This window comes from Strongylocentrotus purpuratus, unplaced genomic scaffold (assembly GCF_000002235.5).
Source record: "Strongylocentrotus purpuratus isolate Spur 01 unplaced genomic scaffold, Spur_5.0 spur5_scaffold_7, whole genome shotgun sequence".
In the NCBI taxonomy this organism is placed as follows: domain Eukaryota; kingdom Metazoa; phylum Echinodermata; class Echinoidea; order Camarodonta; family Strongylocentrotidae; genus Strongylocentrotus; species Strongylocentrotus purpuratus.
This window is the reverse complement of record NW_022145613.1, coordinates 20,295,453-20,439,631: the sequence shown is the minus strand read 5'-3', so window position 1 is coordinate 20,439,631 and position 144,179 is coordinate 20,295,453. Positions and strand designations below refer to the sequence as shown.

The following is a 144,179-nucleotide window of genomic DNA, read 5'->3' as shown; positions in this document are numbered from 1 at the left end:
TCACATGTTGGCGCCAAAATACAGAAGTCAATGTGAATTCGTGATTCTGCACGTAAATTGAAAAGTGATAGCAAACAGATAGGTATGTGCACATCATTCGATGTTGTTTGAACATCTGTGGGGAGCGTTTAATGCGAAGCTGAAAGCATACTTATAAATTTATTTTCATACTATTGGATTGATCATGAATACATTATGATAAGATCTATCTCATCCACCGTGTTTGAGAATTAATGTCAGATGGGGTGGTATTTCATCACATGGTTGTATTTTGTGATTATATAGGTTTTCCCGCTCATTAGTCATTCTATTTAATGTTAGGAGCATACACACTCACGATAGCTGTGATCGCCACGGCAAATTGACCTTCGAATTCCTTTTTGTTCAAATTATTATAGCAATTTAAATAAGGAGCATACGATTTAATGAATGGTCATTCAATTTTATTTTCTCTCGCTCGATCGAGTTTTTTATCCGTGCAAACATGAGTAAACTGCCTTTAGATCATGAATGGGCATTCGAAATGATTTTCCCTCGTTCGAATTCATTATCCTTGCAAAAAAAAAATTCTTCAAACGAGTCTTTCGCATTTCAAAAAAGAGCATAACATTTAAGAGATGGGCATTCAAAGTCAGATGCCTTTGTATTCAGCTTTTCTTCAGTTATTCAAACTCATGAAAAGGCAAGCATGTTTAAAGAGAAGTTTGAGTTCTGGGGAGAGGTGAAAAATAATTTGTGAGCGTTACCATTGCTATTATGCAATTGTGGAAGAACATCAGAGAAAAAATGTCCCCTGAAAAGCATGGCTATTCAAATGCCTTCATATTCTAAATATGACAAGTAACAGCTTTAAAATGAGGCCCGATTTTTATGCCACATGTTTGTGTAGTTTCATATACATCTTTCTGTGAACAGTGCTTGTTACTTTAAATTAGATAAGATAAGATATCTATTCGTCTTTCTTTCAAAATGACCCACAGAGCACGACATTAGGTCATTACATATTTACAATGCAAAAAAAAAATTATGGCAATGATAAAAACAAAGTGAACTAAAAGAAAGACAAAGAGACCCTGGTAAAAGCAGAGTTTGTAAGTTTTAGAAACCCTCTGGACCCAATAATTGGTTAATATATAAATAAGCAACACGATAAACATGACTACCTAAGGATACATTAGGGAAAAGGTGGTAGAAACAAGAAGCGTACACACACAACAGCAACAACAAATCGAGAGACGAGACTAGACAAGACTGGGCCATATTTCTTATCATTTTGATGACTCCAGAACCTGCAGTACTTACCAATACTTATATGCTACATGATCAACTTTTTCTGATCGATTCAACACTATTTCTTTCACAATACAATCGCATGACCAAAACTCAACATCATCTTGAAATAAGTGCATTAGATTTAAGATGCATCGTCCAAGACCGACTATTATAAGTATATAATGCCTACCATACTCATTCTCTATATCTAAATGCGTTCATGATCACTTACTAACTAACCCCCGAAGGTCCCATACGAAAATGAAATGAAAGATGTAAAGATGAAAAGACAGAAAAACAAACGTGTCAGTTATAAACATAATTAAGAAAACACTCAAGAATAACATGCAATGGTTTAAAACAGACCCTCCATAATGTATAAACAAAAAGAACACTGATGGAAACAAACAAAGAAATTAACAATCATACTTTCATTGTATTTGTATACATCATTTAAAAAATTGTTTTTAATAAAAATCCGATGACTTTAAATACGAATCAACAAGGAATTTAAAAGAGCCTATGCACGCACGCAAAGCAACTGAAATGCCCCAAATTAAATTGAACGCTCAAACAGTCTCCTCAGGCCTACTGGGTTTATTTGAATGGACGATTCTCGAATGCTCGAAATTTGAAATTGAACGAACATTCACGACTTCGTATGCAGTTTGGGGAGAATAAAGAAGATCATTAAAAAAATTGGTGGATGAGAACAAAGAGAAAGAGAGAGAGAGAGAGAGAGAATTTAAGTGAGATAGCGAGATAGTATGTAAAAGAGAGAGAGAGAGAGAGAGAGAGAGAGAGAGAGAGAGAGAAAAAAAAAGTAGGTTGGTTGCGTGGGTCGTTGCATAACATTTAGTCTTAGTAAACTGTGTTATACTTTTATAAAAAGGCTCATCTTTTTGTATGCTATCTGATATTTTTCGAAACATTTTCATGCCAATTTTGTTGCTTTTAAAGTCCATGGAAAACGTTGAACTCCATGTTATATAAATGATCACTCAGACATGTTTTAAAAAAATAATAGGAATATAAAAGCAAACAAAGTGTAATAACGCAGGGCTTCATTTCAAGATCAAGACTCTGTGTTGTTATATCAGTCGAATGTGCAGTCTTGTCTGCATGATGTTCAAACCAATAACAACATGTTTGCGTCTACTGAATCATCTGACATTTCAAGACTTAATCGTGTCACGTAAACAACTTTAGGAAGCTAGTTGAATTAATAGCGAGGGAATGGGGTAAAGAGGTGTGCAATAACTTCATTGAAGTTTGAGGATCAAATCACACTTTCCATGTCCATGGTTAATACTGCTCTGGTTACATAATCATGTAAATATGTGCCTGAACCTTCTAACAAAAATGTCTCTATGTAACCGCTATGCTATAAGAGATGTTAAATTCTCGAAAACTGAAAATTCATGTCTTAGTCAATGGATGTGAAAGGTATATAATCAAAGGTCTTTGATTATTCTAAAACAAATAAATACACAATACAATAGGGAGATTTCTTTTCTTAATCTGACAACTAAACCATTCTATACAACATCAAAGTCAAGCTTATACCAATGAGCTTCAGAAGTTGTTTTCTGTCATAGTTTTTTATTTTTACTCAGTGATCAGTTCGTGGTATTTAAAACCCTCAAGCATGTTGTTGACTCCCGATTTCATCACGTGATGTTACGGTTAAATAATTCATCAGAAACTTCTTGTGGAGCTTTTTACGATGTACAGCGCTCTCATATTACATTCAAAGCATATATCCGCTGAATGGAAATATATAATATACGGGGCATCAGGCCATGATCCCGCTGTCGATGCCTTTCTTTATTTGCTGCATGTCGACACCCCCATCTTCTCCGGGAAAGGTGATGTCACCTCCTCTAAATGAAACTTTGGGAATAAATGTTTCATCCCATCATGTATAGGCGTGAAATTTAATTTACCGCTCGGCGATTCACCGTTTAATATACATGGTAAGTTACGGTGAAGAGAGAACACACCAATTTTACACTCGACCAGCCCCCCCCCCCCCGCCCTAACACACACACACACACACACACACACACACACATTGAGAATACTAATACTCTCAACAATACCTCCATCACTCACGCAATTTTCATACTACATGTACAACATCCATGGCCCTAAATGAGATGAAGCAGGGCTCAAAGTAAGGAAGCATAAACAAGTATCACCTGCTCTAGCTAGACAATTAGATCCCTGCAAACATGGCTAAAAGACAGTGGGATGGTAGACACTAATTCCTTTGATTCCCCTTGATACCATCTTTGCCCGAGAAGATGATCCCTTTCCATTTAAATTGGATAATTTATTCTGCCTAAAAGGATGCCTTCGCGTGTATTTAACTATTTGTATTCTTGAAAGGACATCATTTTCTAAGAAGAATGTTCCCTTCCACCTGCATGTTTATATCGGATATTGCATTAGTGGTTCTAGAGAGGGACTGGCTGGGGGGGGGGTGGAGGTCAAGCCCTTCCTTCTTTTTCTTTCTTGATTATAAATAAATTTAAAAGAGGCACATGCAGACAATTAATGCTAGAACTCCAAAGGCCCCCACCCACGCCCCAAAGCCCCCCCCCCCCCCCTCAACAACAACAAAATATATATATATTCCTCGAAGTGCGCCTGGGATATTGTATAAGCTTTCATAGATATTTCACTCGTTGATCTTCCGACTTGAAATGAAATCAAGAATAAAGAAGATGTTTTCGATGATATGCCTTGATTTACAACAATCATGCATACGATAAAGCTTGAAAGTAAACATCTGCCAAAGTAAAGTAAATTTAAAGTTATGATAAACAATATCAAGATAATCCTATACTTTCGTAAAATATTAGTGACTACTACCTTTAAAGAAATAAAATCAAAATACTGTCTTCTTATATTTGTTCCCCATGAATATTTAGCCTTTTCAAAATAATCGAAAGTATAATTAACCAATACGGATAATGGGGAACGGATTGTGTGATAACAAATAACTATTATCACATCAATATCACCATGATATTAAGTTGTTTTTAATAGAAGTAACAGAAAAGTGGAAAATCAAATCAGTGAAAGTTTGAGTTTCCGCAAAATCTGATAAGAAATAAGAAAGTTATGAATTCTTTAAGTTTTAATCAATCAATTCATACTGGCCGTGCCTTGACCTTTAGTCAAGATTCTCTCCTACTTGATCATAAATGGCCATAATTGATTGTTGATAAAGTAGAAACATAATGTGCAATGACTGTAAATACATTGCATGTAAATTACTTCTTTAGTGGAAATATAAATTTGTTAATCTATCTGTTTGTATCAAACCAACTAATCACCAGAATGGACTTCCCGTTAAGTAGTTAACTCAAAATAAGAATGGCGACTGAGCTTATTCCTTTAACGTACATTGTTGCTTTATGTAAGTGGCAATGTGTTGGCTCTTTGGAGCAAACATCTTGTTCAACGTCTTGATGAAATACGGCTTTTCAAATTTCACGGACGCGTGTCTACAATTAATTTACCCAGGCTTACTTATCGATTTTGACACGATTCAGCTGCACAACCTCGCAGAATTAGGTAGGTAACATTAATGTAGACATAGTAAATGAACAATTTCATCACTCCCACACCCTCAGTCCATACCCTTACCTGAAATAGCTTTATATTTCTATCCTCTCTCTCTCTCTCTCTCTCTCTCTCTCTTTCTTTCTCTCTCATTCCCCCTCTCTCTCTCTCTCTCTCTCTCTCTCTCTCTCCCATTCCACTCTCTCTCTCTCTCTCTCTCTCTCTCTCTTTTTTCTCTCTCATTCCCCCTCTCTCTCTCTCTCTCCTTCTCTCCCATTCCACTCTCTCTCTCTCTCTCTCTCTCTCTCTCTCTCATTCCTCTCTCTCTCTCTCTCTCTCTCTCTCTTTCTTCCTTTGTGCCACTCCACTATCTTACTATGCCTTTGTTTTAATCATCTTTTTTTTATTCTCCCCAAACTGTTTGTTACATTTTCACTATACTTCTAAGTCGTTTTCAGTCCGTCTTTTCTCTCTCTTTTTCTCCCCTTACCTGCTTCCGATTCCTCGCTTTTACACCCGTTTGTTTTAATTTAGACCTCCCCCATGACTTGGACCACGTCGTTCATTCCCACTCCCTTTTTTAAATCTCACTGAGGCGTATACAGAAATTGATTAAGCGGGAGGGGGGGGCAAAGTCCTCCCCAAACTGAGGGGTAATATTAATTTTCACGTATCTAGGTATGGACCTACATGATTATGTTCCTGTGTTTGTTACCCATTGCAAGTTATATATTTTTTTTCTTCTTGGCATTCAAACCTTGGGGGGGGGGGTAAATATACTTGATAAGTCAGTGTCTAATACCCATCTCCTTGCCGGTCTCCAATGTTTCTTTGACCTGTATACCACTGTAGGCATGAAACCAGGTGTACAAAGGGTCCCGACTGTAATCTTCATCCTAGAGCTAGCTCCTGCACCTAGGGGATGAGACGCATCCAGACATTATAGATGATTGCTCCGGGTATGGCTTGTGATAAGCAGATACATAACTTCCATCTCACAAGGTTTCGTAATGAAGTTGTCTTTTGATTTAAGTCTTCTTCCTCATGTTTCAACCCAGAACATAACATGAACACGACTCCGTCGTTCACTGACAACCTTAGTTATCGGTATGTAATGTGCTTGTCGTGGTTTTGAATAGGTATTGCACAGTGATTTAATTTTTATTATTATCAATTTTTAAAAGTTGTACAGGACCCTTGAATGTGAAATAATTTAAATTTGTCGATAATTCGTAGAAATAATTATATCAATAAACAACAAACACCATGACCTTACAATAATAACTAAACATTACAAATATTTTCACCGACAAATAAAAAGAGAGATCAATCACTAAATGGCGATGACAGGACGTCACGATCGGATACCATTGCAAAAACATGGTCATAAGTGTACTGACCAAGTAAAAATAAATTCATGGCACCAACTCTCATTCAGACATTTTAGCCTCTTGCAAATGATTCTTGCCATCGCTTCCATCGTCCGTCCATTATAGATTTATGGCCATACATCACAACTGTCTAAACACATTGCTAGTATCAACGGAATTGAGTATCTAACCGTCATACCATTCATAAACCACACTGAAACAGAACGGCTGCTGGTGAAGGCTGGATTATATTATCCAAGAGATAGAAATCAATATTAATCCTAACTATGAAAATGCGAACTCATTCATGTGGCAAGGAATGATCTCGGTAGCATCATTTCCCACCTAACTCCTGAGGCAATGTGGAAGGAGTTTCAATCATTATATTGTTTTTGTTAGTATAGCCTTTTATACCTGACCAGGGCATGAACTTCAAAAGTATTTTTGTTTTCTCTCTTGATATCATCATGGCTGAGAATGAAGAGTATTTTCAAACAATGTCGACATGTGGCAGTAGAAATATTTAAATGAAAATTGAAAAATAACACTGACATTTCAGTATGAGAATGGCACGGAAGTATGCATATGAAATCGGACTTGGTAAAAAATAACACATAGAATTTCGAAACTTATTAAATCCACCTTTTCGATGATAGACTTGTGCCGGAATACTAATGTGGAAATAAACCAGTAAGTACAAAGAATATATTTTGTTACAAGTTCTATCTGAAGTTCGAAATGACACGAACAAATATCAGACCAGAGTGTCGTGGGTAGTAATACTCTGAGCAACGAAAAAAGTTATTTAGCAAGATTTTCGCTTTAAAAGTGAATGCAAAATGTATTCCTATATAGGCATGAGCCAGTTCATATATCTGCCCTTAAAACATTCAATATTAAGTTATGGACGAAACTATTTAATGTTGTGAATTATTTGAATAAGCTGCCCCTGAGATGAAGATATTCCCGATCACAATCAGAGCTTTAGTATGCTGTATATGAGAAGGAAACAAATAAATGTAAACGATATATCAGCAAGGCATGAACAGACGAACGTTACAGCATCACAAGAGAGATCTGGTAGTCAAGCGTATTACTTTCATGCTATTTCAACATAGGATTGAATCCAATTTCCATGATCACCTTAAGCCATTCTGATAATCAGATCAACAGGACCGATATTCACCTTAAAGGCAAAAGTACTCCATCTTTGGTATTATGACGTCAACGCCGAGAGGGACAGTTGTGCATCCACCTTTGATAAAACACGGAGTTCAGCCCAAATTCGGCACTCATTTTCCTGCCCAACGCTTTAAATCGGTCGAAAAGTCAATAAAGACTCACCGACTTTCAATGGCTTATGGATGCAGGGTCATGCCTCGGAGCATCAGAAATCCAAAACGATTTTAAGTAGTGGCGTATAGCCGTCAGACGAAATTGGGAGGGGTGTCCAAAGAAAGATGAGGACTAAACGTTATTTGGGTTAGCTCGAATATTACGGGGACACTGAAGGTTTCTCCTGAGCAATGTTTTATCGTTTAATCTTAATTTAGCTTGTAACACTCTATACGAGGTCTTTGGATACTATAGACGGTACATGAAAAAATATAGGGCACACCATTGAATCCATGCAAGTCAATTCATACCGAAATCTTATTTTACGTGGATATATCCTTGACAAGGCAAGAGGGAAGGGCAGAGTTACCCCTATATACCTCCTATACCCATCCATTGCTTTATATGAACCTTGTTCTGTCCTTTCTACATGTTCTATTTATACCACACTGTGATCTCTTCATGTAGGTGACAGGAGATAGGCAGCATTTCCTTGGCGGGCGCCCACGGCAATCTAGGAGTAGATAGGCTCTCATCTCCATCACGAGTACGACAATGATCACCTCCTGTCAGTCAGGAAGTATACACTGATCACCATCAAGTGTCCTTACATTGAAACAATAATGAAAGAGATCACGTCAGCTGTTGACTCATTATGCCCGTTGTACACGAAGCGATGCTTCGATTGATTGCTGTATTGCCCACGCTGATAATAAATCCTTTGAAAACAATTAGTTCATGAGCCAGTAATTCAACAAAATCACACTGTTATCATGACAAAAAACGTTATTTAAGCATCAATACGCTAGATAAAAAGTAAAATTATGTATTTGGTGACCTCGTTGCCAGGAATCATCCTGATTCATTAAAGTTTTTTGCGAGCAGTGAAGTGAACGAGGGGAAAAAATTATTTTTTTATGTTAAAAATACAATAAACAAGGTTATATTCGAGCGCTATAATGCCCGAATCAAAAATGTATTCGTCATATCTTCTATTCATGGTCCTCACAACCTGCAACTTTTATGTCTCCACATTTTGCGAGCTAGCAAAGCGAGCAAGGAAAAGACACTTTACTATCTCTTAAATATTATTGCCTCCTCAAAATACCCAAAGTGATATATATTTTGGCATCTTGCGGTTTCTAAAACTTTGTTTTCATGAAGTTGACGTTATTCCAAAATATATTTTAAAACATTTTTTTTTTAAATCGCGGCATGCACCCAGTTGACGAACTTTGTACTAGACTGATCAGGCCGGGAGGGGTATATACCCCTCGGCGCTTCAGAGTGGGATAAATACATACTATATCTGTCTCGATTTTATGTACTTTATCTTTCACTCCTATTTGATTTTCTTTTTCTTATCTGCTGTAGGTCTGTACTACACCAAGGACATAGATATGATTAGCCAAAGCAATTTTTGGATAATCGTTCAACTCACCTCTTACGACAGATTTTATTTAACACTTATCACGTTGTCCCCACATTACTGATTCATATATCATAATAATGTTTGCAGAGCATTTTCGAGCGATCTATCTCCTACTGTTATCTCACTTTATTTTTCCTTTGCCTTCACCGCTCCCCTCTCTCTCACCTCTTCTTTCTTTTGGCCATTTGATTGGAGGGGTTCCTGCTTAAAATTTGGTTGAACAGCCTAATTCGAAAAGTGAAATAGAACATCAACAACATTATGATAATAACAGAACAAGAATGTGAGTACGGACTCTTTGTCATTTGTATCGTTATATTTCACATCCATGTATTGATTAGCTTTTATAATGACAAAATCGGTGGTCTAGAATAGTCTTCTAGACCCCTATTAAATCTAATAATGATATACACACTGTATTTATAATATTATTTCGATATGAACATCGAAGACTATCCTACCAAACCAAGCAAGGCCAAACTCATACTTTTCATAACCGTTTATCTATCTATCCTTCAGCCGTCTGACCTGCTTTATTAGTAATTAGCACGATTATGATAATGATTTAATCTTTATTAAACGTAGCTGTAACCTAGGTCATAACAAATGCATTTCTCCAACGCACTTTTGTATTGTTTTCCTAAGGCGAAAAGGCATGTCAATTGCCTATCAATTATTCCTAATGACTCTATTCATCCGACCTTGAATATCAACACTCTCGACCTATATCAAGCCCAATTACGAATGTCAAGATAGATTATGATCACGTGATTAATCCTAAATGTAGGTCGGATAACTAGCTTGCAAACAAAAATGTGTGATTTTCGGTAAATGTCAAATAATATAACGCACATTTTGTGAAATGATACTGTGGATCTCCATCAGTTATATAGTATGTGGGAAACGAATTTTAGTAAAAAAAAAAATGAAAATGTTATCACTCGATGAAACGAAACTGGTTTCTAAAAGACTATTTTTTTAACGCCGGTGGAATTCGTTTGTTTATGACCGATATAATTGTGAAGAGGTGTAACATAAACAAAACAGCAAAAAGAAATATCTTTTAACTTTTTATCAATGAATTGTATTTTAAGTTTCTCCCGAAATTCGGCAGGGTATGTGTTGCAAAAGACTGGATTAAAATAGTATACAATAAATGCCATTGAGAATTTCGTCGTAATAATGTAACGCTACGAGTGATTTTATCAACAAACCAAGGCCGAATTATCTCTTTCTGAATCACCTACATCAAATAATCGAACATGTTTGGTGGTGTTTTGACTATTAAAACCCGATGTCTTGAGTTACCCGCTATTATACAAATTGCACGGTTACGTAACTCTTCATATTTAACATTCTACGCAGTTCAACATAATAATTATAATAATAAAACAGTGCTTATAAAGCGCTTTCCACCGAAGTCTCTATGATGTGAATAATTTTTTGAATGTATGTTCCCAATGTGATGAACCATAATTATGTAGGGATCTTATATGTGGGGTAGACTAATATTTGCAATAGCAAAATGTGGAGTTCACTCTTTAAACCATGCCCATGAGGGTAGAAATTTAATGATATTACTATCAAAGCAGCGGCTAGTGTAGATTTAGGGAAAATGAAGTTGTAGTAATCGTCGTATGCAAAAAAAGTAGTCTTATGTACATTATTCGACACGAACTGAAACAAAATTTGGTATACGGTGGGCGTTTCTTTTGACACATTGTCTGCAGTTTTGTAACTCGAGGGGTGAGGAGGAGACCGAAGAGAGACTGGAAGAAAAATGAGATGCATGCACAGAAAGGGGAAGAAAGGGAATGATGGGGAAAGAGGGGGAGGGCGGTGGGGGGTAAAGAGAGATATTGAGCTGGAATGGAAAAGAGAGGGTTAAAGGGGGGGGGGTGAGCGGGGATGAGATTGGGAGAAAGAGAGAGGGGTGGGGAAGGGTGGGAGAGAGAGATGGTGGGTACACGTGATTCATTCGCCGTCTGCGTGATAACATCTCCTTTAGATATGAATGTATTGCAATAGTTTTCCTTGGAATATGATCTGTATGGGATACAACACACCGAGGGAATAGTGATACTTAAGAGTTATGTCTTTAAAAGTAACAGGTTAGGAATGAACTTTCGTATTCAATTCATCTTTTTATCTGACTTTTGTAAAGTACCAAATGTATCAGCCACCCGATAACTGATTTCGAACCAATGTGATATGTTTATACCAGAAGCTAATACCCAGATAAGATGCTCTTTTGACCCTTGACCTCTCCTCGACTGGCATTGTTTACACGTCATGCACGATGACGTCAATTTTGGACTGGTGCTCTCTTCTCCGGCACCTGGTATAATAAACATCCGCACAATTTCTTATCATGATACTGGACTGTAAAGGAGTAAGAACGAATCACCAGCTCACGATGGCAGCAAGCTTGACCGATAGGTTGTCAGAATTTTAGTGTACTTCAGAGAAATTTATCCCGTGCAGGTAATATAGACAGACCCTGATGCCTTCCATTGGAGGTAGAGAGCTGCATTTTTCAACCGGGGCGCAAGACATCTCGAGGGGTGCCGCGAGAGAATTTCTTTTGGAAAGCCGTCGATTTCGTGAAACACTACATATTAGAACCGCCATGTATTTCTTTCTCACTCGCTCGCATTATTTAGAAACAGTATGATTTCAGGAAGCGAAGTATGCGAATATCTCCATATTTTGGCAACAAGGTGCCCGAATATCATCCTTTTTGACACCTAGGTGACACGTACATATTTGTTAAATTTTATATCAAACTTACATTTTTACCACGTTTGTTCGCTTGACTCACTCGCAACATTTATAAACGGGGTAATTCCGGGCAACTAGATGCCCGAAAATCCTCATATTCATGTACATTTGGTAGCGGGGCCCCCACATACATTAATTCACATTTATTGTTCATATCAATTTTTGCTCGCTCGATGTGCTCATTCGCAAAACTTAGATTATATAGTCAGTTGTCTAAAATGCCTGGGCGTGTATATGGCACTCGGCGAAGTTTAGATTGATGCACACTTAATAGTCTGTGATGAATTCGGGATAGGGGTGATACGAAACTGTTTTATTTCTGAAAAGGGTGCCGTGACGTCACCGAAAGAAGGTTTAAAAACACTGATATAGCGTGCTGACAGTGCCCTAATAGTAGTTGTATTAAAGTCAATGTAACCTTTAAACCACAGTGTTTGTACTACCTCTGCATGCATGCCATGTATACCAGTAGAGAGAAGAAGAAAAAAAAAACAAGCAAATGAACATAATCAACCAAATATCACAAAACAATGTGGAATACAGCCGTTTTGCTTTTCAATTACTAGAGATAATTAGTTGTCATTTGTTTTCCTTTGCGTCAATATCATCAAGACTGATATTTCAATTTGAAGAGAGAATGCTTTATGAATCGACTAGGCGAGGCTAGTTCATATCGATTTTCTCTGCCGGCCAAGCGGTCATCATGACCATAGCAAATTAGCTCCTATTACAGATCGAATCGATTGACATTTTCTCGACGCCAAAATATAATAAGTCGAAACTGAAGTTCAAGGTCCTCTGTTCACTGAATTAATTGTTCCAAAGAATATACCAGTTATGAAAATGAGTACTAAAATATATTATACAATTTGTATTCATTTATAAAACGCTATATTTGACCTGCAGAATATTAGTATTGGATTCTTTACGACGCCATTATGTACGAATTATAAATTGTATAACATGCAACAATTTTATACTTGGAATTGACTCAAAGCTTTATTTGAAAAAAAGTTGTATTAAATATAATAAAGGTCAAATCAAATTAAATTGGACCCAACTAAATCGACTCGATAAGACGTCTGTTTAGATATAACAGGGCGTTAATCCGTATACTTTAAACACAGTGTTAAGGCCGATATATTTAACAATTCTTGCGTGGTATTCTAAATTAAGTCATTTAGAAATGGATTTAACAGAAAGGTTTTTGTCAATACGGTCGAACATTGTATGTATGTCCCCGCATGCTCTGTGCTTTTTGAATCGTAATAATAAGGGTAAATAAACTATCGTTGTTCTTTTTAATTTCCTTTTTCCTCATGTAGAAAAATCCATTTAAATATATCATTAGGGTTTGAAATTAATTGATGGAAATTAATTTTGAGTAGCATTTTTCTTCTGACGCCAATTTCATTGATCACGTGCATGAGCTCTTCATTAACTCGATATGTTGCGTCTGTTCATGATTGATTTTTTTTTTTAGCGCCCAAAATTAAAAGTAAATTTGTCATGCTCCTTATTTATTGAAGAAAACATATACGACCATTAAGAAAAGAGAAAAGACGCTAATGTGACGATTCGTTTCAATTCCAAGATGTAATTGCTCTTTGCTTTTAGCAAATTGGATATAATAGGTATAAATGGAAATTGCTTTCTATTTTATTTTCGGATTTTCAGAATTACCAAGATTTATCTTGAAATGAGAGATATTTTATTCCTGTACACAATTTGTCTAGAAAGAGTTTAGAGAAATGCAATTATGTGAGTTGAAGTTGAGTTGAGTGAGAACAGGCTCGACCGAGGCACGTAGATTAAGCCATCAGTTGATTGGTACATTCCAGTGATACGTCATCAATCTCTCAGCACCGATACTTGAATCGGATTGGTCAGATCGGACTTCCCCCGATTGACGTCATCCGAGGATCTGACCCCCGATCTGACCCCAGCGCCAATTAGAAGGTGACATTAGAAGTACAATTTGGATTGATGTAAAGAGAGAGATGAATTACACTCCGATGACAACGTAAAACGATTTTGTAGACTTTGCCAGGAACTTTTGTCAAACTTACAACACTCGCAGGTCTATCCCTCGCTTTTTTAAATGAAGGGGACAAACAGAAAAAGTGATATCATATTTGCAGAATCAATGAAAGAAAAAGGCAATGTTTAAATTTTTGCAATAGCATTACTATTTTGGCAGTATGATCTGAGAAACGAACAGTTCTTTCATAGCAATTCAAACAAATGATATTATGTCATTGATAACACTATTTGTTTAAGCTTTCAATATCATTCTTCTGTCATACTAAGGATTGTTTTCATACGAGATTAATAAACACGATTGGTTTGCTTATCAGGATCATGAAACCATCGTCAATGCTTACAGATTAAGTCCAGTATTATAGTTCTATGTTGAATAAGGAATATAATTATCGATATTTCTTTGATGACAAATTATTTAGTTCTTTAATTGCATCTTTTGAAGATCCTTATATTTTCCAAATGCAATATAAGAATGCGAAGAAACAAAATACAATCATTAGGATGAAATATGATTATCAATCCTCAATAGGAAAGATAACAATGCACGTTCGTCTATTGATTAATGAACAAAAGACGATCATTGTTGTTAAAAACAATTAAAAAATAAAAAGTTTTACGTCTGCAACATTTTTGCATGATTTGGGCAGTGAACGCAACAAAGACCTATTCGATGCTCATCAACTTTTCATCTGCATGGTAATGGAAAACGATAGTAAATATATAGATAAATTTCACTCGCTCAAACAAGTTACATCACATAATAATAATAATAATTATATAGAGTATTTGTAATGCGCCAACTCCACATGACTAATGTGTTCGAGGCGCATGGAGAAGAAAAACTATAAGTACACGAGAATACACAAATAAAAGTTTTGTTAGTGAGAAAAGACACATAAGCTTTTAAATGATTCTTTGTTACGACAAATATGAAGGATGATGACGATGTGCGTGTGGGGTGGGGGTGGGGTTTAGTCCTCGCTTCTATAGGTGACAAGCGGCAATCACATTTTATCCCACTAATGTCATTACTAAAATTGGCGCTAGCGTGAATGCGCGCGGCTAGCATGGGTCTTCGGGCCAAAGCTCTCCCGGGCAACTCCGCCATGGTGTATAAATAGCTGACTGTCTTAAATGCCACGGCGACTTAAGCTCGAGATGAGATTAAAACGTCATCCATGATTCCCCCACATACAAGGTAGATAGAATTTCAGCACAACTATTCATCGTCCGAGCGATGACAGCTACAGTGGCGTAGCCAGGTTGGTGTTTTCATTGGGGGGGGGGGGGGGTTGGGTTGATGTGCTAATCTGGAAAACAACCACTTAAATTGGCTTCTAAACTCTGGAATTCAACATTTTTAGTTTTAGCAATGCATTGACATGTTCCATGAGTTTCAGTCAATCTTTAAAATCTAAATTGATAGCTCATGGCGATCATGCAGCGAGGCAACGGACAGATGACTGGATATTATCATCAATGAATAAAGATCTGATCATGATAGACGGGATGTCAGTACATGAGACGCAATTATTAAAAAACGACTAGACGCGTGGACAATGATGCATACATTGTGGGCGAGACCAACAAGAATTTAAATCATAGGTCCATTATAATTTCACATTTATCATAGGTGTGAGCAATACATCATCTCATAACCCCCCCCCCCCCCCCCAACAGAACCAGGTCGCACGAAGGCGAGAATAGTTTGTGTGGGTATACACGTATCTTGTATCGTAGCTAACCCAGGACCAGTATCAATATCTTTACCCTTTAAAATAGTTTACCTTTAACACCAACACCACCCCATTAGCCTACACAGCTGGGCCTGCAGCTTATACCAAACAAACTGATTTGAACGCCTGTATTTAAGTCACATATTCTATTTAAATATCAAGTAGATCGCAGTCTTTTGCGCATTTTAGATATTTTTGTATGAACTTAAATTATTAATTCGAATGGGCACATCGTGTAACCATATCAGTGAGAAACTAATATAAACTGGTTGGCAAAGTACAACCTTTATTATCAGCGAGATTTTCTGCTTTATCAGTTTACTAGTATCATACTTTTGGATGATACATTGTTAATGCTTAAAGCATATTAAAGCAACTCTGTGGCATGAGCGAGGAACATAAAAGTTGCCCTTTCAATACTGACCATTCTATTTCAAGATATCACGTTCAAAACAAAGGTTAATGACAAATGATTGCAACACAGACTAATTCAGACCGATGTATTGCAAAAAAATGTTTTATGATCTTATTTTTCATATTTTACATATCTGCTATCTTATGAAAATGGAAAGTACCGTGTATTACTGTCCATTCGTTTATTGAACCAACCATGGGAAATAAATGAATGTTTTATAGCATAATCAGACGGCATTCCTATTTGATATACAACATAACTGCAGTTGTCATGGCAACATCGACTTTACGTCATTTCTGGGGCTAAAAAACGACAATTTATGTCTGTTTTTAATATAATGTTTGGCGCTGCGATCATGGAAACCCCATTTGCATCTCCTAGTCACTGCACGATGGGTTCTAGGTAATCTCTATCAAACGTCTTTACCACATGTCAATAAAAGATTACTCGGGATTATTTAGGGTTGGCACCGATGAAGCTCGACTTTAATTCCAAACAAAGTCCTGATGGCCATGTTTATGCCTGCCTCATTTTTAATGTGTTGAATGGAGACGGTTATTTATGTCTGTAACATGTTGGCGTTAGAATCATTGAGAGAGTATAAGAGAGTTTATGATGGCTTCAATGGTTGAAGACTGGAGGTAACGGTGGAGTGCTGTAGAAGCAAACATGAATTACCGTCTTGGTAGAAATCAACATGTAGACGAGATAGCTAAATATGCAAGGAATACTATCAACCAAAATTGAATGTGGTGTATTTGGTGAAACAGCGAGGTGAGGATAGAAATTGGTTTAGGGTCTATATAGGGACAATAGTCGCAGAACAATTATTGTCACCGGAGTAATACCATCTCTCCTATAAAGCCTGAACCCGAATTGAAAGTATAAACTTTAATATTCATTGGAGTTTTAGTAGCAATGACAGCAGAATCGATGGACACAGATCAACATATTAACGTAGGAGGAGAAGGGGTGGGGCGGAATGGAAGAGATGCCTACTAAACATAATCGGCACGTACAGATTATGCAAGTTCACACGCTGCAAAACCACAAAAGTAAACCTGAAATAGAAAAGTCCAATGAATAATATCAATAATAAAGGTGCCAAGACAAAAGCAAAATCCTCACCATGGCAATTATGTAACATTTCTGACTTGGCAATGGCGATCATACATTTTGGCTTTGTGGTGATATTCAAATAATATTGGATGGCTTTGAGTGTGATACACGAATATATTTGTCATAGCGAGAGCAATATATTCTTATTCTTTTATATCACACGAAAACAAAGCCATAAAATATTGTTATTATTATCTATATCAGGCTGACTAGCGAAATAACAAAATTCGATAATCAAGCAATATTGTATCGAAAGTTGAAGTTCCCAGATGACAGTGCAATACGAAAACAATATTGATCTGTCATCCGGGTACTGCGCCAAAGATATTGGTGTCATTATTGCAAGCGTCCAAGGAATGGTAAAATTCTCTTGGGGGGGGGGGGGCTGATTGTGCTGTTCATAGAAACGTTACCTTCAATAAACGTAAATTGATCAAAAGGTTTTAAATCGCAAAGAGGATAGCGAAGGGGTGTTAGTCTGTGTGTTCTTTGGTATCACTAATTTCAAGGTATGCCTCGGTAAAATGACACCATGGAACCTCGGACCATATCGTAATCAGGAAATTGCTCGTTAACGACCTTGACATTGAGAGCTTTAATAAGGTCGATTTCTATTTACCACCGTAACTCCCTCATGTATACCTTGATAGGTCTATACAGTCATCGTTAAATAGGTAACGTTAATTTAGTCTGCATTCAGGCGATACAAATGTGACGATCTATTATAATTAATTAATATTGTCATATTATTATTATATCAATAATTATCATAATCATCAAGCTTCAACTATATCAAAACAGTAAACAAAAAACTAAATGGTAAAACACATAGAGAAGTGTGGACGTTACTTTCAGGTCTCTCTGATGTTTTTGTTTTTTTAATTATGATTACAAGCAAGCAACAATATATAGTGCATACCCTTTGCATTTCACTATCTTCTTTGTATTAACACTAATTATTTGTATATATCTTACCGGGATATCTTAGCGTTGTAATTCTATGGAATCTTCAATGCACATATTCTTATCAATTTCATATCTCTTATATTGAAACAGAAAGTTTGTATCATTTAATGATATGTATGAGACTGCCACATCAAGAAAATTGAAGGACATTTCGATGGTTCCAGTCTCAACACCAACCGACACCCAGCCAAAGGTTAAATATGTTGGTACCTCGATATGTATAGCTTAGCACACGTGTATGAATACTCATTGTGCTTGGCCATCATGTTTGATCGTTCATTGATTGGGTTAATGTGATCTTTATAATATCTAAATTGAACGCATTACTCAATCTTTATATACCGGTGATCATTAGGATAATTACACACATCTATTATTTAGTCCAATTCATTAGCAGCTTCATAACTCCTCTCCTCCCCTCTCAAATACATGTAGTCCCTGCACACTAATTAATGATTACTAAAAGCGTTTACTCTCATTTGATGTATTACATTATTGTTAAGGTAAAATTGTGCTCACCAAACTACCAAACAATTGAATTAATTAATTAAATCAAATGTCAGGATTATGTCAGTAGCGTATTCAGACCTTTGCATGAGGAGGAAGGGGGTAAGACATGCACTAGTTTACAAATCGGTTAGGGTTATTTTATTGTGAGATAAATGGATTCCATGCCTTATGACCACTCCTCATAATTTATCAAGTTTGGCCCACATGGCGTATATGATTTATTAGTATACCTCTGCTGTGTGAGATCGCATAGTGGCCGAACATAAACTGTGTGTTATATCCCTATCTTCTCTAACTCTATACTTCCACGATTTTCGAGAGGAACTTGGAGGTTTTTCACTCACAAATGAGTTCCTAACCCTCTGAAGAGCTGGTGATCATTAGTTTTCTTGGATAAGTTTTCAGGGGATCGCACCTTACTTCAAGTAGCCCACTGCTATTGTTTTATAATTACTTATCGCTCTACTACTCTTCTGTTACCCTTCTCCAGTCACGGGCCCGCCTCCTAAAGAGTTATATTAATCGCAACTTATTTCACATTGATATCGATAAAATAGAGGACTTCCGATTGATTTGGATCAATCCCAACCCCTTTATGAGACGAGGCTCTGTACTCATTATAACTATTCTGTAATTTGACATCAACCTCCTGTTTATAAAGCATACAATAACAAGTAATAAGAAATGTCAAAGTATCTCTTTCCACAATGTACATGGCAGCTCCCAATGTAATATATTAGATAGCTCTTACAGATACAAAGTTGTAAATGGTCCACAGTTCAGCACGTGATATTGGTTGCGTGGATCGTGAGTAGCTTATTGCACTCCCAGTCCCTGTTCGATGTTTTATTGACCACCTATTTGGCAAAATGTAAGAGTTGCAATGACATTGGCGTTCAATAGCACTACCGATAGAAATGTCAATCGGGCTTTTTTTTCTTCTCGATGATAATTTTTCTTGATATTCAATAATTACGCTTCACCTATTATGATAGCACATTAAGTCAGATGCATGCAGTGACCATAAAAAATAATTAATGCATATTTGACGTTTTTAAAATTCACAAGACAGTTTTCTCACTTATTAATGTGTTTTTTTTTTCTTCCAATGCGTCTGTTTGATATAATAGGTTTCCAGCGAGCGCAAAGAAATAGTTGAATTTTGTTGCAGAGGGCGCTAAACTAAATAATTTGTGTGAGATAATGAAAAACAGAGTGTCATATTTGAAAGAACATACAATTTAGATGATAAAATCATCTTTGTTTAATCAATGTCGGTTCAGAGACGGCTAAAATATCCTTAAAGATAACGATTTCTAATATTTGTGGTGCCCCACAAAATTGGTAATTTGAACCAGCCGTCGATAAAACAGTGCATCTGGCTCAATGTGCTAACACAATAGGTGAAGCGCCTTATACATTTTATTCTAGCCAATGGCGATGTTGGCTTTTTGTTGGTTTTTTCGTGTTGGTTATAAGACGCACAACCACCATGGCCATGTATTGTTATTATTAACTAATTAATTAATTAATGGTCACCGTTCTTTTTTTTTTTAAGTGGAGCTGAATCGGTATGATCGTATTGGCTAAATTTAAGACATTTTGGGGTCTAAAATTACCTTCATAGCAATTTTAGGTCCTAAAGAGCACTAGAAATGTAATTAATAAGACAAGAACTCAACTATCCCTTTAAACGCATGGATAGTAAAGGTCATAATATACAGCGATTGTTCGTATATAGTCAAGAAACACTATCCTTAACGTTTATCAAAAGCTTTCAGCTAAATGGTCGCTGGAGAAATAATCTGCAGGCAGTTCGAGATATGTTATAACAGCCTTAAGTTATGGCTATTTATATTTATATTTCATTTTTTTGTGAATTTGTATCTTTCCAGATATTTTGTATTCATGATATTGCGTACACAGCTGGATATTGTTAACGGAATTCACTCAAATCAAAATTTGTGTCAAACGCATTCATTTACACAAGCATTTTTTTGGCACTGTAATTTTATTCAATTACACATAATGAGAAAAGAGGCGATGCTATAGAAATACATAATTGAAGAGAATTAAGAATAAATGAACGTATAGACGCTTAGGGAATTTTAGAAATGGTGAATAAAATATACGATTACCGAAGAGAGGACGGTTTTTATGAGGAGGGGGGGGGGGCTTTGAGATGAGCTAGAGAGGAAAGGCGTTAAAGAGATCGAATACATTTTCGTTGTCGGCAACAATAAAATAATTACACACCCGAGCTGTAAAAAGTGATTAGTTAATTAATGATAGATAGATAGATTGATTAATTAAGTGATTGATTATTAGTGGTTGATTGATTGATAGATTGGGAGAGAGGAAGATATACAGACGGACAGACAGAGATGGAAAGAGATTTGATTGTAAGAATAGTAAAGTACATTTCAAAGAAAGGAATGAGATAACAACATAAAAAAGAGACATGAATATAAAATAGGAGGGAGAAAAAGAAAGAGAGAGATCAATAAAAAAAGACAGAGAAAAAGAGATATGATTATAACAATACAGATAATAGTTAAGTACATTAAAAAAAAAAGGAAGGACTTAATAAACAAAGATAGATGAATAGAAAATGGGAGGGTGAAAGAGGGAGAGAGAGAGAGAGAGAGAGAGAGAGAGAGAGAAAGAAAGAGAGAGAAGATGTCGAAATGTCGAAACATGCCAAAGAGTAAAGATGGCATAAGAGAAACCTTGTGCCAGAACGCGAGAAGGTAGAAGTCAGGATTGGTGAGTGTACAGCCTGACTCTGCGGGGAAAATAGCTATCAGCATGATGGTTTCGCCTCATTTCATCGGTTCGACGCAAATCATTTTCCCTCGGTATTTCTCAGCTGAAAATCGGCCTAATTACAGTCATCATTAAAACGACGACAAACGCAAAGTGGCCGTCGATTAAAAGTGAGGGCGTGCAAGGGCGAATATATGGGAGGGGTGATGGTGAAACTCTTACCTAGGCTCCTTTTTATTTGTGTTTGTGTGTGTGTGTGTGTGTAATATTACCACTTGGGGGTAATGACTCCCTATAATTAATTAGTCAGAAAAAGATCATAAATGAAAAATGTGATATTAATATCTAAGGAGTGTGTGTGTTGGGGTATTATTAATGAGTTGATAAATAGTTATCCAATTTTCTTAGTGTTCCTATTTTTATTGAATATAACTTACTGCGCATGATACACAGTATTATGTAATATCCTTCTAAGGCGTTTCTCAAGGAATTTCTTCCTAGGGTACCCACTTACTTCACATGGGTCGATAGAGGCATATTCACGTTTAGTCTAAAGATGTTTATGCCGTGAAAAGGACTCGAACCACGTTCCATGGTAAATTCATAGCTTGGTCACCAAACCACGCCACCTCTACTGACATAAAAGTGAAAGACCCAAACGTCATTATCGTAATCGAGGAATTGATTTATTCTGAATTGAGCGTGAGAGTTGTTCCATCTGTAATTTATAAACAGACAGAAAATGGAAGGTGAAATGAAATATTACCGTGACAAACTAGAATCATAAATCATCGTCAATTATCACAAACTTCTCACCCGATTAATATTCTCTCTCTTTCTCTTTCTCTTTCTCTCTCCCTCCCTTCATCCCCTTCTCTCCCGTGTTCTACCGTTCACAGTCTACTATAATACGCTGCTCCTATCATCGAGGCAAATTAAAAGTTAATGGCGGTGTTTTTATGGCTCTCACTAATCGCTGATTAACGGTTGTTGATGGGTCAGAAGTGTCGGCTCTGTATCGTCCTGTGGTCACTAGTTAATGGATGCTTCGAGGAAAGGAACTATATCACATAATATGCGTTAATATATGAGCTAAGCTCCCTGTCTTATCAAAGTGTAAAGCGTGTCACATTAAATAAGTATATTTTGACACACACACACAGAGACAAGTACCCGTAATTGTTGAAAGGCATTTATTTGTATAGAGATGACGAGTGAGTTTTAAGTGCTAGAAACAATACGACGTATAATATTTTGATGTGCTTGTTAAAATGATTTTACCGTATATTTCATTTTCACTTAAAAGCGTAAAAAAACACCTCTGTATTTTTTGCCATAAAATCATACTGCAGTGGTAGTATTTCAAATATGATCGAAATACTAGGATGGTATTTATAGCATGTAACTATGAATCGTAATATTTAATTAACTGGGACTTGCATACGGCATGAATTTCCCTAAATATACGTATACTAAAAAGAAGAGCAGCTAAAATAATCGACCTGTTTGAGAAAGATTATAGTATAATGACTTATTACGTGCTTGTAGACATGAATAACATATTTGGTTTATAATAATACTAGGACACAAGCGATAATATTACCTGGGATTAGTTATCATGTGATTGTCAATATCGTAGAAAAATGTTGGGAATGAATATGACTTTCTGAGTGAATGATGTTAGGAGGAAACAGAGCATGTCATGTGATCATCATGATGCGATGTGCACTGGAGCTAATCATTCATGAAAATATAACACCCTAATGATTATGTGGTATATGCCATCTCCCCCCGCCATCTCAACATTATTAGGTGGTGGCATAATGTGGGAAGTAAAAAGCAATTGACTTTTTAAATGATAGAAAGAACAAAAAGAGCGGAATACCAGAATGAACCATTGCAGCTCATGAGAGCAATAAGACGTTAAAAAATTCATTGGATTAACAAACTTTGTAATAAGATCCTGATTAGCATCATCTCATTTCAAATTTCTAAATTCACCAGTATAAATTACAATCCGTAGTGAAGCGTGGAATGAAAGTAGGCCGATATCATGATATTGAATTTGACTAATTAGACCAGTATGTGATAAATAGAGACCATCTAATAGTATGTAGCAATATTATCCTTTATGATACTCGTATAAAAACAGGTAATACTAGTAAGAGATTTAAAAAGCATCTGTTATTCTGTTTGTACTAATCTCTTCTGGATAAAGTTCATTTCTAAAGATCTTGGTATTATACGGGTAAAATGAATAAAGAAATAGGCCTAGATATACCTGTGTTTCTTTGGTAGTATTTCTCTGTCATTAATTTTGTAACTAGTAACCTTGTCCTAATCATGCTTCCACCATACTCAGTAATTCGTCATAACTATTTATTTATGTATTGAGAATTTAGACTTGTGTAGGGGCCTATACGTTGACACAGGCGCGTACGCAGGGGAGAGGGTGGGGTTAAACCCCCACTCCCTTGAGTGTGTGTATTATATGTTTATTTTTGGACAACCCCCCCCCCCCCCCCCCCCCCTTGAAAAAATCCTGCGTACGCCACTGCGTTTGCATACTCTTTGATATCAATCGGGCTTACAGTATACTGTGCAACATCTATAATGCATGTTATGGGGTCGTGTGTTTTTTTTCTCCATCCAATCTTGCAGAAAAAAGGAAGTCTTACAACTCAGGACGTCTATATTTCAAAGATATTAGACCCAGTTTTGAGTGAACAGCGCGATGGCGTGAATTCTTAATTCCGTTAGAATCAACACCCAAGTGACCACTGGGACAGATTTGTCTAAGGTCACTACACACCTTGGGCACCTTGGATACATTAATAATAAAACAAATTCATCCCTCACCATTATTCCAGTGATAATGATAGCCTGGGGAGTATTCAGTATAGTACAGACAATAATCATACCTTCAACATTTGCGAATAAACCTCGTTATAGATCAAGCGGAAAAGCCAAGATTGATTTTTGTTTTACTTCACATAATTGGAGACACAAGACTAGTGGGTCACCTGGGAAGCAGTGTTTCAAAGCATAGGATATCATCATCTTTCCCCACCTGAACAAAAGTTTTGTTAGGGGTGGGGGGCATGGGGTGGCTATAGAAATGGGAGGCACATACCCCATGGACCCTTGGCTACCTTTCTGTGTACCTTACTTGTACGGTATATTCGAAATAGCAAAAAACAAAAGAAACTTTTGACCATTATCAAATTCTTATATGAACAGCAATGCTTAAAACATAGAGACATACGATTATAAATAATCATAAGGGAGAGAGAAAGAGAGAGAGAGAGAGAGAGAGAGAGAGAGAGAGAGAGTAGAAATATAATTATCATAATTATGCTTCTTTAGTACAACCATCGTAAAGGTTGGACTTATTAGGGCGTATTAGAGATCATCAAGATGAGATTATCGGTATAGGAAGCACCCTCAGAAGTCAGACGGAATAGTGCAAGCATGGTCTGGAAATCATTCTCGTGGCCGAAGAAGCGATCCATTTGTGACCCAGATGACTGTCAGCCGTGAAGAAGATATGATGTCTCATCATCAATACCCCTGTGAATCCTCATCCAATCAACGTTCTCATCAAATACATACGACCTGAGAAACCGCGCTGTCCGCCACTGCAAGATGCAAGAAGCCACGTGAAACTGCCCTACTTGAACACCCTCCATATTGCAGGGGTTAAGAGGCGTATAGGGCAAATAATTGAACTGTGACTGGTAGGGGCTTTCTACCAACTGCTGAATTAATCACATTTTGGTTCCTTTCATTTGGCCTTATCCTGATTACTGGAATCGCATTAGATTTTCCCCATCGGCAATGTGCGTTCTATGCTAAATGAGAGTTAGAATAAGACACGGGCGCGTGACAAAACCACGTACAGCTAGGCTTATAATAATTATCATTGAAAGAACTACCATGCTGATACACGACAGAAGAGGATTTTATATTTTCTTATTACGCTACCGTGTGTAATGAGTTTAACATCGCATAACCGATCTATATTCTATTTAATGAGAACCAATATCATGTCTTTTGTCCCTCTCTCTCTCTCTCTCTCTCTCTCGCTCGCTCGCTCTCTCTCTCTCTTTCTCATTCTTCTTCTCTATCTCACTATCTTCTCAGCCCCTCTCCTACAATTATCTACTCCCATTTCTCTTTAAGAAATGAATAAATCTAACATCTAGAGTCTAGACAGCCATTCTTTCTTTTTTATATTGCATTTCAAAGCCCGGAGTGCGTATTAGCTGATCCTCTCACTCGCTCTATTAAGTCATCCTCTTTACTGAAGAGCCTATGAATTCTCTCACATGGTTTCACAGGGAGTCAAAGAGGATGTTTCATTTCTACTTTATTGGATTAGTTCGGTACAACACAGTCACAGCGCAGGCAGGCAAGATATCTAGGTGTACTCGTCGCAGTGAATGGCGAGATACGAGGGACAAAACTATAGCTTATAGCTTAAGCTAATTAGCAAAAGACTTTTACCTCCCATCTACAGGCTACCCTCAGAAGATTGAAGCGTTCTTATTCAATATTTTACCTCTGGAAACATTAGGCCCTATTACTCAGCACAAGGTAGGCCTCAGTGCTTAGATAAATAAATGAAATGAAATGAAATGAAATGTGACAAGGTTTCACAGGCAGTTATGTTGATTCATCTGCACAATTCACTTTTTTTAATCAAGTACATTTGTCTAATTTTGGAACGTCTTGTTTAGTAAACACGAGCATTCTTCAATGAATTAAAAAACGATTTAACAGTTATTATACTTCAACGTTGTGATTTAATAGTATTGTGCAATCACGCATAAGAAACTGCGCCGCGAGCAATCAATACAAGCAATGTGAATAACTTAACTTCGAAATACTAAACTACACTTGATACTAAAACGTGAGTAGAACTGAGAGACACCGTCAACAAGTTCACTTACTAAAACAGACAATGCTTTCCGCCACAAACAGGGATAGAAGAAAAAACTGCATTATGAATCCAAACTAAAAGCATTGTAGGGAACATCCCACCTAAACAATAATCCGTAGGCCTACATCATTAGACAAAATAAACAATTTCCCCAAAAATTGATATGTTCGAATGGTTAGAGATTAAAGTGCATTGAAGTTAATGATTTCATACTAATTAAGTTAGGTCGAAATTAACTCCCGTTCTCGTGCGAGCACGTTCGAGTGAGTGGGTTAGTTGGCTACTGACAAGTCGCTCTGAACTTTAAAGAGGGGGGGGGGGGGTATTTTGAGTATTTAGACTTGCGTTATCTGTTTACAAAAGTACTCATTGGGGCTCTTAACAGACCAAGATATTTTGGAGATTGACTCCTTTAAAATTGAGATTTGAAATTATCAGCATGCTTTGTGCATAATATACAAGGTTTAAGGTGCCAGACCAGGGCTTTAAATGTTCCGAGTCCAAACATGAATTTTAATCTGGCTTGACGTATACGCGTAGTGCGGGGTCTGCTAAGTAAATTAAGAGGTGGACTGTAGAGGACGGTATCTCCGCCATAATATCATTCCATGCCAAGCTAACTACGTGCCTCATTCATCAGACCTTGTTGTCTTGACGTGACATACAAATGGAAACTAAACCCAGTGTCGATGCTACAAATGACTCCATCCCAGTCTCTTATTGATGTAATTGCCACATGTCTCGCTCGAGACGTCCATTTGATTTCATTCATCACGTCACACAAACACCTGGTAAAACAAGACTAATTTAGCTTGATGACTTAATGGAAAAGGGGTTTCCAAAGACTAAAAAGAAACTAATTGTTAGAGGCGAAGTACCGCGTGTATATAAAAGTAGAAGGAAAAAATTACTTTCAACATGTTCCAATGAAATTATTTCGAGTGATCAGAGTATACTTTCACAGTCTTCCATTAAAATCAATCAGTCTGAAATGACCAGATGAAGAGGTAAATGACTAAAGCCGATATTTTGAAATTGGTTTTGGCACCAATGCCAGCACCACTGCCTAGCATAGCCAATACGTGTCATATAAAGAGGAGACCTACATGATATGGATACAAAACAACCAGTATGACGTCACAGCTAACCCATAACGTAAGAGAATTTGCGGCTCGTGTTATATATAAACAAACGATACATTTCATCGCATAAGTTCCTTTAAAAAGGGTTTATAAATATTTATTGTTTGTATAATCCATGTCATGACACTTTATTCTGTAAAAGCAAACATTGTCGTCGGAGAAAGCACATTACCAACATTCTTCACTTTTAGAGTCATCCGATATAAATGTGTCCCAAGCAAATACAATTGGGTCGCAGAAACTCCATTGTATTCTACTGTATGCCATTCTTGAACTAGATGATGCTTCTCGGCAGTATAATATGTCCATTCTAAAATATAAAAAAATATCATGTAGTCGACCTTCTATTGATTATGTGTACAGTTCCTCGGGTAAAATATATCCCTTATAGTTTAGGTTTACCCTATAAGCGAAAACGAAAGCAAGAAAATAGTTTTATCTTTAGAAATTTCCCATCTCTCTCTCTCTCTCTCTCTCTCCCTTTCTCCTCTATGTCCCTTAATGTATCCTTCCACCCTTCCATTCTCATTTAATCTCTCTTCTTCCTTATGATCTTTAATTCTACAACATCCATCTAACGCCTATATAACTGCTTTTATTTCTCGGGATCCTTTATAATTATTTCAATCTAAAAGTTTGTCTCTCTATATACGAATTTTTCTCTATGTTTGTGTGTGTGTGTGTGTGTGTGTGTGTGTGTCTCTCTCTCTCTCTCTCTCTTTCTCTCTTACCCCCTTTTCACTCTACCTCTATAGCTTTTCCCCTCTTTCTCTTTCCTCCCTATATCTATCCCCCTTCCACAATCTATAATTATGAACGGCTCTCTTTTTCTCGACAAGCACTTGAGTTTGACACCTGGTAAAATACAAGCAATCAATCCTGTCTGCAAATACACTCGACTCTACACATGTCAACATGACTGGGCCATTAAACAGAGATTTAGAACTCTTGGAGGTCACTCTCATCCCTATTTTTAGATTTCACTTAAAATTTTCATATCTACGGAAAATGTACTCAGTTCATAAAAAAGGGAAGTAGATAGTAGGGTATAGTGGCTAGAAAAATAGATAGATAGACAGACAGATTGATAGATAGATAGATAGATAGACAGATAGATTGATAGATAGATAGATAGATAGACAGACAGATAGATAGATAGATAGATAGAAGGGAGAGAGCGAGAGACAGAGGGAGAGGAGACTAAACAATAAGTGAACGTCATTAATCACTGATTAGCTTTCTCAAGACTTTCATATCTACGGTAGATGTGTTAATTTGATGATAACATTTGTTTTAAAGAAACAAAAAGGAAAAACAGATAGTTAGGAAGGATGGAGACAGAAAATGGAAAGACAGTGGGAAAAAAGGAAATATATATAGGGGATTATCATAGAGAGAGAGGGAAGAGAGAGAGGGAGATAGAGAGGGAGAGAGAGAGAGAGAGTAACAAACAGAGAGAGAGAGAGAGAGAGAGAGGGGGGGGGGAAAGATATGTTAATGAGAAAAGGGTGTTAAAAAGTGGGTCATGACGATCTCTTTTCAGATCTTGCTAGATTTTCACATCTACAGCTAATTCAATTTAAAAAATATAAAGGATAATTCAAACGTTTGTTTGTTACTGAACATCACAGAAGCGTATTTTTGTGGAGGCTCTCCTCCCGGCAGACAAGAATAGATGGGACCAACTAGATTCTGGGCATCAGAGTTTTAGTTATGAAAATAATCCGTAGGAGGATATTTTGTTGGAAAATGACTAGACGTTCTTTATACGCTTTACATCCTGAAGTCTGGGATTATTTCGTCATGCTCGTAACAACATTGTGCAATCCTCTACCCTGCTAAAAATACATTCTCGAAGACAAGTCGGGATGTTTTCTGGAACCAGGCTTTATATTTATGGTAAAGACCCTTCATGCTTATGATCAAGCCAGCGGTGTCGGGGTTGTTTGGGCAGAGATTTAGGCGCTGTCCGCTTCGAGAGATTCACGACAGACAACCTCACAGCTTGTATTTACAGAGACACAGGAGCACGAAGTTAAACATGAAATACATGCGTGCAATTCAGCTAGGATTGTGTGACAATGAAAAAAGGTAATGTGATTTGGTATTTTCCCAGGACATGATCAACTGAAAGATTGAAAATGAAGTATCCCTTTCACTGAAATGGTAATATTCAAACTAGATGACCTAATAAAACTAAAAGTAGGTTCTATCTAAACTTCTGTAGAATCTGAGAGACGGTACACTTCTTAGTTGACCAAATTATGTCTAAGGTGAGGGCAGAGAATTGCAAATGATGTTTGTAATGAAGGTTATACTCCTGGGCAAGTAGTTTTTAATTCGCAATAAGCATTGAAAAGCTTTACTTTTTTAAATTGATAATCCGTTATAATATGATTATAAATATTTCATTAAAAAATTCTGCAATACCCATGGAATAAGTATAGTTTCCAGAAAATGAAATGGTTTACCAGACCTTTTTCCTATGTTTCCCGTTTTATAGAATCAAAGAAGTTGTATTTCTCTTTAATTTTGAAATATCTTACCAATGAAACCAAATGAAACACTATTTAGACCTTCCAAAGTTTTAGCGAAAAAGTATATTATATTATATACTATCCCAGCCCATGTGAAATCGCCCAAAAGCAATCTTAAAATATAAGCAAGTCGTATCTCACTTCTCCACCATTCTGCGTCCTTGTATTTCTTTTTGACATGAAGGTATCCCCGACCCCACGTCTAATTTTTCTAAGGCTGGCAATTAGTAACAGTTTACTCCTTACGGAAACAAACAAGACGTCATTAAGAAAGTTGAAGAAAAATGTACTGGCAAGTTGGTACCTCAAGTTACAGGGACATTGCTTTTAGAACCGCCTAGTACTCTATTTTTCATCTAGTCCTGTCAGCTATTATTTATGGGAAATTGAAATATGGAACATGAAACAGTAGGTTTAAGTACTATAAATCAATATTAGAGGCCTAAGTCAAGCAGTAAAAAACAATGACATACCGAAACAAAACGGAAGGCATATAAGTAGGCTGGGTATGATGTGGTTATTTCCCCTATTTCAGAGGGCGGGGGGGGGGGGGGTTCACGCTTGTAATATTTCTTACGCTTTCTCTCCTGACTGCTCCTTAGATTGATATTCATTAAATATGTATTTTGGAAAGTACAAATTATGAAGATAATGAGTTCAAAATATGAGACGTGTTAGAAGGATAAGCAGTGACCAAGGTACAGCGCTTCTCTTACCACAACAGTCTTTTCCCGACTCTCTCATTTCAGGCCCTTTTCATATGACACAGTATCCCGAAAATATTCCGTTGTAGGCTCGAAAGAACCCAAATTGGCTGCTTGGGAATGACGTAGCTGATTAAGTAGAGTAAGAGCTTGATGATGCATGTGTCAGGCCGGTAGTCATGATATGTGCGCTGGGTTATGACATGTGTCAAGCTAGCCCTTATCAGGACTGCAACCTGATACATCTCAGATCCGGACTATTGCCTTTGGCTTAAAATAGAAAAACCGGGAATATTAAAATACTGTAGATTGAATCATGATTTTAATCACAGGTAGATTAAGTCATGCTATAAACCCAAGGGTTTATTGCAGGATCTAACGTCCCCGAGAGCCAGTATAGAAATTGCAGTCCATATATACCGAATTTAACAAATCTACAAAGAATTCTTACCTTGTCCTTTTCTTGAGTAAAGACTGGATAAAACATCACATCAAAATCTGAAACACTGTCTGTAATTAATCATCGCTGGAAAGTTGCCTGAATGTAGCAATCATTCGGGAGTCGCAGACAAAACGCGCTCGCACAAAGGAACTGAAACCAATGGGGATCTCAGCAAAATCTGTTTATGCGGCCCGTTACCCGGGGCAACGGGCACTTAAAAAAACTATTGACTGGTAGGCGGGCATGCGGGCATCTTTAAAAACATCTATTAACCGGTTGGCGGGCATGGTTGAAATCAAGACTCCATTTTCGACCAATCAGATGACTAGATTTATTCAACATGCTAAAGAGAGGTATATAAATCCTGACATCAATGTTTAGTGTACGAAATCCTAGTTCACTTCTCTCCGCAGCCGCTGCCCCCATACACATACTCTAACAAATCATTCCACTACCCCCCCCCCCCCACTCCCCCACTCCCCCACCTCTCTCCTCTCTCTCTCTCTCTCTCTCTCTCTCTCCCTCTCTCAATCTCTCTCTCTCTCTATCTCTATATCCCTCTTGTAAATCTTTTAAACTCTTCAGGTCTCATCAGTAATATTCCCCGCCATCTTTCTCTTTGCCCTTGCCCTATGCATTCTTCATCGCATCTATTACAGCCACCCTCTTTTCATCTCTCATCACTAAATCCGGGTCCTGATATTCGGAATCCTATAATTCATGTTTGACTAGAAAATTAAAATAGACAGTTTTGGGGTTTACACGGAGCAAGCCGTTGTTTACCATCGGTAGCGAGCGGGCCATGCTCGTGTTAGAATAAATACTATAGGAACGAATGTGACATGTGCTCTGCTGGCAGAAAGAAAAGAAGATCTGCAAATCGGCAACATCAGCGCACACAGAAAAATCCCGTGCAAATATTGTTCGGAGAATTCGTGTTGAAAACTATGTTGAATGGGAAAAAAAGGGAAACGACGGGATCTGTTTCAGGTAAATATTAAGGATGAAATTTCTAAATTTCGGTGAATTTCATTTCCTTATATTTGTTCGTACTTTCAGAGGTAAAGAAGATGTTTTATGAACACTATCTTTGACTGTGTCCTCTTCATCCGAGTACATTTGGACTTCATTGAATTTTAGCTTGCTTTATATATACTAGCTGTGTGTCTCCTACACAGGTTTGGTATCAGATTACCGAAATCAAAGCATTATATCAAACGAAAGGCCTTTGAAACGATACATCATCCAATCAACCTAGCTCAGTCTCAAAAAGTTGCTTTATTCTACATGCCGTGTTGATGCCAGTGCAGAGCATCATTTTTCATATTTTGAAGATAAAAAAATCAGTATCTAAAAAAACTAATAATACCAAAAGCGAAGTTAAATTATTTGTAACTATGCACGCCGGTATATTAAAAGTTATTTCATTGACTAAGCCAACTACATGAATGGTGAAATAAAACAGAGCATCGTGTTTTATTTTCATTCAAATCACGCAAAAGTCTTTCCCATTTTTTTTTATCTTAATAGCTGTACCTTTGTGATCTATTAGATAGTTTTTTGAAATTATGGATATTCTTCATCTGCGCAGGTTTTAATTTTATCAGGCCTTTGTAGGGGTGGGGTACCATTGTTTTGGTACTAAACAGACTGCAAATAAGCAAATAAATCAATCAATAAAAAATAGAAAGAAAATTATGAAGATATATCTTTGGTTGAATGAACAAATATAATATAATTACGTATATCTATACGTCGATCTGGCGCTGCTCAGTGGCTGCCGGGCTCACGATCAATTGGGCAAAAAGAATTTCCATTTTCGGTTTAACCTAATAAAATTTGGAGTGGACTTTAAAAGATTATTATTATATATATACTCAGGCTGCCAAATGTCTACAAATAATTTAAACAATAAATTAAGATATTTCAAATCTGAATTGCGAAAATATAATTATGGAAAGGGAAATTGTGTTCAAATCAAACGAACTTGAAATCGCAAGAAGAGAAAGGTATGAGAGAAAATGTATGACGAGAGGTATAGAAAGAGAGATATGCATGTTCTTATACGACTTGAAACCTGCAGGGAAAATAGCGTTCTTCAGGCATTCTAAATAACCCTTGTAGCTGCACTTTTATCTTCTCACATCTCTCTCTCACATACACATAAACCATCAACATTTCAGGCTAATTTCCCCAGACATTTTTTGTCAGTGAGTACCTCATATACCCTTTCAAGTGAAATTTAAGTGGATCTGCTGATTCCCAATCGGCTACTCCCGGAGCTTGAATGATGCATGACCATCAAAACCATCTCTTGTATCTTTGAAGAAACATTTTACGTATCATATTAGCACATTAGGGCACAAAAGAAAATCAATTATGACCTCAAGTGAGAACGGGCTTTTTAGAAATCAGCCTAATTGCTTTGAATCCCGTAAGAACAAGGGCACTGGCTTCCTTCACGCGTTCAATGTACTATCGTCAGATAACGCTTTTAATGGAAGATGATTATGCAACATGGTTGAAAATGCCCCCTTCTCAATTCCCGTAGTTCAATAGGACATGATATATTTATATATATATATATATATATATATATGTATATATATATATATATATATTCGTTGGTAAGTTGGATATGTACTTGAATGGATAGTCATAATCAAAAGTAATTTGTTACACTTCAGCTGACGTTTCATTGATAGATTCGTTTATTTAGATCACGGTTAAAAAGCGATCAGACAAACAACGCTCAGGTAATAGGCTTGTTTACAAAAGGCTGTTTATCAATTACAAGAGATGCAAATGACATTGATTAAGAGTGCAATGAATATGTTTGTTATCATCATCATCATCATCATCATCATTATAATTTCCACTATAATTTTCATTTTTAATGGTATTATTATAATTGTTATTATCATTCTGGTTGTTTTTGTTAAACCAATCATAGTGTGCAATTATATGCTTCAAAAACACTATGCATATTTCCATCAAATAATTACAAATTATAGAGAGAAAGAGACAGAGGAGAAAAAGAAGGGGGAAAGAAAAACGAGAACAAGAACAAGATGAAGGAGAAAAGGGAGACAAATAAGAAGCAGAAGAAGAAAAGAAGAAGAGGAAGAAGAAGAAGTGGGAAGAGGAGAAAAGGAGAGACAGACGGAGCGAGAGAGAGATAGAGAGAGGAAGAGAGGGGAGAGAGGGAGAGAGGGAGAGAGATGGAAAGAGGGAGAGAGGGAAAGAGGGAGAGAGAGTGAGAGAAAAAGGGAGAGAGAGAGCGAGAGAGAGAGAGAGAGAGAGAGAGCGAGCGAGAGAGAGAGAGATCACATCGTTCCTCAAGTTCAGGTTACATAAGTCTGTCATAGTTGAAATACCGGAACCCTGCACGCGAGAAATTGAATAATTAGTGAAAATGTAGAAGGTGTATTGGCCATGTAATAAGAACCCAATAAGAAACAGCGGTATTTATAGACTGGCTGAGTGAGCTGGCTACTCCGTGAAATGTGATTTAAAGTAACAGTATAAGCAATGTCAGGCAGGCTAACAATAATCGTCCTATGCCTTTAAAATACAGAATGTCCCTTCTATCTGGCATAAACCTATCTTTTAATAAAAGATCAAGAAAGCCATGTTTCCTGTTTTTTTTTCTTCATGTTTTCATTCTGGTTTGTTTAACTCTTTAGTGTTTCTGGAATGATTTTACGGTGATTTAGTCAAATGGAAACCCAAATTCAACCCCAGCATCTCTACAGTTTACACGCCTTCCTGTACTGTAATAGGTCAATATAAAAGATATGATAACAGAGCATTAATCTTTTTCTACACACAAGTCAGATTTGGCTCAGTTAAAGTTTTGAATGCATAGTCTGCAAAAGTACTAGCTGAACGGCCAACATTTATCGTTACCAACTGGCAACTGCATTTAAAATACCAACATTATAAACTTCTAATTATGATATAATTTTGATATGGTTTGATGACCTACCCCGCATACGAACATGCATGTACAAAGATAGTTAACGGGGTCGCGCCATTGCGCATGAATCAGACTGCGATCCGCTCGGTAAGCCCACTTCTAATTATGATTACTGAGAGGGGAAAGGGAGAATGCTTTCAGGGATCATGATTAAAGGCGGCTTTCTAAATTATGATGACTCTATTCATCAAATTTGAAGTGTAACAAACTCGCACGTTCATTAGGATAATGTTACACGGTCTGCTTAGCTTGTAGTTTGATAAACGTGCTAAGGGTTACCAATAGTGTTATACGGTGAAGAGTTAATGTTGTATTAAAACATGATTGGTTTCGTGCGACCAGAAGGAAGCATGCATGACATTGCATTGTAGTTCACAATTCAAAAACTTTGAATATAATTAAATTTCAATGTTTGAATCAAAAGTCACTTTGACAGGTGTGAACTCTCAAAATATTCTTAGAATGTTCATTGGGTGCATTTTTTAAAGAACTTCTTTTCGAAAAAAAACTATTTTTCAAGAAATAGTCGTTTATTTATACGAAATAAGTTTTTTTTTAAATCGAGTATTGAAGAACATATAACAAATAATAGACATTTCTATAGAATAGTGTGTTATTATAGAACTGTAGAATGGCAACGTTAGGTAGCTAGAATAATTAGATGATAGTTTTCATTATAATAGAAGCTATAAATGAAGCTTTCTTTCATAATGCTTGCACGAAACTGGGAGACACATGTAGAAAAAAAGTATAAAAGGTAATGAAACAGGAGTTCATGATGACCAATCTCTACTACAGTCTTATTGAATAACATTTCAGCACATATCACATCCCTTAGTATGCAAGTAGATCCGGTATTAAACCATGTACCAATATGAAAGAACATGACACACTTTACAGTATTAGGTTTAACTTGTATAGTGGGGAGAGAAATGTGTAAGTGTGTTAAATTCCATGACATCTGATTAAGGCCCAAATTGGCAGCTCAGCAAGCCTGAGACTAGGGAGGACTTCAGTCTGAAAACAGCTTGAATTCTAGTTGAGCTCTGGGGCTTTGTCGGGAAATTCCAACACGTACACAGTGACATACAATTCGGATTACGGATTTGACCGAATAAAAGATGCCTATACATTTTGAAGAAGGGAAATCAAATTCTCTCCTTCTCCCTGTCAAATAATAATGCAAGGGATTTGATATTTTTGAGGCAGCTTCCGCTGTGAGTGGCGGAACCAGAATGGTAAAATAAATGAAGAAAGAAAATTAAGAAAAATTTCCAAACTGGGTTTGTGTAAGACAAGCTCCAATTGTTGTCGATAATACTGTTTTGGGTAAGGAAAATGAATTCGTTACCGATGTTAATAACATATAAGAAACATAAACAAATACAAGCCACACAATGTGTTTACACTCTACATTGAATTATTTACAAATATATCATCAGTCCTCATGGTCATGTAAAAATACTGAGCCCATGCGCTGAAGCTATATGTAAGGTCAAGACCGATATACTTCTTTTTATACCGTAGGTCTCCCCAATCAGGGGCGGATCCACGTAGCGATTATTCCGGCCCCCCCCCCCCAGCCCCCAAAACGATAAAAAATAGGATAATAACGTAAAGTTAACCTTTATAAAACAAGAAACAAAAGTGCCCCCCCCCCCTCTTATTCGCCGGCCGGCTGAGTCGGCACTAAATTTTGTATTAAAATTTGGCTACCCCCCCCCCCCTTGACGCCGTCTGGATCCTCTGCAGGCGCGGATCCACGGGGGGGGGGGGCTGACGGGTCAAAAAAAAAATTCTCACGAATTAGGTGAAACAAAAATAGTGATCTCACTCCCCCCCCCCCCCCCCGCTTATTCACCAGTGGCTGAGTCGCAACTAATATTTTCTCACGAATTATCACTAACAATTTACCTTTTCCATTTGTTTATAATTAGATTACATGAAAGCACCATTATTAGTTTAATATAGTGTAGTAGTGGTAGTAGTAGTAGAATAAGTAGTAGAAATATGATAATGATAACAATGATAATGATAATAATAATAATACCGATTATTATCATCATCATCATCATCATGATAATAATAACAATAACAATTTTCTGATGTTATAAAGCGCTCAAGATATCTACGATATATTAAAGCATTCCAGAGACATCAAACATATTTTAAATAATATTTGACTAAATTCACTGCTACCTAACTGTAATCAAAAGAAATAATTTGGGGGAAAACATTAAAATAAAACAGACAAAGTAAATCCGGAATTATAGTACGTTAGTTTCACTATTATAGAGCTCAGGAAAGAATTGAAAAAGGTAGAACATTCAGGAGGACGATGAGGAGTAATTCGCATGATCTGTCAAAGGTAAGTGGAGCGTGTTGGGTATCAAGCTTTAACAATTACTAGCAATTCACCAGTTTAGATTTTGTCAATGTCTATTATTCAACCACATTTGTCTTCTTGCTTCCTATGTCTGTTGTTCAATTCAATCATTGGTGTTCATCGTTTAGCTTAGTGTCGTAGAGAATGACGGATAGCTGACGAAGTAAGAGAAGGGAAGGATATAGGGGTAGCTGCTTATACGAAGTGTAAAGACAAAAACGACGACGACAACAACAATATGAATGATGATTTAGCATATATCTACAAAACAATCGTGCACTGAGGAAGGCCGCTCAACAATAAAGATCACGGTATTTTTTTCACTCTGCAAACTAATCCAATTGGTTGACAGATGAATATTAGACGGAAAAGAGGAGACAGAGCGACAAATAGAGAGATTGTCTATAACTTGTGAATATTTACGCGAAATTGAAAAATGTCTAAAAATGGATTAGATCCTAAACAAAAAGATTAAAACAATGCGATGATAGAGAATACATTAGCTTAGGAAATACTTCAGTAGTTTATAAAAAGCTTTATCCTTCCTGTTTCGCTGAGAGTTGGATTCCTGGAACTTTAATTCATTGATACCATCGAGTACAGTTAGGTACTCCATCATTTTTTATCAATGAATTTGCATTTTGTAAACTCTCACCCTGGTCGGTGAGTATACAAGTTTTGTGATTTGTGGTGGTGGTTATTTTACCTGACTGCTAAGAAAGCATAAATGCTTTTAAGTAAGCAACCAGACGACCGACGGCTTAAGGTCCTCCCCGAGGGACCTGGTAATGAGGATTAATGCCTTTCCAAAGGGTACTAGCGCATCGAACCCGGGCCACCACTGCTCTATACCGACTCAGCTATCGCACCTCCTAAGCTTAATTATGCCTTTTCATTGATTACATGATGATTGCATTATTTGGAACGGGTTATTTGTGTCTTTTTCCCATTCATTCATTTATTTTTCCTCCTATGGAGTGTAACACTCTTACAGCAAAAGCTAATTCCCACAGCGGTCCACCTGACTTCTGTGCAGAACATGCTTTTATCCTTGGTAAAACGTGAAAATGTGAGGAAATCTTTTAAAAAAACTTTAATTGTTGAAGATACTTTGTCTAAATTGTCGATCAATTCTAATCAGAAGTTCCCCAAATAGTGTGTTTTAGTGGTGTAACTTTCAGGGTTGTCTCATTCGAAGGTCGGGAGAAATGTTCTTCAGACTGATAATGTAGAAAACTTGCTATGTTCAAGTCACAACATCATACATCACTTGCGTCACGCACGTATACATCTCATGTTCTCTATTCTGCTGAGGATGAAGGGGGTACAGGGAGCACTTGCTAACCTCCCCTCTTTCCCTCTCCCCATCCAAACAAAGTCTGGGGGTGTTTCACAAAGATCCTAAGTAGAACTTAACACTAAGTTGGACTTAAAAATTATGGACAGCCATTGGAGCCTTAAAATGAAATATATCCAAAAGCAGAAATTCAAGTGTTTTAGACTTTTTTTTATAAATTCCTCGCCAAGAACATGAAATCTCCCATGATAATAGGAAGTATGAATGATTTGAATCAACATTTTATGCCTTCTACAAAGAAATTTACAAAATATTTTCAAGGATGCTAATGGCTTCCCATAATATTTAAGTCCAACTTAGAGTTAAGTTCGACTTAAAATCTTTGTGAAACACCCCCCTGATATGATAACATGTGCGCATACACACGTCAATACAGCTTTATACGTTTTGCACCACTTCCCCGGTCAGATTTGAGAACTAATATGCTTGAAACTGTCCACTGAAAATGTAAATTAACGAAATGCTACATATTTCATCTCGTTATTGATTGCAATATCCTTTGCTATATTTCGATTATTTTATTACATGAGAACATGGGTATCTTAATTATGAAGACTATCAATATAATGTAATATATAAAAATACCTATAAAACTGACGTACCATCTTAAACATACATATAAATTTCCTTTTCGCCTTGCATGATTCCATGGTGCACACTCCTAACGAGAATTACCGGACATCTCTTCCATCAAAATTGAGAGAACACATGTATGATTAATTAAGAAAGGTTACAAGAAGGTTAAGTAAACTCATCTTAGAATGTGTAAATAATCTCGACATGAATGAGGTTTCCTTATGAAGCAGATGTGTTTCAAGTACAATAACGAAACAATCCGATCCAAAGTTTTTTATAGTGCCTTTTCCCTTCAGTAACAAAGTGCTTCAAAATGTGCTTCCTAAGGACCGCTTAAAAAGTCACGACTGAATCTCAGATGGAGTCCCTTTTTTTTTCTTCTCTTGAATACATTGGGTTGTATTGTGTCAGTACAATTATTAATGTCAGAAATAAAACACATTGACTAAAACCTCCACCCCTCCACAATAAACCTCTCAACATACTTAAAACCAGTGGCGTAGCGAGGGGGCAGTGGTATCGTGTTGGAGAGGGACAATGGTGTTAGGAGATGGATGAAATGCAAATAGACAAGACCACCAAGTCACCCCTTCGTTCTATACCATTTTCTCTCTCTTTTTATTTGTTTATTTTGTTGTTGCAAACCGATGGCATGTTCCTGTAGCCACGCCACAACATCAAACTATAATGATAGTGGCGTTTCCTGATATTTATGAAGAGGGAGGGGGCAAGTTAATCATCTCTAAACCGGGGCCATTTTGCACATGTGCTGCTATAGTGCCAGAAACCTATTGTAAGTTCATATTTTGCCTTACAAACGAAGGGGGAAGGTGGACGTACGGCGGGTCATCGGGTCATCACCTGTTACCCCACTGATAATCTCAGGACTGGTGCCTGCAATTAGTCGACACCTCTAACAAAAAGGTAGTTCAGAAACCGTTATGGCATCTGACACATGTTTTGTGAAATGGCACCTTTGGTGATTTCGATATTGATTTCGGGCGCCAGATTGTGCTAATGAAGTAAAATATATAGGCCTATGAACTCGGTATATCAAATGTATATCCATATAGGTTCTGATACCTAATTAACGGCGCTAGTTGCATTTGTTCACCAAAGAGCTCTTGTTTGATATAATTTATTTTTCAAAATTCTTTTATCGTAATAAAAGCTATATCAATCTAGCAACGTAAATTGTTGTTTAGATTAATATCTTCGTGAATCACTCTATTATTATGTTAGTTTATACGTAGGCGTCCAGCATTGTAATTCTTTGAAGTTATGGCCTAAGGATCGCTTTCAAACGACGATTCAATTATTCTGTGTATATGCTCTTGGTATTAAGACGTTCTTATATATCCTCTTTAATTGAAGTATCCCTTTTCAATTGTATATCCTTGACACGTTAATTGAGTCACAGGGAAAGCCTAGTCCAATGACCTTTGGTGGACCTTCTCTTCTAGATGTCATCGAGAACCTCTCCTCTTCCATGCCATACCACATGGACTGGAAGATCAATGGCCGAATTGTCGAAGGTTGCCTAAACAATGGATTATTTGTGGTTGTGTCTAGACTACACAAGCACGACGCCATCAGCAAATGTTAATCTTGTAGAAGATGTATTAATGCGTTAGCACTGACCAAGTTGCAATTCATTTCGTACCTTAAGCAGCCTCATCCTATCCCACGCATAATAAATATGTGTATTGTAAGATTGACTCTTTGTCTGTGAACGAAATACATCACAACCAGAATCTTGTGACTTCCATCCCATAAACGAGAGAAAAGAAGAAAGAAACAAGGCAATTGTGCTTTTAATTCTACATCTTCTATTCATCTATTGTTTTTAAACATATAGAAACTGATTGATTGCACTGTACATGTAAATCCATTCGTGTCAAATGAAAATGCTTGCATTAAAAAAAGCGGTTGTCTTGATGTGCACTTGTTCCCATCAAACTGAGTTATCCATCATATACAAATAACTATAATTACATAAGTACATATATTGTCATTTTTGCAACTTAAATTTTAAAGAGGGTTAGACATTCATAGAAACAACTTAAGCCCGTAAGTACTAACTAAGTGTGTAATGATTAGGGGGGAAATATCATCATGCCTTTGAAATATTTCGCTATACCAGTTTGTCGCTTATTTCCACGATGTGTCTTTAAGAGGGAGATGTATGCCACGTCATAATGTCAAATATTCGTGTTCATTTCAAGACCTACATGGTTGTATACAAGGGCCCTGTCTAGTTCCAAACGAGAAACATGATCAGTCAATTCATGATATATAATTGCCATTGCCCTTTTCAACCATGATGGATTATAGACGCATCTGCCAGTAATAAAACTCCTGCTAAAGTTAGATATCACTAGACTGGGCACGCCTTAGAAATAACAGGCACGTGACAAGTGTCACATGCAGACGATGGTATTATCTCAAGAATGACAGTTGCACAGGGGGTCCAACAAGAGGTATATCATGTATAATTATGAAGTAGAAAAATAGAACCTAAAACATATCAACAAATATAATAAACTCTTTTTATTGTACCTATACATAATCAGTGATGGAAGATACCTTGCTATTTGTAAAGAACTTCTTGAAAAGGTGCCCTGACACAAAGTAAGATTAAGACTAATTACAAAGATATTGTTACAGAAAAATACTTATTTGACGAAGAGAATCTCGGATTAAGGAATTACATGAAACTGTGTAATTAACTATTACTTCATAACTTGAAAGCACTGCTCTTAATTAGCAAATGTACTGTTTGGCAATGATATTAATACAATCTGATGTGATAGATATTGTATAAGATACCCCGGGTAGCAAGGAAAGCGGTCTAACTCTTAGATAAGACGTGAAGTTATGTTAGAAATTAGTACGCTCATGTAATAATCCGACCCGAATTTATGGCCCCACAACGTTCGTAAGCGACGCCACAGAAATATGTCAAGTGTTCCAGACTTCATCTCTAAGCTCAACAAAATACTAAAGACATGGTTTATTGAGGATTCACAGAGCATGCTCGTCTCATCATTTTGTTTGTTTTTATCTTGGTATGTAGGGGATCAGTTGTTAACCCCTTATATTACCCCTATCAATGCACTATCCATTTCCTACATAACCCCTGAAACATGTTTTCATTCTGGCACTAAAAGAAAGATTTTGATGTTTCGATAAAGGTGGTCTAATTGAATGCAACACGAGTTCTGCTGCGCAGTGCACCACACTGTTAGTTTAATCCGTCATCGTCGTCTCCGTCGTTGTTGTTCTTGTTGGTGTTTTTGTCGACATTCATTCATTGGGGGGTATTTTTGTTTGTTTGTTTTTGTATTGTTTGTATTTTTGCGCTGGTCTTATTTCAATGACAAATATTGTTAAACGTCAAAGCCATTAAAGACAAAGCAATAACAAAATAATGTTGACAAGACACAGCGCAGAAAGCATCGAAAGATATAACACACGCGGTGTCATAAGGAAATTCAGTCATTAAAAACTCGAAAGTTAGCCTATTATGTGAAAATTTAATTTAAACAATGGTATATCAAGCGAAAATAGGAGCTCTGTTAGATTTTTTCTAGTTAAATCACATATTATGTTGGCAACAAAGGTACTATGAAAATATACTATGTAAACAAATCGCATATGCAGGGCCTGTAAAGTTAACAATGCAGTACAACAGTAAGAAAATGATTTTGTTTTGTTTAGGGTGTGGCCCCCGTCCTCTTTTAATACGCCGGTTATCGAATCAGCTGAAAACAAGAGAACAAAAATTCTCAATACTAAAGGTGACTGATCTAGCTTCACTGTTTTTCCCCTATTTTGATGCATTCTATTAGTATTCCCAAGGAGTGTGCCCGTATCTCCTTATTATTACGATCTGGTGTAGACATGGTAGAAAGCTCAAGGATACACATCCCACAGAGAAACCTTGGTGTCTTTATTCGGCGTTCATGAATCTATCCTACATAATGACGATGAATGTCCTATACGTGACTCAAACTATCATAAACTATAAGACCATTTATTAGATGGTATACACTTTGAGCCAGTCGGCCATATACCACGCCTTCAATATACAGTCACTGTCAAGGTCGGTTGTAAGACCCCGAAAACGTGTTTGTCTACCAGTCAAGCTCGAGTGGTATACAACGCGATCTTACACCCCAACACTTTAATTCAATATAGAGCGATAGCGGGTTAATATTGAGGGTCATAGTTACCTATACAAATGTGTTTGAAGTAGAATATTAATGAAAGAATACGAAATTTAGGATTTCTGCGTACAACAGAAAACCCAAATTATGTATTCTTTCATCAATTGTCTTCAAACACATTTTGGGGGCAAATATTTGCAGAAGTTTGTCTGAAATGACATCCTTTTTCAGATTATGATACAATTTAAGTCAGTTTTTTGGCGAATTTGGGCTCCCAGCACTTTATTAAAGGGGCTTTACAGGTTATTCAAGAGTACATAGTGAAATTTCAGATCCTCGACGTTTTCATTCATGTAAAGTAATAAATAAATGCCCCATTGATTACATTTCCTTTAAAATGATATAATTATAAAATATTCCCTTTCTCTTTCTCCTCTTCTCTCCTTCATAGTCTCTGTTATGGTTATGAAAAGACGAAAATATCAAACATTTACAATTTTTACTTTAGTTCTAATATGATTAAATCTGTCCCCATTCAATGATCCTACACCACACACTGAGCTACATTCCAAAGAAGTCACACGTTTTTTAAGGTACATCTTAACATCCACCATTGAAACCTTCAGCGTACCATGATTGGATTTTTATTTATTTATCTATTTATTTATTTTCACTTTTATGAGGTTGCATGGAGAGAGAAAAAATCTATGGTCCGTAGTTTTTTGTTTTTTTTAGCTATCCGACTCCGTCCCACCCCACCCCCTCTCTCTCTCTCTCTCTCTCTCTCTCTCTCTCTCTCCCTCTCTCTCCTTCACCCCACCCATTTCTCTCATTCTCTAATCTTTCTTCCTTTCATCTTAATCTCATGTCTCTCTTGCTGTAGTAGTTGTATTCTATATTCTATTCGTCATGCCATGCGCATAAATACTGTGAAACGCTGAAACAGTTTCTATTTTTTTGTCAGAAATTAGTAGCCCCCAGCTTGCTATTGTGTCGTTGCCCTCCACATGTTATGATAATATTGTTAAAACATGTTTATCTAAAGAGGAAATGAAATATTTGATCAAGTGAATGTTGTAGAACAAACGTTTTGTTGTCGTTGTTGTTATTTTTATTTATTTTTTTGCTGTTGCTTTTTTGTGTTAGATTTATGCAATTACCTTCAGTACATCGGAAAATACTGGATTCAAGATAATGTCATGCGACATGGAAGAGAAAAAAATGATATACGTAAATTACAGAGGTGAAAACTAAAAACGGGAGCTGATAATCGGTATTTAATACCAGCCCATTTAAAATGCAAAAGAAAGGGCACTTCACCAAGATTCCTAAGTTGTCAACTTCCGAAATTTAAATGGAATAAGAGTTATAGGTTCCAAAAGTATCAAGATGATTTTCGATGTTTGGTTACTTCAGGTGAGTTTGCATGATATGCATGTATACTAGCAATGTTATTTTCACGATCTATATCACCGTATCCACATCAAAGGCGATTAGAGTTTCCTTTTGATGCATCTTCGCTTGATAGATTGTCTTTGTTTACCCCAAACCGTGGAACGTGTATGACAGTATTTGTGTATTCTTTGAAAAACGTATCTTGACTTGGCCATCATGAGCACCTACTTGGACATTGATAATCCCTGCTCTGGAGACGATAATACCCGCATGGTCATAAGTGAGAGCCGAGTCACATTGTAATTAATTTTGCGACCATAAGGAGAAATTGAAAGAGAGAGAGGGGGAGAGAGAGAGAGTGAGAGAGAAAGAGAGAGAGAGAGGGAGAAAGAGAGAGAAAAACAGAGAGAGGGAGAAATATAGGGAGGGCGGTAAACAAAGACAGACAGACAGACAGAGAGAAGAGAGGGGAACATAGGGATACAATAATGAAGGAGGACTTGAATAGGGGTAATTATTGTATTACAAGAGAAAGGTTTGTTCAATTGTTAGTACTGTTTCTAACGAAGATGGAGAGAGAGAGAGAGAGAGAGAGACAGAGTGAGAGACAGAGAGACAGAGATATAGAGACAGAGAGTTGGAGAGAAGATACACACACAGTGAAAGATACAGAAAGAAATTTAAAATAAACCGAGAGAGTGTGTATGGGCGGGGGTGCTAGAGAGTAGAAGAGGGGTAGAGTGGAAGGGAAAAGAGTAAAGGATAGAAAGCAGAAGAGTGATAGATAGATAGATTGATAGATAAAAAAAGATAGTAGAGGGAGAATGGGGAGTAGACAGAGACAGAGAGAGATAGATAGTGGGACACACACACACACACACAAAGCTTAGGATAGGACGAAGGTATGGCATAATGACTCCGAGTTATGAGGAAGGCGAAAGAAGGGTAGTGGAAATTATATTGATGCGCCTCGAAGCTCGATAAATCATTACTAGTCTGTCCTTAGCTTTCAGAATGAACAGAAAGGATAATCTTTTTCCACGGACCCTTTGGTTGATATTTAATGAGCAAAGAGACAGCAGTATTAGCAAAGGAATCAGATTGATGAATGATGTTGGTTTATGATGTATTAATCAATCGGAATTTTGATATTGAGCATGCTATATAATATCCACTGCTCATTATGATAGTACAACCTCTTACTTCACTTTGTTGGGTCAATCATTGTGACGTCAATATTAAGGGGATCAAGCCTTTATGAGTGGGTTCCCATGTAGGCCGTTTTTCAAGCCAACATCAGATTTATCTAAAAAGCAGATATTATGTTAGGTTCATTCCATGTGAAGTCCATGTAAATTAAGATTAGCTTTCAAAATTAGACTGCAACCTGAACATATTAGAAGGGGGAAAAACTGTGAAAATACTAGCAAAAGGTCCTTAATATTGCCTTCAAAGACGCAGAAAATGCATTATTAGATTACGAATGATTTTTCCTCAGAATTTTGTTTCTTCGTTTATCTCATGTTACATTTTGGAACATGAGTACCTTCCATTAAACATTTTCTTTCAGAAAAATAAAAATTTCGAAGGCTTTCTCGGCAAACCACAAATATATTTAAACAAAATTTGGGTGGAACCCTTCTCCATTTTTCAGAAGTAAAGTGTCCAGCCCCGCCCGACAAAGAGAGAGAGTGAGAGAGAGAGAGAGAGAGAGAGAGAGAGAGAGAGAGAGAGAGAGAGAGAGAGCAGACAAATAGACAGACATAATATGCACCATGACAGAGGCAGATACAGAGAGACAGAGAAACAAAAAAACATCAAGACGTGACAACATAAATTTAGATGTGGGGTCTGGTTTGTAAAGACTGGTTGAACTCGCATGAAATGATTTCCGATGATCTGAAATTGATAAATATATACATGACCCGAAGGAGGAAAGTACACTATTATACATGAGATGGACAATAAAGAGTGCATTGAATTCATTAACAGTCATATAATGTATGCAACGATGTCTGAGCACTCGGTATTTATGATTCGTCAACACTGCCGTTTATGACTATAGTGAGTGCATGTTCTTTTTATCGGCCTGGGGGACTTTCGCCATCCCTTTGCGAATATGATAATCTTTCATTTAGTGAGAACAGTAATAGCATGATAGAATTGGATATGAGTATAATGTTGTAATGAAGGCACGGTTTATTTAAGTTCTGGCCTCGACTTGAATTCCATTTTATTTTATTTTCCACGATCCTCATAGTAGAAATCATGTTAGTGCTAGCATGGACCTTTACTACGAAGGTCCATGGTGCTAGATGGTTGTGGGATCTGTCATCTAGTGCATGCATCCAGGGAGGTGAGCTAGCTTCCTCATGCTTCCTAGATGTACATGTAATTCAGATATATTATATGTCATGAGTTTAGTAAAGATTATTCAATTGCAATATTTTTTAAAGACATGAACATGTTTTTCTTTCTAGCAACATTTTTTTTCTTAAATATTAATAGTTTACTTTCCACAATAATCCATGCTTTTTAGATGGACGGATAAAAATGAAGAAAAAAAAGGTAAATGGATGGCTTCCTATCATGTAATGTGATTCCCCCCCCCCCCCCTACTCTTATCGGTTTAGTAGCAAAAACAAATTATGGCAGGAAGTAACATAATTTAATATCATGTAAATTATTACGGGCATAATAAGGAAATAAACCATCAACTACAATCAAAGAAAATCGGCAACTTTTCATGAATAGAACAACCTCAGTGAACCATTACTAAAGGAAAAAATCAGTGCCAGAAGAAGCGGCAATGTAAGGGGGAAAATGTTATCTCCCGTTATCTCTGTATTGATATTAATAAATTGATTCGGAACAACTGAATAAATACGCCATCAAACATCAACAATCTCTCCGAACAAATGTCAGCGACGAGTTCACAAAAATAACCGGGCAAAGCTGGGCAGATTAGATAGCAGACAGACTATCCAGAAACTGTCTTCTTCTGGACCGTCTGATCCGTGTTCTCACCTTAGCCAACATGGCGGCCATCTTGAAAACACCCTTTGTTTTTATGACGTAGGTGCGATGCCGCAGGTAAATATTTTACCTCACTCACTCACTCACTCTCTCAGCGTTGTGATGGAATGTTTTCGTGTTTCTGTTTTAAGGTGTATAAGGCGTGAAGAATGTTGGTCATTTTCCCCATCGTATTGACCCAAATTCAGCAAACGTTGCCGTAGGGGTTATGCATATCAACTGTATCATTCATATTGTGACCTTGATATCGTATTTCTTACTGCCAAGTGCTTGAATTTCTTGTTGGTATATGTGTCCACCAAAAATGAAATATTTGAGAGTCAGTTTCTTTAATAGATATTTTACTGACCTCCAACGTGCTTCCACACAGTTTACTCTAGGAATTAATAATGACTTCAAACGTTATTTGGCATGAGGAAAGCGTATGAAATGAATTTATTGACAGTTTAGTCACGTTTATAGAACAGAGCATAATTTGCCCTTGGGAATAGACTGCAGAGCTTACGGTGACATTGTTGTTTCATCCTTCTTTATAATTTAAAAAAATAGCCAGTTATCCCTATGAGTATTCGATCTAAGTTAGATATGAAGGTGTATCATGAAATTTAATTCTTTTACCTCTGTGTCTACTTTGTACAATGCACGAATATCATTTTCCTTTCTATTTTTCTTTTCACCCTTATTTCACACAAATTGATTTAGAATATCATGTAGGACTAAAATGAGGAGAGCGTCAATGTCATATCCACGACTTCCCTTCTTGTAACTTCGCTTTTCAACTCTTGATTTAGTTTAATCATATTGTTCGTTGTGACCCAATGGTACATATTTTTTGTAATGTTCCATGAAGTCCTCAGACAAATCATTAAAATGTTTTTTTAGGCTGACGACCCCTCCCCTGCCCCCGCCACGATCACGTCATCCACACGTCATCCAACTATACTAAGATACTTCGTACTGTTAATGTCTATACGCATAGTACTAGAATGATAACCTTGTGTGAACGTCGCAAAATAAAATGTCGTGGGACTAACCAGAGGTTTGAGTGTCGCCTACGCAACATGAACTCGATCACGTCGTAGTAATCGTAAATTTTGCAGTTCTTTTCCTTAACGAGCTTCTTTGTAATACATTTGTACAATATGTGTCTCCTGTGCATTCGACAAATTATCTTTATCTCATGATTTTGGAGAGGGGCGATAGGAGATGATTGGAGACCCAAGAAGGGGGGACAATTACCTCTTGGCTTTCACGTATCGTTTCCAATCACCCCCTCCCCTACCTCATAAAATGAGCCCTCGATCTCACCATCGAATAGATGCATGTAGGGTATAATCTTACATCAACATCAGTGCCCATGTGAGAGGGCTCTAAAACAAAGCCTCCCTTAAGTCTTGTTGATGAAGATACCACATTTCGTCATCTTGGATGAGCCCAGTCCTATGTTTTCAAAGTTTTACTATTTCACTCGTCACCAGTCCAACAAATCACGGCTTCGCTTGTGTTGAAGGAGAGAGAGATAGAGATGGCTCATTTTTCAAGGTTGGGCACCGAGTTAACCGGAATACTTTAGACGAGGTCCAGTGAACGATAAATGACCTTAAAAAGCTGGGCCTTTGCTTCAAGCTTTTTAGAAGCTATCTCACCAAGCCTACATTGATACAAATCATTATAGTGGTCCAAATACTTCTGTATATTCACCCTCGTGTAGAAGGAATAGGTCTATCAATAACGGAAATCTAGCTATCTCATTGACTAATACACATCTTTAACTCTTTTCAAGAACATTGCCAATAATTACAATAAATACTAAGTAGCGTCATTGTTAAACCCTTATGCAATGTCTCTCTTGTGTTTTGACAGAAGATGTGCATTTTAGTGTTTCTGTTTTGTTTTCATTACTATTATTTATTTTTTAATGTAGAAACAACATTTTTAAAAGAAGGATTGAAGTAATGCATTCATGCTTGGTTAATGAACAAGATGTATCAACAGTAGTTTTGTTGTTGTTGTCGTCGTTTGGCAGAATAAAAAGTAAAGTACCAGGGAATCTCTGACGTCATATCCTCTCCAGCAGCGTTCTGATTTAGATTTGATAAGGACGGATACTACTTCTTTATAATAAATCCTGCCCAGGAGGAGGGGAATGGTGATCATTTCTAAGCAGCTCGGCATGGAGCTGGCACGCCGGAGTATTTATAAAGAAATGAGTCACGTCTGCAGTTCTCAAGTTATGCGGATGGTCCAAAATGATACAACAGTTGCTATGTACTTTCTCCTTCTGTTAGATGATGTCTGTTAATGTGGTACGTAAAGAGTTACCCTACACGTAAACGATTGTATTCAATTATGCTTCCTTTCTTCATACATTTTTTTTTTTTTTTTAATGAATGAGGGTTTAAGTATTCCATCCATCTACACTGCTCCTTGCATAATCTGCCTTGAGTGTATACAGCAAGATAATCAGGCAAACACGCAGTCCCAGGCGCTTTGTCAAATGTATCATTATCAAAATGATTTTCTCAATGAGCACAACTACCATGTACTACGATAATGGCTACATCCTTCTGTAAATCCCAAATGCCCACTTCAATGGGTTTTTTAAAGTATAAAATTGTTGAAATTAAGTCTTAGTCAAACTAGAGATACGACCAGTCACCGTCACCCGACGACAACTACTGGTCGGGAGTTAGTTGTCAAAAGTCACGGATAGATTTTTGTCAATCTTTGAAAGGTTTTCAATGGTTTCCGAAGCATTTTGGTCGGATGGAGATTTACGCTGTTGCATCGAAACCTTTTGGCGTCTAAATTGGTCATGGAACGGTTTTTCCTCGGTCTTACAAGGATAGCTAACAGTTCTCATACTGATTGCCGACTGATTCCTAGGGCTGCCGACTATTAATCCGGTAGTTGATATTCGGTTGAGAAATGGTAGGCAGTTGATCTATGATGTACGATGTACTTTGTGCATTTTAGAATAATCACTGTCAAAGTGATGGAGTTGCTTCACGAACACAGTCATTTTGTTTTGCCCTCGTGAAAAAATACTCACATGTGTTTCAGAGAATGTGCCGCCAGTACATAAATGAATAATGATTTCATCGGCCATTGATCTCCGACTAGTTGTCTATTATTGCCGATCAATAGACGAACAATCGCCAACCATTCGCAGTCGCCAATTAGTTTACGAAAAACTTTGATGTTTGGACAATTTTTTACAAAATTCGGCAACTGATTCCCTTCTGTTCTACAACCTATCTGCAACTGATCGCCCACTATAAACTTTTGCGAATTGTTTGTCGATGGTCGCAGCTTTATTTGGTTGTCAGAAGTCGGCAAACGGTCTTACGCCTAGAGGCACTGGTTTGATCCGATCCACAGTGGCAGGGATCACAGGGGACATCCCCCTCCCCCATCCCCCTCCCCCATCCCCATCAATGTGTCTATATACTAGTCCACTCCTTCTGGCCAAAACTTGCTCCCCTTCCCAAAGTGAGACTTCTTTGGCTTGCTTGCTTGACAGAAGTTGTGCCCCTGACAAAATAATCATTGATCCGTCATGCTCATTAAAAAACATGACTCTAGATTTCATTCGCATCAGGCTCAGGCTTCCATTATGATTATTACACGTCGCTCATTATGTGTCTATGTTTCATCAATGGGCCAATGACAAAATCAACATTTAATCGGCTGCACGCATGCTGGAAGGCCGTTTTGAGCTTTGTATTGCCAATGGCAGTAACGGCCGATTTGGTGTATGCATGATAGCTTTACTCCCCCATCGGACAAGGTCTGGTAACCAAGACAAATACCTCCTGTCAATCATCACAGCATGCATTACGGGATGGTGTCATATAGGACTCTACCTTTAACCTTTCCTATGCTAGTACATACGATCAAATGACAAGACCTATCAGACCGACGACCGGTGAAGGGAAAGGCGTACTGACTGGCCCGGGTCTGTCGGCGGCTAGACTTATAGCAGCGTGGGCATCAACCACCCGCATATACGTCATACCGCTCTACTCCTCCAATCTGATACATTTTTGTTTTTAACTTTTAATTGTCGCTTCTATACAGCGCGTATTACTAGGTAGAAATATATTGAGGTAGTGCTGTTATAGACACAAAGCATGTCTCGTGGGAAAATTTGGAAATGAATAGTCATTATCAGTACTGACCAGCATATAGTTATATATAGTTAGTATATTCTGGTCAATATTAGATGCTAATCAATAAATCGATTGACGAAATCGGTATAGAACGGGTATAGAATCCCATGGAAGAGTATATATAGTGGAATTATGGAAATACCACTGAAATAATAATGTCCGGCATACTCCCTTTATCTCTAGAAAGAACAGAGCCATTTTGTTTATGGCTTTTAACTGGCCATCTTTTAAATTCATGATTAGTATAATTTGTTTAGCTTATATGCAGGCACTATATACACATGTAACACAATATACACATTTCTTTATACATGGAAAATAATAAGAAATCAAAACCGATCAAAGCCGAACATTTATGATAACCACATAGCCTCTGTTTAGCCGGTTGATATTAATGGGTTTCAAAAATAAATCAAAGATATAAAATTATAAAAGATCCCCACACAAGTAAAACAAACTTAAATGCAAAATAGTTGTGTTATTCGATTTAAAAATCGATGAATTTGAATGGAATATAATTTCACATGAAATCCAGTGGTGCACTAGCAAGGATATAAAGATACGATTAATAAATGGATATTTGTTTATGATTACTTTGCACAATTACTTCGAACGTTGCAGACACCAGTCTCTTTTCCCAATAAGCTTCTCTTAACCAATACATGAAGTTCAAATAAGCATTCTCCCTGAACATCATCATGGCATTCTAGAAGCAGTTTGAAACATAGCTAGATTAATATGTAGTAACTTTATTAAGTCATATATACTAAGTGTGCCTTATTGAACGAGACAACCTTCAGGGTACATTCCTCGAATGCACATTGCAGAACAGGTGCAGTGCAAGTCATCCACACCATTCACATCCAATTACTAAACCCAATTTCACTATATCCCATTCTTTACAACCAGTTTTTCTTTTGAATATGGTTTATTATTCTGAAAAAATAAAAATCCTTTTGAATATTCGATATCGCTTACTAGAAAGAGCTTTGTTACCAATGACGCGGCAAAGATAGAATTACTAATATGCCTTCAACGTTAAAAGTATTGCCCAGAGTAGTTTATAATGTTTCGACTTATTAATATAATGCTATATTCAGTACTTTCAGAGTCCAAGCCCGATTTTAACGTTTTTCTTTCGCCAATTCTTGTTGCATTTTTTAAATTTATTAATTTCAGTGCACTCGTGTAGTTTTTGTCTAAGTTTTCTTCGCAACTGTTTCACCAAAGTAAGTTAATTAATTATGTTATCCCCCTTTTCCACTTTTTATGTAGTGGTGCGATTAACAATCGGAAGATCACACTTCTCTTATCATCTTCGAGAATTCTATAACGACTAAGATTAAAATGATTTAGTCAGCATGTTCTAAAGATTATTTCTTCGAATTGCTTTGACAAACGTGACAACTTTTGGTATCGGTATCAAATGAATACGGCTCAAGCCTTTTAGTAAATCGAAGTGACATGGATAGTATTCCAATGTGAAATGGTCCTTCAAAACACTTTCATCAGGTCGGTAAGTTTGCCAGAAGACTCAACCAATCTAACAGAGTAACAGTCTATTTTTATGAAATGCCTCAGCATATTTAATATTCCATTATAGCCCCTTAGAAGCTGTTCTCTGCTTTATAAGACCTTAGGGCTAGAAGGAATGAAGTATGAATTTCAAATTAGGGCTTGTGGAGGACAGACGGGTGTTATATTAGGAGCAGTGTTTACACATCTGCATTAGATCGAAGTATAATGGTAATCTTTACCATGAGAAGCTGCGTACCGATGGATTAACAGGAAATCGCTATTGGTAAAAATATGATCGAGAGCATGTTATTCAAGGTAAACGATGTATGATTAAATAACTCCCTCAAGCTGAATAGCTGACAAATGTAGTAAAAAAATAAAGGCAATTGAAAATAAAGAAGATGCTTTAGAGAGTGTATCAATAGTAATTTAATTAGGGAGTTATATAAACATACATCAAATTCTAGAATGAATGACCAAACAAGATATTGATTATGAGATGTGCAAGGCCATGAAGTTTAGAAAGAAATTTACAGGAGCATTGTGTTAAAAGTTAAGGGGAGACACGGATAAAATAAAACGGAAAGCCTACAGTTTTTAGAACAATAAAACTGTTGGTACCCTTAATAAGTTATATGCCAAACATTTTGATTATGCAAGAATAGTAAATGTACATCTAATTAAATCAGCTAGATGCTCAATGGTAGGGATGGCGATATTTTATCATTTGCATTATCAAATTAATTTTCATTAAAGGCAAAAAACCCAGCAGGGAGAGGTTGAGATGGACATACTACAACGATAGGGGGAACTATGTCGATGCTCTTGAAAGCGGACTAACTTTAGTACTAGTTTAAGCCCTAACCATGTAAGACAACTTCGTACGCTGATTTATAGAGCGCCATTAATTTTGTTAAGCTCTTTCTCCTAAACACATCGTAAACGTGTAATCATATAATCCATTTCGCATTAAAATTAGGATTAAAAGATTACATTCTTGAACCATTTCATTACAGCACTAGAGTGTTCTGTACAGAAGAGGGAGAAAAACATGCGGTACTCTATAAATCACCGGGCTAATTCAAGCTAAATTCATCCTTAAGTTTACCAAGAAGACATGCCTTCTTCGCTATGGATTAGATGTATTGGTATATCTCCTGAACGTATTTTCTATAAAACAATTTATCAACGTAAATCCGTTGTACGTGATGGTCAGTATTGCCAAGGACTTTCTTGGTACCAAAACGACAACAACAACAAAGAATCTGAAAAAATGTTCTGTACTTTGTTTAAACTGATTCATAACTGTGAAGGGCAAAAAGAATTAGGGATAAAAAGTGACCATTAATTTCTATGACATTAAAGCGGAACGAATATTTTCATACGAAAGGGTAGGCGAAATATTTATACGAATATAATATATTAAGCAATTAGGTTTCATATATATATATATATATATCATATATATGAATTTGACGAACGACTGTGCACCTTTCTAATACAGGTAAACTCAGGCATATTAAGCAACGTGTATCTTTAATGACATGTGATGTAATAATAAAAGATAAATACTAACTTCATATCAGAGGTAGATAAGCTTGGTAACCGATAATCGTGATAGTTCTTCAGTATGAATGATTGAATGTTACAAGGAAAAAGTTTCTTATTGTATTAGTGTGTTCTGGGCCCCGTCTTATAAAGAGTTGTCATTGATTGGAATCAAACAACTTGAAATGAATTGCAATTCCTTACTCTTAAATACACAGGTGCAATTCATTTTAAATTGCGATTGATTTGAATCAATCGTAACTTTTAATAACACAGGGACTTGTACTAACGTCAGATCAACGAGCCTCAATAGGTTTCAAAACTGTGTGGATATCGACGACATCCATGGCTTTATAGACCATACAATCTGATATATAAAATGATTCGAGTGATTCTTCAATCACGCAAGTCAATTTCATTACCCTTTCGAATATCGCTGCAGGCTAATTTGCAGAAAGTAAGGGGGTTGTTTGTCCCTTTGAACTGGTAGGAGTGTCTCTAGGGGATCACCATGGGTCAGTAGGCCTTGGCTGAATTATTTTCTCAGCAAAATGCTGGTGTTAAATCTACCCGACATAATAGGGATAATGGGGTCCTCAACGGGACGTCACATGATTAAGCACAGGAGCGTAAAATCGGACGCACCGACCTCCTAATTGTCTATCACAGAGTACAGAGAAAGACTTCTTCACGTATTCAAGTAACATTTAAAATAGTTCCTTACGAGTCTCATTTTACTCTCAAGCTTACTCAAGGTCCATTCTTAAGAAACCAAATATTTCTTTAGGACGATTCTTGCTTGATATTATTGCCAGGCCAACTTTTGGGTGAGAAATTAACCAACGTCAGGATAACTATGCGTCCGAACAATTTTATGTTTTTTTTATGATTACTTTTAGAAGTATTTTGCGCATATGCAGTTTTTGTCTTCAAATTGTGCTTGTTATTGGACGAAAAGAGCATGAAATTATCAAAGACGGTGAGGCACATAAACGCCTTTGTGTTCGGTATTTTCAATACTATACCGTGTACTCCTCGATTGTCGCCCACACAGTAATATGAGGTGTACACACTCAATGAGTGATTTCAAGTTGGGTGTTTAGGGCTGGTGTTAGTGTTTAATTAACACTAACACAAGCCTTAACACCGAAATGGAAATCAGCTGGTGTTAAAGCTTTGACCTCTGAATATCGTCAACTTCCGGTAGCTAGTGTTAACGATTTTGCAAAATTGTCGTCTGCTGAACCGACCTGTGTGGCTGGTGTTAATACTTTACGTACGAATGTCCTATTCACTAACACTAGCCCCTAGGGATTAAGCAAATGTTCATTTCCAGTTCAGTGTTAGTGTTGTACCCGCACAACAGTCAATGCACGAACACTTACACCCAACTTGAAATCACTCAATATCTCCTCCCCATCGTATATACAGTGCGAACATTTTTCCCGTTCACCACATAACAGTGTGCGCAAAAATTGTACTCACCACAGTACAGTGTGTACACAGTTTCAACTCACCACAGTACATGTAGACTGGATACACAATTTCAACTCGCCACAGTACATGTAGACTGGGAACACAGTTTCAACTCACCACAGTACATGTAGACTGGATACACAATTTCAACTCACCACAGTACATGTAGACTGGATACACAATTTCAACTCACCACAGTACATGTAGACTGGATACACAATTTCAACTCACCACAGTACATGTAGACTGGATACACAATTTCAACTCGCCACAGTACATGTAGACTGGATACACAATTTCAACTCACCACAGTACAGTGTGTACACAATTTCAACTCATCACAGTACATGAAGACTGGGTAAACCATTTCAACTCGCCACAGTACATGTAGACTGGGGAAACGATTTCAACTCACCACAGTACATGTAGACTGGGGAAACAATTTCAACTCACCACAGCTTCAACTCACCACAGTACATGTAGACTGGATACACAGTACATGAAGACTATACACAATTTCAACTCGCCACAGTACATGTAGACTGGGGAAACAATTTTAACTCACCACAGTACATGTCATGTAGACTGGGGAAACAATTTCAACTCACCACAGTTTCAACTCACCACAGTACATGTAGACTGGATACACAGTACGTGTAAACTGGATACACAGTACATGTAGATTGGATACACAATTTCAACTCACCACAGTTTCAACTCACCACAGTACATGTAGACTGGATACACAGTACAATGTAGATTGGATACACAATTTCTACTCACCACAGTACAGTGCGCACACGATTTTACAACAGTTCAGTGTGCACACAATTTATATTCTCTAACTACCCTCAATGTCCTCAACACCACTACCGAGATTTTAGCAATCAATCATTGTCAATAAGTGCATGTGTGATTTCTTGGCCCATACACATTCTTCAGAGGGATCCCGTCCAAAACACGGATAGAAATGGTTCAGCTTTTAGATAAGCTTGAGTTCTGGTAATGATAGAAAATAGATTCTCACAGAATACAACGAAACTTACACTGAATGTTCAAGATTACAAATAAATGACATGTGCCAAACGGTTTTGGTAGAAAATGTATAGGGACTAAGTAATGAGCGTAGAAAGACAAGAAAGACCCAACACCATGTTCTTAACACAGGTTATTAATGTGCAAATGAGATTTGTGGTTTTTATTGAAGATGATTTCCAGCTTGTTCTTGTGAGGTTGTTTTTGTTTTACACGTCCGAACAATCAATCTACTGCAGGATAAACAATCCGTGATGAATTATAGCCATGTTCTCTCGACATACGATGCCCATACCAGAGCTCAAGATTAGCTTTAAGCGCAGGTTTATAAAATTCAATTACTGGAAATATTAGTGCAATCCCCTTCAGCTTGAGGGCACTCTTACCTTTCATGAGTATGGAGTAGCAACTTTAGCTCCCCTTTACCTACAGTCAAAGGTGTTTCTCTATGTTGATGTACGCCTGCATGCTGGAGTCTTGTCCGAATTATATGTTTCACTTACATTGGGCACCTAGTACTTCGACAAATTTCAGAAATTTAACAAATTTAACAACAACATAAAGGGCGAAATTGCACCCAGAAAAGAGTCATAATAACAACATACTATGTTACAAAGCTCGATACCCCAGGCACCTAACACGTATACTTGTCAGAAACCATGGTAACGTCTTTACCTGAAAAGGCCTTGCTGGTACTGGAACGAGCTAGATTGATTCAAAGCACCCGCGATGTTTATTTCTTCAATACACCAGCTTTTTGACGTGTTTATTACGGTAATAAATCATCATCCGTAATACTTTAAGGATTGGCAAAATTTAATGTCGCAAAGAAAAAGAGTCTGGTGATTTTCAGAAATGGGAAGTGAGGTATAGTACCCCCGATGAAGTGCCTATGAATATGAACATACACAAATCTATCACCGATATATCAATTTGAAAATTGCCATACTCTTACACTAAGTTTCGATGACGTTCATGGAATACGGAATAAAATGACACTTTTACAAGTTCGGGTGCATAAACAATTTCAACAAATATCATTTTCATATTAATCAATGTAGCGGTAATTTTCGATTTTTCTTTTGTGTAGAGTTATACGCTCACATAATATACCTCCTGCTACCCCCCCCCCCCCCCGAAAAAGCGATATTAATTGAAATCTACAATAATTTCTTTTCACCACTTTTACAAAATGTCGTGAAGAACATCTAAACAATGTGTTGTATACAATTAGCAAAACTCGTTCTTTGATAGGGGGCCTACATAATTATGTCATCATATTTACGTGACTCTCTATGCACACACACTAAAGGATAAGTGTTATAATGTTCATATTTAACATATAGCAGGACTCATCCAAACTCTTTACTCTCAAGACCCTTCCATATATCTCTTCGTCATGCGTCATTGCTTCACATAAACTGACTTCTTTCCAAATCAACAGATTTTGATTTTTTTTTTTGTGTGTGCAAATTTTTCGAAATTGAAATAATACAACGTTAGTATGTGTCTGTGCCATGCATCTGTGTGGATTGAGAGTTGTTTAGGATCCTCCCAGCTATCTGTATTGTTGATTGATGTAATTGGCGCCATACTACACAATACGCTTTCTCAATCAAGCGGACAGCAAAACTCCCTACTCATCACCGCAAGAAAAATTAGTTTTACGATTGATTGATTTCAGGGGTTGCTTGCCGCCCCCTTGGCAAAACGCATCATGAGACAGCATAAAATATACATTATTTAGGGGGTAATTAGCCCGAAAAATTGGCTTCGAAAATAGCGCTGAACTAATGAGGCAGAAAAAGTAGCTGATGGATGTGATGATGGCTTGACGCATGATAACGCTGTGTGCGACCCACTGTTGATCTGATATGGATTATCTTAAAAGTATAATAATGCATTGTGGTTATAGGATCATCATATTATGCGGTTTAAGGTAATCATTGTGCTATGATTGAAATTGGATAAAGTTGGGAAATGCATCAATGTGGTGGATGTTATATTGATGATTATGCTTTTCAGTTGATATAATGCAGGCCAGCCGCATAGAGTTAGTGATGCAAGAAAGACAATATCCATCCCATCTAATGTTATGAAATCATACATCGTGGAAAGCTGTTGTGGTAGAACATGAATGTGTTGATGGGGGACTGCTAAAGACATAAAAGAGAAATAGTACTTTCAATTTAGCCTGTTCATCGCTAGAAAAGAGTTAACGAGGTTTTACAAGGATTAGCAATGCTCATAATACATTACATCTTTACATACTGATACAGTCTTGATGACTATGAAATGTTATTGATATCGCTGTTGGAACTTAAGTATGCACGTCTGGTGACAGTATTGTAAACAACGTAACAGACTGAACATTGACTTGATTGCAGAGGCTTTGCATTAAGTTTTCAATTACGGCCACTATTAAGATGCCTCTCACGGGATTAGTGTGTGTGAGAGAGAAAAAGAGAGGAGAGAGAAATGGAGAGAGGAGAAGGAGAGGGTGAGAGGGAGAGGTATAGAGAGGGTGTGAGAGGGAGGGAACGAGAGAGAGAGAGAGAGAGAGAGAGAGAGAGAGAGAGAGAGAGAGAAAAGGGGATGGTGAGGGAGAGCTGATGTCGTGCTGGAAGAAATGGAGGGGGAAGGGTAGAGCACGTTCTTCCGAGCAATATGAATCAGTTTGCCTTGAATAACATCGTATGGTATGAAAGAGTATCAACCCAAGTCCGCCCTTCACATTTCAATTCTGAAGCGAACGAATAGCCAAGGACGCGCTGTCATGAAACAGACTCCACTTTAGATGTCGTGTCGGAAGTTTAAAGTGCCCTTATTGTTTTCTCAAATCCCAAACGACTGTTCGAAAGATTTATTCATTTAGTTTCTTTGATAAACAGCTATATATTAGTGCAAACTGACTGCTCTTTTTTTCCTTCTGTAAAAGAGTACTAAGCAAAAGAGAAATAATTAATTATTCTATTTTATTTGCTACATGAAAATACAGTTTTAACTAAACATGTTCGACACCGCTTCAAACATAATATCTCGGTCACGCTGTAAAGCAATACTACATTACATATTTAGCCTCATATTAATCCAGTATCTACTTTAAAGTCACTGTTAAAATTTCAGATCTTAAATTTCAATTCATGTCAGCTACTTGTGTTGAAAAGTGTGTTGAAGAAAAGAAACTAGAGCATTTATTCTTGTTCATCAAATGTTTATGAGTACATGGCAAAGTAATTGCCATGGAAACCATGATGATATGAACATATCAAAATTCATATGAAGCAACAGAGACAGCCAACGACGATGAAGTAAGAAAATTGTGTATAGAGATCTAATTATTCAAATTTGTGTAGGTCGGCATTGCGAGCATTGATGATACTCTTATCAATAAACCGAATTATCATACGTGCCAGGTGAACCTTGTATATACCAGATAGAGTGAGCTGGAGTGACCAGTTACATCATGATTGACAAAGTGTAATTTCTTGATAAGAGATAACATACTTTGGGCGGTCATGGATACTGGTGCCTGGGGTAGCCACGGTAATACTCCCAGTTCAGGAGGTGTAGTATTTATCTTAAACTTTAGCGCTTTCTTTGGTGATTTAAATGCTTTCATGAATTTCCTGTGCCTCACCACATTCTTCCGCAAAACAAAGTCGATGAGTTTGTAGGCCTCGAGAAATATGTTAAACAACTGTTCGAAAGATACATTTATTTGGTTTCTTTGATAAACAGCAAGATATTAAATGCAAGTAAGACGCATTATGTCAAGCAATTCAAATGGAGGTAACATAATGACCTATCCCACCCCATCTCACCTAGTATTTCCTTCTCATGACTCCATACTACAAAGGTAGTATTACCAGAGTCAGTCTTTTATTTAAAAAAATTGAAATCATGAATTTTGAGCCTTAATTTAGCTTATCACACATATCATCAATATGGTACGAGGATAATGATAAAACTATGTTTACACACGGAAGCCTAATCAGCATCAATGTTGTTCTTCCTGAGGGCCATGCAGTAATATTACCCCAGCCACATGCCCATTTACACCTTGGTTAAGAGTGGCACATGTGGAGGAATGTCTCGTGAAAGTTCGTTTAGTGCCGGGCTGGGATTCGAACCCTCAACCCTTAGACTACGAGTCTATTGAATGAACCCTTTATACCACGACATGTCCCAGTGACACTTTGGAGAATAACAAATTCGTTTACTCTCTTCTTTTTCATATATTTCATATATTACTATTTTTTTTTACAAATTGAGTTTGCCAGCAAAGTAAAGGTAACGTGTCAACAAACTACGACCTACGGTTTTTACACCAATCGATTCAGCAATGATGATTGTTGAAAATTCGTTTGTATTGTTTGTTTTGTGGTGCTTGGTTACATTCAAATACTGGTTGATACGCCCGAGTCGAGAGGAGAGACAATTAACCGGAGAAAATTGTTTTGATCAATTATTCGAAAATTGATCTATATAAGACTGTACTTCCGCAGTGGAAGACTGGTTTATACATGTGCTTGTTTTAGTCTTGGCAATACATAGATCATTATTTGTATCGACTTATTGCTTTCGAGAGGGTTCATACAGCAGTATGTTCAGATTAATTCTTGCATCTATTGGGCAAACTTTCCTTTGACACCTTGAAGATTTTAGATAGATAATATATTATAAAACATAATATAAATATATATATTGTAATATCATGAACAAAGTGGTCAAAATGAGATTAAATGAATTACTGTCAAATTTACTTACCGATCGTGCTTAGAACGGTGAGAGAGAATAACATTGACCCAAAGAAGGACCATTTCTCCCCGTTATCTAGATACTCCATGAAAACGATAGATTTGGAGGTGTAATTCTTTTGTTTTTCGGACAATGTGCTGATGGCCTTAGCAGTCCAGTTCCTCACGTTTATCGTGTTAGTTTCAGTTTCATGAAAAAGATCCTCAAAAAATTCTTCCATCTCTTCTTTGATTTCTTTTCTTAAATTTGCTTCGTGTCCCATCTCGATTTTTCTGAATGCAATGGCTCCTAAGAGTAGGTATGCACAAAGCATGGCCGTCAGGCCTACATAGGAGAAAAGAAATTGGATGAAGTTTCGAAAGTAATGGCAGCATTGTTCACCGGCGCTTGGACGGTCGATGATATCGACTCGACCTTCCTCGATGTCGAGGAGGGTCGGACTATTACCCGACGCTTGAAGACGACTTTCCATGGTTGACAATGATCACGGTCAAATATCCAAACTGTGTCGACAATTACATCCACCTCAAACAAGCATCTTCTATCATGTCATACCGGGCGATTCATAACATCGTTTCCTCATCTTTGTTTTCTTGGAGCAACTATGACAAGAACACCTATGTCAGTCGATGCTTGCTTCTGGTAACGCATATAAGTATAATTATGTAAGCTCTCTATACCAATGTTAAGGATAACAGAGAGAGAGAGAGAGAGATGTATTAAATACATTTATATTAATTATATTATCTAGCTCGACATGCGCTGCTCGTACATGTTCGTGTTATCAACAGCGTCAGATAGACCATTCTTTTAAAACTCCAGAGAGGCTCTTCTGAAGTCAAAGAAAACAAGAATTCCTATATGACGAGATAGAGAACCAATGCTTCAATCACATGCAAGTCAACACCTATTATATAGACCTCCTGCTCTGTGAACATGTTAAATATCCTTATTGAACCGACTGCAACGTTGATAACTTCATGTTAAGATAATGAAGGAGAATATACTCCAGTCATACATATTTTTCCGCCCAATCTATCATAACTGCTTCACTAACAGTGTTCAACCACTCTTCACCGTGTGGAACGAAGACAAAGAAATTCAGAAACATCTTCGTTGAAAAGTTATTGTAAACACGCGAACGTCTAATATATTTGTTCTTGTTCGCCTGCTCATGTAAAACGATGTTGAATGTTTAACACTAAAATACCAATGATTAAATGAGAATAAAAATATTCCTCTGTTTAGTTGATCCGTTTTTAGGATTTCCCAGTTGAAGTGTACAGCAAAACTAACATTAGTAGTCTAATCCAGATTAAAACCAATCGATTTGAGTTGTTAAAATCCAATTATCTCGAAATGAAATGACCAGGATTGGGTCACACGTCTCAAAAAGTTTTCCTCCACTCGAAAATGTGCCCTTTTCACCTGGCTACTACACGAGAACACGGTTTGACACTGCTCTCTCTCTGCCACATAATGGAACAGCACGATTAAGATGACGATGCATAGACTTTGACAAGGAAATGCAGCTGCACTTTATACTGCCATAACTATTTTCCCGCCAGTGCAATTTCGTCCCCTTCACCTCTGCTTTCTTCTTGATGTTTTTCTCCTCCCTCTCCTCTGAGGATGAGATGATAGTCGATGTGAGATGGCAGTGGGTATTATGAAAGGTGTGATAAAACCCTTGGTGCTAGTTAAGCGCTCGCTTGCTCCACGGTGAGCTTCATTCATCCAGGCTCGCTCTAGCTAGCCAACTTGAGTTAAGCCCACTCATTGGACAAACTGCCTTGCTACCACTAGGTACAGACAGACTACCATAGGATTCCAGCTGGATGATGGCGCCAAGCTACTCGTATAGGAACAACTTGAACGGTGGTGGTGATAAAGATCCCTCCGTGCGTACAAGCTGCATACCACCACCCTTATTATAAAGCGTTATTGTGTAGAGAAACGGAAATGAAGGCAAGAGGGTAGAGAGTAACTGAGAAATAGAAAGAATGAGGTAAAGAGAAGGAGAGGTAGAGAGAAGGGAGTTGTAAAATGGAGAAAGAAAAAGAGAGAGTAAAAATACATGAGAAAAGAGCAAAGGAAAAATAGAGAAAATAGAACGTCGTAGTAGTATTGTCTTAAAATGACTTACTTTTATAAAGACATCATATGTTATCCATTTATTTGTAAATGATAATCGTTATCAAATAGAATTGTGTACGTGATAGTGCCATTATTCAATAAACAATGTAGTTAAAATGCATTTGTTTTCTTGGATGCGGTGTAATTTTGCCGTGTGTATATTATAATCACAAAGAACACACCATTACGATAATGTATGATATCAGAATAAGAAATAGTGTAGAAACTACGGATCTCAGCACAATACTTTTGAGGAACACTGCTATAGACAGAACCCACACTTTAAAGGGATCTGGTAACTTTGTCTCAGATTCTTAAAAAAAACCTGGATTTAGCTCATGTTGCAATGATGAATATAAAGTCAGGAACTCCATGACTTTTTCAAGCCGATTGCCTGTCTGATGATCAAGATATTTATGATTGGAATTACAAATGTTGAAAACCGTTTGCCAAACAGTTTTCATAACACTACAGTCTATTGGGGAAAACAAGTATGGTAAAACCGGTCACTCAAAGATTTTTACTTTTTTGAGGCACTTCTTGTTCATTTTGAAGCGCGATTTTTCTTTTAGGGCTTCAATATTACACCATATCACAGACACTGATAACACGTAGGGCAGTGTATCTCAGTTTTAACATTGTTAAATGATCCCTTTAAACTGTCCACGATCTCTGTACTAGAACAAAAACACTACTGATTTTGCTATTACTGTTACTACTACTACCACTACTACTACTGCTACTACTACTACTACTACTACTACTACTACTGCTGCTATAACTACTACCATAACTACTACTACTACTACTATACTAATATTTGTTTATACTACTGCTGCTATAACCACTAATACTGCTACTACTACTACTACTACTACTACTACTACTACTACTACTATTCTACTACTACTACTATTCTACTACTACTACTACTACTACTACTACTACTACTACTACTACTACTATTCTACTACTACTACTACTACTACTACTACTACTACTACAACTACTACTACTCCTATTCTACTACTACTACTACTACTACTACTACTACTACAACTACTACTACTACTATTCTACTACTACTACTACTACTACTACTACTACTACTATTCTACTACTACTACTACTACTACTACTACTACTACTACTACTACTACTACTACTACTAGTCTACTACTACTCCTACTTCTAATGATTCAGTATCATGATTTAACTTACAACTCGTAAATTTTGGTTTAACAATAAGGAGAAAAATCTCCATTGACATTAACAATATTACGATTGCCAGACATTATTTATATAAATCTATGTTTATTATAAGGCCCTCTCACAATATTATTTAAAGATATTAAATTATGAGTCTTTCAAGGAGAATGAGAAAGCAAAATACACTTTTTTGATCAATCATGATGTAATGTTCATCTATACAAGAAGAGGGAGCACTTTAAACCTTTACTGAACAGGGCGAAGTGCAAGCATGCTAACCTATTGCCCTTTTAACATATTTATAAATATCATTTGATTTACAGCGGGGTTTGTGGTGTGAGAGTGAACGCTGAAATCATATTTAAGGGCAGAGTAATTTCATTATGTGTCGCCATAACATCTTGCAAGTGAAATGTTTCCATTTTCAATGGCGTCAAAGGTTGGCAGTGCATGGCTACTACACTGTAACACCTCGTCTGTCAGAACACCGCATAAATTATGGTAATCATGTCAGAAGTGGGAACATCTTCAATACTAGATTCATTTATTATCAAATATAATAATGCTTTCGATTTGGATGTTTAAAGGTAATACATAAACAGGAATAGAAATTCGAATCGACTCGAGGACATTTCATAGAGATGATGCATTGAATGTGTTTTTGTAATTTCTGTCTAATTCAGTGTGAAGGTGAATGTACATAAATTATTATAGAAACTAATTAATCAAGTGCTGATAACTAGAAAAGGTGATTAATAATTTCTTTTAATTACGTTTTCATATACAGATAAGGAAGTAGAGTAAAAGTGGTAAGACAGGAGAGCAAAGATATAATTTGTGTGTGTGCGTGTGTGTGTGTGCGTGTGCGTGCGTGTGTGTGTGTGAGTGTGTGAGTGTGTGAGTGTGTGAGTGTGTGAGTGCGTGAGAGAAAGAGATACAGGCAAGGTAAGAGACATGGGAAGAAGATGAAGCGGTGGAGGAGAGTGATAGAGAGAGAAAGAGATGCATGTACATGTATATATAGAAAGCGGTATGTGGGAAGAGAATGTGGGATAGAGAGAGAGAGACTGAGATAAAGATAGCCTTGCAAGAACAAAGCGAAAAACAAGAGTTGGGGAAAGAGAAATGGAGATGTACAGTGAAAGGAAAACAAAAGAGCAAATAAATCAAAGAAATGAAATCAATCAGCTAAATTAAAGTTTTACTTCATCTCCTGAAAAAAGGAATTTGTACCTTATTTTTCACCCATCATGTATTATTATTGTCCTTTGTAATCTAACTTTTAGGAGTTTGGAGCTCGAAACTAACACACACGGGGAACCTGATGACGTATGCATTGGGATTAAGGGGGAGAAAGTGAGAGAGATGGGAAAAAAGATAAAGTAAGGGCGTAGCGGTGGAGGAGAGAGACAGAGAGAGAGAGAGAGAGAGAGAAAGAGAGTATGTGCTATCAAATTCGTTTAGAGCTGTGGAGTGAACAAATGAAATCAGATCTGCTAGTTCGATTAGCGGGGCAAAGATAAACCCATTAGTTTTGTCTATTCTGATCTGTACAGAACTAATGTCATATCAGGACCTTCTCCAGGGAAGGCACAATGACGTCACAAATCAAAAATCATATATGGTTTTCTCTCTCTTCATAAATTCCTTTGCGCTTTTTCGTCTTTACCTTGCAAAGTTGCATGTTCATATTGCTAAAAGTTCCATTTGTTAGTATCCGTTTTAGAATTTGCCAAATTCAGCATTGTAGTATTTGTGTTCCGAATGAATAGAATGATTTAATGCTTATTTCAATGTTCAGTAAGAGAGGTCATCCAATTAAAGTACAGAAAGTGCGAGGGGGAATGGAATGAACAGAGGAAAATGAGATATAGAGGTGGACCGGAAAAAAGAAAGGTGAATGAGAAAGACTAATGTAAACATGGTAAAGAGAATGGAGTTTCTTAATAGTTCCCTTTCCACTTTCATTAAAAAATCAATTTCAAAACCTTGGTAAGAAAAGGAGACCCCGTTCCTTTTAAATCCCCTTGGCTCTGCTCAACACAGGCATGTAGTGAGGATAAACCATGGATGTAATCGGTACAAAACGATCACCTCTTCTGGTATGCGTCATCTTCCAAAAGGTGTTGACTCAAATTGTCTGCACATGTGCCCATGAATTCCCGCCAAAAATATTCCATAGCCGATTGTGCCTGTCTTCGATGGAGCAGGGCACCTCCCTGGATGGAGCCTCCTGGGTATAGCTATTAGACTGCGGTATCAATTTTTCTTTTTTCGTATTCCTGCAGTAATCGATACCCTTGTATGAATCTGTGACACTCATATGGATGCGCTGGGTATCTTAAAATCCCTCCCCAGATCATCATATTATATTGTCATATTACTTTTAATGAAATCTTTGAAACGGTCTCGTCGCTAAACTTTTGCTTCATTTTGCCAAGGAGAAAACGGGATTCTGCGACCGGAGGGGGCGTGGTTCTCATGCCTGAAAAAATGTAATGTATACTTTTTTCAGCAGCATAATTGGTATCCCTGAACGACAAGCACCAGACAAGTGGTCTATGGTACGTAGCAAAGGTCAAGAGATTTAGTTTTACTACCCTGGCTCCGCGAATGCTAGGAAATAGAAAACGATTTGGTGTTTTAATTTTAAACTGTTCTAAAAAAAATATGTTCCCGGTCATGTGATAAAGGTGACACCCTCGGGTATTAACGGCACATCCTAAGCTCTTTCAAGTCGGTTTACTTGACAGAGATATTCTAAGAATGTAAGCTGATATGACAAGGTTCAATCAAGGGGCGTATCCAGCCGGGTAAATTAGGCGTAGCCTCCTCAAACTTTAAGGCCCGAATTCACAAATGAAGGTTTGTCGACAAACCAGGTTTTCGTACGTCATATGACGCGTTTTGACGCGGTTTTTACAAACCTGGTTTGTAAAAAACAAAAGGAGGTTTGACGAAACAAAAGGAGGTTTGTCGACAAACCTCCTTTGTGAATTCGGACCTCAGGCTCTGGAAAACATCAAATGATAATAATAATACCGGTTTATTAACTGATCACAGTGCTTACAGTATAATCATTACCCCGGTCTCTGGATTTAGATACTAGTCACAACACTATAGTACACATTCTCCACTCCCAGGAGATAATTCCACGACCTTTGCATTTTAATCAAGACGTGATCAAACTCCTCGACTACGACATTTTTCAATAGATATGGACCATTGCGGGGTCGCTTTTGAAAAACCAATACAAATTAACTACGAAATAATTTCAGTATTTTGTGTTTTTAACATTTGAAGGAAACAAAAACGTTTTCTTTATACCCAGTGCATTTATCTGGGCAAGGGCATTTTCACACCTCCTTCCCACATTTGTAGTTATTATATTTCTGTGACAATATTCATTTCACTTGTACTTCATTTTGACAAAACTGGGGCGTGAATTAGATGGGATGAAATCGATCCTATACGTGGAGATCACTTTTTAGGGGCTCTTGATGATACACCCAGCCGCTATAGTTAGGCTGACAACTTGTGTTTTTTCTTTTCTTTTAATGTCTTAGATGGTCTATAGGAAATCGAAAAGGGGTCAAATTGTATGGATAAAATGAGGTGACGTTTTTAGTACGCCATAATGAGCTGTATGCTTTCTTTTCAGATTATTTGACCTTCGCTCTCTTCAGACTAATGGTAAACGTAGGTCCAGTCCATCTCCATTTCTATCTCCTTCCCAGCACCCCTTCCTTTAGTTTGTCTGCCCCCCCCCCCCACACACACACACATGCAAACACACACACACACACACACACATTTTCTTTCATTTTCTCTCTCTCTCTCTCTCTCTCTTTTTACACACACTCACCCACCCCCTCTCTCTCTGTCTATCCTTTCATCTTTCATTTCCTTCATAAGGCACTGCTTGCAAAAAGATCACGAAAAGTCACATAGCATCTACAAGAAGAACAAAACAATCTTTTCAGTACACGGTCATTTTGTTTAAAAAATGGTTGATAAAGAATATCCTATAATTATTCGTTCATATCTTGAAAATATTAATCATAATTTTGTTTCCTGGTTGTTATGTTATTGGTTGTTATGTTTATTAATGTGCACATAATACCACACCTTGTATTTACAATCATGTACGTATAACATGATAATGGTTGAACTCTTTCAAAAACGATCGTATCGTAATTGTCTGCAAGCACAGACCCTATATTATTTGACATTGTACACATAAGTCATGTGAACATAGCCTATCTTTGCCAGTCTCTAGTTGTGTCGGGAGCAGCACTAGTTCAGAACCTATGGAGTGCAGTATACGGTGCATAGTCTTACAGTTCAAACCATACAGCCCGCGGAGTGCACTCCCTTCATGCATTAAACTAGGCAAAACAATTGAACTATTCCACAAGAATCTAAAGACCTACCTTATGAAGGAAAAATATGATTAACTCTCATGAACATTTCAATTTCTTACTGAATCTGTAATTTGCATTTGTGTTTTGATTTGTTGATTCATTATCAGTTTGTTAACTTTAATTTGTTTGTTTGTATTTGAAATGTTAATAGTGAATCTTTTTTGTGCGCCTTGAGTGCCATTATAGGCAGATATGTGCGCTATACAAATCTTAAATTATTATTATTATATTTATTATAAGACGGGCAAGTGTTTATGCTTACAAACTGATCTCAAGCTAGAAAGGCAAATTGGGGGTATTGCTTCTATGCATTATATAGCATGACTTGATCGCAAGATGGCACTATTTATGTAAACCCTAGTCTTAATGTTGACACTTTCCCTCTGATAACACAATCTGTGCAATAGGGCTTCGATGGGCTTCTGTCGCATGGAAGACCTATTTTATTGTAAGACTCTATGTTTAATAGGGGCGGATCTAGGGGGTTCGGCGGTTTAACCCCCCCCCCCCCCCCCCCCCCCCCCCCGCCGCGCGCACCTTGGGCGGCCAAGTGAAGAAGAAAAGAAAAAAAAAGGGAGAAGGAAAAAAAAGGGGGAAAGACAAAAGTAAAACAGTAAAACGGCGCGATTTTGGGAAAATCCTGGATCCGCCACTGGGTCAAGCCCCCCCCCCCCCCCCCCTTGGCAAAAAGCTAGATCCACCCCTTTTAAATACAAAGTTTTGGTAATATTTCAACAGGATTGGATTATAAATTTTAAAATTGGCATTACCATTGTGAAACCTAGTGATAGAATAAGTAACTTTGAAAAAATTGGGCTCTAAAACGCTAAGGATTTCAAGAAATTTAGGTATCAAACTTATCGGTACTCCGGATAAATTTCAAAAAGCGCCTACGGCCATACAATGGTAGCTGCGACCATATTAAAATCTCGGAATATGCAGTACTGATATATATAGTTTCCAAACGGGAAAAGAAAATCGGTAGACTTTAGTCAAGAAACATTGTTTTGAAGCTAAAGTAATATCAACCTTGAGAGGGAGCTATATATATCTATAATAATAATACGCTAAGGCTCCGCGGGGGGCGCGACGTCTCCGCCAGCCTTTGTATTCTATTGTTTTTTAATGAGATCGCCGACCCAAGTTGGTGCAGCTATCTCCTCCTGAACCCTCCCCTCGGGGTCCCGGTGCCCGGTGCCATCGTCCGGGGGAGAGTCTACTCTGTGGAATTGGCTATACTCCGCCCGAGTTCCTCCTCCGTGTCGACGTCCAGGGCGAAAACAGACGCGATATGCATAATGCAGGATATGCGTGACGACAGAGACACCTCATGGATATTCAACATGACATCCGTAGACACACGACAGACGACGAGCAACTCACATTAAGTCGCGTATTAAATGCACGATGCACACGGTCGGGCTTACCCGAGTAAAGCATCTTTGTATAGGATATCCTTTGTAGTAGCTGCACAAGCCGCAGAGATACACACGAAGCTTCGATCCCGTCCACGTCCAAACTTAGAGACCTATTTCCATCATGATTGCCGCGATTTTGATATAGTTTTCGTGAATGGAGGTATGAAATCAAAGCTTATTTTGTGATTACTACGGCCATATAGTCTAGACCTATACTAAATTTTTATTATCATTTTCTAAAGGAAAGTTTTCACAAGAAAACCATTGGACTGACAGTTTAGTCGCAAGCTGCCTTCATACAGTGCAGGGCTTCTGTTCAGTGTGTGTGAGTTGAGACGAGCTTGCAGGAAGCTCCAACACCGGCACCGAGCACCGCAGGCGTCCGACGCCTGCGGCGCCGGTGTTCGAGCTATGGAGTTACGCTGTAGTGTGTGTGAGTTAAGCTGAGCTGAGCTCGAGTCGAAGAGATTTGACACTTTGAAATTGTTATCTGTTGGTTTGCATCATTATTGCCGCGATTTCAATATAGTTTCGTGAATAGATTTACGAAACCTGAGCTTAGAATTAGTAAAAGTATTACTCATGTCTACGTTTTTAAACGACTACCTGATTTTCTTGTGAAAATTTTACTTTGAAGAATGATTATCGAAATTCATGGTCAGAAATAATCACAATCTAGGGTATATTATGTTACAGTTCTTGCATCAAATCAATGCATGAAAACTTAGTTATTGAAACTAGAATTTTTTTTTTTTTTTTTAAATAGGCAATTATGAAGTAGGTAGCCTGAAACCTGAGCCTTCTAAACAAATCTCAACAAAGTGAAGGCCTATATCCTTTGATGAATTAATGAAAAAGTAACCCCAGAAAAAAGAGCCCCCGAAAGTTGAAAAAAGTAGCCCACAAAATTTTTTCCAAAAATTTGAAATAGAGCCCCCGAAATGAAAATCTTAATTTTCTGCCTGCGCCCCCCTCTAGAATCCCGCGATTTCCGCGGGTCCTGAGTTGAGTGTATATATAATATAGGCGTGGGGTCCCCGGGTTTCAAGGGGCCATAAACCCCAAAAAGCTCAGGGGTTACGTTCTTCAAAGTTGGTGGGGGGGGGGGGGAGAGATCAGATTGCAGCGAGTTGAGTGTATAGGCGTGGGGTCCACGGGTTTCAAGGGTCCATAAACCCCCGAAAGCTCAGGGGTTTTAGGCGTTTAATTAGGGTCAGATGAGCATATTTTTAATACTTTATTTGTGACACTTGCGGGTCACTAATTGGCGTGGGGTCAATACGTAGAGTTGCATAGTGTTGCGTACCAACTACGCTGGCCTACATTACTATATGCTGAGGGACGGAACTGGGTACGCAAGATGAACGAAAACAATTCAACATGTTTAATTTTTTTCGCGTACTTTCGGCGTAGAAACTTGACGTAGAAAGTACGCCTTTTTACATACGCAACACTACGCTACATGCCTACGCAACAGTATGCTACCCTACGCCAGATCGACAAAGCAGTAAAAGCTTTCCACACAGTAAGCAACCATAAGCAAACCTGTACGCCAGCCTACGCATAACCTACGCAGGGACTATTTTCTCATTAATACGTAGCCTAATTTCTGCGTAGTCGGTACGCCACACTACGGAACTCTACGCAGTTCCAGTGGCTTGAAGAATAACTACCGGTACAGTTGGATCGTTTTTTAAATTTTTATATAAGGCCAGATTTTAAAAAAAACATGTTTAGCGTCCTGTTTTTTTCGAAAAATGGGAATGAGGAGGCCCTTTTTTTTTTTCTTCTTTCAAAATGGCCGCTCCATACATTTTCCCTGACATTCGGGCTTTTTTTCAAGATGGCGGCCGACAATTGGTATTTTTTCTTTTTTAATATCAGAAATAATTTTAGCAGTGCTTTTCATGTTTTTTTTCTTTCAAAAAAAAAAAAATAAATAAATAAAAAAAAAATTAAAAAAAAATTAAAAAAAAAAAAAATAGGAGGCGGCCCCCAAAAAGGAAACGGACAGGACACTGTTTTATTTTCTTTAAAAAAAACGACAAAAAAACAAAAAAAAAATCAAAAAAATTTCAAAAAATAAATAAATAGGAGGCGGCCCCCAAAAAGGAAGCGGGCGGGGACGCTAAACATGTATATTTTATTTAATGGCCTGAATGCAAATAAAGTTCTTGGTGGTTTTAATTTAAACTCTCTATATATCTATTTACACCCCCCGCCCCCCTCTAGAATCCCGCGGATTTCCGCGGGTCCTGCTAGTATATATATATAAAGAGTATATTATTCACAATTTCATCAATTTAGACTCGAGTTCAACCGCGACAACGATCATTAAATATTGTAGAATCGCATATGCTTCCAATACGTTCATTTAAACCAAATTCATGACCCCATACCAAAACTTTGTATTACCTTAGTTTAACTTGAATGTTGAGTTTCCCGGATGTTACCCCCTTCCCGGTCCCCGGTCGTCGTATCCTCGGCCAGTATACACGTGGCATGGAATAAACAAACTTTATTTCACACTTCAAAACATTAAAAACGATCTTAAAAAGTTGATCCGAATGACATGCAAAAATCGAGTTACACAATTTATCACAAACAATAATAATATTGGCTCTAATTTGGATGACTGTTACATCAATACAACAAATACGAGTCACAAAATACTGCAATATTTAGAAGGTACAAAGAACTAGAATCGCTCAAGTAATAATAGCAAAATATTGCAATAACTACGAGTTACAAAATACTGCAAATAAAGTACGAGTTAAAAATTACTGGAAAATGTATTAGTTGCAAAATCTCATGAAAAGTAACAGCCCCCAAAAGTCTCCAATAAAATATACCAGTTCAAAGTATATGAAATCAGAATTTGTTTTTCATTTTACATCTACAATACCGTATCTATGCATATATTTCATAACTTATCTCATGCTTTATACAATTTTCACACATCTGCGCTAGGAGTGTCATTTTTGACAGACATGGCGCATTATTAATGTTCACTATTATTATTATTTACTCTGCCCCCTGCCCGAGAATTGTGGATTATCGCTTAAGGAACATCTTCTGAAGACTACTGATTGGCATTTCAATCAACGAAGAAAGAAAGAATGCTGATGTGTAGCTGATCGTTACGAAACCGGCGAACAGAAAACTCTAGAGAAAGAAAATGAAAAAAGGGTGTAACTTATTTTAATTCGAATTCATGAAATTCAATTCACGAATAATGCATCAAACACCCCCCCCCCTTTCCGATCATCATCCACAACATCATTTTAACAGAAATTAAACAATGAATCAACTGAAAAAAAGATACATTTTAAATGCCGTTTCATTTCATTTCATTTGTAGTTTTATGTCATATCAGGTAATAACTACAATAAAGATAAGTTCTATGAATAATTTAATAATTTTAAAATTAACCAGTGACAATTTTTAAAGTCAATTAAAGCCAAATTATACGTTTATCGACCAATGATCATGTGACCTTTAAGATCTGACCTCACAAAAACAAACTCATTACATCTTGTATACGGACAATCCTCTTTTGAACTCCAAAAGAAAAAAGCTGACTAAGAAATAATGTGCTTGTTATAATACCTGATGAATGACGGTAGCATTGTAGCTCATTGAGATTGTTCCAGTGTAGAGGTAGATAACAGCAGGATGTAATAGATATGCACAGAACGTCAACCTAGACAGAGGGATCCATAGACTCCAAGAAAGGAATCGATTTATCACACCTAGACAGGACAAAAAATGGGAGGCACACAGGGTATATTAAATATAATAATATAAATGTAATGTAATATTATTTTCAGGGAAAAAAGTATAATACGAACATCGTTCCCAAATCTCCCCAACAATCATCTCTAATTTAACGAGGAGGAGGCAATGTGCTATGTATTTAAATTTTCGATTTCAACATAACATTTGTATGACCATGCAAAAATAACATACGTTTTAGGCAAAGAAAAATGCTTCTCCGGCTGTTTCTGTATTGAAAGAGAACCTCTGTAGTTAAACCAACGGCAAAGAGACCGACAACAAACCGAAAAAATCAATTACATTACCCCCCGAATGTCCAAGAACCAGTCAGTTTAGAGTCTATGTGGAATCGTTTTGATGGTGTTACTGAGGCACTATTCACTTACTCGTATTTGTCATATAAAGTTCAGAAGCTTTAGCTTGAATACTGATACATGTATTTCTCATGGTACCATTATCATTATTTATGCTGCATAGCCTATTGTGTAGCTATTGTTAAACAGTTTTAGGACCAGCTTGAGGAAAAACTAGGCTGTTGCGGTTACATTCATAATTTCTTCCGCTAGTAAGGCTTAAGTTGAATATTCTTTCTTTTGTTTGACGAATGAATCATAATTTGTGTAATTTGAATTGTTCTTTTCACTGATAAGAGAGCCGATACCAATTGAAATTTTTCGATATTCAGCGCTACTGAATATCCCCGAACAGTACATTACTCTGAAAATGAACACGCTTTAAGTGATACTAAAAGCGGGACCAAAAGCAAGGGTATCCTCCACACCACAATTAATTAGGATTCCTCAGCCACACCACCAAACTGACTCTATACCGACTCCAAACCAATCGATCCTTGGCTATTAGAGGCAGTGTTATTTCTTGTTTGGTGTGTTATCGGTCTTGTTGGTGTGGCTGGGGCGTCAGGTTTATTCGGGGCCCTTCGGGCTACTGTAATTGTTTGTTAGGTTTGTTGTAGCCTTGTAGATCACGTGTCATTCTCGTTGCCGTTGTTGTGAGTGGGGTATCAGTTATCACGATTGTAATTTACGGAGGGCGCTGTTTTACGGCACCATCCGGCAGTCTTTCGGTATATATATAGAAACACCCGTATAATAACTATAATATTAGATATTCATCTATATTCAAACATTGTGCAATTACCAGAGGACTAAACTACTGGATGCCGTCTCTAAAGCCACTGACTTACCTCCGTAACCATAATGACAAGTAAACACCACCCAGGATAGTGCTAGTGTCCACGCAAGGCTCTTCAAGCACCCATATGCCACGTTTAGCGGCTTTCCTGGGACTACTACCTTTGGCCCAGGGTGATCAAAAGCTCCATAGAGACCGTATACGATGTACATTCCCACAGCAAAAGCAGACAACCAACCAAGTATAACAACCACCTGAAAATCGAGGACAATTGGAAATTGTGAAGGAAAAACTCAACAATACATAATAGAATATACAGTGGACCAAGTTACGAAAGCCATTTACGAGAACATGCACAATATAAGGACAGTAAAATTAAATCAACATTTTTGTGACAGCTCTATAGAACTGTTAAGGATGGAAAATCTCGAGGGCTCTGAAATATTCTCTATTCGAATCTTGCAGCAATTAATCATACCTTACTATATATTTAAGCTATCTGTAACATAAAATAATCTTAAGTTACTATTTTTCATTGTGAAGTCACTTTATATTGAAGGAGATAAACGATTGATTTTAAGGAGATAAGACTAAATTGGGGTTAATACAAGCTATGTGAATGGCTGTCATAATTACCTCATACTTCTATTCTCTATATGACATGAAAACAAATTTGAAGGAAAAAAAATCGGAAATCGAATGATATCCAGGATACGATTTGATTTTCAGGCAGCAAAGGATGACAAAATACTTACCACGTGTAATCTTGGAAGTGCTTTAGTTTTCAATACATGCAGACAGTATCCCACTGCAATACCGACTAAGTATGCTGTGGCACAGGCATAGGGTTTGACAGAAAATGGGAACATGCCAGTACTGTCAGTTGCTCTGGAGTAGTAGGAGAAGGTGAGAAAATATGCATAGAAAGAGTTAAGGCTTCAAAGTGTCAGAATAATCTTTACGTTACCTTTAAATTTCATAATAAATATAAGAGCCTGTCATGATATTATAATGCCATCAATCCCATATAATTATATAATCTGATCCCTAATCGCTGGTTACTAAGATTACCTTAGTCATTGTCAAAGGTGATATAACTAATGAGGAAAACCTTCCATTTGGAATTCGGTCATGTTGAGAGATGTCAGAAGTGTACAAGGACTGACTTTTCCCATTAGTTGCGTTTTCAAGATTACCCATAATTTTAATTTTCATCTGAGATTTGGATGAGATGTGCTTACATTTCCTCCCATAAAAATCACATTTATTACGTAATAGAAACAGAAACAACAAAAACATGGAGTACTTTCAAATTTATAGTAAATAAAGAATTCAGTATTGTGTGATAGGTTCTTAGTACCAACCTAAAAGTCCTTAACTTCAGTCCTATTTATAATATCATCTAGGTCTGCAACTCCTATAGCATACAGTTAGTAGCAGTGGGAGATATGACAAAACAGAGGATCTTGCACCAACTTCAGCAGCAGCTGCTATGCTTTGAGTCTACCTCGCAAGTTTAGGATTGCCGACATGGGAAATGAAACCAGATGAAGCCAACAATAAGGGAGCATTTTCCCTTAATTTTTATAATGTTGTTATGGGAGATATAATTTGAGTAAATGCATGTAACATGGAAAATCATCTAATTTGTTTGGAGTATTTTCAGGCACTAAAAAAACGGTATACCTTAATGGCGGCCATTTTTAATTTATGCAAATTAGACATGGTTCCACAACTTCATTTTCCTAAACTTTTAGTATGCTGATATGGAAGCTAGTCCTAAGTAAATGTAGTTAAAATGGAAGTTTGGCAATTTGTTTTTTGTCATTTCATAATCTGACTGGACTACAAATTGGCCTACGCAGCGATTTAACAATAATAAGTTATGTATTTATTATCATTTTAAGATTTACTATGGAATAATCATATTGAATAATAATTCAGCTTCATATTTTGTAAATAGAGTCTGATATTATCTCTTTTACCACCCTATATACCTTGGCCTACTCATTTATTACCTCATTCATTATATGTTTATCATAATTATGTGTATATTTATCACTGTCCTGTAATATTAAATTATATACTTGTATTGTATTACTTTGTAACCAGTGGAAACCAAATTTCCTAATATGGATAATAAATTATTATATAAATTCTACAGTTCGATTACATGGGATTCAATATTCGGAAAACCATCACCTTGTATTCGGGCAGAGAGGTGCCAGAAGTTGATTTGGTTTCTCATGAAGCGTTTTTTGATGAAGTATATGTATTACATTTTTCCCATAATGAAGGTTTTTATTTTATTGCTCGCTCGCGAAATGTTTACACAGGATGGTTAATATTCGGCCAAGAGGTCTTTGCCCCCCCCCCCCTCTATCCCCCTGACAATATGTCCGTAGTCGGTAAAATGCACAATAAATAAGAAATTGCATGTTTGAGGGTGACAAATGCTAAAAATCTACCGCTCGTTCGTTCTATAAGAATAGGAGTAAAATAGAATGCAGTCATACCCCGCTCGATGTATTTGATGGTACAAAATTGTTGATATAAAGAAAGTTGGTCCACCACCACTGGTAACAATCTTGAGTATCTTCTATTCGTTTGTACCAGAAAGGTCCCTCTCCAAGGTAAGGATACACAAAGGTGTATAAAAGAATTACAACTGCCATCGCTGGGGTTATCCTGTCAAAAAAAAAAGTTATAGCATTTTTATGTTACTTTTTATGTTACAATCAGACTTGAAACTACTTTGTTGTGCTTTTGGTAAAAAAATAATTCAATAATTACATTAAGTTTAGCTTCGAATCCTTTGTTTAACATGTTTACAAATATGACTGAGAAAAAGATTCTCTAGAATGTATTTCCTTTTTTCGAGTAAGTAAGAGGAAAATTCAATGATGCTTAATGACTTCTAAACCATGTCGTATTTAAAAAAAAAGTTAAAAACTTGGCTATCTCTTGGGAAATATGTTGGCATACGTATGTGCACATAGTTTCAATAACATGAATTAATCAATAATGATGTCAAGCTTATCACGATCTCATCATGCAATGGAAACAATAATAATAATGATAATAATTGTACAGAAATGACTGAATAAAATGTTACCTGATATATCGATGTACTATTGCGACCAACCAGTTGACTCTTCCTATCGAATTTGACATGTATTTGAAGCTCGTATAGGCAACAAGAAGGCCGCTGTTAAATGTAAAAGAAGTATTATTTTATTCCAATAATAATAATAATAATAGTGGCTACTTGTATAGCGCACAGGTCCACCTTTCGGTGCTCATGGCGCTTAATCATAATTACCTGTAAGTTACACAATAACAATTAGCGGGTAAAGAGATTCACACAAAGAGATTTGATCATACATGCACTGGTGTCGCTAAATGGCATTGTAGATTAATATCTGTCAGACCAACGTTGAAGCGCGATTTCGAGCATAAATTTGATGTTTTGCCTGTTCACTTTTAATTGAAGCAAAATCGCGAATAAACATACTGTCCAAAAGTTGGTGGTACGTAACCATTGTTTTTCCTTTTTAACAGTGTACGGGTGCTTCATTGATTTGTTCAATTTCTCAGCAAATCAAATATTTTGTTCAATCCATGACCTTTTTGTAACTACCGCTATTGAATCACTTCAATGATAATCATTTGATATCAATATTTACAAACTTGTTATTTCACTCATTCTCTGTCTTCTTTATTGTTATGTATATAACCTGGAAAATATTCGAATAGCAAAACAAAATAACACTTCGAATGAAATACTCTAATAAGAAAATCATTGTCTAGTTCATTCTTTTAATACCACAAACAATGCTATCCGTTTATCTTTTTTTTTTAATGTCGACTATCATTTCGTGCAAACATGTGTATAACGAAATTTCAATTACTATATTCATGTTTGCAACTTACCCGAGGAAAAAGAAGGTATCTAAGGCGATATAGGCATTATAAAGTACCTGACTTGTGAACCATTTAGCTGGGAATGAGTACGCCCACATAACATCAGCTGAAGAAAAAGAAAAAGTAAGTTCGGAATAGAATTTCACAAAACCTTATAGATTAATTTGCATGCATTCAAGTTAAATAGAAACATAAATAAGATTCAGGAAAGATTGCATGCAACATTGTGCGAATTACAATTTGAACATTCACCGTCAAGCTATACCCAACCTCTCTGAGCACATAAAATGTGAGTATTAGGATGCTCAAGATAGGGTGTATTATGTAAATCAACTGCATGCATCAAACACAACAAAACCTTCACTCAAATATTTCTGTGATACAATTGCTTCCATATTATGCTTACCCAATGCACCCGAGTTTTGTTGGAAACTGAATGAATGTCCGAGAATTATCCAGAACATGCTTATAACTCTCATTCCATGAAGACATTGGATATCATCCTTCCCTGATGTCGTGTTAGTGATCTGATTCACAGAGCGGGTCAGAGAAAAACAGAGGATACATCTCCTCCATGCTGATAGATCTATAAAGAACAAGAATTAACGCTTTACAATAATATTACCGTTTTCTATTTTACTGATGTATTGGATTACCGATTACGTATTCTTTACAAGCGTGGTTTCTAAAGCGTCAACCATTACATACACCCACACTGACTCCATACACCAGGCGCGTACGCAGGGGTGTTTTGGGGGTTAACCCCCCCCCCCCTTCATTTTTGTATGTGTGTATTTTGGAGCAACCCCCTCCCCCCTCCTCCCCCTTGAGTTTAGTTCTTTTTTATTATGCTAATGGTGACCTAAAAGAGGTGACCTTACCCCCCCCCCCAAACGGAACAAAATGTCGATCGGTCAAATTTTCAAATTTTTGGGACCAAACAAAAAAAAACCAAAAGTCCTCTTACCCCCCCCCCCCCCCCCAACCCCCGCTTATTTAGCGGCTGGCTGAGTCGTTGCGAAATTTTTTGGACCAAAAGAAATTCTTCCCCCCCCCCCCCCCGCTTATTCAGCGGTTGGTTGAGTCGTTGCGAAATTGTCGGCCCGATTTAAAAATGTTAACCCCCCCCCCCTTGAAAAAATCCTGTGTACGCTACTGCCATGCACATACTACTTCCTATATTTTCGCATTATACCCTTATGAAGTTTACCTCTCCAAGATCTTTTGAGAGGTCATTTCAAAAGCTCTTTTATCTACGAAAAGAGATATCTAAACTCCCCCAACTACCCCGGACAAACACCATAACGAACAACTAGACAATGATTGTACTCCGTATCTAAAAAAGTAGGCCCTAAGAATCCCCCCCCCCCCAAACCCCACTCCGGGAACGGAGGGACCGCATTCATGTTCCCAAATGTCCGGTAAAGGGGTACTTTTCACGCAGCAAAGCCCGGCTTGTAACACACACAAAATCGGCCCGTATTGACTTTACACACCGGACTTAGGGGGGTGTTTTCAAAAGGGGGAACATGCTTATATACGCGTACCGTAAATAACACTGAGTGGTGGTGGGGGGGGGGGGGCGGGCTCCCATCACGCAAATATTACTAATACACGTACTAGTAAAGTGGAAAATGGTACAAATGCCTCACGTATAAGAAATGAATGTATTCTAGAGCCGATAAGAAGCAATTTTAATCTGTCTCTATCAGATGAAGATGATTTTTCCGACCAGTATTGTTTTGTTTATTCATTTATTTATTGACTATTTTGTGGGGGATATGTACGGCCTATATATGCCTTTTTATACATAAATATTTACATGGATAGTCTAACTAACTCTTGGAAATCCCCTTCTGGAGGACACATAATTATATTTCCTTGCACACAATTATTATTTACCCTCACAGCTACCCTCTGGGAAAAGGAAAAGAATATTAACCTTTATAATTATCTGATTGGTCAATGTTACAGGGGATCTTTGACGTCTTAACTTGAAGGATTGGTTTTCTCTCTTCATCGAAGCTGTTTAGATGATTCCGATAACTTTCATACGCAGTTGCACTGAGACACAGCATACAGAGCAGCGAAATGACGACCCTTTGAATAGGAACAACAGACAGAAATTCAAAAGGAATTATTTTTGCGAAGAGGGTGATTTTGACCCCTGCCAACAAGCATTCCCATCAACATAATTTTGGCAAGGTATAGTGGAAACAAAATTAAAATGAAATGGATCGGTCTTGAATGAACGGGGCTTAGCTAAACCGAACTGAACGAACGTGTGATTATAAACATGTTAAGCTAAGTTCTCAGAACATTTAATAATAACAACAGAAACATAATTAACAACAACAACAACAATAATAATACTGATACCAATGCCTGGTGATAATAATAATGATTGTCATTATCATAATATTAATAATCATAAAGATAATAATAACAATAATAACAATAATGATAATAATAATGAGAGTAATTGTTTTCTTTTTACCGCTTTTACAACGAACTGATCAGAGCGCTGTTACAACAAAAATTAAAATGTACATGACATAATGTTTAGGAACAATAGTAAAGTAAAATAAGCAAAGAGTAATAAATATAAAGATTTTAATTGTTGCTTACATTGTGCAAATGAATCCAGGATCACCAGATGGGTTCATTTTCTCATTGCAGATCACTCGTATTTCCCCGATCAAGTCTCCGGACATTAGTTCTGAAATTCAGGTACATATTTTATGAATTTCTACAGTCATATATTTACATCCGTCTGTTTCTTCAAAACTTCTCACAATCAAATTTTTAGGCTGAAAAAATTCATACACTAAACGGAATCCCAACTTCATCTTAGGTCAAACACAATACATAGGTTGTTTTGGTCGCTTATAGGACACCTACTCCTGTACATCCACCCCCGGCCCCCCGGATAACCGCTCCGTGTCAACTACCTACTAGGACAACTTTCCCCTAGGACAACGACCCCCTAGGAAAAACTATCCCCCGGGCAACTACCCCCGGACAACTACCCCCGGACAACTACCCCAGACAACTACTAGTTGTCCTGGGGGTAGTTGATTGGGGGTGGTTATCCGGGGGGTGAATGTCCAGGAGGTAGGTGTCCGGATACGGTTTTGTTCTGCTGTTGAGAGTCAACGACGCATGCACATAGATTGTGTAAGCTGGACACGATACGGCTCGTGCATGCATGTTAATAGGCCATTTTCGTAATGTAACCAATTTTAATGCATACGTCTTTGTGAAGTGCCTCAATACAAATTATTTCATTCACCTGATAAGAATAATAGTATTTCAATTGACAGAATCCGAATTGCATATATTAGTTGTTGCCAGGTTGGACAAACATTAGGGACTTTTAGATTCGCATGAAGACAATGGGGATTGCTACGATCGACGTCCTTTTAATGCACTGCCTTGAATTGACGTCACACGTATCAGTCCACGCAAATCTAAAAGTCCCTAATATGGCTTGACCTACCTAGCAACACTTAATATCTGCAGTTTACATTCTGACTATTGAAATACTATTATTCTTATCAGGTGAATGAAAACATTTGTATTGAGGAACTTCACAAAGACTTATGCATTAAATTTGGTTACATTACGAAAAAGGCCTATATTTTGTCGGGCAAGCACACAACAAAAAATATACATCAGAATGTGTCCTACTGATAACGTGTTTGCCTGATTTTGGGGTATGACTGGTTCGTTTGTTGCATATGGGAAACTTATCACTTATTCGGACTACTATAACAGTTTAAATATTTAATTTCGCAATTTGTGGGAGATCATGTATATAAAGTATTAAAATGAGGACACTCATTAGAAAGAAAAGGTAAAACGTAAAAAGTAACAATTTCCTAGGCAAAATGGGCACTGCATGTGTACTAGAAATGATGGGGGCATTGTACCCCCTTGCCCCCCCCCCCCCCCCCCACGGAGCGCCATCTTTGTTCAGAATTACGACCATTCGGAGTAACGAACCTTCGGAAAACGAACTTCCGGAAAACAGCATGTAACATAATGTTCTACTCACTGATGAACCGGGAAAAGAGTGATATTTCCTTCTCCATACATTCATCGGGAAGGCAAACACCTACTGATAGAGATCCACTCATCTATAAATAGGAATCAAACAATAATATGCCATAAATATTAAACGTTGAGTGGTGATCAGAAATTTCATTAAAGAAAGAGTATTTTGGAGAAATTTTATTCCAAACGAAAATAAAGAAAGTACAACATCGTGATCCACTTCTTAAAAAAATAAATCGAATTATCCTTTCATTTTAGAGATACCATTCTTAGGAAAAGTTTGAAGTTAAATTCTTTGAAGAGTGATCCATGCTACGTTGTATTTTTATATTGGCCAATTTCTACGTGCCCCCTCAACAGGCTGAACCTTCGCTGTGCCAATATTAACATTATTGACCACATTGCACTTGGTTGGTTGGCTGGTTAAACTGAATTGAACGGGATGGGATATTGTGAAAAAATAATGCAGTGCTCACTCTCACCAAGAAAGGGAGACAATAACAAAAAAAATGTTAGCGAATTTTGTTTTCGACACCCCTTCCTCTAAACCTAAACAAAAATCCGTCTTCTGTTTAATTATATATGAGAGATGTAGTGAGGAAAGTTTTCCTACCCGATTGCTGACTGACTGTAATTGTATTGGTGCTGAAATGAGACAATAGTGAAGATCTGTTGTATCTACACACTGTCTGTAGTCACCTAACCAAGCAATGTTACCCTCCAGGATACCAGAAGATGGTTTACCAGTCGCATCTACAACTAGAAAGAGAAATTAAAGCCAGACAATTTGAATTCATTAATCATCTTATACCTTTAGCCAGGCTAGTCTGTCCAAAAGTAGCCTGAACACCGGACGTCCCAGTAAGTTTTTCGTATAATAGATATCATGTTAAAACAACGATACATTAATAGGTCTGTAAAATTAGAAAACTATGTCATTTTTCCTGATTGAGGTGTCATAATAAAGGGCAGAAAGTGAACTTTCTAGACATGTGATTTTCTCTTGAAATTCAGATACCGTCCGCCAAATGACTTTTTGGTATCCTCTCTTTAAATAGATTTTAATCACTCATGCATGAAATATGCATCATAATGAGTTGCATTTAATGAAAGAGAAAGATCTAAGCTTTACAAATATGTGTTATTCATTAATTATAATTGTGATTAAGTTATGATAAAACATCGATAATTCTCGGTTTCATTTTTTCCGAGACGCACTGTTAAAAAGGAAAAAAAATTAGTGCGCAGTGCAAATTTGTCACAGTACAACGGATCTATGATTGATTTATATCAAAAATATACTACTTTTATACGTATACCATTAAACCTGACGGGACAATTGGAGCAATTCTCTACATTATACTATTCTATACTATAGTATTCTATACTATACCGGAGGTGTAAAACAGGGCCATCCCCCCCCCCCCCCCACCTTAAAAAAGAAATATCTGATGTACACAACAATTAAATTGTCAGTATGTTTTTCGAAATTGTGCTACTCCACCCCTTTTGACAATATTGTAAATTCACCCCTGCTTGGACTTACTAATATTTCGCTTCTTTCCGCCTTCAGTGAATATTTTCTCAAGTTCCTGGGAACATTGTGACCCGTTAGATACCTCTCCATCTCTGATTGATGGTAGAATATTCTCTCCTATCCAATCATTCCAAAATGACATCATGATCGAGCTTGGGATGTCATCATTCTCAAGCGATGCTTGGGCAGAAGAGAGACAGCATGCCATTGAAAGGATGATAAAGATACCTGAGGAGAAACAAGCAAATCGATCAAAGGCAGGGTCATGTATAACTTTTTTTAAAATTTTAAAGTAACCAGAGGCCAGTTTCCCGAAACAGTCATACGTTTGTGAACCCAGAGAATGAAGTGTGAGTTACTTCCTGACATGTCCAAGAACTTGGGACTTTTGACAAGTTCGAGGAACTGCATGGCCTAGGTTCTTTACCGGTTCATTTTCTTTTTGGAGTGGTCATCATTGAGATTTGACACAATGTAGATCAATATATGTCCTACTTTCACCCTATTATAATGAAGCTGGACTAATCCCTCATTGAGCGCAACTGTTTGGTTCTAATATAAAGTGTGTATACAATAGGCAAAGAATTTAGTCTATTTACCGGTCCCTGATCATACTGTACAATCATGAATAATATTCACTTCACTCTCGGGCCCACTTTACTTCTTTACTTGTTGTAAACATAATGTTTTTTAGCTTTGATCAAACAAATTAACAAAAATAATAGACATAGTAAGGAATAATAATGAATATCCATTTTGACACTTGTTTTACTTTAATTGTGTATTACCTGACAAAATACAATATAAATCTTAGGCGTAGCCGAGGGCACAGGATGGCCATATAAGCCTATGGCTCAGTGTAAACATTTCAGAGGAAAAAAAGTCAGTGGTAAATATCATCACATCACACAAACTTTACGCGTTCCATTGTTAATTTGTTACTCTTTAGAAATCGCGTATGCGTTTGAGCAAAATTATTACAGAGTTTCCGCTCCTTCTCTATCACCTCCCTAGGCCCCGTCTTTAATACAAAGAGTTACGATTGATGCAAATCAATCGCAAGCAAGAATGTCGATTTGTATCCGTGGTTGGGGGGGGGGGGATGAAAGGTGCCAAAATATTTTCGGCAATGGATAAAAGCAACCAAGAGGTAGAAGCGTGTGGCAGGTTGCACCCTCTCCCCAAGCGAAGCGCGGAAGCTTCGACGTTTCCTTAAATTATTAGGAAAAGAAGACGATTAATTGTACCGTTTTCGACTGGTAATCCTAGGCTGAATGAAGTCCCCCCCCCCCCTCCCGCGCGAAGCGCGAAAGCTCTGACGTTTCCTTAAATTATTAGAGAAAGAACACGATTTGTTGTACCGTTTTCGACTCTAAATAAGCCCTATTAATTTTGTCTGAATTCAGTTTCCCCCTCTCGCGCGAAGCGCGGAAGCTTTGACGTTTCCTTAAATTATTAGAGCAGAAGACGATTCGTCGTACCGTTTTCGTATCTTTTTAAGCCTTATTCATCTGAATTCAGTTTACCCCTCTCGCGCGAAGCGCGAAAGCTTTGATGTTTCCTCAAATTATTAGAGAAAGAACACGATTCGTTGTACCGTTTCCGACTCTAAATGAGCCCTATTAATTTTGTCTGAATTCAGTTTCCCCCTCTCGCGCGAAGCGCGGAAGCTTTGACGTTTCCCTAAATTATTAGAGCAGAAGACGATTCGTCGTACCGTTTTCGAATCTTATTAAGCCCTATTCATCTGAATTCAGTTTACCCCTCTCGTGCGATGCGCGGAAGCTTTGACGTTTCCTTATATTATTAGAAAAAGAACACGATTTGTTGTACCGTTTTCGACTCTAAATAAGCCCTATTAATTTTGTCTGAATTCAGTTTCCCCCTCTCGCGCGAAGCGCGGAAGCTTTGACGTTTCCCTAAATTATTAGAGCAGAAGACGATTCGTCGTACCGTTTTTCGAATCTTATTAAGCCTTATTCATCTGAATTCAGTTTACCCCTCTCGCGCGAAGCGCGAAAGCTTTGATGTTTCCTCAAATTATTAGAGAAAGAACACGATTCGTTGTACCGTTTTCGACTCTAAATAAGCCCTATTAATTTTGTCTGAATTCACTTTCCCCCTCTCGCGCGAAGCGCGGAAGCTTTGACGTTTCCTTAAATTATTAGAGCAGAAGACGATTCGTCGTACCGTTTTCGAATCTTATTAAGCCCTATTCATCTGAATTCAGTTTACCCCTCTCGCGCGAAGCGCGAAAGCTTTGATGTTTCCTCAAATTATTAGAGAAAGAACACGATTCGTTGTACCGTTTTCGACTCTAAATGAGCCCTATTAATTTTGTCTGAATTCACTTTCCCCCTCTCGCGCGAAGCGCGGAAGCTTTGACATTTCCTTAAATTATTAGAGCAGAAGACGATTCGTCGTACCGTTTTCGAATCTTATTAAGCCCTATTCATCTGAATTCAGTTTACCCCTCTCGCGCGAAGCGCGAAAGCTTTGATGTTTCCTCAAATTATTAGAGAAAGAACACGATTCGTTGTACCGTTTTCGACTCTAAATGAGCCCTATTAATTTTGTCTGAATTCAGTTTCCCCCTCTCGCGCGAAGCGCGGAAGCTTTGACGTTTCCTTAAATTATTAGAGCAGAAGACGATTCGTCGTACCGTTTTCGAATCTTATTAAGCCCTATTCATCTGAATTCAGTTTCCCCCTCTCGCGCGAAGCGCGAAAGCTGTGATGTTTCCTCAAATTATTAGAGAAAGAACACGATTCGTTGTACCGTTTTCGACTCTAAATGAGCCCTATTAATTTTGTCTGAATTCAGTTTACCCCTCTCGCGCGAAGCGCGAAAGCTTTGACGTTTCCTCAAATTATTAGAGAAAGAACACGATTCGTTGTAACGTTTTCGACTTTTAGTAAGCCCTATTAGTCTGAATTCAGTTTCCCACTTTCGCGCGAAGCGCGGAAGCTTTGACGTTTCCTTAAATTATTAGAAAAAGAACACGGTTTGTTGTACCGTTTTCGACTCTAAATAAGCCCTATTAATTTTGTCTGAATTCAGTTTCCCCCTCTCGCGCGAAGCGCGGAAGCTTTGACGTTTCCCTAAATTATTAGAGCAGAAGACGATTCGTCGTACCGTTTTTCGAATCTTATTAAGCCTTATTCATCTGAATTCAGTTTACCCCTCTCGCGCGAAGCGCGAAAGCTTTGATGTTTCCTCAAATTATTAGAGAAAGAACACGATTCGTTGTACCGTTTTCGACTCTAAATAAGCCCTATTAATTTTGTCTGAATTCAGTTTCCCCCTCTCGCGCGAAGCGCGGAAGATTTGAAGTTTCCTTAAATTATTAGAGCAGAAGACGATTCGTCGTACCGCTTTCGAATCTTATTAAGCCCTATTCATCTGAATTCAGTTTACCCCTCTCGCGCGAAGCGCGAAAGCTTTGATGTTTCCTCAAATTATTAGAGAAAGAACACGATTCGTTGTACCGTTTTCGACTCTAAATAAGCCCTATTAATTTTGTCTGAATTCACTTTCCCCCTCTCGCGCGAAGCGCGGAAGCTTTGACGTTTCCTTAAATTATTAGAGCAGAAGACGATTCGTCGTACCGTTTTCGAATCTTATTAAGCCCTATTCATCTGAATTCAGTTTACCCCTCTCGCGCGAAGCGCGAAAGCTTTGATGTTTCCTCAAATTATTAGAGAAAGAACACGATTCGTTGTACCGTTTTCGACTCTAAATGAGCCCTATTAATTTTGTCTGAATTCACTTTCCCCCTCTCGCGCGAAGCGCGGAAGCTTTGACATTTCCTTAAATTATTAGAGCAGAAGACGATTCGTCGTACCGTTTTCGAATCTTATTAAGCCCTATTCATCTGAATTCAGTTTACCCCTCTCGCGCGAAGCGCGAAAGCTTTGATGTTTCCTCAAATTATTAGAGAAAGAACACGATTCGTTGTACCGTTTTCGACTCTAAATGAGCCCTATTAATTTTGTCTGAATTCAGTTTCCCCCTCTCGCGCGAAGCGCGGAAGCTTTGACGTTTCCTTAAATTATTAGAGCAGAAGACGATTCGTCGTACCGTTTTCGAATCTTATTAAGCCCTATTCATCTGAATTCAGTTTCCCCCTCTCGCGCGAAGCGCGAAAGCTGTGATGTTTCCTCAAATTATTAGAGAAAGAACACGATTCGTTGTACCGTTTTCGACTCTAAATGAGCCCTATTAATTTTGTCTGAATTCAGTTTACCCCTCTCGCGCGAAGCGCGAAAGCTTTGACGTTTCCTCAAATTATTAGAGAAAGAACACGATTCGTTGTAACGTTTTCGACTTTTAGTAAGCCCTATTAGTCTGAATTCAGTTTCCCACTTTCGCGCGAAGCGCGGAAGCTTTGACGTTTCCTTAAATTATTAGAAAAAGAACACGATTTGTTGTACCGTTTTCGACTCTAAATAAGCCCTATTAATTTTGTCTGAATTCAGTTTCCCCCTCTCGCGCGAAGCGCGGAAGCTTTGACGTTTCCCTAAATTATTAGAGCAGAAGACGATTCGTCGTACCGTTTTTCGAATCTTATTAAGCCTTATTCATCTGAATTCAGTTTACCCCTCTCGCGCGAAGCGCGAAAGCTTTGATGTTTCCTCAAATTATTAGAGAAAGAACACGATTCGTTGTACCGTTTTCGACTCTAAATAAGCCCTATTAATTTTGTCTGAATTCAGTTTCCCCCTCTCGCGCGAAGCGCGGAAGATTTGAAGTTTCCTTAAATTATTAGAGCAGAAGACGATTCGTCGTACCGTTTTCGAATCTTATTAAGCCCTATTCATCTGAATTCAGTTTCCCCCTCTCGCGCGAAGCGCGAAAGCTGTGATGTTTCCTCAAATTATTAGAGAAAGAACACGATTCGTTGTACCGTTTTCGACTCTAAATGAGCCCTATTAATTTTGTCTGAATTCAGTTTCCCCCTCTCGCGCGAAGCGCGGAAGCTTTGACGTTTCCCTAAATTATTAGAGCAGAAGACGATTCGTCGTACCGTTTTCGAATCTTATTAAGCCCTATTCATCTGAAATCAGTTTACCCCTCTCGCGCGAAGCGCGAAAGCTTTGATGTTTCCTCAAATTATTAGAGAAAGAACACGATTCGTTGTACCGTTTTCGACTCTAAATAAGCCCTATTAATTTTGTCTGAATTCAGTTTCCCCCTCTCGCGCGAAGCGCGGAAGCTTTGAAGTTTCCTTAAATTATTAGAGCAGAAGACGATTCGTCGTACCGCTTTCGAATCTTATTAAGCCCTATTCATCTGAATTCAGTTTACCCCTCTCGCGCGAAGCGCGAAAGCTTTGATGTTTCCTCAAATTATTAGAGAAAGAACACGATTCGTTGTACCGTTTTCGACTCTAAATGAGCCCTATTAATTTTGTCTGAATTCAGTTTCCCCCTCTCGCGCGAAGCGCGGAAGCTTTGACGTTTCTTTAAATTATTAGAGCAGAAGACGATTCGTCGTACCGTTTTCGAATCTTATTAAGCCCTATTCATCTGAAATCAGTTTACCCCTCTCGCGCGAAGCGCGAAAGCTTTGATGTTTCCTCAAATTATTAGAGAAAGAACACGATTCGTTGTACCGTTTTCGACTCTAAATAAGCCCTATTAATTTTGTCTGAATTCAGTTACCCCCTCTCGCGCGAAGCGCGGAAGCTTTGAAGTTTCCTTAAATTATTAGAGCAGAAGACGATTCGTCGTACCGCTTTCGAATCTTATTAAGCCCTATTCATCTGAATTCAGTTTACCCCTCTCGCGCGAAGCGCGAAAGCTTTGATGTTTCCTCAAATTATTAGAGAAAGAACACGATTCGTTGTACCGTTTTCGACTCTAAATAAGCCCTATTAATTTTGTCTGAATTCACTTTCCCCCTCTCGCGCGAAGCGCGGAAGCTTTGACGTTTCCTTAAATTATTAGAGCAGAAGACGATTCGTCGTACCGTTTTCGAATCTTATTAAGCCCTATTCATCTGAATTCAGTTTACCCCTCTCGCGCGAAGCGCGAAAGCTTTGATGTTTCCTCAAATTATTAGAGAAAGAACACGATTCGTTGTACCGTTTTCGACTCTAAATGAGCCCTATTAATTTTGTCTGAATTCACTTTCCCCCTCTCGCGCGAAGCGCGGAAGCTTTGACATTTCCTTAAATTATTAGAGCAGAAGACGATTCGTCGTACCGTTTTCGAATCTTATTAAGCCCTATTCATCTGAATTCAGTTTACCCCTCTCGCGCGAAGCGCGAAAGCTTTGATGTTTCCTCAAATTATTAGAGAAAGAACACGATTCGTTGTACCGTTTTCGACTCTAAATGAGCCCTATTAATTTTGTCTGAATTCAGTTTCCCCCTCTCGCGCGAAGCGCGGAAGCTTTGACGTTTCCTTAAATTATTAGAGCAGAAGACGATTCGTCGTACCGTTTTCGAATCTTATTAAGCCCTATTCATCTGAATTCAGTTTCCCCCTCTCGCGCGAAGCGCGAAAGCTGTGATGTTTCCTCAAATTATTAGAGAAAGAACACGATTCGTTGTACCGTTTTCGACTCTAAATGAGCCCTATTAATTTTGTCTGAATTCAGTTTACCCCTCTCGCGCGAAGCGCGAAAGCTTTGACGTTTCCTCAAATTATTAGAGAAAGAACACGATTCGTTGTAACGTTTTCGACTTTTAGTAAGCCCTATTAGTCTGAATTCAGTTTCCCACTTTCGCGCGAAGCGCGGAAGCTTTGACGTTTCCTTAAATTATTAGAAAAAGAACACGATTTGTTGTACCGTTTTCGACTCTAAATAAGCCCTATTAATTTTGTCTGAATTCAGTTTCCCCCTCTCGCGCGAAGCGCGGAAGCTTTGACGTTTCCCTAAATTATTAGAGCAGAAGACGATTCGTCGTACCGTTTTTCGAATCTTATTAAGCCTTATTCATCTGAATTCAGTTTACCCCTCTCGCGCGAAGCGCGAAAGCTTTGATGTTTCCTCAAATTATTAGAGAAAGAACACGATTCGTTGTACCGTTTTCGACTCTAAATAAGCCCTATTAATTTTGTCTGAATTCAGTTTCCCCCTCTCGCGCGAAGCGCGGAAGATTTGAAGTTTCCTTAAATTATTAGAGCAGAAGACGATTCGTCGTACCGTTTTCGAATCTTATTAAGCCCTATTCATCTGAATTCAGTTTCCCCCTCTCGCGCGAAGCGCGAAAGCTGTGATGTTTCCTCAAATTATTAGAGAAAGAACACGATTCGTTGTACCGTTTTCGACTCTAAATGAGCCCTATTAATTTTGTCTGAATTCAGTTTCCCCCTCTCGCGCGAAGCGCGGAAGCTTTGACGTTTCCCTAAATTATTAGAGCAGAAGACGATTCGTCGTACCGTTTTCGAATCTTATTAAGCCCTATTCATCTGAAATCAGTTTACCCCTCTCGCGCGAAGCGCGAAAGCTTTGATGTTTCCTCAAATTATTAGAGAAAGAACACGATTCGTTGTACCGTTTTCGACTCTAAATAAGCCCTATTAATTTTGTCTGAATTCAGTTTCCCCCTCTCGCGCGAAGCGCGGAAGCTTTGAAGTTTCCTTAAATTATTAGAGCAGAAGACGATTCGTCGTACCGCTTTCGAATCTTATTAAGCCCTATTCATCTGAATTCAGTTTACCCCTCTCGCGCGAAGCGCGAAAGCTTTGATGTTTCCTCAAATTATTAGAGAAAGAACACGATTCGTTGTACCGTTTTCGACTCTAAATGAGCCCTATTAATTTTGTCTGAATTCAGTTTCCCCTCTCGCGCGAAGCGCGGAAGCTTTGACGTTTCTTTAAATTATTAGAGCAGAAGACGATTCGTCGTACCGTTTTCGAATCTTATTAAGCCCTATTCATCTGAAATCAGTTTACCCCTCTCGCGCGAAGCGCGAAAGCTTTGATGTTTCCTCAAATTATTAGAGAAAGAACACGATTCGTTGTACCGTTTTCGACTCTAAATAAGCCCTATTAATTTTGTCTGAATTCAGTTACCCCCTCTCGCGCGAAGCGCGGAAGCTTTGAAGTTTCCTTAAATTATTAGAGCAGAAGACGATTCGTCGTACCGCTTTCGAATCTTATTAAGCCCTATTCATCTGAATTCAGTTTACCCCTCTCGCGCGAAGCGCGAAAGCTTTGATGTTTCCTCAAATTATTAGAGAAAGAACACGATTCGTTGTACCGTTTTCGACTCTAAATAAGCCCTATTAATTTTGTCTGAATTCACTTTCCCCCTCTCGCGCGAAGCGCGGAAGCTTTGACGTTTCCTTAAATTATTAGAGCAGAAGACGATTCGTCGTACCGTTTTCGAATCTTATTAAGCCCTATTCATCTGAATTCAGTTTACCCCTCTCGCGCGAAGCGCGAAAGCTTTGATGTTTCCTCAAATTATTAGAGAAAGAACACGATTCGTTGTACCGTTTTCGACTCTAAATGAGCCCTATTAATTTTGTCTGAATTCACTTTCCCCCTCTCGCGCGAAGCGCGGAAGCTTTGACATTTCCTTAAATTATTAGAGCAGAAGACGATTCGTCGTACCGTTTTCGAATCTTATTAAGCCCTATTCATCTGAATTCAGTTTACCCCTCTCGCGCGAAGCGCGAAAGCTTTGATGTTTCCTCAAATTATTAGAGAAAGAACACGATTCGTTGTACCGTTTTCGACTCTAAATGAGCCCTATTAATTTTGTCTGAATTCAGTTTCCCCCTCTCGCGCGAAGCGCGGAAGCTTTGACGTTTCCTTAAATTATTAGAGCAGAAGACGATTCGTCGTACCGTTTTCGAATCTTATTAAGCCCTATTCATCTGAATTCAGTTTCCCCCTCTCGCGCGAAGCGCGAAAGCTGTGATGTTTCCTCAAATTATTAGAGAAAGAACACGATTCGTTGTACCGTTTTCGACTCTAAATGAGCCCTATTAATTTTGTCTGAATTCAGTTTACCCCTCTCGCGCGAAGCGCGAAAGCTTTGACGTTTCCTCAAATTATTAGAGAAAGAACACGATTCGTTGTAACGTTTTCGACTTTTAGTAAGCCCTATTAGTCTGAATTCAGTTTCCCACTTTCGCGCGAAGCGCGGAAGCTTTGACGTTTCCTTAAATTATTAGAAAAAGAACACGATTTGTTGTACCGTTTTCGACTCTAAATAAGCCCTATTAATTTTGTCTGAATTCAGTTTCCCCCTCTCGCGCGAAGCGCGGAAGCTTTGACGTTTCCCTAAATTATTAGAGCAGAAGACGATTCGTCGTACCGTTTTTCGAATCTTATTAAGCCTTATTCATCTGAATTCAGTTTACCCCTCTCGCGCGAAGCGCGAAAGCTTTGATGTTTCCTCAAATTATTAGAGAAAGAACACGATTCGTTGTACCGTTTTCGACTCTAAATAAGCCCTATTAATTTTGTCTGAATTCAGTTTCCCCCTCTCGCGCGAAGCGCGGAAGATTTGAAGTTTCCTTAAATTATTAGAGCAGAAGACGATTCGTCGTACCGTTTTCGAATCTTATTAAGCCCTATTCATCTGAATTCAGTTTCCCCCTCTCGCGCGAAGCGCGAAAGCTGTGATGTTTCCTCAAATTATTAGAGAAAGAACACGATTCGTTGTACCGTTTTCGACTCTAAATGAGCCCTATTAATTTTGTCTGAATTCAGTTTCCCCCTCTCGCGCGAAGCGCGGAAGCTTTGACGTTTCCCTAAATTATTAGAGCAGAAGACGATTCGTCGTACCGTTTTCGAATCTTATTAAGCCCTATTCATCTGAAATCAGTTTACCCCTCTCGCGCGAAGCGCGAAAGCTTTGATGTTTCCTCAAATTATTAGAGAAAGAACACGATTCGTTGTACCGTTTTCGACTCTAAATAAGCCCTATTAATTTTGTCTGAATTCAGTTTCCCCCTCTCGCGCGAAGCGCGGAAGCTTTGAAGTTTCCTTAAATTATTAGAGCAGAAGACGATTCGTCGTACCGCTTTCGAATCTTATTAAGCCCTATTCATCTGAATTCAGTTTACCCCTCTCGCGCGAAGCGCGAAAGCTTTGATGTTTCCTCAAATTATTAGAGAAAGAACACGATTCGTTGTACCGTTTTCGACTCTAAATGAGCCCTATTAATTTTGTCTGAATTCAGTTTCCCCCTCTCGCGCGAAGCGCGGAAGCTTTGACGTTTCTTTAAATTATTAGAGCAGAAGACGATTCGTCGTACCGTTTTCGAATCTTATTAAGCCCTATTCATCTGAAATCAGTTTACCCCTCTCGCGCGAAGCGCGAAAGCTTTGATGTTTCCTCAAATTATTAGAGAAAGAACACGATTCGTTGTACCGTTTTCGACTCTAAATAAGCCCTATTAATTTTGTCTGAATTCAGTTTCCCCCTCTCGCGCGAAGCGCGGAAGCTTTGAAGTTTCCTTAAATTATTAGAGCAGAAGACGATTCGTCGTACCGCTTTCGAATCTTATTAAGCCCTATTCATCTGAATTCAGTTTACCCCTCTCGCGCGAAGCGCGAAAGCTTTGATGTTTCCTCAAATTATTAGAGAAAGAACACGATTCGTTGTACCGTTTTCGACTCTAAATGAGCCTTATTAATTTTGTCTGAATTCAGTTTCCCCCTCTCGCGCGAAGCGCGGAAGCTTTGACGTTTCTTTAAATTATTAGAGCAGAAGACGATTCGTCGTACCGTTTTCGAATCTTATTAAGCCCTATTCATCTGAATTCAGTTTACCCCTCTCGCGCGAAGCGCGAAAGCTTTGATGTTTCCTCAAATTATTAGAGAAAGAACACGATTCGTTGTACCGTTTTCGACTCTAAATGAGCCCTATTAATTTTGTCTGAATTCAGTTTCCCCCTCTCGCGCGAAGCGCGGAAGCTTTGACGTTTCCTTAAATTATTAGAGCAGAAGACGATTCGTCGTACCGTTTTCGAATCTTATTAAGCCCTATTCATCTGAATTCAGTTTACCCCTCTCGCGCAAAGCGCGAAAGCTATGATGTTTCCTCAAATTATTAGAGAAAGAACACGATTCGTTGTACCGTTTTCGACTCTAAATGAGCCCTATTAATTTTGTCTGAATTTAGTTTACCCCTCTCGCGCGAAGCGCGAAAGCTTTGACGTTTCCTCAAATTATTAGAGAAAGAACACGATTCGTTGTAACGTTTTCGACTTTTAGTAAGCCCTATTAGTCTGAATTCAGTTTCCCACTTTCGCGCGAAGCGCGGAAGCTTTGACGTTTCCTTAAATTATTAGAAAAAGAAGACGATTCGTTGTACCGTCCTCGATTCGTCTAAATGAAGTTTCCCCTTCCGCGCGAAGCGCGGAATTTCTGGCGTTTCATCACAATATAAAGAAAGGAAAATGATTCGTCGTACCGTTGTTGACTCTTAAACCATGTTTGAATTTAGTTTCCCCGAAAATTTTAAACCTCTGATTTCTTTAGCTGATATTATAGGAAAGTGAAACTTCGAGAAAATACAAGTATTGTAATTGTAGTCACTCTCGAAGTCGTCACAGCGGATGAGAAGTCGCAGTTCGTAGGGAAAAAAATTTGTCGGCCGACCGACAATATACATCTCACCGACTTCAAACTTATGCATTGATGAGGATCGAGCAAGAATACCGACACAGCTGACCCGACACAGCAACATATTTACCCGTGTCTTTCTTGCTCCCTCGACGAGACGACTCCACCCAACAACCCCCTTTTCTCTTTTACTCCCACTCCTCCTGTCTCAGACTCTTACCTCCCCTCTCTCTCCTCTCTTTCATCCCCCGTTTCTTTTGTTTCCCTTTCACTCTTTTTTCTTCTTCTTTTCCTTTTCTTTCTTTTCTTTCTTTTCCTTTCTTTCCTCTCCCCCCTCTTTTTCTTTTTTCTCTTTCTTTCTTCTCTTTTCTTTCCTTTCTTTCCTTTCTTTCTTTTCTTTTCCTTTTCTTTTTTTCTTTTCTTTCCCTTCCCCTCTCTTTTTTTCCCTCTCTTTTTTTCCCTCCCCCTTTTCTCTTTTTCCCGACGGCAGCGCAATTTTACCGACAATATCCTGACAGGTGGGGGGTGTCGCACCCCCCCACACCCCCCCCCCCTTTGGCGACGCCCCTGTTTGGCGCACTGCATTTATATATGCTGTTGATTGAACAAATTGAATAAATTCATCAATTCCTGATGAAGCCGTATGAGCGAGAATTCAATTTATTCTTATCTCATATACAGTTGTCTCATTTAATTCGTATATATGTATGTATTTTGAAAATGAGATAGCAAAATGTGTATATTGATCGCCATCTTGCGAGTAATAACCATTAACTACTCTCATCGGGTTTTCATCATTATTGTTCTCTTTTTTTTTTTTTTGAGGGTGAATTATTCGGGGGATGATTGTACAGGCCATTCCCCCCACCTGAAATATTGGGGGGGGGGATATATCCCCCCTCCACCCCCCCCCCGGGATCGACAACCATGGACTCGCAAGTCCTCCAATCAATCGCAAGTTTGCAGTCTCCTATCTCTTTTGTTGCGATTGATATCAATCGCAAATAAGTTGCAATTGATGTTAGGGACTTTTAGAATGAGTGGACGAGAACACGACGAATGCCAACTGACCATGCGTGTCAACGTACTCAACTGCCCATGTTGACTACAATTAGAAATCTTTTAGATTGCACTCAACGATATACATGCATGTAGGAAGTAACACTATATGAACATGACAGACAAAGAAAGAGGACAAAATATACAGTTCCTCATTCTACTTTCAACAATAGGCCATTTTCGTAATGTAACCAAATTTAATGCATAGGTCTTTGTGAAGTGCCTCAATACAAATTATTTAATTCACCTGATAGGAATAATAGTATTTCAATAGTCAGAATGCAACTGCATAAGTGTTGCTAGGTAGGTCAAGCCATAATGTTTGTCCAACCTAGCTGGCAACAACTATAATGTATGCAGTTAGGATTCTGTCTATTGAAATACTATTATTCCTATCAGGTGAATGAAATAGTTTGTATTGAGGCACTTCACAAAGACATGTGCATTAAATTTGGTTACATTACGAAAATGGCCTATTGCTACGTGGTAGAACATCCCTTCACTGCTATTATGTAAAAATGTGAACATGCATGTGACACTGTTCTACACATTTTTACATAATAGCAGGGAAGGGATGTTACTTTGTCTACATGAGGAACTGTATATTTTATGCGCACGCGGCATATACTAGTACCGTACTAGATTTAGGAAAATCAAGGTTGACGCATTCTCGATCGCCGACTGAGACGACGTGACGCATGCGCAGTGCCTTAAAATGACGTCACACGTTGCAGTCAAGGCTGTCAACGTGCAATTCTAAAAGTCCCTATTAACCCTTTGTAAGACAGGGCCTAGACCGAAAGCTTCAGTCTCTATACCGTCGGTTGTTCCACTGAGACTACGTCTGGCTCCACCTCCGGTTATAGTGGAGCCAGACGTAGTCTCAGTGGAACAACCGACGGTATAGAGACTGAAGCTTTCGGTCTAGACAGGGCCCTGCATGCATGGGTGTCGATCCGTAACTGATACCTATTCATCAGGGGGGATGATCTATTCATTCATCCCCCCCCCCTGATGAATAGGTATTACGTAAGTATCGACACCCATGCCTGCATGGTCTTGGGTCGCGCACGACTGGATGTCTGTCCTTGCCGTAACGTAAGACAAGAACAGATTCTCGTGACGAGCGTGTCCCTGAGGATGAAAAACAAAATACATTCAATTCAATTCAATTTAATTTATATGCAAGGTAAGAGTAAACTTTTTACTATATTTACAAAGGTTTTATGCGGGGCTTTCCATGAAGGTTGCGAAAACCTGTAAAGTTGGATCGCCCATTACAGACATACAAAATATTATAATCACACAACAATAAATAAAGTAAAATAAGCAAACTACAGACACATCAACTATCTATAAGACGAGAGAAAGTGGGAAAAAATATTAATGGGGGAAAGCAAACAACAATGAAAGGGGGTTCAGATATTAAAAACATCAACAATACTGATGATTAATAACTATTTAGTAGTAAGATTTTATATTGTTTTCTAAAGAAAGATATGGATTGTGATTTAGTTATTAATTGGGGAATCATATTCCACTGTTTAGGACCTAGATAACCCATTGATTTAGCTTCATAACTAGACTTAACAGACCATAAATGGAATTTGTTGGAAAATCGGGTATTATAATTATGAATTAAGACCATGCAAAGAATTCACACATTTATTTATATTCGAATTACCAGGTATTCCCATGAATATATCCCCCCATTTCAGATCTCTTAATTCAGCCAAGCCGAAATATTTAATACAGAATTGCCATAACTGTTAAGTTTTGTGCACACACGCACACACAAACAAACGCACACATACACAAAAGAAAACGAATCGAGAGAAAAATAAAAATAAAAGAATGAGGATCGAGAAGACGAAAGAAGAAGAAGAAGAAGAGGAAGAGGAGGAGGAGGAAGAAGAAGAAGAAGAAGAGGAAGAGGAGGAGGAGGAAGAAGAAGAAGAAAAAAGAAGAAGAAGAAGAAGAAGAAGAAGAAGAAGAAGAAGAAGAAGAAGAAGAAGAAGAAGAAGAAGAAGAAGAAGAAGAAGAAGAAGAAGAAGAAGAAGAAGAAGAAGAAGAAGAAGAAAAAAGAAGAAGAAGAAGAAGAAGAAAAAGAAGAAAAAGAAGAAGAAGAAGTAGAAAAAAAAGAAGAAGAAGAAGAAGAAGAGAAGAAGAAATTATGGAGAAGAGGAATGATAAAAAAGGTACTACACTAACTTACCCATTTTAATTATCAAACTGTTCCGAAAATTCCTGTAACTTGGCTACACTCGATTCCAATCACTGAGTAGCCTGATTCCATGGAATTATGCACAGCACACGTAAATGTACGTGCATAGTAATAATATTTGTTGATAAATATAATTCCTGGCTGTTATCCCGTATTTTATCTCGTCGTCATTTATGTAACAGAGTACGTGATGGCGATCAACCTGAAAATGCAGTAGGTAAGATCTCGTCCACTCCTGTGGACTTTCACTAGCCAAGTGAATCATCAGGGGGGGATGATCTATTCATTCATCCCCCCCTGATGAATAGGTATTACGTAAGGATCGACACAGTGATACTCACAGTTTAAGATGTATGAATGTATGATGCGGGGGAACTGTACTGTCACCATGTACATGACGGACAAAGAAAGAGGACAAAATATACAGTTCCTCAGGTAGACAAAGGAACATCCCTTCATTGCTATTATGAAAAGTGTGTAGAACAGGTGTCACATGCATATTCACCTGTTCTACATATTTGTACATAATAGCAGTGAAGGGCTTTGTCTACCTAAGGAACTGTATATTTTGTCCTCTTTCTTTGTCCGTCGTGTTCATAGTGTGTAATGTGCATCTTAGCATGAAGAGGTCCCACAAGCAATGCACTCTTAATTGGCATGAAACACAGATGGAAGTATTCTTGAAAATGGGAAACAAATGCTATTTATGTAGCACCTCCATCGTTGTAGGAGTGATTATTTCAAAATGTACAAAGTGGGACCTCTTCATGTTTTGAAGATCTGTGGATGTATTGTTCGGGGTCATTGAATGATTGAAGAAATGTGCTAACCGTGAACTGGTCTATTGGTAGCCATGCCCATGACGTATTTTGCGAGGCCCCGGCCCTCACCTAGTTCTGTATTTGCTATGCACTAAAAAAAACTCCCCCCTCCAAAATACTTTCAAAATGCTTAATCATACATTCATCCTGAATGTGATAGCATGTATTTTAAATGTGTTGTTTTCACCCCCTGTATAAAACATATCTATTCCATCATTAATAACTAAAAAATGAAAGATTAGGAAGTTGTTTGTACTGACTAAATTAGTTAGAGAGGAGCTCGCAAGTGTTGCCAATTTGTGTTTCACTGAATGATGACAACTTCAAATATTTCCTATTTTGTATCGGATATCGGTCAAATTCCACTAATTTGCATCTCCCAGACGTAAATAATCAGGCTCCTTTTCACTTTTATTAAATTATTATTATTTTATTATTATTTATTCGACCATAAAAACACATTCAGCATGTACAGTGTATATAGGTGTATACAGAGTGAAATAGGAAAAATACAAAGTAAGATAAAGAAGGAATAGCATGTGGGTCAGGGTGCACAAAAGCGAAATTCTTCCCTGTTGCCCGGGGGCATGTGCACCCTCACATGCCATTCCGAGACATAATAGAATATATTGCAAGGTTCACATTATATAAGTATACAAAATAATTACAAACAATCATTCAGAAAATCATGATTAAATTAAATTTCGATAAATGCATTAAGAGGATATGAAGCTGCAATGAATAGAGTGCTTTAAGATTTGTATGCAGAAAAAACTTAAAACTTAAAATAACCAGAACACAATTAACATAAATCGTCATTATTCAATTGATCCAACGGTGTCTCATTCAAAGAAATTCTAATTAAAAAGAAAAAAGAAGAGATGTGTAATTGTTCAAGGTAAATCTGACCAGCAATTTCTTGTATATAACAAAAATATACATATGAATAGAGCGTAAATATTGTTTTGGGCTATACAGTCAAGGAAATTATAAAACGTCATGTACCACAATAATGTACAATTTTTGCAGAAATTAAAGGTGCAATAAGCATTAGGATTGATAATCATTCACAAAATATTGAGTAGGGCCTATGGTGTTATCATTTAAGAAGAGTGGCATAATGTGGATATGAAGCTATCAATGTGGACCATTGTTCCAGGTTCAATTAATATAATCATTGTATCATTGAAAGAGAAAAAAAAAAAAAAAAAAAAAAAAATGCCCCCTTCACCTCTGTTAATTGCCCTATTCAAATCTGAGATGCTCGTTTTACTGTGTCAAGTGCCCCTTCCCCTCCTGCTAAGTGCTCTTTTTTATTATTTTTTTTTTATCTCTGATGAGTGCCCCTTTTCACATTCAATAACCGCCCCTTTTATTTTGACACGTGCCCCTTTTTCCTTTCTAATAAATAATCTTTTTTCTTCTTATAAGTATTTTTGAATGTGCCTCTTTTTCTTTTTAATAAAAACCACAACCCACTTTTCATTAAAGTCCCCGTTGCACCTCCAATAAATGATCTTATTGAAATCTGATCGGTGCCCCTTTTTCTTTCAAGAAAATACACATTTTCCTTGTGATTAGTGCCTCTTTTTCATTCTCATAAGTGTCCTTTTTCATATCCGGTCAGTTCCCTTTTAACAATTGATTGATTGATTGATTTTTATTCGACAAGCTTCAAACATACAACAATATACAATAATAACAGATCCAAATTTAGTCAGCTTGAACAGGATAACCCACAAAAGCTCGAGAGCTTATTTCCAGTACGTGGGGTCCCTGATATGAGTTTCTAATAAGGGACCTATCCCCTTTTCATAAATGACCCTTTTCACCTTTTATAAATGCCCCTATCAAAATCTGATGGGTTCTCCTTTTCTATCGACGAATGCCCATTTCCCATTCTCAAGTGCCGTTTTTTATCCCTGGTGTAAGTAAGAAGTGCCCCCATTTTCACCTCTGATAATTAACCTTTGTACTTTGACACGTGCTCCTTTTCTTTTCTGATAAGTGTCTTATCCCTTTCGACAAGTGTTCCCTTTTTTCACTCATCATTAAACGTGCCCCTAATTTAAAGCGACTAAGAACAATTTCCCCCAAAGCTACCTAGCTACGATCGCTCGCATGTATAGATGATAACATTATGCTACTTATCAAAGGCCTTTTCAGTCTTCCGCTATATGAGAATGAGCTAACGACCCCATCAGGATTGGGTTTTTTCCTCACTAAATAAAATATAATTTTTCGCACTGCGACATTCGAAATCTTACAAATTTTCCTCGCTCGCAGTTCGCAAATGAATATTCAAACAATCACATCAGAGCGCAAAGCAATATCTTGTTTGGTGTAGAAAGAGAAACAAAATTGAAATCATCCCTGATCAGAGCGCAAAGCAATATCTTGTTGGTGTAGAAAGAGAAACAAAATTGAAATCATCCCTGATATGATCACAATGTAAGGGTATATACCAATGTCTAAAAAAAAATGTGTATTTGCGCTTTGAATTTCCCGTTGTAGGTGCCCCCTTTTTCCAGAAAGTGCCCATTTGTGTTGGTCAACCCCCCCCCCCGCCCCTCGCACTTTGGAAGTCGCTTGGCCGCCCCCACCCGCCCGCCCCTGCCTTGGTAATACATGATATGGGGTGGAGTCAGTTCACTTGCGATGCTGCGTAGTAATAGTCTTGCCAATTTAATTTTAATTATCTCCATGCACCACGACGGTCTCCCCCTATTAAATTGCTGCAAGTCGAAAATGACGTGATCGCTGAATTCCCAGGCTAGGCATATTATGAGTTCGTCGATAATATCTTCGGCGGCTTCATAAAGTTTAGGAAAATATTTATTTTTATAAAGAGATACCGGTACATATGCGCGTGCGTGCAGATGCGATAAAAATATAATTAGAACTAGAAGCGCGCGTTTTGGTTCGCGGAAAAAAAAGTCGCCGAGAACCGAACTCGAGCTCGACTACGAAGTTCTGATTAAGCGAGATTAATCTTCGATATGGAGAAGCATCAACTTGAAGAACGATTTAAAGGAATCCTTTGCTCTGCTGGAAGCAATTCGAAGGGTAAATGGAGCCAAGTTAAGCACTCGAGTGTTGACAATTCGATGCCAGGATGGAAAGATGGCAAACTTCACATTGCAGAGTCCCATACATCCACATTTGTGCTGGTTGTGGAGTACAGGAATGCAGCCATGAAAACATTCCCGGTAAGTGTAGCCTATGCCTATGGCTATGGCCTATTCACTCAACATTCTCAAGGAGGCATAGACCTAGTCTAGTATGCTTTTTGTGTGAAATTTTGTTTTGAATATTTACTTCATTTTTGGGTATGTTTTAGTAGATTCTAGGGTATCTCCACGCAGGAGTTACGGGTCAAATTTGGGATAGGTTTATGAACTCGCGCCGAAATTTGTTCCCAGTGAATGAAAGGACAAATTCAGAACTGTAAAGATGACGTTCTCAAAAACATGTGTTGACTCACTGAGAAAACTTTGAGAAGTGTGGTTTTTAAGAGAGAAGTGAGGATAATCTTCATAATTTCTAAAGTATCTCTTGTAGTTGTACCCTGGGGCTATTTTTCATTCTTTTTTATTCCCTAGACTAGATCTAGGTCTAACTTAGATCTAGATCTAACTGTTAGAGTCTAACTCATTTAAATAATTAAAGTTTTTCTAAAATTACTATTTAGAAAATGAAGTGGATTGTGACTATGGTTAGATGCCCAAATCTAACTTTTTAATTATGAATTTGTTTATAATAAAACAAACATTAAACAAAAGGATTTTCTTTCACTAAGACAACTCACCCATCTGCCGACTCCAGAATTTCCATAAAAAAGGAGATATCCAGCTCTTTTCTATGCCTTTCCTTCTACGCCTGGCCATACGCAAGAGCCTTGAAATGATCAATTTCATGTCCCCGAAAATTACGTCGAGAATTAGACAGGCCCGAGGGAATAGGCGTGTCATTGCCCGAAAAAACAAGTTCAAAACTTTGCGTGAAAGTACATTCATCATCCGGCTAGCCTTGAATCGCTCCCACACACCGAACCACTTCAACCAGGCAAGCCGCAATTACAGGCTGAAGTTGAAATCGAAGAATTCGAACCATCAATGTATGTACGACTACTACATCTACAAGTAAAAAAAGAAGAGAGAACTAGATCTAATTCATTAATATTTACCTTTGATTGGTATTCCAATAACTTGATTTCCTCATGAGTATTCCTTATGATTTCAGTCGGAGATCTACTGTACAATCAACAAGAACGACCTCCATAATCCATGCAGCAGCTCACACTCACAGCGCTACACATGATACTACTACATGTACATATACAGGCATATCGCACATACATACGTACTACATGTACGTATACGTAGTACCTGGATCTCTCTTTCTCTATTTCTCTCTCTCTCTCTCTCTCTTTCTCTATTTCTCTCTCTCTCTCTCTCTCTCTCTCTCTCTTTCTCTCTCTAAGCTGTACGCAACAACTAACCATTTATCACGCACTCACAATCACATCATCCAATCATAGCTTTCCATCCTAACTTCTCAATTGGAGTATAGACTGCTCACGTAGACATTTTTTTACTGAAATATCTTTTTTAAACATTTTTCATATATGACTTACTGTACGAGCTCGACACTCGAGTCTCGTGCTGTGAGAATAAGGTACTGTGTGTGAGATTAACCAAATTTGTTCGGTGGGCGTTCTGACCGGAGCTCATACATATTCATATTATGATGTCGCAAGATCTCTATTTGGGGCTGGAACAATGACATCTCTGTTCACAGTTTCCTTCTCAATTTGAGATGGCTGTAGCTATCGGCCTCAAACCAACGCAAGATTGACAAAAACATTGTACTCTATCTACCTTCGAATGTGCAGTTTTTAAAAATCTGCAATTAAAAAGATATAATCTTTTTTCATTATATTTTCTAGTTGTTAAAAGTGACATTTGTGCACATCTGATATGTTAATCTCTATCAAAAGTTCTTTCTTTTAAAACGGATTCCATATTTTTAGGGTCTACCTTCTGCCATTGAGAAGGATTTTAGTGAGCTAACCTCCGCGCCCTCTAGGACCCCTCTAGTTTCCCTTATGTGCATGTTAATGTTCGTCTGCTAACAGAATTATTGGATTCAAATACGTCAAAATCTGCAAGATCGTCAACAAATGGTGAAAGACCATTACAGATCCGTGATTATAGGTATGTTGTGGAGTGTACAATTGTGTATTTGTTATAGATTTTATTCCATAGATATTTGTTTTCTTTTTTTTTTCCCCTTTTTTTTCCTTCTGATAATTTTCTGACTTGGACGACGAGCGCACAAATCGTAGGCGTAGAAGCCTTACGCCCGGGCTTTGGCCTCCCTACTATGGTTATGTCTCAGCTCCTTTTCTCGCCGATAGAATGTTATGAGATTTCTAGCTTGTAAGCTTTTCGTAAAACGGTTTAGGAAGATTAGAGATATATCTCCATAGTTGGGGTCTTGGGGAATAATTTTATTACCTTGTCATTGGTTTCAAGAAACAGGCCTCTGTAAGCTGTAGGGTAGTGTAGTTCATTGAACTTGAGTTTATGTTTCGTCAGAGTCTTGTAAGATGCTGAAGTTTAGTTTAGCCTACATGTATAATGCTAAACTTGAGTCTTAAAATAGTTATTTGAGTCTATATGTCCAAACTGTTTTTCCAACATGGCTTTAACTGATTTGTCATTACTTGGGCTCCTTTCAGGACTTGAAACCCCATCCACACATGCCATATCAATTTGATTTTGAATTTCTATTTCTCTTCATAACGTTAATGCAATCATTCCATTTGGTAAAACTGCATAGTATAAAATGCAGTGCAGGAATGAGTTGGAAAAGAACTGAAAACAATCTCTTTTTGTAATCATGCTTGAATAATCCACTCTGCACCTTTATAACATGTCCTGTAGCAAGACATTAGTTAACGTTTGTGTCTCTTTACCCAGGTATACATCACAGGAAGTTTTCCCTATAGTGCCTGCAGTGCCAGCCCTAGGAAGGCTGGGCTAAAACTACCTGTAGTGCAATAGTAGTACTTTGGAGGCACCTGGACCATGCCTGGGATGAATATGTTCACAATACACAATAAGTTTTTATTAATATTTTTATTTTCATTGCTAGCCCTCTTAGCAATAATGTCATCACTGATCATTATATTTTCCTATCATTGCAGTTGAATGTGAAGAGTACAACGTACATACCCAGTAACAAGAACCGTGCAGTGATTTCACTCAAGGAAGGTACATTAGTGAATATCATGCAAGCATCTGCCTCTGCCTTAGAGAAGATGATGGATACTATCAATGCTTTAGGCAAAAAAGGTACATATATGAAAATCCATCGTAGAGCTCAGAATTTAATTAAATTTTCTCCAAAGTATTGAATTTAAAGGTTTTCTACAATGTCCATACTGTATTCAAGACTTTTTTCTTTGTCTACTGAGTCTAAAACCATTCAGCAGGATAATTTCCTCCCTAAATTGAGTTTATAGTTGATTGTGATAAATGTCATGATAATAATGATATTTATAATAATAATAATAATAATAATATTGATAATAATCATATTAATAATGAAATCAAAGGGGAGAGAATCCCCTCCCCACTCCCCTTGTATGCATGTCACAATATACTATTTGTTTTAATTGCTTCCAAGCTTTTATGGCTTTGTGGCAAAGATTCTGTCAGTACCAATGTTATACATTTTGATCGACAGGTAGTGTGCACAAATTGCCACGCTATGCAGAGCCAAAATGGACATTTCCCTTCATTGTACAAGATTCAGAGTTTGCAAGCCATGAATATGTGATTAGTTCATTCTAAGACTGTGTTAGGTATTGATTAATTTATGTGACAGTTTGTGGGCATATACATTATAAGCTACATTTATACGTCGGGTTTAAGATTTGTAATGTCAATCCATGGCAGAGATCGGAGGGGGGGGGGCATGGAATAAGTCCCTCTCTGGCGAGAATATACCAAACCGACCCAGCCTTTTAAGGATTAAATAAACAAATTTACAGTTGTTCTGGTAACATGAAGAAATTAACAAAAATTTAACAATGACTTAAGTATTCAGTGTTTATTGTCTTAGTGAACATGATTAACAAATTATTTTGTGTATGTGTGTGTGCATGAAGGCAAGGCCGGTGGGAATGCCTCTCAGTCATGCAGTGTATCTCAGATTGACAAGACATCTCCACCTTGGGTTAAGACTCTGATTTCTCCTCAGAAGACCAAAACCTCTCGAGAGCAAGCTTTGGTAAGTTCATACATTCAATTATTTTCCACAACAATTATGGTACAATTTAAATATGTTTAAATGAGTTAAACAATAATACACAATGGCCCGAATTCACAACAGTGGTACAAAACCCCCCGGGGGTTTAAACCCCCCCCCCCCCCCTAGGTTTTTGAAACCATGGTTTAAACCCCCAGGGGGTTTAAACCTCTCTCTGATTCACCAACGATAGTTTCAATTGTACTATGGTACAATCCTAGACCGTGGATTGTACCATGGATTGTACCATGGTTTCTTTCTACTGAGCATGCTCAGTAGATCAGATGCTGTCTGCTACATCTAAAAATGGAGGGTGATGCAGCTACTGTGTGTGCAGGGATGGAGAGGACGAAAGGCAACTGGTAAGTGGGAGAGAGAAACTTCCTGATAGAGATGATAAGCAAGAGGAAGGGTATATTACTGTCTAGAAAGACTGATTATCTTACAAACTCGAACAAAGCTGGTGCTTGGGAGGCCTTGGTTGAAGCCTTCCATGCAAAGTTTGGAAGGAGATGGAGTTGCACCCAGATAAAGGATCAATGGAAAAGGATCCGGATTAATGCGAAGAAAGAGTATTCTAACTATACTAGAGAGAGCAGAAAGACAGGAGGAGGGCCACCTCCACCTGAACCCAGCAACCTCACTATCATAGTTAAGGAACTTTGCCCGTATGATTTTGTACAGCTCAGGAATAGATTCGACGATGACAACAACCAGGACCAAGAAAACATCATCGCCATAAATTCCCTGACGTCAATAGCAACTGGCCGTAATGAGTAAGTAACTAATGTTAGATCTGTATAGACTACTTGGGTGTAGAGACTGGAAGCTTAGCTTATTTTCCCTCTTTACTGATCCTTCCCATCTCAATTATGGTTCAAACTTACTTAAGATTGTTTCTCCAATACCATTCTAGGCTAGGCCTAGGCTAGATCTAATAAATGAATAATTGGTGGCAGCATTGACCAGTTCTTTACTACTTCAGGGAAGGCCATTCCAATCATTTACACTCATTATTGAGAAACTAAATAGTATAGACTCTACTGCCTAAGTCTTGTATTGAAACGTTGTTTGACTACCTAGAAATGATGGCCTCTTGTTATTGAGCCAGTGGCTATAGTTGGAAGAATTTTGAGGGATTTACTCTGTCGAAGCCGCTCAGGATATCAAATTCAATTCAGCTCTTTCTCTTTTGGCTACATGTAGATTGAGATTTTTTATGTGCAAATTTAACAAATAAAACCACTAAAATCGCTAAAAATGTATCATTCATTGCAAGATGAATAACATAAGATGCTATATAACACCTTACATTTACTAGATGGAATGAAATAAAACAGTAAACATCGAACAAGTCACGATCGTCTGCTCATCGTCACTCGTCCGAGATCAGTCCCATCCGTAGAAATTAATGTCATGAAATTGAAGCAACACCCTAGATCTAGTAATATGCCTAACGTTTAGCTGGCCGAGAAGACTCTGCATGCCTCGGCTTGTTGTTCACAGACATCACTTGCGACGTAGGGGTTACTAGCATCTAAAAGTTGGCCTGAATAGCCTCAAATAAGTAAAATTCCAATTTTCGTTGAAAGCATAATGAATTGATCATTAAATATGTTCATTGAACTACTTACAATCAGTGATGAAACGAATTTTATCTGAAAAAATATCCGTCGGAATGGAGCGTACCGGCCTCGACTAAAGTATTCTGTTAGAAGTTCCACAACTTTTTTGTGAATGGATTTTCTTGACGTGACATGCGCAGTAAATTACGTTGGTTTTTTTTTTAACCGTCATGTTTGTTCTTGAAATAAAAAATTATTAAAAATCATTGAATCCGAGGTAGATTTGAACTTATCACTTGCCTACCAATGTCCACACAAAAGTTTTATTTTTTTAAAGAAAAAATTACATCTACATTAAAAAACAAACATACAAACAAACATTCTGTTTGCCGATAGAGTTGGCGTTTGAAGAAAAAAAAAAGGACTAACGTCTGAACGTTACATTTCTTTATATGGCAAGCTAGATAGTGAAATATTAAAGCAGAAGTAACCCCCATCCCCAAACATGACTTGTCTATCGTTTGGTTCTACCTGTACTTATTTTTTTATTTTTTTATGACAGATTCTCCTTAATTGTTTTACACTGTAAATATTCCTTAAAGTTAAGCTTGTAAATGTTTAGCCTTACATGTATTGTTCACTACATTCCTTTTTAATGAAAAATGTAATCCTCTGGGGCGATTCTTTATCAAACAATAAAAATGATAGTGATAATTCAAAATGATGCCACTCCCCCCCCCCCCAAAAAAAAACAACAACAAACAAATAAAAATATATATATTGTCCATACAGAAACCACTTTCAAACAGTTGTCTAAATCTCTTATCAATTTTGTTGATACTAAAAGTACATGATTAGTAAGTATGTATTTCTTGTTTCTTTTGATAGAATTAATAGAATGAAAGAATTTCATTTTTTTTTTTGTTGTTGGTGGGGGCGGGGGGGGGGGGGGGGGGGTTAAAGCCGCAAATTATCTTTTCAGCTAAATGAAATGAAGAGAAATAGGTTCTTAACAATTTGCCATTTTTTTTTTTAGAATGACATGATTGTTAAAAATATCTGTCATGTTCTCATATATCGAGGACTCCTCGACCCTTAAGGGAAAGAGCATGACGGTATTGATACTTCATATCCACCACTCCAGAAATCATAAGTCCTCTCAGTTACCATACATAATCCACCATAATAAAATGTAATCCATTCGATGTTACAATTATGAATGTTAAAAAATAAATTAAATTTCATGTCAGAAAAGACGGAATTCCATGTTCGTTTTTTAATTTCCAAAAAATAGAGATGATTGATACTGGAATTTCTTTCCCCCTCCCTTAAATTTTTTTAAAAAGGAGGGGGGGGGGGGTACCAGAACATCCAGGGTGAATGAAAGGTTACCTATTATACATAAGATAGTTGTACGATCAAGGAACAAAAACAAATATTTAACTTAATTTGGGCAAAATTTGGACTTGGGTTATTTTTCATTCAGGATTTTTTCCCCTTTTTCTGTTCATAAAAGAGTTACTTTTCTCACATTCTCAGGTCAAGATCAACACCAACAAACACAGGACTGTCAACAGGATCATTTCTCGAACCAAGGTATTGAAGAGTACGGCATTATAAAATCAAAAATACATTTTTCAAAATAATGTCCTTTTTATTAAGAAATTGTAATACATATATATATACATTGCAGTAATATTTTCTACTTGGGTAATGTACAATCATGTTTCTTTGATAATACAATATAAGACCAGTAGGGCATACATTTTTTCCTAATGTAGTACTCTTTTAACATAACGAAATTGGATTATTTGCAGTATTATTTTTGTATATATAAACAGGTCTTCAAGTTCATGCATAACTACAAATAATTTTATTTTTTATTCCAATAGGACAACCTCATCCGAAGTTATGTCCGAAGGTCTCGCCTCCCAGCCTAGTACATCTACTGCGACTCCACGATCCCTTTCAAGGTATCCATAACTATACAATATTGAGTAATTTATTATTAAAAAAATAAAAAATTGTTATTCCTTCTTACATAACAATCATAATTTACCAAACATTGTTTTATTAATTAAAGTGTATTACATTTTGCATAACATTAGGATCAGTAGTTTCAGTACTGAAGACATTAATAAATTAAACCTGAATTCCAAAGAAAAATTCTTGCAACATTTTTCAAGTTCATGCATAACTACTTTTTATCCCAATAGGACAACCTCATCCGAAGTTATGTCCGAAGGTCTCGCCTCCCAGCCTAGTACATCTACTGCGACCCCACGATCCCTTTCAAGGTATCCATAACTATACAATATTGAGTAATTTATTATTAAAAAAAAAAAAAAATTGTTATTCCTTCCTACATAACAATTATGATTTACCAAACATTGTTTTATCAATTAAAGTGTATTACATTTTGCATAACATTAGGATCAGTAGTTTCAGTACTGAAGACATTAATAAATTAAACCTGAATTCCAAAGAAAAATTCTTGCAACATTTTTCAAGTTCATGCATAACTACAAAAAATATTTTATTTTTTATCCCAATAGGACAACCTCATCCGAAGTTATGTCCGAAGGTCTCGCCTCCCAGCCTAGTACATCTACTGCGACCCCACGATCCCTTTCAAGGTATCCATAACTATACAATATTGAGTAATTTATTATTAAAAAAAATAAAACTTGTTATTCCCTCCTACATAACAATTATGATTTACCAAACATTGTTTTATCAATTAAAGTGTAATACATTTTGCATAAAATTATCTTGTCTATTATATGCACAAAACTCTTTTTAATTTTTTTTTTTTAGCAGACAGCTACTACATATCTTTCAAAAGCTGAAGTTTAGAGAAGGGAAAATAATGTCACAAATATATCTGTGACAATCAAGGTTTAAGCCATGTTTGTTATATTTACAATAAATTAAATGTAGTAATATATGCAACGATTAACATGTATCAAATTATTCTGAATCTGAACCATACAGCAATACAGAAATCAACACTGCTCTTCTGAGGACTCCTGCTGCTAAGCGAGCATTGAGTTTCAACTCACAAAACAAGAAATGTCGGTTAGCAGAGGATAGGATGGTTGAATTGGCAGAGGAGGAGCATGCCGTAAGGCTGGACATTTTATGGAAAGAACACAATTTAAAAATAAAAGAGCATGAACTGCGTATGGAGATTATCAAAATAGAGAAACAGGTTGCTGAAGCCAAAATGCTTGAAGAACAGGGTAATACATCTCATCTAACTAATTAATCAAAAATAATTTAAGCTGTTCTGTTAAACATGTTTAATTCTACATTTAAGATATATCGTTCACATATTGATTTTAAGCGTGATTCAAATATTTCTTGCACTTCAAATGTAATTGCTAATGTAAATATAAAGTATATATAAACATGTCTTCAAATGAACAGCTGCAAAGTAGGATCTGTTTGACTCTGCAAAGGTTTTCTGTTCAACATAGTGCTACATTGATCACAAACTGATTTAACATGTGATTTTCAAATGTTTCTTGCACATAAATGCCATTGCCAATGTAAATATAAAGTATATATAAACATGTCTTCAAATGAACAGCTGCAAAGTAGGATCTGTTCGACTCTGCAAAGGTTTTCTGTTCAACATAGTGCTACATTGATCACAAACTGATTTAACATGTGATTTTCAAATGTTTCTTGCACATAAATACCATTGCCAATGTAAATATAAAGTATATATAAACATGTCTTCAAATGAACAGCTGCAAAGTAGGATCTGTTCGACTCTGCAAAGGTTTTCTGTTCAACATAGTGCTACATTGATCACAAACTGATTTAACATGTGATTTTCAAATGTTTCTTGCACATAAATGCCATTCAATACTTTGGAATTACACTGTACATATAGCAATAAATTACAACTCTCCATCGTTTTAAATTTTTGTTCTGCCTTTCCATTTATTTCACTAAATTGCTACCTACAAAAACTGACACAAAGTAACATGTTCGAGCAATTTATTTATTTTTTGGGTAATAATTAAGATCTAACATATGGCATAAAATATCTGTAATAGTAGTGACAGCAATTCACAATGAAAATTTGGTGGTATTGGCTCCAAATATTATTAATTTGAATTTTACGAGAATGAAGCTAACAGTATATTACTTCATCAACATGCTTGAGGATATTCTTAAGAGAAACACGAAGAAAAATACTCCATTAAATAACAGGTAGTGACAGCTACAGGTTTGACACCATGATGACGAGGCATCAATACCACAGTCATGTAAATCATCTAAGATGGTAAGAAAACTAGTGCAAGAAGGATGATGCAATCCCGAGGTTAAAAACATTGAGAGAAGAAATTGAAACAAGTCAACAAACAATTTTACTAGTACTACAGGTAACCAGGAGTGCTAGGTGTACCAATGAGATATGTTTAGATCAGGAATCAGTGGTAGGAAACAGCCAAATTACTTCTTCACAGGAATCACAGGATACCGCTTTATGCAAAAGTTGTTTGTTTTGCAGTGCTACATACAGCTAAACTTACATTCTTAATTACATTCTAGAGTAGTAGGAGAATGCCAGTATTGGAACGCCATAGATATTAATCAAAACCTGTTTAAATTCTGGTCTCCACACTGTCAGGTTTTTAACCTTAATCAGGCCACTAGCAGAATTTGTCCCCCCTCTTCATGTTTTGCAAAAAAGCTCTGTTTTCATGTCATTTTTTTTCTCATTTTTTTGCCATCGTTTTAAATGATTGAAATGTTAAGCGAATAGTTTAAGTTTGATGTAATTTGCAACAAAAAATATAAGCTTTTATTTATTGTCAATATTTTGAAATTTCATGTACAAATTTGGAGTTACATGTCTGATCAAATATTCCAAAAAATATAGGCATGCATAATTGCATTATAATTTTTGTTCTCATTCAAATAACATGAATATTACACAGAAGACCCATAAACAAAATATGCATTTGCGAATTTTAATTTAGCGATTTGGAGCAAAAGGATCCTATTTTGTTTGTAATACAAACAAAATAGCCAAGACCCCCCCCCCCCCTTAGAAAAAAAGACCTGACTATGATGTAGAATGTAATTGAGTTGCAAATGTAGTTGCATAAAACCCTGCATGCTGGAAAAATAACAAGTACCTTGTCAGCATCACAATTCCCGGATTTCCTCTGCAGGAACTGAAATAACCGCTGGAGGCAGAGCAGATAGTTCTGAGTGGCTACTTTAATTTAACAGTCAGACCGCTGCACGCTCGCTAATTAGCATACCATGCGTAAGTTATTGTGCGTCTCAAAACAGCTTGAGCAATAATATCCACAAACTAGAAGTTACAATATCGTGCAAGAATATTGCAGGGGATGATGTAGACTGCATTTGCGTAAGTCGATCTCCAGAATATTTCCTTCCAAATGATATGAATTGTTGATATATTTTTGCGAAATGGACGTTTTTACAGCATCATGTAATGAAGTCTCATTATTAAAATTTTATAAATTTCTCATTTATGAATATTGCAGGGGATGATGTAGACTCCCATTTTCTCGCGCATGCGCAGTTTTTTGAGCAGCCATGTTTAAAATGCCCAAAAGAGCTCCCGAAAGTCATAAAAGAGCCCCCAAAATTTGCATAGAGTTCAATGCAAAACAAACTAGAAATATCGCAATCTGTATTGCCGCGCAATGCGAATGTATCCCCCGGCAGTGGCAGCGATTTTGTGTTATCCTTATGTGGAAGGAGGGACAAAGATTCCCTCTCCTCTTTGTGAAACAAAAGGATGACGTAGAGATTGCCGCAAGTGGCTCAGACTATTGTCAAGACTAGGAGCAGCATCACCAAAACAATAGGTGTGTAGATCAGATTATGATGCATATTTAAAGAAAATTTGAAAGAAATGTGATTTGCATAGCGACACAAGATATTCCTTTAAATATGACCTTTGACCCTATAAGAGATGGAATACTGGGGGGTAGCAGCACCAAATTTGTGGAGGTCTAGAGTAAACTATAATGAACCTTAATACAAGCAGCATCACTAAAATATATAGGCTTGTAGATTATACCAAGATACACCTTTGTTCAAAATTTGAACAAAATCCCTTTAGAAATGTGGCCTATAGAGCGCACACAAACAAAAATATGGCCTTGTACCCTATAGAAGACGGAACACTGGGGGCAGCATCACCAAAAGTTATAGGCTTGTAGATTATACCAGGATACACCTCCATACAAAATTTGAAAGAAATCCGTCAAGAAATGTGGCAGTTAGAGCGCACACTAGAGTGCACACAAGACATCTATCAAAATATGACCTTTGACCCTATAAAAGACGGAACATTGGAGGCAGCATCACTAAAATCTATAGGCTTGTAGATTATACCAAGATACACCTTCGTTCAAAATTTGAACAAAATCCCTTTAAAAATGTGGCCTATAGAGCGCACACAAACCATCCACAGAAATATGGCCTTGTACCCTATAGAAGACGGAACACTGGGGGCAGCATCACCAAAAGTTATAGGTATGTAGATTATACCAGGATACACCTCCATACAAAATTTGAAAGAAATCCATCAAGAAATGTGGCAGTGAGAGCGCACACACGAATATGACGCGGCGGCGGCGGCGTAACGCTGCTGAATCCAAAGTACCCCACCGGCATACTGCCGGGGGATACAATTAAAGGGATCGTTTAACAATGTTAAATCTGATATACACGGCCCTACGTGTTATCAGTGTCTGTGATAGGGTGTAATATTGAAGCCCTAAAAAAATTGCGCTTCAAAATGATCAAGAAGTGCCTCAAAAAGTAAAAATCTTTGAGTGACCGATTTTACCATACTCGTTTTCCCCAATAGACTGTAGTGTTATGAAAACCGTCAGGTGAACGGTTTTCAAAATTTGTTATTCCAATCATAAATATCTTGATATTCAGACAGGCGATCGGCTTGTAAAAGTCATGGGGTTCCTGACTGACCTAAAGGTTTATAATTATCATTGCATCATGAGCTAAATCCAGAATTTTGATTCAGAATCTGAGACAAAAAAAGTAACCGGATCCCTTTAAAGAGTGTTATTTTCATGCAAGCAAGCTTGAAAAGTAGCCCCCAAAATTCGAGTCAACAAATTACCTGATCTTCAAACCATACAAAGAGTGATGTCTAAATTCTCAGAAATAGGGTAAAGGTACCGGTAAGCTTGTACTCGATGACAAAGTATTTCATAAGGTAATGGAGTCCAGTTTATATTTCATTCAGATTAATGAAAGAGCAGTTTTTCCTCTTCAATTCGACTTATCATTCATGCAAAATGATTAACAAGAAACCATTTTGTATAGGTAGAAACATGTCTGTGTTATTGCATATGCACGCATATTAACCGCTGGGCTTGCATACAACTACGATAAATACAGGCGCTTTTTTTTGCAGCAGCGTACTGACTGTTAATGGGTGAAGTGATCCTCAATGATCTGATCTCTCCTTAACCTACCAGCGACAGCGTCATGGAGGCCAGGAGGAAGGTGGACAAGTGGCATCTCATCGGGCTCAGGTCCTGGAATATCTTGCTCACGGCGGTCGAGAGAGATATTCCACAGGACCGAGCAAGCCACTATAATTGTAAATGTAGTGTCCACCTTCACGCTCAGATCATTGAGGCAAGGGAACCTCCTCTTCCAACGGCCAAATGTGCGCTCAATGACGCACCGCCCTCTTTTGTGGGCAGTATTGTAGCGCACATTTGGCCGTCCTTGAGGACGTAGGAGAGGAGTCAGGAGATAGGGGAGGCACGGGTACCTGAAATTTGAAGATAAAAACAAAAAATTCACTTGTTATTCCTTCCCTAAGGAAATTATAAGTACTATAGATATTCATTTCTTTAATTTACATCATAATGATATAATTGTAGAAGAAAGTAATCTAGAATATCAATCTAGCATTCCAAAACAAACTGTCTGCATTGGCTGTGTGAGAAAAATTTCAATTTCTTAAAATTTGTTGTTTAAATTGAAGTGCTTTTCAGTACAAAGTAAAATAATTATCGTGATCCGTTTCTTGCTAATGCCTGCAAGACTAGGTCCAAATCTATCCAAATGTCTCAATTTCCGCAACACTATTGCTTACTCAAAATAACAAGTATGAATTTAATAATTCAAGAAAGAATGGTCAATCTAAATTTTCATTAAACGGTATCTTTATCCTACAAAGGACTTTTAAAAGAATATGTATCAACATGTACTGCATGTCAGGCGCGGATCCAGGATTTCTTAGGGGAGGGGGCCCAACTTTTTTTTTTTGCTCCCGAAAATTTGAAAAACGCGCCGGCCAAAAATGCGCTCAGTGGGGGGGGGGGGGTAGTGAGCACATTTTTTTTTTTTTTTAATCCTCAAAAAAAAAATTCAATTTGCACCCCCCCCCCCCCCCCCCCCCCTTGAGCGCCAGGGGGGGGGGGGCCCAACCCCCCAAAAAGGTAAAAATCACGTGATTTTACATGATTTTTTTCTCAAGGGGGGGGGGCCCGGCCCCCCCCCCCTGGATCCGCCACTGCTGCATGTCTGCATTTGTGATTACAATTGGATTACCATTAACAAAACACCAATCCACATACCCACTATCTCCAAGTAGCAACTCAGTACCATCTGCCCTTGCCTCTAGCTGCTCCTTCAGTGTGCACTCTGAGAAAATCTGGGAATCGTGAGTGCTGCCAGGCCATCTTGCAACGATACTTGTCATTTTCCCAGCATGATCACAAACAACCTACCAATAAGTTGAAGAGAAAAACACATCTCAAACTCATACTGAACTTCATAGATAGACTTTAATTTCTTTATTTTCACATGCATTTCATTTCTTACATTTTCATCATATTTTTCCCAAAGTGTAATGTTGTCTAGGCTACTTATTGTAACAAATGTTTGACTCCCAATACAAAATAAAGTAACCAGTGGCGTATCTAGGGGGAGGGGGGAGAGGGGGCAAACAAGGCAAAAGTATTTTAAAAAATGAAAGTTTAATATGATGAACAATCAAAGAAGCCAACGGGGAAGTTGGAAAAATGGTTGCAAACATTTTGTAAGCTAGCAATAAAGTCAATAAGAAAAATTGTAACTAGTCTTACCTGTACATTCACAGAATACCTGTTCTTCCTGTTCATGAAGTACAGGGCTTGATACCCACCAGGACTCCTGATGTAGACATGAGTCCCATCGATAGCACCTATGACCCCTGGAAATCCGCAGTACTCGTAGAATTGCTGCTGGGTCGTTTCAATTTCATCTCTCGTTGTTGGAAACTTCATGAATTGCCTCTTCCTTCCTGCAATAGCTTCCGAAACATCTTTAATGATTCTACAAACAGAGGACTGTGATACTGTTGCCTCGTCACCATGCATCTTCTGGAATGATCCTATAATTGAAAATGAGATACAATACAATACAATACAATACAATGAACATTTAGGGCCCCATTCCCATAAGGCTCAGAGCGCTAACATCAAATAATATTAGGTTAATAGAAGATTGTCTGAAAAATATTTTCTAACATTGCAGAAAAATTGCCAAGAAGATCATGTACATGAAAGAAGGTAATGCTCAAGAGAGATTTTTTAAATTTTTATTAAAAAGGTATATTTTTTAAAGTCAAATTCAGGCTGGTGTTCAATTTTCAATGACCTGTACGAACCCTTTAAAAACGGTGTACGGTTATACACAAGTTTAGTTTAAGAAAAAATTAAGTACTCACCAACGGCATAGAAACGAAGAGCCGTCAAAACCTGCAGATAAACAGGTAGTGGATCATTCCTCTCTGTGTTCCTCTTCAAGTCCCCTTCAAGCATGTTGATGAGGTAGATTACCGTTTCCTTTGAGAAACGGTATCGCAGTTGAAACGCTTCATCCTCGTAAAATTCAAGTGGATTTTTCGCATCCCTCAGACCTCGAATAGGTCTCGGCTGAGGTACCTGTATGCAAAAGATAGATATAGTTTGATGAGACGAGTTGAAATATTCAATAAAAAAGTGCATGTCTAAAGAATGATTTTCATTATATAGTCATCTTTCCTTCTCTTCCGTACCGTAGGATTGATTTCCCAATTAGGCCTAACTAGGTCAGGGTATTTTGGGAGTTCTTAGAGCTGGGTATTGGCTTCACACCCCCCCCCCCCCCCCCCCCACTCTAGATCATTTGAAGTCAACATTTCTTTTTAAACCATGGCAAAACAGTGAATCATGAAAGATATTCTGTCAACAATCTCAGCAATGACATGATGTAGATTGAACACATTTCTATTCCAGGTCTTCATACTACTCGAACTTGATTCGTAGAATATGAGAGTTCAAATTTCATCAGCAAGATGTAAATATTTTTAAAAAATGATCTTAAGTCTTACTCAAATGGATATTTGCAAAGAAAAAGGAAGTAGATCTAGGCCTAATGGGTACTGGTACTTGGTGGTATGCGTAACAACATTCATGAACAGTCCTCGTGTCTCTTAAAACCTAAAAATTACTAGATCTATCAATTTAGATAGACGTACCCCTTAATTAGGTGGTCTGTCGTTTTCGACAGATCACCTATTGTTTTCGTCAGAATTTTCTTTCTTTATTATTATTATTATTATTATTATTTCTTTATTTTTATTTATTTTACACCCTTTTTTGTTTACAAGATAACTCAAGATCGGTTCAATCAATTTCTTTCAATTTCGGCACAGTCATAGGTCATTGTCATGAGACGTGACAGTAACATTTTCAAGGTCATCAAATCTTCATGACGTCATCCAGGCGCCGTTTTGTGTTTTTTTTGGTACTTTTTACTCATGATCATATCTTCTTAACGGAAAAGCATTTCTCATTCATATTTATCATGATTAAGGTCAATATCCGTCCGTTCAATTTCAGGTAAAAAAACGCGCTCGCATGCGTACGTCCGCGCGTCAGCGTGCGCGCAAAAAATAAAAATGCTCCAAATCGTTTAAAATTTCGCGCGTACTGGTATTTGCCAACATAAAATCGCCAAATTTTCTCTGTCATCATATTTAGCACATTTTTCCAAGCATTTTGATACCTTGTTCACCTTTTTCTGCCCATTAATAACGGAATGACCGTCCGTTTAAGATAATGTCCGTGCGTGCGAGCTCTTGTAATACATAGCATACATGGGCAAAAACATGCCTATACAAAATCCATTGTAGCGCTTTAGGATGGAAGATGAACCCAATTTTGTTTTCATATTTTGATAGAGTATGAATTGGAGATATGATTTCATGTCTCATTTGACCCTCAATTGACTCATGACGTCATCATAATGGCCTCCGAACTCAAAATTTCAATTTGCATATTATGACGTCATCATATTTTTGGAAAATTGATTGTATCTCTGTAAATATTGATCAATTTTCATCCACATTTTGATATGTTTTAGTTGAGACAATTCTCTACAGATGCAGTCATACGAATTTTCATTTTGACGAAAGCATCATGGCGTATTTTTGCGATTAAAGGAGGCATGTCAATTTTTCACATTTTGCGTGTATTCTCTATGGGACATGACTTTTTCTGAAAACTGGATTCTACATTCCCGTCTTTCACGAGCAATATCTCCGTTGTCTCAGCTTCGTTTTCGCTGAGCATCGAGTATGTTGTAGCTGAGACAATAAGCTATCACAAGTGTGCCATTTATTTCTCGATCAGATGACGGGATCATGCTCATATTTCACTTGCAAAGTGGGATTTGAGAATTTCATTTTCCGTTTACGTGTAATCGCTATGGGAAATGTTTTGGTATATCAGTAACGCACTTGACTTCGAAACTCGAGATCCCTGGTTCGAGTCCGGGAGTCTCCAACAATTTTTTTTCTTCATTTTTTTTCTTTTTTGACTTTTCAATGATCATAAAATTGAAAACAGACCACCTAATTCGTCCCCATGACGAATTAAATTTCTAGTTTATTCTTAATTTTAATCAATTAAATTGAACAAGTTATTGACGATTCAATAGAAGAAAGAAAAAAAATTAATCCTACCTCTCTCACTCTCTGGATGCGGCGAAGGTTTTTCCTTTCTCGTTCAGCAGTTGTCTGTGGAACAATAATGAAATGAAATTGTTAGGAGTCTGAATTACTAAAGGCAACATCTATATTTAAAAAAATGCATTTATTTCATACATTACCATAGAAGTAAAACTAAAACACAAGCTAATTAACTAACCAAAGTTTATAGATCATATAGACTCTACTCTCTAGACTACTGTTAAAGAAAAACAAAATCGCAACCTTGCCAGACGACTCACCCCGCCTAACTCCAGGATGCTCTGCATAGGAAAAACGATTCAATTACGGTAGCCCTAACTAGGTCACTAGATCAAGCCGGTATTTTGGGAGTTCTTAGACTTCAGACTAGTCTAGAGCTGGGTACTATTGCCTTATTGGCTTCCAGTAAGTTCCAACCCCCCCCCCCCTCCCACCACTCCTGATAATTTGAAGTCAACATTTCTTTCCAAACCATGCAGCACAATGAACAGTGAATCATGAAATAATGATGAAAGATGTTCTGATATTCTGTCAATCTAAGCAATGATTATTACTAGGAAGTAGATCTAGACTAGTCTATGCGAGTAGAGTCTAGATCTAGAATAGATTCTAGATCTACACATGACTATTCCAATTTCCAGGTCTTTATACATATACATTACTACTACTAGTCTGGGGCCTATACTACTCCGTTATTCATAGATCACTCACGATTCCCGGATTTTAACTATCATATTCTATGAATCACTTTCGCGTTGATCAAATGCGAGATCTAGTCTGGTAGTAGACCACTACCAGACTACTACTAGACTAGTCTAGATCTACGCGAACTTGATTCATAGAAAGAATATGAGTTAAAATCCAGGAATCGTGAGTGATCTCCGAATAATGGAGGAAGAAGAAACAAGTGGGAGGTCGAGGACTAGATTCTACTAGGTCTAGATGAGTAGACCTAGATCTACTATCTAGGCTAGGTCTACTATCTACTAATCTAGTCACTAGGCCCCCGCCTGGTGGCACACCAGCAAATGAAAGCATAGGGTCCTTAGGGAGTCAATGCTAATGTGTATTGACCTAGGCTCTAGCGCTGCACTACGTCTTACAGACAGCATTTGCACACATGAATACAGGGCTGTCAACCCTCCCGCATTTGGAGGGAGTCTAACGCCACCACGCTCATTCTCCTGCCGTCCCACCGGCACCAGCTTGTATTCGTAAGTTGTAGCGGGAAACTCCCGCCACCACGCCAAACGTGTAAAATGAACCAGCGTACTCGTATCATATGGGGGGGGGGGGGGTAGTGAGCACTTTAATTCTGTTTTCTTACTCAACACCCCCCCCCCCCCTTCCCTGTTTTTAAATTTTGTTAAGCCCCCCCCCAAAAAAAAAATTGCATATTACTTATTATTAGACCTAGACTAGTCTAGATCTAGGTCTATGAATGATCTCCCTCGAAGCAGTTCCCCAAAGTTGACAGCCCTGTCTACAGTCTAGATCTAGGCCTATACACAAATGCATACCGTCGGTGGGGTGACAAAACCTTGTAGACCTAGGGTCTATCTCAATTTTTTTAGATTTTGATTTTTTTGCATAGGCCTAGATCTAATTTTGTAAGCCTACCTAATGGCCTACGGCACCACCTGATAAATCCATGGAACGCCTCCTGTCTCGGTTTTCACAAATTTTTTAGGCTAGAGTCTATAGACTACAATCATGCCGATGCGGCCGGCTGTAGGCCTAACTGTTCTAGATTTTCTAAGTTTGACAGTAGACCTAGATCTAGAGGTCCCAACAGTAGATCTAACTGTTAGACCTACTAACACTAACAGTAACATTTTTTGGCGAGTTGAAAAACTTGGTCTAAAGTTGTATTTTACTGCTAACGTTAGAGGTCTATTTACGTGTCATCAATTGTCACTAAAGTACCGATTTTGAGTGAAATCAGTTTATTTTTTAACAGTTGTGTTTGAAATGTTGTGAATCAATAATAAAACAGGTTTTAATTATACACAGCCAGCGCCAGGATTAGTAGTCTAATGCAGCTATGACTATGTCATGTGTCGGGCGCTGCCACTGCAGCTCATGAGCTGCACTGGGCCGGCCGAAAATGACGGCTCAGCCAACGTAAAAATGAACGAATGGGACTGTATAAAAACAATTCTTGCGATAAAACCCAAGTGAAAAACAACAGTGGCATGGTCTGATTACGAGTGGAATTTATATATTCATCAAATGAACGAGAAATAAATTGAACAAACACATTTGATAACTAGTAAATGAATGTTCCCGACGGAAATACATCGATTTACTTACGATTCGTGTTTTCAATTCTGCCGCACACGATATGACTGACATAAAATTTCAATAAATGTCGTCTGTGATTTTTGTTCAACAATTTCAGCGCCAATTTCAAGAAGAGCAGAGGAGGTGGTGTTTGCGCACGCACGGGGGCTTGTACCACTGATTGTACCACTGATTGTACTACACCTCAGGGTAGTGCAAAATCTAGACCAAATTATGACGTAGTTAAACCCCCCGGGGGTTTAAACCTGCTTTGTGAATACCAAAATCAGAGGTTTAAACCTCGGAGGGGGGTTTTGTACCACACCCATGGTACAATCCCTCTTTGTACCACTGTTGTGAATTCGGGCCAACGTGTCAATGATTGTTTCATGTTGTTTGTTGTAAAAGTAAATTAAAACAGAATGGAATAGGAATAAACATTTTAATTGTGGAGGGAGCCAACAGGAAGACAGTAAAATAGTCATAGTGCATTGGCCCCCAAGTCAAACTACAGTGCCATCAAGTTCATATAATTGTAGTGTAATGTTATTATGTTATTTCTGTCTCTAGACACCAAGTCAGATTAGGTCTCGTGATCGGGAGGAATTCACGAGTGTGAGGACACCAACTTCAATTCAGAAGCCTTTTTCCCCATGGAAAACCAGCAAACGCAAGACCCCTGATGATGAGATTCCAGAAGAAGCTGATGGAGATGATGCTGAAAATTTAGGAGTGTCGATGCTTTTCTCCGATCAGACGGATAAGGAGAATAGATACACACCTAGCAGGTGACTTGTAACTCTGCTAATCATTAATCTCATGTTCTGTCTTTTTTACTCATGTCCAATGTTCAATTCAAAATATTGTTTTATTATATACATCGTTTGATATGACAACCACTACATTTCATTGTCATCTTCATCATCGTCATCATAATCTTTATCATCATCATCATCATCATCATCATCATCATCATCATCATCATCATCATCATCATCTTCTTCGTCATCATTATCATCATCATCATCATCATCATCATCATCATCATCATCATCTTCGTCATAATCATCATTATCATCATCATCATCTTCGTCATCATTATCATCATCATCATCTTCGTCATCATTATCATCATCATCATCTTCGTCATCATTATCATCATCATCATCTTCGTCATCATTATCATCATCATCATCTTCGTCATCATTATCATCATCATCATCTTCGTCATCATTATCATCACAATCATCATCATCATCATCATCTTTATCAGCATCATCACCACCAACATTCATCACTGTGATGAACCTGAGGACTATCATTATCCCAATCGTTATCCTTATGACATTATCATCTTTCATCGTGCATCATTAAAGTGACACAATTGGTCATTTGAAATTAGTTTATCAATATAATTATTTTATCTGTAAAGAAAATTTTCCATGACTGTGATTAACCTGTTCTGTGTCTTGTGTTTCTGTTCATTCCAAAGAGGAGACAGACAGGGTGTGCTGCAGAAGAGAATCAAATCTGGTAACTCTATATTCCTGGATTCATTTGAGGAGAAGCAAAAAGGAATGGGTGAAAACAAGAGAAAGGGTAATGCCCTTCGGTTGTATGACCAAGCTTAGTATATATGCATAATATGTTCTTTGAATTTGAAGAAGTAACTTTGAAACATGAGAAAAAACTGTAGCATAAGAAAGAATTAGTGATGAATTGGCAGGCTTTCCATTATTAAACATTGTGCCATTCTTTCACCCAATTTATTTCCTCAGGAATTTTATTTTTTTGTAGCATCTGATTTGATAAAATATTTGTTTTCATTATCTCTTATAAAAGGCCTGTTATCTGTCATCCATGACGATGAATCTGTGTTTTGTTGACTAGTCTACTCAGAAATTGCTTATTCCATTCTTGCGAGAGCAATTGAATAGCTCTGACTGAGGAATTATTTAGAGCTGATATCTTGATGTTTGATACCAGCCCGGAACTCAAACATGCACAGCAAAACAACTTTTAGTGATAGGATTTACGTACAATGGGTATTGTTATTTTCAGTTGCTGATGAAATGTTGTTTTCTGTCCAGGTCCCAACACATCCATGGCTGTATCTCATAACTTCTACTCCCGAGGCAGACAAATGTCAAGCTATGGAGCAAGTGACCTCATCTCTAGGTAAGAAATATTCAATCCAAATATTAGATTAATTTTTATTGGGGCAAGTCCAAGGTTTTTGGTCTCCATTACACTTCATAGTTGGTCTGGTCTAAGTTTTTAGAAGTGCTATTAATTAATACAATGATTAGATGTACTAACATCACAGATGTCAGTAATGTATTGGACAAATAACATGCTCTTGCAGAGCTGCCAAGTCTCCCGGATCCTGCGGGAGACTCCCGGATTTTGACCCAATATCCCGTTTTCCCGACCCCATGCAAAAATCTCCCGGATTTCCAGATTTTAAGTTGTATTATTTTCATAAACGACTGTTTCACAAGACTAGCATGTTGAGTTCGTACGTACGTATACAAACACACGGCAATTCTGTAATATGAATTTTCCTGTTATCCAGTCGTCGAATATAAATTTACCGTGATATCGTACTTTATTTAACAGCGTAATAAATGAGAGTTACGCCGAACGACTGGCGGGCTAATCTAACAAACCATTGGGAACATGTGATAATGTGAGTGGTGTTTGTGTGATAGCAATTCGCCTGCTTGCTCTGCCGGGCGGCTTCCTCGCCGGCCCCCGTAGCGTCCCGGTACGTTGGTGCCGGTTTCCGATCGGTCGCGTCAGAGCAGCCAGAAGTTGCACTGATACAACAAGCAGACTTTGTCTGCTGCGATCGGCCCAAAAAACTGCACATTTCAACATCAGTTTTTGGATTGATTTGGGGACTTTTGCGATGTGATTTTTAAGTGGATTATCATTTGATACCAACATGGCAGTGTTACTGCAGAGTGGATTTTGAAGCCGACTTTTTTTTTCTGATCTCCTTTGCCGTTGGGAACGCATCGATATAACTTGCATCTTCCGAAGGCGTAAGTCAACTTTGTCCAAAACAAGGCTGTATTTTGCTCTCTGTTTGAGTATTAAAATATCATCCAGGACAATGTCGAAGTCGAAATATTATCAGAAATATAAAGATGACTACCACTTGGAATGGCCTTGTGTTGGGAAATCTACGAAAGGCGAATACTACGCATTTTGTACAGTTTGCGGCGCAGATATCTCCATCAAGAGTGGGGGAAGAAATGATGTATTTCGCCACATCACATCTGACAAACACAAGCAAACCGCGAAAGCAAGGGGCAATACAAAAGGAATACAGAGCTTTTTCAGGTTAGTATGAACAGTTCTTAGATTTGTAAAATCGAGAAATAGTCTACCCCTCTATACCATAGACCTGAGTTCATTTCGTCAGTAGTTGGGGACCTCATTAATCTCCCTAAAACTTAGACTTACTCATAAACACGTGTGCGGGACTTGAAGGGTGGATTTTCTCACGATTTTATGTTTTTATTTGAAATACTAATCTGCACGTTGACTGTTTTATGCCAGTATCATGAACTTTAATAGTTTGTTAGGTTACACACATTGCAAGACAATAGCATCATTTTTATGAATTGCTTCGATCCTTAGTTTTGAAAATTCGAATTTGACCGTTAAATCGTATTTAGCGCCCTCTCTCGGTAACAATGATGTTTTGTTAATTATCTGGCATATGCAAGGTTATTTAAAAGATTTGACCACAGAATGATAAAAAAGAATAAATTCTGAAATTTTCATCCAATTCTGTGCATGGGAAGGTGTTCTTTATCAAGGAAGAAGATTTTGGTTAATTATCGGGGATAACGATAATGAATATTTTGAGCACATTTTAGGTAATAGCTTTACTAATACTCATTTATTTTTCTCACAATATTTTGTGCAACATATGCTTGATACTATTAGTAAATCACTAATGATAAATCAAAATCAGGAATCACGTCTGGTCAGAGTCCATCGTTTGCTGATATCACCCCAAACCAAACTGTATTGTTACTTCCTCAAATACAGTAACAAGATCTTTGATGACATCAACCTACTCCTACAGAGAGAAGAACCCTGCATTCACATTCTTAATAAGCAGCTTAATAAAACCTTCCAAGATATGCTTGTTAGATTCGTGCAGCCAACAGTGATTGTTGAATGTTCTGATGTCAAGAAAGTGCAGTATGGTAAGAGAGATTGCCAGAAGTCAGATAAAGATCTAATGATTGGAAAAGATGCCAAGGAATACCTGGAGAGTACAACAAGCCCAGAAGATGATTCTCCCCTTCGTCTTACAGATGCTGATTTGACATACTTCTACTTGTCGGTGAGGAAGTATTATGAATCAGCATGTGACTATGCCTTGAAAACCTGGCCACTAGATGTTAAGTTCCTTAAGGAGGCTGAAGTGATTGATGTCAGTTCCAGAAGAGATGTGTCATTTTCATCTGTGCAATACTTTGTTGAAAAGTACCCTTGCATTTTGAACAGACAATCAGAGAATGGAGACCTGGACAAGCTTGAGCTGGAATTTGCACAATACCAGGTTGAAGACTTTTCAGGGGAACCAGAGATCCTGAACAAAAACTTGAGAATAGACAAGAAATGGTCTGCAATTTCAAAGATGGAGGATGGCAATGGCTCAAAGAAATACACACTTCTGAGCAAAGTGATGAAATCTTTGCTTGTGATACCACATTCCAATGCTTCATGTGAAAGAGTTTTTAGCATTGTTAGGAAGAACAAAACTGATTTCAGGGGATCAATGAATTTGAAAACACTTCAAGCACTCCTAACAGAGAAAATTGCCAACACAGATGTCCCATGCTACCAAAGGGAGTATAGCAAGGACCTCCTTAGCAAACTCAAGCAAGCAACCTACCAGTCACTTCAAGGAAAACCCTCAAGCACACCCCAGTCCTTGCCTTCCACAAGTACATCCCCCATTTCACAATAGAGGTAACAGGAGTTCATAGTCTGAAATATGATGTGAAGTTCATATGTTATCAATTGTATGCAAATAAAATGTGCCATATCAAAGCCTTCCATTTTGAGAAATCATTGAAAAAATGTGTTCTAAAAGGGTTTCAAAGAGGCTTAAAACCAAGAGCTTTTGGGGGCCTGCCCCCTGCCCCCCCCCCCCCACCAGGGGCACTAAAAGGCCATTCTTGGTTCCCGCCAACAATGAACTCGTTCGATGCTGCTCTCTCAGAAATCTCCCTGATTACCCAAATCAAATGTTGGCAGCTCTGCTCTTGCCGATTGGTTATAGAACACTTACATTTATATAAACCACAACAACAATGTCATTGGCCCAAACCCACCCAAAGGCTCCGATGTAGACAACATATAAGATATTCTTGTTCCTCTGAGGACAAAATAATTATTTGCAGAATTTGACTCTCATTATTTTCCAAGACTGCTAACCTGTATGAGCCAATAGTGCAGTGTACATGTAATGTAATTGAATTGCTAGAATGTATTGGGAAGAGATCAGTTCCTCTTTAAGAGATCTCAACATTTACAATAAATCCATAGTATTTTGATATCAGATTAAGATTTGTGAATAAACATTATGTCTTAATAAAATCACAAATATCTTGATGAATGGAGAGAGGTGTCCTTACAGATTAACCATAATAAAATAATAATAATATTTATTTTGATATAGCGCTTAATACAAATGTCTCTAAGCACTTTACAAATATACTATTACCCCGGTCATTGGATTCAGTGCTTGCCCGCACACTATGTGCACAATCTCCACTCCCTGGGGAGCATTCCAGCCGGGCGTTACTTGACGCTCACAAGCTGTTTGACCAACAATGACGGCCGCATCCTACCGGGTACCCATTTTAACACCTGGGTGGAGAGTAGCAAGTGTTGGTTAATATCTTGCCAAAGGATATTAGTGCCGTGTCGGGATTCGAACCTTATACCTTCGCATCTCCAGTCAAGCGCCTTAAACCACTCGGAAAGTTGTATTAGTATAGATGGAGATCTAGAAAACTGTCTTTGTAATGACTGATGTGGTGGTAATAAATACCGGTACAACAATATCTGTCATAATGGGTTACTACTTTTGAAATGCTGTAAATTTATTATCTCCTTATTTCCATTCACTATGAAAACTGCCACCTTACAGTACTCCCAGTTCTTCCTCCTATCTACCTGTACTTCTATGTAATACTTTGTGAATACAGAGCTTTATAAGGTTCAATCTACTCGGCATGCATTGTCCCTCGGATAGGACGTTAAATGGAGGCCCCGTGTACAGGAGAGTCACCACCCTTGCACGTTAAGAACCCATTGCACTATTTGTATAAAAGTAGGGGAAACCCCGGTGTAATGGTCCACCTGCATACCCCAACCAGGCTGAGTATACGGCATCTGCAAGAATCTTCAGTATTGAAGGAGGCAGATTATCTTGAAGAAGAAGAAGAAGAATTTATAAAATGGAAAGAAAGCAAAGCATTGAATTGATTGATGTGGGATGTGATTGATTTCAGAACTCCGTGTGTAAGCAGCTCCCAGTCTGAAGAGTCAAACAAGAAATCCACACCTGGCTTTCTAGTCTCAAGGTCAACAAAAGTGCCAAGGCCAGTGTTTAGCTTGAAAACCTGGAACAAACCGAGTGGGCTGGAGTCTTCTCAAAAGAGCTTACAGGGGTGAGCAACCACATACCTTAAAAATATTTTGTTTTTTAATCTTTCTAATGATAATAATGATAGCCTCTTGTTTAGTAATTAGCACTCATAACCGCCTTCAAGATGCTTCAATATTCCTCAAACTTTCACTAGGCTAGTAGGCTTTTGCCTCTGTTACACACACAGTATTCAAGGAATCAATTTATTTTACCTGGGTAGAGAATTGACTGGCTTCTTGATTGGTTAGCTTTTAATTGTTGGGTATTCATGTTATAACATTACTTAAACATCGGAGTCCCTCAAACAGAACTAAGCAGAAAATTAAAGCCTTAGGTCCACGTAGATACATAAATATTTGTTTGTGTGTGTCACAACAATTAGATAAAATAATGCTATCAAATAAACATGGAAATTGTGACTTTCTCAATGTTAGGTCTTGATTATGATCTTTAAGGATCAATTCCAGTAAATAGCGTTAACGCATCAACTTGGTTTCAAAGCTTGTACCACTGCTATAGCAATGACACATTGCTTTTCCATTTCATATGACAATATCCAAATATCTATTTTGATGGATCTGTTTGTACGTTCTCTTTCAGGTTCTCTAACCTGGGAAACACCTGTTACATGAATGCCATCCTGCAGTCATTGCTTGGTTTGCAGTGCTTTATCCAGGATCTACAATATCTACCTCTCATCAAAGCTCTGCCTAAATCAAGTCTATACAAGTAAATATAGGCAGGATGAATTATACATTTTTCATTTTATGTGTCTATTCTCCACCACTTTACCATTCAAACCTTTCTTCGCACAAGCTAACATAGTTTGAAGGGTATTTATGAGTGATCTACATATTAGCCAGCTGGGGTCGGGACAGTTCAGCTTTTGCAGATTTAGTTCATTAAACCCTTTTTACAGTTTTTAAAAGCATCTTAATGAAAGTATGGAACCTGATGAAGTGTAGATGTTTGAGACATTAGAGAATATGTCCATCCATTGCTTATGTCTCTCTACTTTTTTCTTTTCATTGTTGTGTTTATCTCTCCTTTCAACCTCTGCCTCTCCCTTCTCTGTCTCTCCCTCTGTCTCTCTCTCTCTCTCTCTCTCTCTCTCTCCCTCCCTCCCTCCCTCTCCTCAATTTCTCTTTATCTCTCTTTTATCTGTTTCTTTTCATATCACTATGTAGTTGTTGTTTTGGTTTTTTTAAAACTTTCATCTCAATCTTTTAAATTCCCATGTTTTTTGTTTATATTCCAGGGTTCTGGCTGGGTTGATGTACGCCAAGCAGAACAACAAGGGAAGCACTGATATTGAGCATCGCCTTCAGAGCGTCAAAGCTGCCATCTCAGCAACAGCTACTAGATTTTCAGGCTTCATGCAACATGTAAGATAAAGAGAAAACCTTACATTGTAAGGACCCACACAATGCCACATTATTTGAATGTCTTAAAGCATGTGTTTAATGGTAAATAAGCAACCAGGTTAATGAGAGCTTTAAGTCCCCTCCTTGGGACTTGGTAATGCAGGCCTGATAAAAATATGATTTAAATCGGTTTCCTGGTTTATTTATTTTTAATTTTAAAAAATTCTTCTTGTTTTTACCTGATTTTTTTTTCTTCCTAATTTTCCTGATTTTTCCCTTATTTTCTCTATTCTTCCCTATTATTTCCCAATTTTTCTTACTCAAAAGGGGGGGGGGGTGTTGTTAGATGCCATTTCCCCCCTGAATCCTCTTCTTTCTTTTTTCTACTCAAGGGGGGCGTGGTTGAGGGGGGGAAAAAAAAACTTTTTTAGTGCTCACTATCACCCCTGGAAATGATGAACATGGTTTTGCACCTGGAACCTGTTTGTTATGTTCTACCAGTGAACCATCAAGTCTCCAACATACACTTGTTCACCCAAGAAAGCTATTAAAAGCCCATGCAACGCACACCAAACAATTCACAGCAATCAAAATGTTTGATGAAGTTGCAATATCATTAGATTTGAAATATATGTAAACTTGTAAAGTCACCCTGATTGAGGTTCCTTGTCATTAATTTATTGGTAAAACTTTTATTTTACCATTCATATGACTATTTGGAAAAATGCAATCAGAAGTAGTCTACCTCCTAGTTTAATAGTTTGATTCCTTATCTCTAATTTTATTGCAGCTTCTTTCAAAATTGAATCTTCAGCCAGATTGTACAATTTGTGATGGGGCTAGCTTAAACCCTAAATGAATCACTAAATCTGACTAGCTGTATGGCCGTTATCTTAGGGCAGACCATTATGGCCATACCATTAAGCCTTTGAAAATTCCAACTGATCAAACCTTACAAACCTCTTCTTGACCTTGGCTTCAATTTTTCTGACTGATTTCTAGGATGCTCATGAGTTTCTGTGTCAGTGCCTTGATCAGCTAAAAGAAGATGTAGAGAAGGTGAATAACCCAAAGCCAGACAAAGAAGTCCCCTCCAAAGAAGTACAGGAGGCTGTCTCCCCTCCCAGTCAAGTGGTACCTTCCAATCAGTCAGAGGACAAAGCCAAGTTTGCATGTGCTGTCAGTCAGAACTTTGAACTGGAAGTGGAGCATTCCATTCTGTGTCAGGAGTGTGGAGAGGAGGTCAGTAAGAAAGAGACATTTAATGATCTCTCACTTGACCTGCCACGAACGAAGTAAGTATTAGTTTAAATTAAAAGGGTAAAATAATTAAAGATAATTTGATACTAAAATGTATTAAAGATACTTGACAAAATGACATTTTAGTAAAATTCTTAAATTTTCTTTCTTTTTATCAGTTGGTAATTGATTTACACATCCATGTAGTATGTAAGACTTTACTCATCAATCGCTAGCGAAGTTATATCACAGTATGTATTTTTTCAATGATTATACAATTTGGTTGGGAGAAGAGTTTCAAATATTCAAGAATTCATAAGCCCCCCCCCCCCCTCCACCCCCAAAATAAAATAAAAAATATCTCTTTGTCATCTCTATCTCTACGTCTAATATGTACTGTATGTATGTTTTCCAATATGTAGCTGTCGATTTTGTTTTGATCAATAATTAGCTGGAACAATACGATTCACAAACGCTAGCAAAACATGTCATGACGGAAGACAATCAATGGTGGTTTCTTTGGTTATGCGTGTATGAGGTCTATACAGTTACGGTGTGACCTCACGCATTGTGGGAGTGTTATTAAAACATCTAATTATGTATGCATAAATGAATTATATTTATTAAAAAGCATATTTATATGCATTAAAGCATTGTTTTTTCTTGTTACTCTGGAAACACTGAACCCCCGCCTCTAGAAAGTTCAGGAATTTTATATAACTCTCAGTGGCATCCCTGTTCTGTTTATATTGCCTGATTTCATCTTGTTTACATGATTGTGGTTTAGCCTACTATAATGAGTGCAAGATTCAAACATTCAGTATTCATTGCTATTTTTCCAGATGTGTCAATCCAGTTTTCTCTCTCTCTCTCTCTCCCTCACCACAGTGAAGCCTTTTCTCTGCAGACAGCTCTCGATAGTTTCTGTGCATCTGAGAAACTGGACTACGCATGTGCAAAATGTGACTGCAAAGAAGCCACTGTGTGTCACAAATTCACCAAACTTCCAAGGTACCCTCTTGCAGCCTCTTGCTACATGCATTGTTGAGAGGAATGACATTCATTGATTCTAAAAAGAAATATTTTAATCATAATGGATTAAAATTTAAAATTTTGCAGTATTGAGAACCATCAAATTGATCTAGTTTAAGATCTTTTTGGTTTTATTCCTTAATTATGTATGCACAATGCAACATTGAATTTATGATCATGAGAACTTTATTTAGGCATTTTATTGATAGCCTTTAGTTATGATTAGCTTAGATAATATTAGTTGCTGCATTTTGTGTTACCTAATTGATTATCCATGTGATTAAAGTTGTATACCAATTTGAATTGAATCAAATCGAACTGAACTTAGCGGAACTGGTTTGAACTGAATTGAACTGAACTGAATTGAATCAAATTGAACTGAACTGAACCAAACCGAACCAAAGCAAACTGAACTGAACTGAACTGAAGTGAACTGAATTGAATTGAATTGAATTGAATTTTGTATCTTTTACAGGGTTCTCATCCTTCATCTGAAACGCTACACATATGACTCAGATGCTTCCGTAGACGGCAAGCTTAGGCTGAGTGTAGTCATCCCACGCTATCTAACATTAGCCTTTCATACCACCGAGAACACAGCTCCACCACCCCGAGGTCTAACCACACACCAGCTATTCATGGGTAAGTTTTCACAGCCTCCTTGAGGCTTTCCAAAGTCATGGGAAAATTAATTCTTCTGGAAGTCATGGAAAGTCATGGAATATTAAAAAGAAAAAAATCTCCCAAAGTCATAGAATTTGATCATGGGTGTGGGTCATGTGTGGCTATGGCTACCCCCCCCCCCCTCCCCCAGTGTTCTGGCTGTGAGGGAAGGCGGAAGCCATTACAAACACAAAATGAATATATCAATGCTTTGTATTTGTACGCTACCCATTCCAAAAATAACATGGTACTTATCTGGTCACGGAAAAAGGCTAAAATGGATCCTGAAGAGTCATAGAATATAGTTCTCAAATTACTGTGGGAGCCCTGTCCTTGAATATCATCCTGTGAATAACTAGCCATGGGCGACAATCCCCAGGAGGTAGTTGTCTGGGGGAGGTTTGTAGCTGTCAAGGGGTGGGGTGGGTGATAGTCCTTGGGATAGTTGCTTTAGGGTATAAAGATCTTCACATTTACGACATTTAATGGGTTAGAAAGTAAACTACTTTTCTATCTCGTATAAGTTTGACCATAAATATTGTTTGCGATAACAAATCAATCTCAAGAGAATCTTTAGATGTGATTAGAAGCACATCAATCATGTTCAAGGAGACTCTTGGGAAAGCATCGAGCCATGTTAAACTAAACCGTAGTTAGTATCACTGCTGTGATATTGAAAAAAGAAAGTGGGAAATGAATTTAACTTTAAAAGATTTATCACTTAATGGTTGCCTACTTTGGTTGAAATTTAACCAATTTGTTTCTCATATTTTCTATATCTTCTCGGCTAAATTGTATGAGAGGCTGGTTGGCCCTTCGAGATTATACATTTCTTATTCATTTATCTTTTTTTTAAATGTATATCTGCAGTCCCTTGTCTCCACTCCGTGATAACATCGGGACATCGTTCAACCATAGCAGTCCTGATGAGAAAGGAGATGGTGGTAGCATCAGAAAGAAGCTAGACTATGAAAGCAACAGGTTAGTATCATTGACCCTGTCAGTGCCATAGGGGGTTAGTGACACACAACATTTTAGAATTTCATTTTTTGGACTATGAAAAGTTTACCTCTCTTTTTGCATATCCTGCTTTTACCACATATCCTAGTTTCGATGGGCATTAAAAACTTGCAAGTAAACAAATCAGGGATAGTATACAACAATACTTTCTTTCCTTTCTCTTCAAATTGCCAGTGATCTCTAAACATTCAAAATGAGATTTAAAGCCCCTCTAAAGTGTTGGGAGCCCCACAAATTTGTATCATACTCTGAAAGAGGATGTCAGAAACGTGTCTGAAATGACATCCTCTTTCACATTATGAAACAATTCAAGTGAAATTTTCCCATCAAATTTGTGGGGCTCCCAACACTTTAGAGGGGCTTCAAGACTTGCCTAATAATAATAATAATAATAATAATAATAATAATAATCTAATAGTCCACTCCAAATTTTATTAAACCGAAACGGAAATTCTTTTTGCCCAATTGATCGTGAGCCTGGCAGCCACTGAGCAGCGCCAGATCGACGTTGGTCTATCCCTTATTGTTGAACGCCAAACAAGGTAGCAACAACTCCCATCTTTTAACGTCTTTTGGTATGACGCGGCCGGGGTTCGAACCCACGACCTCCCGGTTGTGAGGCGGACGCTCTACTGACTGAGCCAACACTCCGGTAATGCTCAATGTTTACAATATATTGTTCTTGCAAATTGTTAAAACTTTCACTCTATAGTCTTCATTGACCGTATACTTTGATTCTACAATTCTGGTGTAGATCTGGCTTCAAGTTCAACAGGGGTCGTTTGTCATCTGATTCAGCACATAAAGGATCTGGACATTTCATCAGTCGCTTTGAAACAGAGGTCGCTCCTGATAGTAAATTGGTAAGTGAAATCACTCGGCTGAAAATCGCAGAGGAGATCAAGGAGAAAATGTACATTTGATCCGTTGATGACTTCAGCCTGAGAGAAAATGAATCCAGACTTGATGCAAGAGCACACTCTGTATTTTTGCTTGCCTCTTGGAACTTGGGAAATTGACAAAATGTACTTATGACAGATTGTTATACTACAGATTCTATAATAAAATGTCTATGGCATTTTACATGGCATAGGCAGATCCATAGACACCCGTATGTCATATATTGACACAGTTATCTTATCTACTAATGATATAAACAAACGGATGGTTTGCCTTTATATAACATCAGTCCCAAAATGTTTTGAAATCAATGCAGGCCTGGCAGAACTGTGTGAATGGATGCATATGCGGCGAATGTCACTTTCTAGAAATGCTGGTTTAAAAGAGTTTGATGTTTCTCTGACTACCTTTTAATGTGACTATGAATTAAGTTTGTTCACCATTTGAATCGTTGACAATGAAAGGTTTATTCTTCCTCTGTGTTATTTCTTTTTTCCTTTTATAACTTAATTAACATATTGAAGTTATGACCCAAATTGTATCCATACTCATCTGCTATGCACACAACAAAAATTCCCAACTTTGAACAAATTATATTATAGTCCCTCTGGTTTATTCTGTGTTCTCTGAATATTCAACAGGAGAAGTCTAAAGAAGAGAGATTGGTAGAGATGGATGAGGATCAACAGTTTGCTCTGGCCATGGAGCTCAGTCGCCAGGATGAAGAGGCAAGACTGAAAAGAAATTCAATCAAATGTGCTACTGAGGAGTTCACAGACGAGGAATTGGCTAAAGCTCTGAATGATTCGATGGAAGCAGAGGAAAGGACAGGGAAGCCCAAGGATGATGGTGAAGAGAGTGATGAGGATCTCCCTGTTGGGTTGAGTGAAGATGTGGAGATGAGTGACTTTGAGCAAGCGCTTCTAGAGAGCAAGAGAACTCGTCAGGAGGAGCTCAGGAGGCAGCTTACAGTCAACAGAGAAGGAGCGCTTAGACCGCTAACTAATGAAGGCCTTCTAGGAGGTGCTAGGACACAGTTGGTTGAAACATCCACTAAATGCAATTCTGAAAAGTGCAATGTCATGAGCAGTGTAGGTGAATCTTACAGGAGAGAGAGTGAAGGAGAAGATGAAAGAAGACGGCACGATGGAGAGGGCGGTGGTGGGTTGCTTGGAGGAGCCAAGAGATATAAACAGCAGCCTTTAATGTGTGCTAGAGATGAGCCAATGGACACTGAGGATGACCAACCTATTGCCTTTTCCCTGGATAATACTGATGAAGAGGACCCAACACAACCCAGAATGTGGGATACTGACCCCGATCAAACCACTAACAAATTAAAAGAATCTCATTTCTTGTCGTCCAAGGAATCCAGACCATCTGATGAAGATGTGGAGTTTGTCAGCGATGATGCTCTTGATCAGTCAGACAAGCTCAATGCCAGGAGTGTGGATCATCATGGGGCAAAGCATATTGATTTATCAAGTACACCTGACCATAGAACTGAGAGTCTTGTCAATGGCACCAGTCACCAAAGTGTCTCTTGCAGTAAAGTCAGAGTTACCACAGGTCCTCCTTTGCAGAGTATTGCGAAGAGTGAAACCAAAGTGAATCACGATGATGAATCTCATGAGGAAAATGGGGCTGATCTATGGAAACCATATAAGAAATTCAAAAAGAACATCTTCCAACAATTTTCACCCACAAATGAAACTCCAGTGAGGGAAGATGAGGAACGGAAGGATGATGATAGTGCGCATAGAGGGAGAGAAGAAGAAGAAAGGAGGATGAGCTATGACGAGATGGAAGCCAAGGAGCAGGAGGATATTAGGAAGGCTACAGAATTGAGCATGCAAGGTAGATAAATGCATATTTAAGATTCTTCCCCAGTCAAAAACTGAACCCAGTCCAACTGGCATTTTGCACATTTTGGCAGACAGAATGACTTCAATTTATACATATCCCCAGACATTTCCAATTTTGCAGAGAAGATAGATACAAAGATAGATTTGTCGGCTTGACTATGATTCATGATGAGGGGGGAGGGGTATGTATTGAAAATTTCCTATTAAACAAATTGTTTCTGTTACTTATTTCTGTATTCAAGTCAGTCAATTTTTAAACAAAATACTATATCTTTTGGTGAAAATTGAAATGTGATTTGGTGTCCATTATTGTTTTCAAACAATATATCTTTCATGTACAGGAGTGAAGGAGATTTCTGAGAGAGAAGCAGCAGAAATATTGAGAGCACAAGAAATGAGCCTTCAAGGTAAGAAGCTAACATTCTAGGAAAAATAACCAAGATGTAGAAGAACAAGGGCTTTGACATTAATTGATTGCAATACACTAAGGGGTGTACCTGAGAATTGAGAAACAATTAATTTTCTGTTTTAAATCCCCATTTTTTTTATGCCACAATATTTGTCAGATTGGATATTCTTCCAAAACGATTACAGTTCTTGTGTTGAAGATGTCTGTAAAACTATTTAGTAACATTACAATGTCAATATTAACAACAACAGTAGTGGTTTTAAAATTTATTTTTTAATGCTAAAGTAATATTATTTATGTGAATAATTTGGACAATCTATAGAAATATGTTGCCAAGATGTAGTCAATAAAAAGTTTAAAACATGGAATATGTTTTGCTTGTACTGCATATTCATTGACACTGCATCCATTTACGCCCTGTTGCCTAACAAAAGGCCTTTCGTATAGATGGAGCAAAAGAAAAACTTAACGGTAAAAGGAGAGATTTGTCATGCGAACCCTACTTAACATGCACTAAGGCAATGTAGCTATGTACACACTTGATTGAATGAAACCAAAATTTTGTTGTCCACGTTTGACTTATCTTTTCTTGATGTAAAAGCAGTCATTGTAGGTTATTTAGAAGAGCGCCCACAAAGTTTAATAATTGTGTTTTACTAATAGCAGAATGATGAATTTATCTGTGCTTAAACAAGAAAAACAGGCCAAGCATTGATTGTTTTCAAAGGCTACTTTTTACTTTGTATAACAGTATATTGCAAATTGAAAAGGCAAGCTATCTTTTCACCATAGAAAATGTAATTGTGTTCTACCACTTTTTTTATTTTGATTAGTTTTACTTTTCTCTGTGATCATTGTTGACCTGATGACCTCTTTATTATACTTCATAAACAGATGTTTCAAGCTATTGATTGAAATATATATACATGTATATGCATCAATTATGCAAAAGATTTATTGTATCCTTCAATGGAATATGTTTTGTAAACTGAAGAGTATCAATAAAACATCATGGAAATACAATAAAATTAAAATACCTATTTTGGATTCATCTCAGATCTGCATCAAAGACAGAGTATAACTCCAGCTAGATGTAGAGACAGAGGGGAAGAGTCCAAATCAGTCTCTCCTGTTTATACCAAGGAAGAAGCAGAAAAGCTCTCTAAACATTCTGAGGTAAGAAATGAACCAATCTCAAAGATTTCTCCAAGGGACGCCATGCTGGTATGTGATATTCAAAAATCAGTTTTATGTTTTACTTCTGTGTAGGGACATTGCAAGTTTGAATACTGCATTGGTACCAAAATAAAGAAAAAAACTACTTGACGTCTTGACTCACATGTGTTTTAAACTTTGGTGTGTAACATTGGAATCAACTTCTGTGCGCACCCTAAGATAAGATTATTTCCCTTCTATAATATTAAATAGTTCGGCATTTGAATGTCTTGCATATCTTTGGGGTGATTACATTCAACAACCTAGTCAACAACGAAGATAAAATCATTTCAAGTTCTAGTAAAGTGGTACCTATTTATAACAAACCCCTTGCATCTAAGTAATTACTGTTATTTGAAACTTTTTGATATCGGGGCACTAAATTGGACCATCAAAATTATGTTGTTATATTGAGTGTATTATTTTGATTATGAAGTATACTTGAAATTGTTACCATACAGACCATTTTCCAGTATTACGATGCCATGTTGCCTTGTTTACTTTCTATCAGGCTGGTCACCTGAACAACGCCTATCGTCTGGTCTCCATTGTGAGTCACATAGGGAGTACATCCATGAATGGACACTACATCAGTGATGTCTATGATGTGGAGAAGAAATGCTGGCTAAGTTACGATGATTCCACGGTGATGAAGAGAGATGAGAGAAGACTACGGGAGGAGAGAAGAAGAACGGGATACATCTTCTTCTATCATGCTAAAGAGTTTCTGTGAATGAAACTGAAAACAATTTGAGAAACTACCACTTGATGGACAAGGCCTGATAATGGTGTGAATTCACACTCCCAGGAAATATTTGCTAAATGGAAAGGGAAACGTTGCACAACAGCATGAAACAGTAAGAGAGAAATAAGTGAGTTAGAAAACAAAGAGTATAGTTTTACTGATGCATAGTTTATCTTTCAACAGTAGTATCCCAGCCGTGTTGGAAAGTGCCGTGTGGAAGATACTATTACACATTTTGGCATGGTTGTGAAAGTAGTGGAAGTGTTCATCAATCTCCCTTAGAATATAAGGAAAAACATCCCTGAAGTTTCTAAGAAATGTGATTGACCTGGCACCCCTACTCACTCCCCCTGCCTCCCCATCAAAGCCATGAGAGGGCTGGTGACATTCCCTTAACTTTGCACCAACCCCCATTTTATTTTACAATCCTTCATCTACACCTTGATGTGTACTTTACAAATCACCACGTACACAATTCCCATTGAACTTTTGAAACTTTTGACCAAAAGAGCTGTGTCCTGTTACTGCCAAGTGAGAAAGTGAGAAGTTTACTAGCTTTTCATGAGAATTTAATAAAAAATTTAACATTTCCTTCATCTGGCTGGTCTATATAACAAGTACAAGAAAGATTGTGAATTCATAAATTCAGACTTCAATGATGTCCATGTTACCCATTTTAAAGCCATCTTTGAGTGGAAAGCCCATCTACCGGTAGTTATTTGAGTATTTATATGTAGAACTCATTGCAATGCTTATTCTCTTGAAGTGGGAGGATAGAAAATGGTACTCATTAAAAAATGTCTACAAGTCAACATTCCATAGAATTGATTGTTACAGATTTAAAACTCAAACATAGTAGGTTGCATCTGTAAATGTGTTACAGTTTCTGAAAAATGTTTAGTGAAAGCATGTTCTAAAATGAGGCTTTGATAGCACTTTGTCAACTTCTTACCATTATGCAGGTCCTTGTATTCATTGATGTAGACTGCAAAGCTGTGTAGTATAATATTTCAATGAAGAAATAGAAAGTGATATATGGACACAGAACCCAAAGTATATATGTATAATGTGCAAGAATTACTCATTGAAAGAAAGATGGTTAACGTTCGCACAAAGTTTAGATGAAGGCTCATCTGTTTTTCACTGATTCTACAAGGTAGTTTTCATTTGAACCACACTCAAGTATGCCTCGCTACAAAGTAAGCCGGAGGCATTATGTTTGCAGAAATGTATGTATGCAAAAATCGCAAGACCAATTGATGGATTACTGCCAAACTTGGGTCATGTATGTATCTTGAAGAGCCAATGAACTGAATAGATTTTGGGGTCACAAGGTAAAAGGTCACAGGGCTCATTATGTGTGCAAAAATAGCTTGTGAATGCATTATCATTAGAACCGATAGACAGATTACCATCAAACTCAAGACATCTACTTTTTCTTCTTTTTTCTCTCACTTTGTGAGGGGAAAGTGCTATTCAATTTAAGCTAGAAATTGATCATGTACAGTATGTTCAATGAAACAAAACAAAAGTCTATCCATTACATGTAATGATGTATTGTATTGAAATAAAGAGGAATTTGGTACTTTTTTGTATACTCTAATGGGTTTAACTCTACATGACTACACAAGATGATTTAGGCTTTGTAATGACTGAGATTGTGTGGTGAAATTTCCTATTTCCCCTGGAATTGTAGTTCATAATAGTGTATAAACACAGTCAACTTCTCTATTAAAGTGTATCAATCACCAAAACAGTTTTCCTCTTGATGTAAGGGGTTCCATATGGCTATATTGTATGCAAAATATGAGCTTCAAATATTACTGCTACAATCTCAGTGAACTGTACAATGTCTTGTTGAGTTAACTAGTTAACAAACGAGTATGCAGTGTTGCACTCATGTAGAACAAGGGGCGCACAGAACCCAAGTCTGATTTAGGTTCTGTGCGAGCCCTTTATGCAGGGTTTTATGTTGTCCTTTATTTTCCTCAAACTCCTTAAACCTTTTACCTATATAATGCCAGGTAAAGTTCTTGAGGTTGATTTTATACATTCTAGCCATACACACATTATTTTT

The 144,179-nt window shown here is 37.6% G+C and overlaps 5 protein-coding genes across 5 annotated transcripts; 2 read left to right on the top strand and 3 right to left on the bottom strand.

Moving 5' to 3' along the window:
- Positions 1–74,181: 74,181 nt before the first annotated feature.
- Positions 74,182–77,524, bottom strand: LOC100892460 (nose resistant to fluoxetine protein 6). Its single transcript, XM_003725889.3, has 4 exons — positions 77,365–77,524; positions 76,662–76,863; positions 75,290–75,432; positions 74,182–74,845 (listed from the first exon to the last, which is right to left on the bottom strand). Exons 1-4 carry the CDS (start codon positions 77,476–77,478, stop codon positions 74,735–74,737), a joined length of 570 nt encoding a protein of 189 aa, XP_003725937.2. The 5' UTR covers positions 77,479–77,524; the 3' UTR covers positions 74,182–74,734.
- Positions 77,525–79,104: 1,580 nt separating this feature from the next.
- On the bottom strand, positions 79,105–101,207 carry LOC755709 (nose resistant to fluoxetine protein 6). The gene is made up of 10 exons (XM_001191391.4): positions 100,934–101,207; positions 86,136–86,354; positions 85,203–85,348; positions 84,591–84,672; positions 83,162–83,252; positions 82,476–82,633; positions 80,940–81,119; positions 80,543–80,639; positions 79,725–79,817; positions 79,105–79,297 (listed from the first exon to the last, which is right to left on the bottom strand). The coding sequence occupies exons 1-10, from the start codon at positions 100,935–100,937 to the stop codon at positions 79,120–79,122; spliced, it is 1,248 nt and encodes a 415-aa protein (XP_001191391.1). The 5' UTR covers positions 100,938–101,207; the 3' UTR covers positions 79,105–79,119.
- A 3,477-nt stretch (positions 101,208–104,684) lies between these two features.
- LOC100892400 (ubiquitin carboxyl-terminal hydrolase 37) lies at positions 104,685–143,021 on the top strand. Its single transcript, XM_030974464.1, has 19 exons — positions 104,685–104,972; positions 107,975–108,122; positions 108,941–109,062; positions 125,536–125,753; positions 126,458–126,564; positions 127,056–127,143; positions 131,514–131,672; positions 132,251–132,379; positions 132,909–133,035; positions 134,017–134,309; positions 135,142–135,264; positions 135,761–135,927; positions 136,308–136,347; positions 136,819–136,929; positions 137,723–137,831; positions 138,507–139,725; positions 140,075–140,140; positions 141,200–141,318; positions 141,869–143,021. Exons 1-19 carry the CDS (start codon positions 104,763–104,765, stop codon positions 142,088–142,090), a joined length of 3,777 nt encoding a protein of 1,258 aa, XP_030830324.1. The 5' UTR covers positions 104,685–104,762; the 3' UTR covers positions 142,091–143,021.
- Positions 112,306–114,327, top strand: LOC115919730 (protein TIC 214-like). The gene is made up of 4 exons (XM_030973744.1): positions 112,306–112,618; positions 112,862–112,942; positions 113,201–113,281; positions 113,640–114,327. The coding sequence occupies exons 1-4, from the start codon at positions 112,557–112,559 to the stop codon at positions 113,911–113,913; spliced, it is 498 nt and encodes a 165-aa protein (XP_030829604.1). The 5' UTR covers positions 112,306–112,556; the 3' UTR covers positions 113,914–114,327.
- LOC115919729 (putative nuclease HARBI1) lies at positions 117,808–119,994 on the bottom strand. Its single transcript, XM_030973743.1, has 3 exons — positions 119,774–119,994; positions 119,264–119,412; positions 117,808–118,452 (listed from the first exon to the last, which is right to left on the bottom strand). The coding sequence occupies exons 1-3, from the start codon at positions 119,951–119,953 to the stop codon at positions 118,101–118,103; spliced, it is 681 nt and encodes a 226-aa protein (XP_030829603.1). The 5' UTR covers positions 119,954–119,994; the 3' UTR covers positions 117,808–118,100.
- Positions 143,022–144,179: the final 1,158 nt, after the last annotated feature.

Bases quoted from the DNA above. Each gene is read 5' to 3' on its own strand.
- LOC100892460 (XM_003725889.3), bottom strand. From the start codon at position 77,478: ATGTTCCCATTTTCTGTCAAACCCTATGCCTGTGCCACAGCATACTTA. The intron at 75,433-76,661 runs GTAAGTCAGTGG...TGTCCTGTCTAG, and splicing joins TTGTCATTATGGTTACGGAG to GTGTGATAAATCGATTCCTT. The intron at 74,846-75,289 runs GTATTATAACAA...TTCTTTCTCTAG, and splicing joins ATGCTACCGTCATTCATCAG to AGTTTTCTGTTCGCCGGTTT.
- LOC755709 (XM_001191391.4), bottom strand. The intron at 80,640-80,939 runs GTAAGCATAATA...CTTTTTCTTCAG, and splicing joins ACAAAACTCGGGTGCATTGG to CTGATGTTATGTGGGCGTAC. The intron at 79,818-80,542 runs GTAAGTTGCAAA...TACATTTAACAG, and splicing joins GATACCTTCTTTTTCCTCGG to CGGCCTTCTTGTTGCCTATA.
- LOC100892400 (XM_030974464.1), top strand. From the start codon at position 104,763: ATGGAGAAGCATCAACTTGAAGAACGATTTAAAGGAATCCTTTGCTCT. The intron at 134,310-135,141 runs GTAAGTATTAGT...CCCTCACCACAG, and splicing joins CTTGACCTGCCACGAACGAA to TGAAGCCTTTTCTCTGCAGA. The intron at 141,319-141,868 runs GTAAGAAATGAA...ACTTTCTATCAG, and splicing joins AGCTCTCTAAACATTCTGAG to GCTGGTCACCTGAACAACGC.
- LOC115919730 (XM_030973744.1), top strand. From the start codon at position 112,557: ATGTCCGAAGGTCTCGCCTCCCAGCCTAGTACATCTACTGCGACTCCA. The intron at 112,619-112,861 runs GTATCCATAACT...TTATCCCAATAG, and splicing joins ACTCCACGATCCCTTTCAAG to GACAACCTCATCCGAAGTTA. The intron at 112,943-113,200 runs GTATCCATAACT...TTATCCCAATAG, and splicing joins ACCCCACGATCCCTTTCAAG to GACAACCTCATCCGAAGTTA.
- LOC115919729 (XM_030973743.1), bottom strand. From the start codon at position 119,953: ATGAAGTTTCCAACAACGAGAGATGAAATTGAAACGACCCAGCAGCAA. The intron at 119,413-119,773 runs GTAAGACTAGTT...ACTTATTGGTAG, and splicing joins GGTATTCTGTGAATGTACAG to GTTGTTTGTGATCATGCTGG. The intron at 118,453-119,263 runs GTATGTGGATTG...TTCAAATTTCAG, and splicing joins TTGCTACTTGGAGATAGTGG to GTACCCGTGCCTCCCCTATC.